Below are 121896 nucleotides of genomic sequence, written 5' to 3'. Positions count from 1 at the left end.
GTTGAATCCACAGATGCAGAACCTGAGGGTAGGGAGGGCCTACTGTGAAAGACTTGAGCATCAGCTGATTTTGTTATTCAAAGAGATATCCTGGAACCAATCCCCAGCAGATGCTAAGGGGTGACTGTACTGCCTAATGGTTTGGTTCAGCCCCAGGCCTACCTCTGGGGCATCTCAAAATGGACTAGATCCACATCAGAACAATTGCCAGGATCAGCAAGAGGTAGCTTTGGGACTGGTTCTGCTTCCTCTTACTATGTTCAGTAACCAGAAACATTGAGTGTGAATGAGCTGGTGTACTGGCTAGAATACTCTAGTATATATGACTTCAGTGCCCCCATCCAGATTCACAGGAAGCTTTTCATAGTCCATTCTACAACCTGTAACCATTTACATCTTCCACAGATTCTAAATTTGGTTAATATCGATCCCACACATGTCATACTTCTACAATAATGCATATATATCATTGCATGTATATATGTGTAATAACATTGTTTTACAAGTAATATCAGTGAGAATGTTTTATACAACTTGCTTTTGTCTTCAAATGTGTTGTTTTGGTATTTATACATGTGGGTATATTTGCTTTAGTGGATTCATTTAAATAAAAGAACCCAAACTAAAAAGTGGCAAATGATTTGAACTGATGCTTCACAAAATAAGATACGCAGTGGCCAATAAATAAGTTAAAAATGCCTAACATCATTATTAATCAGGGATATTCAAATGAAAACCACAATTAAATAAAATAGCTATTGCTAAGTCGCTTCAGTCTTGTCTGACTCTGTGCGACCCCAGAGATGGCAGCCCACCAGGCTCCCCCGTCCCTGGGATTCTCCAGGCAAGAACACTGGAGTGGGCTGCCATTTCCTTCTCCAATGCATGAAAGTGAAAAGTCAAAGTGAAGTCGCTCAGTCATGTCCGACTCTTAGCAATCCCATGGACTGCAGCCTAACAGGCTCCTCCGTCCATGGGATTTTCCAAGCAAGAGTACTGGAGTGGGGTGCCATTGCCTTCTCCAAAATAGCTATTAGAATAGCTATATAAAAAAGTGACAATATGAAGCATTGACAAAACTGTGGAACAACTGCAACTCCTGCACACTGATCACCGAAATGTAAAATGGAACAACCATGTCAGAAAAGCTTGACACTACATATAATAAATGTAACAACCCAGAAATCTTGCTCTTCAATATTTAACCAATCAATATAAAAACAGATGTCTACACAAAAATGCACATTAAGTTCATTACAGCTATATTCTTAATCAAAAACTAGAAACAATAGATGAATAAATAAATAAATTGTAATATATGCATACAATAGAATACCACTCAGCAATAAAAATGAAGGTGTTCACTGCTCCTTTCACACTGGGTGACTGCATTTCCATAGTATGGTTAGAGGCCACAAGCCAGAACATGGAAAACCAGTAAACTTTTGAGAATGGGGGAAAATGACAATCTAGCATAAGTTAACAGTTTCCTAAATATAAATCATATACTTGACACATATTTTAAAAAGTTCTTCTGTCATTGTTAATGACATAAAACTTCTCTTGTTTGAAGGCAAGACCACCACATTTTGTTTGTGTAGGGAGGGTGAGTAGAGGAATGTTCTTAAAATTGGTATCAGTTCAGTTCAGTTACTCAGTCGTGTCCAACTATTTGTGACCCCCATGGACTGTAGCATGCCAGGCTTCTGTGTCCATCACCAACTGCCGGAGCTTGCTCAAACTCATGTCCATCAAGTCAGTGATGCCATCCAACCATCTCATCTTCTGTCATCCCCTCTCCTTCTGCCTTCAGTCTTTCTCAGCATCACAGTCTCTTCTGATAAAATTGGTATAATTATTCTTAAAAAATAGAAGTACTTCTTTGATGAAGCCTCAATACCCATTCAGTTCACTGTAATAATCTGTAAGCAGAACAGCAGTACAGTGCTAGGCGTTGATTCCAGTAATGTCAGGTACCACATCCTTTTCTCACAGTCCTCTGAATGATTTTGAAGAAAATATTCTAAAGGAGGACAAGTAAAAGCAAAGAAAAACAAAGGAGGATTTGAAGATCCCTGTTTAAGATTTATTTTTTAAAAGTGCCTAATATTTTGAATTACAAAAGCTGTCATCCTGTGGGCCTGCTGGACACTAGACTGTGTTTTCTACTCCTTTAATGATAAAGATCACCTCACAAAAAGAGAACTTCTGCTTACTGGCTGGAAAAAGGTCCCTTTTCTTGATTTTCAAGTGCAATCTGTTGTCCAGTTCCTCTAGATAAGTCTTTCTGTATTTTAAACAGATACCATTTCCATTTTGTAATTACATCTAGGTTAAAATTTATTGTCTTATACTGCATCTTGAAGTAGAGTCATTAGTGTTTGGAGTTCTCATTTTAAGCCCTCAGTGCTGGCACATTCAGTGCATCCACCACCAGCAATGGATTTGGGGCCAAGAAAACCTACATCCTGGTACAGAGGAACTCGGGAAAAATGGGCATTCTCCAAGAGTGGTAGTCCATCTCTGTGCATGGATGGGTGTGTGCTGCCTTTTGTAAGATTTTGGAGGGAGTTTAGGGAATATGTTGAGAAGTGCTTTGTCATCAAGAAACAGGTGACCCAGCAGTGGAATGCAGGTCTACTTCTTGTGTCGGTGGTGATGGCAGATGCCTTCTTGTGCCATGTGGAGAAGGTATTTGAGGAGGAGGTGGTGTAAAGGGGAAAGGGCACTTTGGGACAAAGACATTACTATGGTCACTTTTTTCCCCAAAGTGGGAGGTTGGAGGTATAGTGGTGAGTTTAAGAAAACATCAGATGTCCTCATGGGTTCTCATGGAGGTAACAAGGGAGAGCTTTCAGGAGGGCCTGAAATAGAGGTCTGGTCTGATACTGAATATTGTGGTGAATAAGCTTTTGGCGTGGGTTACCCCGGAGGAATTGCTGGGTGGCTGTCCAAATGCTTAGACATCATCTTTGATGGTGAAGATTCTGTTGGAGCAGATTCTTGTCATCTTAGCGGAGGAACAGGAGGGTAGGGACCGGCACTTCATCAGTGCTCTTGGTTAAACTTATAGATGATACTGAAGCAGATCTTGAATGAAAGGGCTTGAATGGTCAGAGTCAGGTATGCTGCAAACATCTGTGGTACTGGAAGCAGCAGAAGCAGGAGGTGCTAATGGTGTTCTTGGAGAATTTGGTGCAGATGCTATATTTTCTGTTTCAATTTCAGGGGTTTTACTTTAACTGTTTTTCCTTGGCTCTTGCTGCGGAGGTGTGGGATGTCTCATAGTACCTGGTCTTGGGTTTAATGGACAAATACTGGGAGATTTTAGTGAATGGCTATATTCTTTTGGAAATCTTGGGAGAGGCTTAGGGTTTCATGGTTATGTTTCTAGGTATTTGTTGAAAAATAGTCTTTAAATTCTTTTTCCATGCTGTTTCCCATTGGATTGAAGTTTTCAAAGAACTTTTTGATACCTGATTTTAGTCGTAAACAGTAACACTGATTTTGGTATTTCTGGATTTCACCTGCAATGTTCTTCCCTTTACTAAAGTTTATAAGCTCTTTTCCATGCCTTTTTAGGACCTCAGGACTGCCTTCTGTTTTCAAGATATTAGTTAGATAAATTCCAAAGAAAGGCTCATATGGTGGATTAATAGACCTGAGTTTTGCCAAATATTTCTCTTTTTTTCCCCTCAAATATTTCTTACAGTGATCTTCACGTAGTTCATGAGCTGTTTCTGAAATTTTCCTTCGGCAGCTTTGTATTTGCTCAAACATGTGGTCTAGTCTGTAAACAGGTAATTTAATAGCACAGCCAACCTCAAGGACACCACTGACGTTGTTCAGCTCTTGAAAGACTTGCAGAATCTCAATTATTCAGCTCACCACAGCTACTTTTTCTTCTAAGTTTTCAGTCTCTACATTTCTCAAACCACAGGGTGAAATTCGTGGTATGCTGGATCATTTTCAGAAGGGTAGGAGAATTAATCTCTTTGTTTTCTTTTGCCCACATACTGTCAACTAATTCTGATGACCGTACAGCTCGATATAAATCTGATTCAAATAGAGTGAGCTGTCGAGCAATTCCTGTTGGTTTAAGGAGAGCAGGTCAAAAGTCTCTATGTGGTCAAAATTCTCTCTTTCCACCAGGTCTGCTTATATGCCATTCATCCGTGGGAGGTGAACTCTGAAATGTAATATTATGACCTGGTCCATTGTCTCTTGCAATTCAGTTCTTTTCCTTTTGATTATTTTAGTGATGGATTCAACCCATTTTTTCATTGTTTTACCTCTTACTGTTCCAAGAAATTTCTCCATTAGCTGCAAACGATCTGAATCTCTTTCAAAATCATAGTGGTGCACTACTCAGTGCCAACATACATTTAATGCTTACACCTGCACAGGCTGTATATATATTTTTCTAAACCCTTTTGAGTTCTGCACTCAAGGGCTAACCTTCTCTAAAGCTATGCAATCAGGTTCTGTTGGCTCAGACTCTGGAATTTCAAACCTTTCTATTAAAAGACTCAGTAGTTCTTAAGATTTACAAAAGGATCTATATGTTGTAAGAAATGCCTGAACAAAATTGGGATCCATGTATATATGGTATGTGAGCCTCTCTGTAAGTTTAATAACAATTCCTGCTTTGATGACTGGAATTCCAGCTTTGGGCTACACGTTTTCTTCAAATATGATATTTTCTTCAGAGTCAGGCTCTACAAATCTATAAACATCAGCACTAGGGAGTCTCATCTGCTGCTTTTCATCCTAAAGTATTGTCACATCAACCATCCTTTCCAATGTTCTCTGATATGATAAAGATATCAATGCTGCCATCCAACTGTTTTTCTCTTCATCTGACTTGGCAGAAAACATAACACTATTTACGTCTTTTAAATTATTTCAGAAGTATGCTTGTACTCACTAGTGTCATCTTTGTCATTAATCTGTACCTTTCTCATAAAAAACTTTTCTTTAAGGTGATATTCTGCATTGCTAGCACCAGGAAGTTTTAGCTACCCATGATTTGATTTACAGCAAATCATTGAGCCATCAAAGAGAAATATGTTTCTTTAATGTTTCTCCTACATGTATAAGAGTTCTTTCCATTGCAAATTCATTGCAGCACTGTCCAGTGTCTTTTCCTCCCAACCATCAATATTCTTCTGAATCTCGTTCATTTTCTTGATTGCTAGTTGTTTCCCCTTCATTTGGTGACTATAAATCCAACATGCAGATTCACCCAGTCTACATTTTGCAAGGCTTTTAGAACATATTTTGTTCCTATACCACTATGAACATTAAGCAAAGCTGTTATTTCTTGTTTCAAACATTCCTTGTCTTGTTCTTTACTCTTCTTACTGCTTCAGAAGTTTGAAGTAATGTAGACAGTGGTAAATGGGCTAGAAGTAGCCTGGGTAAAACATATTGAACAGCTTCTTTGAAACCTTTGCCTATTGACTGAGAAGACTGAGGGCAAGAAGAAGATGGTTGGATGGCATCACTGACTCAATGGACATGAATTTGAGCAAACTCAAGGAGATGGTGAAGGACAGGGAAGTCTGGCGTGCTGCAGTCCATGAGGTTACAAAGAGTTGGACATGACTTAGCGACTGAAAAACAACAGGAGTGCCACTCCAGGCTTTGATAACTGACTAAGGAATGGTCATGAAAACCAGGTAATAGAATATCTCGAGCGTATGATTCAAATGGATCAAATGCCAGTTCCTCTGCTGCCTGCAAAGCAGCTTCCTACTAATGGATGGTGACTGCCTTCATCTGTCATTTCTACAGTATCTTCTATATGGCCCAGTAACTTTCCACAAGGTTCATGTATATCCACTATATGACCAAATGTATTTTCTACATCATTAGCTGAAAAACAGTTTTGTATTAATGACAAAGCACTCTCTAAAATCGTTTATAATTTAACTTCCCTTATGTATGTCAAATTTCTGCCATAAATGCTTTTACAAAATCATAATAACATTGCTCTCCTGAGGTGGAAGGCTCTTTCATCAGTTAAAGATAATATATCTTCTACATCTTGATGAACCATATCCATCAATACTTTATCAACATATATTGCCACTTTAATATCTTGTTTTGTAATTTCATAATGCTGTATATTTTGCACCAACTTTTAAAGTGTCTGCAGAAATGAATTCTAACACTACTACTAGATTATAAAACCTGGTGGTCAGTTTTATAATCTAGGACCTCCTTTAACAAAAGATGAATTTTTTTCTACGGGGAGAGAGAAAAAAATTTCTTTGGTTCCTCTTTTCAGTAGCCGACTGGGCATCAACTATTGCCCATGTATCAACTGGATGAGGGAAACTTTTTTGAACATGTTCCTCTACATCTGAAGAACTTAGGGGCTGAGCTTGACATTGCATATTTAATTGCTAAGTTAATTCTTCAGCATACTGAAGAGCATCATCACTAGACTCAACAGTAGGATGAACTTGCCCCTGAACATTTTTTCAATGCAGACACCAGCAGCCCCAATTGGGGCGTGTTCTTTTCAGCTAAACACTCAGAGCAGCTGCTGCGCCTGCATGCCCCCGCCTCTGGGCAGGGAGAGGGCCAGCGGTGGCCAGGCTGGGGGAGTCACCAGAGGGTGAGCTCCTAGCGCAGAACTGGGCCGCAGTCTCAGCGGATGGCCCGGACTCTGCACGGGGCCGAGCTGCTGGGCTAGCCCTGGAGATGAGGCTGGGGGTGAGGCTGGCGCCTGGCCACCCATCCCACAGGCACCGGCTGAGGAGAGAGAACGCAGCCGGTAGGCGGCGGTGGTGGCATCATCGGGCGACGCCACCCAAGGACCAGGCCTCTCACGCATCCCCGGCCCTCCGTCGCCTCCCCAGGTTGCTTTCCACCGCGGTTGCTGGACTCTGGGCTGGTCTGCCCCGGTTGCAGAGCCGGTGGCTGTGGGAGGGGTGCGGAGGGACACTCCGGCCGGGCCCATTTTATTTAAAATTGTTTTCTGTTGCCATATACTCCACAGCTATTTCCCATTAAATTCTGAAAGAGATGGGAATACCAGACCCCCTGACCTGCCTCTTGAGAAACCTGTATGCAGGTCAGGAAGCAATAGTTAGAACTGGACATGGAACAACAGACTGGTTTCAAATAGGAAAAGGAGTACGACAAAGCTGTATATTGTCACCCTTCTTATTTAACTTCTATGCAGAGTACATGAGAAACGCTGGACTGGAAGAAACACAAGCTGGAATCAAGATTGCCGGGAGAAATATCAATAACCTCAGATATGCTGAAGACACCACCCTTATGGCAGAAAGTGAAAAGGAACTAAAAAGCCTCTTGATGTAGGTGAAAGAGGAGAGTGAAAAAGTTGGCTTAAAGCTCAACATTCAGAAAACGAAGATCATGGCATCCAGTCCCATCACTTCATGGCAAATAGATGGGGAAACAGTGTCAGACTTTATTTTTTGGTGCTTCAAAATAACTGCAGATGGTGATTGCAGCCATGAAATTAAAAGATGCCTACTCCTTGGAAGGAAAGTTATCACCAACCTAGATAGCATATTCAAAAGCAGAGACATTACTTTGCCAACAAAGGTCTGTCTAGTCAAGGCCATGGTTTTTCCAGCGGCCATGTATGGATGTGAGAGTTGGACTGTGAAGAAAGCTGAGCGCCGAAGAATAGATGCTTTTGAACTGTGGTGTTGGAGAAGACTCTTGAGAGTCCCTTGGACTGCAAGGAGATCCAACCAGTCCATTCTAAAGGAGATCACTCCTGGGTGCTCTTTGGAAGGAATGATGCTAAAGCTGAAACTCCAATACTTTGGCTACCTCATGCGAAGAGTTGACCCATTGGAAAAGACTCTGATGCTGGGAGGGATTGGGGGCAGGAGGAGAAGGGGATGACAGGATGAGATGGCTGGATGGCATCACCAACTCGTTGGACGTGAGTTTGAGTGAACTCCGGGAGTTGGTGATGGACAGGGAGGCCTGGGGTGCTGCAATTCATGGGGTCCCAAAGAGTCGGACGTGACTGAGCGACTGAACTGAACTGAACTGAATAATTAATGATGTTGAGCATCTTCTCATATGTCTTTGGCCATCTGTATGTCTTCTTTGGAGAAATGTCTCTTTGGATTTTCTGCCCATTTTTCAGTTGGGTTTGTTTTTGTTGTTGGTGTTGTTAAGTTGTATGAGCTGTTTGTATTAATATATTTTAGAAATTAAGCCCTTGTTGGTCACATCATTTACAAATATTTTTCCCCCCATTCTTTAGGTTGTCTTTTCACTTTGCTCATGGTTTCTTTTCCTGTTAAATTTGAATATTTTTAAAATTCCACTTTATCTATTGACTGTTTATGTATATCTCAGTTCGGTTCAGTCACTCAGTCATGTCTGACTCTTTGTGACCCCATGAACCGCAGCATGCCAGGCCTCCTTGTCCATCACCAACTCCTGGAGTCCACCCAAACCCATGTCCATTGAGTCAGTGATGCCATTCAACCATCTTATCCTCTGAAGTCCCCTTCTCCTCCTGCCCTCAATCTTTCCTAGTATCAGTGTCTTTTCAAATGAGTCAGCTCTTCACATGAGGTGGCCAAAATATTGGAGTTTCAGCTTCAACATCAGTCCTTCCAATGAACACCCAGGACTGATCTCCTTTAGAATGGACTGGTGTGATCTCCTTGCAGTCCAAGGGACTCTCAAGAGTCTTCTCCAACACCACAGTTCAAAAGCATCAATTCTTCGGCGCTCAGCCTTATTTATGGTCCAGCTCTCACATCCATACATGACTATTGGAAAAACCATAGCTTAGAGTATACAGACCTTTGTCAGCAAAGTGATGTGTCTGCTTTTTAATATTCTGTCTAGGTCGGTCATAACTTTCCTTCCAAGGAGTAAGCGTCTTTTAATTTCATGGCTGCAATCTCCATCTGCAGTGATTTTTGAGCCCAGAAAAATAAAGTCAGCCACTGTTTCCACTGTTTCCCCATCTATTTACCATGAAGGGATGGGACTGTATGCCATGATCTTCATTTTCTGAATGTTGAGCTTTAAGCCAACTTTTTCATTCTCCTCTTTCACTTTCATCAAGAGGCTCTTTAGTTCTTCTTCACTTTCTGCCATAAGGGTGGTGTCATCTGCATATCTGAGGTTATTGATTTCTCCCAGCAATCTTGATTCCAGCTTGTGCTTCCTCCAGCCCAGTGTTTCTCATGATGTACTCTGCATATAATTTAAATAAGCAGGGTGACAATATATAGCCTTCATGTACTCCTTTTCCTATTTGGAACCAGTCTGTTGTTCCACGTATCTCTTTTGCATTATGTATATAGTAATTTCTCTATCAGTTACAATATACATCAACTTTTCACCATCTATTTAGAGTTAATAATGTACCATTTCTCATAAAATATAGAAACTTTGCAAATATAAAAGTCCATTTCCAGCTACCTGGCACTGTCCGTTTTGTTATTGTTGTCATACCTACATTATAAGCTTAAAATGAGAGGTGAGTTTCTTTTAGTCTGGTTGTTATAGACTGAATGTTTGTCCCCAATCCCAAATTCATTTGTTGAAACCCTACCCCAAGTGTGATGGTGTTAGCAAGTAGGACCTTTGGGAATTAATCAGCATTAGATGAGTTCATGAGGATGGAGCCTCCTATTGTACCTTCTAGGTACAATGGGATTAGTACCTTTTAAGAGTCACCAGAGAGCTTGTTCTCTTTTCTCTGGTCTCTGCTACATGAGGATATAATGACCAGTGTGTAGTTTCTATCTCAGAAGCAGGCTGTCTTCAGAACTCTACTATGCTGGCACCCTAATCTCAACCATCCAGTCTCTGGAGCTGTGAGAAGTAAGTTTCTGCTGTTTATAAGCTACCCAGGATATGATACAACTCACTACATTATTCCTAGTATATGATACCCCATATATGGTACATTTCTCATGTTCACAACTGGAGAAGGAAATGGCAACCCACTCCAGTATTCTTGCCTAGAGAATCCTGTGGACAGAAGAGCCTGGTGGGCTGCTGTCCATAGTGTCGCACAGAGTTGGACATGACTGAAGCGACTTAGCATGCATGCATGCATTGGAGAAGGAGATGACAACCCACTCCAGTGGTCGTGCCTGGAGAATTCCAAGGGCAGAGGAGCTTGGTGGGCTGCCGTCTATGGGGTCGCACAGAGTCGGACATGACTGAAGTGACTTAGCATGCATGCATGCATACGTTGGAGAAGGAAATGACAACCCACTCCAGTGGTCGTGCCTGGAGAATTCCAAGGGCAGAGGAGCTTGGTGGGCTGCCATCTATGGGGTCGCACAGAATTGGACATGAGTGAAGTGACTTAGCAGCAGCTGCATGTTCACAACAAGAAAAAAAAAAACAAACTGAACAAGCATTGAAAAATGAACAATTTTTTTTTAGGTTAGTCAGAATATTGAAGCCACAGGACAGAAGCCCAGGAGGAGAAGCCCACATCTGGAGCCACTACTTTACAGCAGCATTCCTGTAAGTAATGAATTGTAGGCTAAATTGAGAGTTAAAAATTCCGAGGGGAGGCAGTCTTTGATCAGTTTGTCCTCCAAGAACATGACCAAATTCTCACTGTGAAAATCATGGAAAAATCCCTTTGTGCTTCTGGCAGGGAGAAGGGAAAAGTAACCATTTAAAATATGCCTTTAATTAGGGCAAACCATTTTCTCCTTAACAAGGCCTGACCTCAAGATAAAATGTTAAACCAGAGCCTAACCTGAGAGAAGAGACTCATCCCAGACTCCTCTAAACTTACCATCTCACCTAAGTGTGGCAGGGGAGAACCAAATTGAGCAACTCTTATTAAGGTGACATCATAGGCACACGTGCTCACTAAAAGACTGAGACCTAATCATAGAACTATAAACACTTCCTTCCTCTAATACCTTATCACCGTATCAATTAACTTCCTATAGAATACCAAGAAACTGAAAGAACTAAAAGCTAAAAGAAGCTAAAATACCAACAGCTGAAAGAACTGCAAGCCTAAGATCTTATTTAAGAAGGAGTCTCTAAGGAAACATAAGGACAACAGAAGAGAGAGACAAAAAGACACTAGAGGGAATTTTAGCCTCTGATGCACAGCTATAACAAACAGTAAACAGAGTCTACCTCGTAGCCACATAAAATCAAACCTCACATTAAAAGTGTATTATATCAATTCCTTTAATTGAATACATAATTTCTTGCTTTTGAGCAAAAAATTACAAAGCATGCTAAAAGGAAAGAAAAAAGGTTCAAAAGGCAAAGCATGTTTCAGAACCTGGTTCAGATATGGAAAAGATTTTGGACAGAAATTTAAAATAATTATGATTAATATATTAAGAGCTCTGCTGGAAAATGTGGACAGCATGTAATAACAGAAGGTTAATGTAAGCAAAGGAATGGAAACGATAATAAAGAATAAAAGGGAAATGCTAGAAATCAAAATCAAGCAGGAAGAATGAAGCAGTATGCTGAGCATAACAGGGAAAGAATCTGTGATCTCAGTGAGGTCAATAGAAACTTGCCACACTAAAAATTAGAAAAAGGATAATAAAAAGAATAAAGGAACACAATTTTGAAGAACTGTGGAACACTTACAAAAATTAACACATTTTAATGGGAATATCAGGAGAAGAATGAGAGAAAGGAGCAAAAGAAATATAAAACCACAGATCCAGGAAGCTCAGGGAACACCAAGCAGGATAAATATGGGGGGAAAATCTACACATAGGTATCTCATATTCAAACTACAGAAAAATAAAAGGTAAAGAAGAAATAAGCTAGAGAAAAATATAGCTATAGAGGAGTAGGGATAAAAATTACATTGTTCTTCTCTTCAAAAACTATGCATGTGAGAGTGGAGCAAAATATTTAAAGATTTAAATATTTAAAAATCTAGATTTCTATATCCAGTGAAACTGTCCTTCAAAAGTAAATAAGAAATAAAAACTTTCTCAAGTAAACAAAATTGAAGGCATTTTTCACCAGTAAACCTTGTAAAACATGTTATTAGGATTCTTTAGAGAGAAGGAAAATGGTATTAGAAAGCTCTACCTGTGCTGTGTAAGGAATGGAATATATGAACAGGAATTATTAAAGGCCAAATATTGTCTTCCATGTTTCTTATTAATTAATCTAACAAATAAAAATTTGTTCAACTTAATACTAGTACCAGTAGTCTCAGTAATTATAGATTTGTGTAAATGAAGTGAATGGCTACAATATTATAAAGGGTTGGAGAGAAGAATTGGGAATACTCTGTTATACGGTACCTGCACCACCTGTGAAGTGATACAGTGTTGTCTGAAAGTGGACTTGAATTAGTTGTACATGTATATTTCAAATTCCAGGGCAACGAGTATAAAAATTTTCAAGAAGTATCTCAAGAGATAGAGAACACAAGTCACAGAGTGGGAGAACATATTTGCAAAAGGCATATCTGATAAAGGACTGTTATCCAAAATATACAAATAACTCTTAAAACTCAAGAATAAGAAATCAAGAAACCCTATTTAAAAATTGGCCAAAGACCTGTATAGATACCTCACTAAAGGAGACATAAAGATGGCAGATAGCCATATGAAAAGACCCTCAACAAATGTATCATAAGGGAATTGTAAATTCAAACTATTCTCAAACTACACTGGACATATATTAGAATGGCCATAATTCAAAACATTGACAACAAACTCTGGCAAGGATGTCAAGCAACAAGAACTCTTCTTCATTACTGAAAGCTTTAGCTTATCTTGGGATCCCGGATGAGCCCCCAAGATGGAAGCTTTATGCTCAGCCCCCATGATGATAGCTTACACCTTGTCTTAGGATCCCGAGTGAGCCTCCAAGATGATAGATAAAAACTTAGTGTTCTACCACATTCGTTGCCTCTGAAGGAGAAGATTTAACTCTGGGACCAAAGACAGTCTCACTCACTCAGAGCTTTGTGTATTATAAATTTAGTTAAAGTGATACTGGCAGAAAAAAGCTTCTTACATAGACATCAGACGGGGGTAGAAAGATGATCTGCCTTGCTAGTTTTAAGCAGGAAATTATATACTTTTCTGCCAGCTGCTGAGAATAGAAAAAAATATCTCAAGGCTGTGAAAATTTTGCCCAGACCATTTCCCATAACATACATCCTGGGATGACATCAGCACAAGACTAGCCAGAAAGAAGGGTTAACCCAGAGCTCAAGGCTGTGGACCCAGACCTCCCATAACACACATTCTGAGCTCAAAAAACGTATGTCCTTGAACAAGACTTACTGCTGCCTACAAGGCCTATGTGTCTAAGGCAAAAGAATGTGAGTAAGAAAGATGTTCAGATCAGATCAGATCAGTTGCTCAGTCGTGTCCGACTCTTTGTGACCCCATGAATCACAGCATGCCAGGCCTCCCTGTCCATCACCAACTCCTGGAGTTCACTGAAACTCACGTCCATTGAGTTAGTGATGCCATCCAGCCATCTCATCCTCTGTTGTCCCCTCCTCCTCTTGCCCCCAATCCCTCCCAGCATCAGAGTCTTTTCCAATGAGTCAACTCTTTGCATGAGGTGGCCAAAGTACTGGAGTTTCAGCTTTAGTATCATTCCTTCCAAAGAAATCCCAGGGCTGATCTCCTTCAGAGTGGACTGGTTGGATCTCCTAGCAGTCCAAGGGACTCTCAGGAGTCTTCTCCAACACCACAGTTCAAAAGCATCAATTCTTTGGCACTCAGCCTTCTTCACAGTCCAAATCTCACATCCATACATGACCACAGGAAAAACCTAGCCTTGACTAGACGAACCTTTGTTGGCAAAGTAATGTCTCTGCTTTTGAATATGCTATCTAGGTTGGTCATAACCTTCCTTCCAAGGAGTAAGCGTCTTTTAATGTCATGGCTGCAATCACCATCTGCAGTGATTTTGGAGCCCAGAAAAATAAAGTCTGACACTGTTTCCACTATTTCCCCATCTATTTGCCATGAAGTGATGGGACCACATGCCATGATCTTCATTTTCTGAATGTTGAGCTTTAAGCCAACTTTTTCACTCTCCACTTTCACTTTCATCAAGAGGCTTTTGAGTTCCTCTTCACTTTCTGCCATAAGGGTGGTGTCATCTGCATATCTGAGATTATTGATATTTCTCCCGGCAATCTTGATTCCAGCTTGTGTTTCTTCCAGTCCAGTGTTTCTCACGATGTACTCTGCATATAAGTTAAATAAACAGGGTGACAATATACAGCCTTGATGTACTCCTTTTCTTATTTGGAACCAGTCTGTTGTTCCATGTCCAGTTCTAACTGTTGCTTCCTGACCTGCCTACAGATTTCTCAAGAGGCAGATCAGGTGGTCTGGTATTCCCATCTCTTTCAGAATTTTCCACAGTTTATTGTGATCCACACAGTCAAAGGCTTTGGCATAGTCAATAAAGCAGAAATAGATGTTTTTCTGGAGCTCTCTTGCTTTTTCCATGATCCAGCGGATGTTGGCAATTTGATCTCTGGTTCCTCTGCCTTTTCTAAAATCAGCTTGAACATCAGGAAGTTCACGGTTCACATATTGCTGAAGCCTGGCTTGGAGAATTTTGAGCATTACTTTACTAGCGTGTGAGATGAGTGCAATTGTGCGGTAGTTTGAGCACTCTTTGGCATTGCCTTTCTTTGGGATTGGAATGAAAACTGACCTTTTTCAGTCCTGCAGCCACTGCTGAGTTTTCCAAATTTGCTGGCATATTGAGTGCAGCACTTTCACAGCATCATCTTTCAGGATTTGGAATAGCTCAACTGGAATTCACCTCCTCCAAAAAGGGGCCTTAGGCTTGGATACCTTATAAGGTGCCTAAGTTAACCCTATCCTTACTAGTGGGAATCCAACGTGGTACAACTTTGGAAGATACTTTGGTAGTTTATTACAAATCCAAATATACTTCTTTTACTATATAATCCAGCCATTGTGATCCTTAGTATTTCCCCAGTGGTGCTGAAAAACATATGCTTACTCAAAAACTAGCACACAGATGTTTATAATAGCTTTATTCATAATTTCCAAAACTTGGAAGCAACCAAAATGTCCTTCAACAAGAAAAACTGAATATCCAAACTCTAGTATATCCAGACAATGGATTTCGTTCACTGCTTAAAAAGGGGGGTGGGTGGGGGGAGGGTGCCAAGTCATAAAAAGACATGGAGGGACCCTAAATGCATACTACTAAGTGAAAGAACCCAATAGACTAAATATTGTGTGATTCCAACAATATAAAATTATGGAAAATGCAAAACTGTGGAAACCATAGAAGAATGAGTGGTTGACACAGATTGAAGCAGAGGGCTGAATATGTGGAGTACAGAGGATGTTTAGGGAAGTTAAACTATTCTATATAATGTAATGTCGGATACATTTAATTATACATTTGTCAAAACCTACAGAAGGTACAACACCAGTAGTGAACCCTAATATAAACTGGACTTTGGTTAATAATAATATCTGTATGAACTGTAACAATTACACCACTCTGTGCAGATGGAAGCTGGGAATGTTCATGGTGAGGGAGGCAGTATATACATAGAGGCAGGTCATATATTGGAAATCTTCATATTCACTTGTGCTGTTTACCTAAATGTGCTCTTAAAAAGTCTATAAATTATAAAAAAGTTATGAAATCAATAAAAATTTAAGTGTAACTGATATGCAAAGAGAGGAGAGAAAATGGAATAATATAAAATACTCAAAACCAGAGAAAGCATAAAAGAGTGGAAGACAAGAGAAAGAATAGGGTAAAACATGGAAAACAGTTAAAAATGTGGTGACTATTACTTCAACTATATCAACAATAAATTTAAATGTGGGTGACCTAAATACACCAATTAAAAAGGACTATCAGAGTGGATAATGAAAGCAAGACCCAACTAAATGTTTTCTACAGAAAGCCCACTTTTAAGCAGTGGAGAAAGATATACCATGCTAATACTAATCATAAGAAAGCTAAAGTAGCTATATTATTTGTTGTAGATGTCAACACCCCTCTATTAGTAGTTAATAGTTCCAATAGTCAGAAAATCTGTAAGGCTATAGTTAATATAACTATCTAATTGACATTTATAGAATACTTCATCTAACAGCAGCAGAATACACATTCTTCTCAAGCTTGTATAGATCATACTCTGGGCCATTAATTTGTACCTTAACAAATTTAAAGGAATAGATATCAAAGTATGCTTTCAGAACATGGAATAAAACTAGATATCAATAACACAAAGATAGCTATAAAATTCTAAAATAGTTTGTGATTAAATAACACACTTCTGAGTAATACATGGATTAAATCTCATAAGAAATTTTAAAATATTTTTAACAATGAAAATATGACCTATCAAAATTTATAGGATAAACCCAGTACAATGTCATGCTTTTTGCTTTAAACAGTTATTTGTATCTTCAAGAAATTAAGAGAAAAACTGTTCTTTAATATTTACCCAATTATTTACATTTCTGGTGCTCTTCATTTGTTTTAAAAAAAATATGAGTGTTTTCTTCTGGTATAATTTTCTTTTATCTGTAAGAACATCATTTAGCATTTCTTAAACTTTAAGCCTGGTATATAGGAGTTCTCTTTGTTTTCCATTATCTGAAAATGTCTGCTTTTAGCTTTCATTGTTTAAGGATACTTCTGCTGGATTGACTTTTTTTTTTTTTTTTCCTTAAAAGATGTTGCTTCCCTGTTTTCTGCCTGTGGTTTCTGGTGAGAGTTCTTTGGTTATTCAGATTATTGCTCCCTTGAGTGTAATATATCTTGGATATTTTAAATATTTTCTTTTTATTCATGTTTTTGGAAGTTTGACTTTCAAATATCTAGACTTTTCTTCATATTTATCCCATATTGAATTAAATATTATCTTTGTACATTTCTCTATTTCTAAATTCAAATTTTGCACATTAGACTTTTGGATGTCATACAGGTCTAGTATTCTATTTATTTTTTTCAGTGCTTTTTCCTACCTGTTCTTTGAATACTTCATTTTCTTTTTTTTTTTCCTCTCCAAAATCACTGATGCTTTGCTTTTCCATTTTGTTCCTGCTATTAAATCCATCCAATGAATTTTTTATTTCTGATTTTGTGTTTTTCAGTTCTAAAATTTCCAATTTGTACTTTTTCATCATTTCTATTTATATGCTAGAATTTCTTGTTTTTTTCACTCATCATGAGTATATTGTCCTTTATGTCATTGAATTAGTTATAATGTACACTTTAAAGTTCTTATCAGACAGTTCCAACACTGAGTAATATTGATACTGGCCTATGTTGGTCATCTTTTTCCTTCAGAATGAGTTACATTTTTTTGGTTCTTCATATGTTGAGTAATTTTATAATGTATCCTGAACATTTAAAATGTTATTTGTGGAGACTAGATTCTGTTAAATTCCTCTGGATGACTTTGTTTTAGTAGGCAATTTAACTTGGTTAGACTCAAACTGAAAACTTGTCTCAGTTGCAGATCAGTCAGTTTAGTTCAGTCACTCAGTCACGTCTGACTCTTTGCAAGCCCATGGACTGCAGCACACCAGGCTTCCCTGTCCATCACCAACTCCTGGAGCCTACTCAAACTTATGTCCATCACGTGGGCTATGCCATCCAACAATGTCATCCTCTGTCGCCCCCTTCTCCTCTTACCTTCAATCTTTCCCAGCATCAGGGTCTTTTCCAATGAGTCAGTTCTTCACATCAGGTGGCCAAAGTATTGGAGTTTCAGCTTCAGCTGCAGTCCTTCCAATGAATATTCAGGACTGATTTTTTTTTAGGATTAACTGGCTGAATCTTCTTGCAGTTTAAGGGACTCTCAAGAGTTTTCTCCAACACCACAATTCAAAAGCATCAATTCTTCAGTGCTCAGCTTTCTGTATAGTCCAACTTTCACATCCATACATGACTACTGGAAAACCCACAGCTCTGACTAGATGGACCTTTGTTGGCAAAGTAATGTCTCTGCTTTTGAATATGCTATCTAGGTTGGTCATATCTTTTCTTCCAAGGAGCAAGTGTCTTTTAATTTCATGGCTGTAGTCACCACCTGCAGTGATTTTGGAGCCCCCCCAAAATAAATTCTGTCACTGTTTCCATTGTTTCCCCATCTATTTGCCATGAAGTGATGGGATTTGATGCCATGATCTTAGTTTTCTGAATGTTGATTTTTAAGCCAACTTAAATCAGACACATCAATTTGTGTGTAATAATCAACATCAATTTTATTTCTTAGTATTCTTAGCATTCATTCTCTAGCAAGTGAATTTTTAGTCTGTAAGATGTGTACAGTTTAAGTTGTTTTATTATTTGTCCCTAAGTCAGACATAAATAATGGATCACATGTTTTGGTAATGTTCAGTCATGGTTTTATTCTTGTAGCATTTATTTGTGATTAAGAATGTAAATACAGAAAATGGTCCTTTTCAGTGTGATTTTAAGGCTTACATTGGTTGGTGTCTCTTTTCACATATTTAATCTATTCATTATATAAGCACAAATGTTTCTGGTGACCACTTTTGGAAATGCAGTTTTCACCCATTGGGCATATGACTGTGTATATGTTATTAGATATTCGATAATCTCAATTTGGAATCTGTGAGGAGAAAATTCAATCCAAGTTTTAGATCATTCGATAACAATTTCATGAGAATTTATAGGGATTTTAAGATATAATCACATTGTCTTTATCATCATAAACAGCTGTAGAACTTTAGTCTGAGAAATATTAAGCTTTTTCAAAGCATAGTGTATTAATCATATTTTTAAATTTTATGTATCTTATGATGTTTTGACATCTTACACAGCTTGCTGACCAGGGAGAGACTTTGTCTCCTAGGGCTAGCCATTTCTTAGAGATAGCAAAGGGATAGAGCCAGGCCTGGAGCATAGCTTTCCTATACAAAATAACCAGTCTCTCACACCAACCCAGTATTTTCTCTATCCTAAATTATCATGAGACCATGTACTAGTCAACTACACACAACTTTATAGCCCATGGCTATAATACTCTATGAAGGAGTGTCCAACAACATCTGAACTTTACAGATAAGGCAAGATCTTATCACCTGTTGAATTTCTCGAGTAGAGTCTTTATTGTAAAAAAAAAAAAAAAGTATGGATAATTCCTCCCTTCCATTGGGGTTTATTCTTTGCTATGTGAGTTTCAAGGTCTGGATATAGTTGGGATGACACCATGCAGTATGAAATAGTCTAATTTAGCCAAGATTGCTTCTCTTCCATGGAAATAGGGTGGTGTTTGGGAGGTAAGTCTTTTTTAGAAACTAGACTAAATAACTGTCATAGTATTAATGGTGGTAAACTTCTAAGGGATAATTATACTGCATAACTATTACTGTGAAAGGAGAGTCTAACCAACATTTGAAACCAAAAGCTTGACTTACTGCTTTTCTGTTTCAGCCATCTATTACTGTGTAACAAAAACACCTAAAACTTAAAAGGCTTAAAATAACAACTTTTTATTTCTCTATAGGTAAAAGTGGATGATTTTTCTTCTCTACTAGTTATTATCTGTAGCCTCTCATTCAGCTAGCATTTAGCCAGTGATGGGGCTAGGCTGGAAGGTCTGAAAAACTTCACTTGTATGTCCAGCACTGTGGGGTTTCATCCCCAATAGCTTGAGTTTCTTCACAAATTGGTGATCTCAGACTAGGTGTACTTTTTCCATGTTATTAGCTTTGAGAAGTAAAGTGGAAGCTGCCGCACTTCCTAAAGGGGAGGCCTGACACTTCTCTAATATGCAGATAAGCCAAAACAAGTCACAAGACCAATCCAGATTCAAGAAGATGGGGAAATGAATCTCTTATGGATAGAATAGCATGAGGGAAGGAATTGATACTGTCCATCTTTGACCATCAGACTAACCAAAAGAGGCCTGTATTTGTAAATCAGTCAGAGAAAGAAATGATACAAGGTTTGGGGAAATGGGGGATTCAGGGATTTGTAGACTTTCCAAAGCAGGAGTGTTGAGGGACTGACTGGCTCTTTCAAAAAGTATAGTAGTCACTGGAGTAGGCCATAGCTGACTTTCTGAATTTCCAGAGTGTGTCAGAGTGAAAGCTGTTGCTTGGCTTTCAGAAATGAGTTGTCACAACTAGCTGATTTTCATAAGCTTGTGCACTAGTGAGAAAATTCTCCGGTTAATTGCTATTAGTGTCTGATCGCTTGTCTCTGATCTATCAATTTTGGTGGTTACTAGTTCATGTCTTGGGGCTTATGGCCAACAAACAGTGTCTCAGGTTTTCTTCAACTTGGGGACTAGCAACATTTTACTCTTACTAGAGTATTAGTTTTAAAAGTATTTTTATTAGTACAGGCTTTATTCTGAAAGCAGATTTGCTTCAGTTATTAGACTGTCCCCAGAAAGTACTAATTTTGATTTAATTTTTGATTGAGGGGCCCAAGGAAGTTATACAATGTATTTGTTTTCACACTGAAATAAAGAACACTAGAGATAGTTTCTTCTTAAACATGTATCAAAATGGTATGCTCATGTAAGAGCTGAATGAAATACTGGTAACAGTAGTTTACCATGGAGTATTCAGAAGTTATATAAGTACAAAGTATACATAAGATGTAAGCAATCACTAAATATACTAGGTGTTCATTAATATTAAGCATCAGATGAATCAAAATGGAAGCTTAACATCATAAAAGTCCTTTTTATTAGGAAGGGGAAATAAGATGGCAGGATTTAGATTGGAGCAGCATTTGACAATTCTATGAAGTATGGGCAATAAAGTAATTTTACTAGTAATATAGCTGGTGGAGTTGGGTATTCTTTTTGTTGTTGTTCGGTTGCACTAGTTAAGTATGACATAAAGATGTATTTTATTTATGTGATAGAAAATTAAAAAATGATACAGGGAAAACTGGCCATGGACATAGAAGAAAATATAGGAATACTGTGAGTAGGGATCAATTAATTTAGACAATGTTTATTTCATAATTTACTGCTACATTCCATCAGGGTATTTGTTTTGATGCTATGACAGTCCGGCAGCTAAAACATATCTTTGAAAAAAAACTCTAATGCTTATAGTCTTGTAACATATATATTTAATGCACATAACAAAGATATTGCAAAAAACCTCCACCTACCCACAAACTGATATATGCATAATTTCTGAAACACATACCATATATAAAAATATACCTCTATGTTGGCTGTGATGTTTTCAGCTCTAAGAAAACTTGAGTTTGTAAGATACCAGAAAGTAACTATCTTAGGCCCTGTGGGGCATATGGTCTTCTTTAGCCTACTCAGCTTTGCTACTGTAATGTGAAGGCAGCCACAGGCAAAACAAACATTTTTTATTAGTTCTAACAAAAGTTGAATTTACAGACACATAAGTTTGAATATCATAGTTTTCACATCACAAAATAATCTTTTTCAACCATTCATAAAGGTAAAACATTGCAGGCAGTGGGCCAGATCTGAATCATTTGCAGAAAAATGTACAACCAAATCAAAGCAAGGCACTGCAGCAGTAAAGTGAGGGGCTAATGCTGGTAGCCAACCTTTTATTTTGCAGAATAATTCAAGAAATACAAATTATTATGATAGTATCTAACATATAGCTCTTCCTTTGTCTCAGACACTACTCTAAGTGCTTTAAAAATATTAACTCATTTACAACTCAAAGCAATCCTATTATCACTTTTTTATGAAAAAGGAAACTGAGGCACAGAGAGGTTAGGTGTGTGCCTCATACTAGAAACAGCCTGGGCAGTAGGAGTCAAAAGTCCATACTCTTAACCTCTATGTCATGTTGCTTCTAGTAGAAAGAAAAAGGTAGTGAAGAACATTTAGGACTCTCATACAAAATATAAATTCAGACAGCTCTGTAACTTGCTAAAACAACACTAACAGATATTTATTCACATAGTATTATTTTTTATTGTGTAGGGATTTTCAGCTATTTTTAAAAATGAACTTATTGTTTTTGTTTAGTTGCTAAGTCATATCAAACTCTTTTGTGAACCCATTGACCAGAGCCCTCCAGGCCCCTCTGTCCATGACATTTCCCAGGCGAGAATACAGGAATGAGTGGGTTGCCATCCCAACCCAGAGACCGAACCCGTATCTCCAGCATTAGCAAGAAGATTCTTTACACTGAGCCACCAGGGAAGCCTTTTTCCTATAAATGTATCCCTAGTGTAAAATTTGGCCAACCATAAGAGAGTTGCAAATTTTACAGAAACATTTTTATATTCTTTCTGAAGGGTTAGTTCAGTAAAATCCATATCCATTCAGAAAGAGGGGGGAAAAGACACATTATAATTTTAAAAGAATACTACACTTAAATATACATTCTGTTAACAACAGGAGTCTCTGCTGAGACTAAATGAGAGATATCTTCATACACATAAAAGTTACTGAAATAAACAAGGCTACATATTTCACTATGTACAGTTATGGATGGGTTCACGTGCACATCAAACATCCACAATCTGTGTTCTGTAGCACACTGACATTCACACGTAAGTCCTACATACTAAAGGACTTTTCACATGTGTTAATGATACCACATTTTTCAATTTATTTGTGCTTTTTACAAAACTTCATATACCTGACATTTGCAGGTTTCTTTAAAACAACGTTGTAATCAGATTTCTGCAACATGACTCCTAGTGTAAGTAGTTCCCTTGTACATATTCTCTTAGAATTTTTGTGTAAAAGGTTTCACATATTTAAAATATTTTTTAAAAAGTTTCTATACTTTATATCACTGATCTGACATTCACTGAAACATCACTTCTTGATAAAGCCTTCCATGTATGTTTTAATCTTTGTGATTATCTCCTTTTAGGATGTGCTAATGAGTCCAACTGGTATAAAAAGATTTCTGAATGCTCAGGATACTGATAGAAATTCCTCACTTATGATGGCTACCCTGACGGAAATTTCCTGATATTCATTTTTCTTACAGGATTTCTCCTGTATGGTTTAAATGTCATACAATAAAGTATGACTTCTGAAAGAGAGGTTTCCTTCATGTTTTACCATTTGTAGTGTTTCTACCATGTATGCTGTCTGAAATTTAGTACAAGTCTGACATATGGTAAAAATTTCTCCCTAACAGATTTATAGAATTTCTCCCCATGATGAAAGAATTGGCTGCAACTTTCCCATATTGATGATATTTCATAAGGTTTTTGTCTTGTGTGAGTTATCTGATTATTCTGAAGGACAAATTCAGACAGAAGAATTCTCCAATTGATATTGTTTATAAGCTTTTCCCTTCTGTGTGTGTCTTCTGATGTGCAGTGAGTTTTGATTTTTGAAAAAATGTTTCCTTACACTCCTTACATTCATAGGGTTTCTCTCCTGTGTGTTTTCTCTGATGTATGACAAAATGTGACTTCTGAGAGAAAGATTTTCCACATTCCTTGCATTCATAGGGTTTCTCTCCTGTGTGAGTCCTTTGATGTAATCTGAGGACTGAATTCACAGAGAAAGATTTACCACATTCATTACATTCATAGGGCTTCTCCCCTGTGTGTTTTCTCTGATGTTTAGTGAGGTCTGATTTATAGTAAAAGGTTTTCCCACATTTATTACATTCAAAGGGTTTCTCCCCTGTATGAGTTCGCTGATGTACTGTTAAGGCTGACTTCTGGTAAAAGCATTTACCACATTCCTTACATTCATAGGGTTTCTCTCCTGTGTGAGTTCGCTGATGAGTTTTGAGGTGTGAATTTCTAGAAAAGAATTTCCCACATTCCTTACATTTATAGGGTTTCTCCCCTGTATGTGTTCTCTGATGTACTGTGAGGTGTGATTTCTGGGAAAAGGACTTCCTACATTCCTTACATTCATATGGTTTCTCCCCTGTGTGTGTTTTCTGATGTACCATGAGGTATGCCTTAACATAGAAGAACTTCCCACATTCAGTACATTCAAAGGGTTTTTCTCCTGTGTGTGTTTTCTGATGTTCCATGAGGTGTGGCTTCTGGTAGAAGGATTTCTCACACTGATTACATTCGTAGGGTTTCTCTCCTGCATGAGTTCTCAAATGTCTACTGAGAGATGACAGATGGTAGAAAGTTTTCTTACATTCTTTACATTCATAGGTCTTCTCTCTGGTAGGAGTTTTTGGTTGTCTTGTGAGGTCTCCATTCTGAGAAACAGATTTCTCACATTCACCGGGTTTGTCCTTTGAATGAGTATGCTCATGTATTATGAGGATAGACTTCTGGTAGAAGGCCTTTCCACATTCATTACATTTATAGGTTTTTTCATTGGTATGAGTTTTCTGATGTTTCTTGAGTTCTCCATTCCTAGAGAGAAATTTCCAAATTCGTTAATGTATAAGACTTTGGGGTGAGGGGGTGGGGGTTGGGTCTGCTATGTATATTTTCCAAGTAACTCTGAGAACCGATTTCTAGAGGTTTTTCCAATATTCATTAGATTCATAGGGTTTCTTCACTGCGAATATTCTATGTTGACATATACTGTGGTTTAACATTTGGTAGAAGGTATGTCACTTACATTATATTCTCCAGGTTTCTCAACTGCCTGAACTTGACTTTGTATAGTAAAGCCTCTATTATTATGTAAATAAGAATCAAAAGACTGTTTCAGAGTTTTAATCTCCTGATCTTGAATTATAAAAGGTCTCTATTATGAAAGAGGGCTTTCCCATTTGGATTATGTTCTTTGGAATTTGCTTCAGTTTTCTCAATTATCGTTAACTAGTGCTGTTCCAAGTCCAGTACCCCTATTAAGACCCTTTCTTAAAAAGCTTCTAATCTCAAAATTGAATTCTTGAACTTGCCTTGAATTTTCAGCTTGGCTTTCTGGGCATCTTGCTCCTTGGTCATGAGTATTGCATAGGTCTTCTACAAAGGAATCCAAAATTTAATACTTTATACATCTTAACACATTATTATGCTCATAGGGTGGATTCTTAGGTTTCAGGCTGTTATTCTCAAATGAAGGAGTTCTTAAGTGCAAACTTCCTCTATCTCAGTGGCTTAGAAAAAACATATAAATAACACTAAAACCTGCTACAGAGAAGAGAGAGAGATCTAGTTATAAATTCAGGTAACTTTGACACTACAAATATGACCTTAAAACCTTGGAGGAGAAAGTATAGACAAAAAAAAAAAAAAAAAACCCACCAAAAAACACAAAGAATAGGGAGCAGAAAACAAAAGGTATTCAAAGTGCTGCTGAACAAGAATGTGAGACTCACAGAGCATGATGTGAGCCCATTAAGGAGAATGAATAGTAAGTAGGGTGATAAGGAAAATTAGTAGACAACTGTATTCACTGGAAATATCAAAGGAAAGATTATATTCGATGAAGGAGCTAAGTATAGGTCTTTACCCTCTCAAACCTAGTTTATAGTGTTAGGATTTCTAGTAATTAGACTATAAACTTCCACTTTATTCCTCTTTGCCCATACCCAACAATCTAGATGTCAACACTAAAGTGACCTTCTCAGAATATCCATTTCCTCATGTTTAGAGGAAAATTCTTTTTCTAGTTGGCTGGTTCAGAAGACCCAGAAACACATACATCCAAAAGGTTTTTAAAAAAAGATTAAAAAAAAAGCAGAGTACAAGCCATCCCACAGAATGAATTCTCAGTTGTAGCACCAGAGATTTTCAGTATCACCACATACTGCATCTGTGACTCAACACTAGTCTTATTCTGCTTTTATATCTTAACTCCCACATCTCTGCTTCAATTTTCTACATGATCTTTAAAGGGTAATTATTCAACGTCATTCTAGAATCTTGACAGACATTCATGTTTATTCATTTTTAAATGCTTGAAAAAAAGTGAGCTTATGAGTAGAGATTTTGGGTTAGAATTTCATGGCACTTGTAAGGAAAACACAAAGTTATTTGATAGGGATGTGTGCAAGGTTAACTTGGGATACTCATGAAATAAGACCTTAAGTATAAAAAGCACTTGAGAGCAGATAAAATGAAGATTAGCACATGTTTTGGGGCCACAAGGAAAAATAAGATGCAGCAGGCAATAAAGGGCCAGACTAGTTCTTGACAGAAAATTAGGTGTATTTTGTATCAGCTCTGAAATAATATAGCTAATGAAAGGCATAATGATTTATAATCCAATTTCAGAGATTAAAGAGAGAATAGTAAATTAAAATGGGTGCTGAAAATCTAAGGCATTTTATTGTTAATGAAAGGAGGAAAAATGGCACTTGAAAATTTTATAAGATAGATTTTATAAACACTTTAAGATTATAGCTGCATACTTTAATGCCAAGGAGTAACTGGAAATTCTAGCAAAAAGACAAAATGAGAGTTTAAGTGAAAAAGAAATAAATCTACTTTAAAAATGTCAAGTAAAAGAGGGAATGTTTTTTTAAACAAAAAATCAACCATCTCCATCTGCCCCACACAAAAGAGGGAATTTAGATGAGGAGGCAAAAACTGGAGGTGTGATTTATTTTGCTTACATATGCAGATCAAGTATCCTCAATCATTTCCAAAAGTTTAAGGACATTTAAAAAAGAGATTCTTGAAAAAAAATTTCAAAAAATCAAAGGCACCAATTCCAACCCCCTTATACAAGTTATAATTTCTAACTTACCAGGGTTGTTCTGACGTGGAAATTGTACTTCTAATATCCATGGTTCTTTTCCTTGCTTCAACTTGAAGATTGCATTTGGCCTATTTGCACAATAGCCTATTAATAGAAAAGATAAAATAACACAAATTACTTGGAATACAGAAACTCTGAAGGATAAGGAAGTGTAGGTTAGGATCAGAACAATGAAGGTCTCACATAGATTTGGCAAATTTATTCTATTAGGGGAGTGCATGGGGACACAAATATTTTTCTGGTACCCAAAATGGATTCATCAACTTTGACCCTGAAAACAATGCTAATATTCAACCCTACAGGGGATTTACAAATTTCAGTAAGTGAGAAAGGAAATGCAAACTACTGGAGTTACAGATGCAGAAGATTTCCTCACCCACTGAGATGAGGTGACTGTAGTTCTCCTGCATCACTTCTCTATACAGGGTCCTCTGAGCAGTGTCCAGCAATTTCCATTCCTCCCGGGTGAATTCCACAGTAACATCCTTAAATGTTACTGGTCCCTGAAACAACATATTTCAATTCAAACGGAAGTGATCAAAATAGAGTACCATTAAAAAGACACGTAAACTAGCTGTTAATGTGTTAACTACAGGATTTACTCTGGAGAGTTAAAATATACTGCTACCTGTACCCTGTTTTACACATATATAAAATGTTTGTTCAGTATATATTTACTAAGATATCACTCCATGCCTAGAACTCTGCTAGAGATACAAAGATGAATTGAAAGCAACTATTCTTGTCATCAAGGAGCTTACATTCCAACAGAGAGGCAAAGATTAAATTCATAAATGCAATATGCATAGCAGGTGCATTGACAGAAATATGTACAAGATAAAAGGTGGTAAAAAAAGAATGACCAAGATGGTGGAGAAGGAAGACTCTGAGCTTACCTCCTTCCACAGGCACACTGAAATTACAACGATTTACAGAGCAACTATCTTTGAAAATCATCTGAAGAGTAGCAAAAAAGATTCCCTACAACTAAATATATAAGGAAGGAACTACAATGACCTATATAGGAGGGTGGAGACACCCCTCTAGTAGTCAAGACCCACATCCCTGAGTAGGTGACCCACAAATGGGAGGCTAGTCAAAACTGTAGAAGTTCTCCCCAAGGAGTCAGAGGTCCAAGCCCCACATTGCGCTCCCCTGCTGAGGGGTCCTGCACCATGAAGACAAACCCCCCAGAACACCTGGCTTTGTAGGCCAGTAAAACTTGAGAGCCAGAGGGCTATAGAAAACAGACACTCCACTCTAAAGGACACATGCAAAATCTCACACGGTCCAAATCATAGTGCAGAGGCAGTAATCTGAAGTGAGGCTGGCTCAGACCCATTTACAGATCTTGGAGAGCCTCTTGGAGAGTCAGGAGGCAACTGGAACTTCTCTTGAAGACACAGACACTGGTAGCAGCCACTTTGGAAGCTTGTTCTGCCATAAGGACATTGGTTCTAATAAGCACCATTTTGGAATCCTCCCTCTAGCCTATTAGTGCTAGAGGCTTACTGGCCGACCAGTGAGCCGTCACCAATCCCAGTACACTTCAGGCTATTCTGCCAGCTGCATTGGGTCCCAGTCCAGGAACCCCATAGGACATGCAGCCAGCCAGGCAGGGACCCAGCTTCTTGCAACAGTGGGCCAGTAGCCACTGCATGAGGCAGGATCTGGCTTCCAACAGGGCTGAGGGTCAACCCTGGCTGTTAGTTTGCCCACAACAGTCAAGCCCACAATAAGGAAGGATTCATGTAGCCCATACATAAGGAGCCCTTAGAGCTCATAGCTCTGATGATGAGAAGCATATATTGCTGGGTTTCTCAGAATATCTCCACATAAGATTACTTCTCTAAGATTGGGAAATGTAACCAATTTACCAAATGCATAGATATAAAAACAGAGGATTAAGCAAAATGAGACAGAGAAACATGTTCCACACAAAAGAACAAGACAAAACCTCAGAAAAAGGATTAAATGAAGTTGAGAAAGCATTCTACCCAATAACAATATCTTTTATGAATACCTTTAACAAGTTACTAGTAAATCAAATTGAGCAAAATAAAAAAATTAGATTATAATTTACACTGTGATTTTGTGTGATTTATCCCAGGAATGCAAGAATGGCTCAACATACTAAAGTCAATAAATTTCATTAACAGAGCAAATGGGGGAAAAGTAGAAGATCATTTCAGATGATGCAAAAAAGTGTTTGACAAAATTCAACACTTTCATGATAAAAACATTTAGTAGACTAGAAATAGAAGGAAACTACCTCAAAATGATATTTTTAATCCACCTCTATCCCAGCTAACTTTATACTCAGTAGTGAAAGACAAAACTACATATAGAATATCCCTAAGAATCCACAAAAATAGAGCTAATAAACAAAGTCAGCACATTTCAGAATTATAAGATCAACACACAAACATCAGTTGTGTTTCTATTTACCAGTAATGAAAATCCAAAAGAGAAATTAAGACAATTCCATTTAATGTAGCATCAAAAAGAATAAAATACCTAGGGATAAATCTACTCAAGGAGTATATAAGACTCACACACTGAAAACTGCAAAACATCGCTGGAAGTATTAAAGAAGACCTAAATAAAAGAAATGATGGTATGTGTTTATAGACTGTAAGACTTAATATAGCTCAGGTGACAGTACTACTCAAACGAATTTATAGAATCAATGAAATCGCTATTAAAATCTCAATGACTCCTTCACAGAAATAGAAAAGCCAATCCTCAAATTTATACGGAATTGCAAGGAGTCTCTAACAGTGAAACAAAATTGGGAAAGAAACAATCAAAGGACTCCCACTTACTTAAAATCTTACTGTTAAAAGATGACACACAAAAAGAAAACTACAGGCCAATATCACTGATGAACATAGATGCAAAAATCCTTAACAAAATTCTAGCAAACAGAATCCAACAACACATTAAAAAGATCATACATCATGACCAAGTGGGCTTTATCCAGGGATGCAAGGATTCTTCAATATCCGCAAATCAATCAATGTAATACACCACATTAACAAATTGAAAAATAAAAGCCATATGATTATCTCAATAGATGCAGAGAAAGTCTTTGACAAAATTCAACATCCATTTATGATAAAACCCTCCAGAAAGCAGGAACAGAAGGAACATACCTCAACATATTAAAAGCTATATGACAAACCCACAGCAAACATTATCCTCAATGCTGAAAAACTGAAAGCATTTCGACCCTAAAGTCAGGAACAAGACAAGGGTGCCCACTCTCACCACTACTATTCAACATAGTCTTGGAAGTTTTGGTCACAGCAATCAGAGCAGAAAAAGAAATAAAAGGAATCCAAATTGGAAAAGAAGAAATAAAACTCTCACTGTTTGCAGATGACATGATCCTCTACATGGAAAACCCTAAAGACTCCACCATAAAATTACTAGAGCTAATCAATGAATATAGTAAAGTTGCAGGATATAAAATCAACACAGAGAAATCCCTTGCATTCCTATACACTAATAAGGAGAAAATAGAAAGAGAAATTAAGGAAACTATTCCATTCACCATTGCAACGAAAAGAATAAAATACTTAGGAATATATCTACCGAAAGAAACAAAAGACCTATATATAGAAAACTATAAAACACTGGTGAAAGAAATCAAAGAGGACACTAATAGTTGGAGAAATATACCGTGTTCGGAAGAATCAATATAGTGAAAATGAGTATACTACCCAAAGCAATCTATAGATTCAATGCAATCCCTATCAAGCTACCAATGGTATTTTTCACAGACCTAGAATAAATAATTTCACAATTTGTATGGAAATACAAAAAACCTTGAATAGCCAAAGCAATCTTGAGAAAGAAGAATGGAACTGGAGGAAATCAACCCGCCTGACTTCAGGCTCTACTACAAAGCCACAGTCATCAAGACAGTATGGTACTGGCACAAAGACAGACATATAGATCAACGGAACAAAATAGAAAGCCCAGAGGTAAATCCATGCACCTATGGACACCTTATCTTTGACAAAGGAGGCAAGAATATACAACGGAGAAAAGACAATCTCTTTAACAAGTGGTGCTGGGAAATCTGGTCAACCACTTGTAAAAGAATGAAACTAGAACACTTTCTAACACCATACACAAAAATAAACTCAAAATGGATTAAAGATCTAAACGTAAGACCAGAAACTATAAAACTCCTAGAGGAGAACATAGGCAAAACACACTCTGACATACATCACAGCAGGATCCTCTATGACCCACCTCCCAGAATATTGCAAATAAAAGCAAAAATAAACAAATGGGACCTAATTAAAATTAAAAGCTTCTGCACAACAAAGGAAACTATAAGCAAGGTGAAAAGACAGCCTTCAGAATGGGAGAGAATAATAGCAAATCAAACAACTGACGAATGACTAATCTCAAAAATATACAAGCAACTCCTGCAGCTCAATTCCAGAAAAATAAACGACCCAATCAAAAAATGGGCCAAAGAACTAAACAGACATTTCTCCAAAGAAGACATACAGATGGCTAACAAACACATGAAAAGATGCTCAACATCAGTCATTATCAGAGAAATGCAAATCAAAACCACAATGAGGTACCATTTCATGCCAGTCAGAATGGCTGCGATCCAAAAGTCTACAAGCAATAAATGCTGGAGAGGGTGTGGAGAAAAGGGAACCCTCTTACACTGTTGGTGGGAATGCAAACTAGTACAGCCACTATGGAGAACAGTGTGGAGATTCCTTAAAAAACTGGAAATAGAACTGCCTTATGACCCAGCAATCCCACTGCTGGGCATACACACCGAGGAAACCAGAATTGAAAGAGACATGCGTACCCCAATGTTCATCGCAGCGCTGTTTATAATAGCCAGGACATGGAAGCAACCTAGATGTCCATCAGCAGACGAATGGGTAAGAAAGCTGTGGTACATATACACCATAGAGTATTGCTGCTGCTGCTAAGTCGCTTCAGTCATGTCTGACTCTTTGCAACCCCGTAGACGGCAGCCCACCAGGCTCCCCCGCCCCTGGGATTCTCCAGGGAAGAACACTGGAGTCGGTTGCCATTTCCTTCTCCAGTGCATGAAAAGTGAAAAGTTAAAGTGAAATCGCTCAGTCATGTCTGACTCTTCATGACCCCATGGACTGCAGCCTACCAGGCTCCTCCATCCATGGGATTTTCCAGGCAAGAGTACTGGAGTGGGGTGCCATTGCCTTCTCCATATACACAATAAAGTATTACTCAGCCATTAAAAAGAATACATTTGTATTAGTTCTAATGAGGTGGATGCAACTGGAGCCAATTATACAGAGTGAAGTAAGCCAGAAAGAAAAACACCAATACAGTATACTAACGCATATATGTGGAATTTAGAAAGATGGTAACGTTAACCCTGTAAGCGAGACACCAAAAAAGACACAGATGTATAGAACTGTCTTTTGGACTCTGTGGGAGAGGGCAAGGGTAGGATGATTTGGGAGAATGGCATTGAAACATGTATATTATCATATATGAAATGAATCGCCAATCCGGGTTCGATGCATGATACAGGATGCTCAGGGCTGGTGCACTGGATGACCCAGAGGGATACTATGGGGAGGGAGATGGGAGAGGGGTTCAGGATGGGGAATGCATGTTCACCCGTGGCGGATTCATGTCAATGTATGGCAAAACCAATACAATATTGTAAAGTAATTAGCCTGAAATTAAAATAAATAAATTTATACTAAAAAAATTAAAAAAAAAACTTACTGTTATAGCTTCAGTATCAAAACAGTGTGACTGGCATAAAGACAGACATATTGTCCAATAGATAGAAACGAGAGTCTGAAAATAAAACCATACATCTATGGCCACCTCATTTTCAACAAGGAAGACAAGACCATTCAATAGAGAAAGAATAATTTCTTCAACAAATGACACTGGCAACTAGATGACCACATGCATAAGAAGAAAACTTGACCTCTACTTCACTGCATATAAAGAAATTGATACAACATAGATCACTGACCTAAATATTAAGAGCTAAAAATATAAAACTTAGAAGAAAACATAGGAATAAATTTCCTTATCTTGAATTTGACAACAGATTCAAGATATGACACCAAAAAGTACAAGCATTAAAAGAAAAATAAACTGATCTTACCAACTTTAAAACTTTTATAGGGACTTCCTTGGTGATCTAGTGTTAAGACTCTGTAGTTCCAATAGAAGGGGCATGGGTTTGATCCCTGGTTTAGGAACTAAGATCCCATATGCCACACAGTGTGGCAACCAAGAAAATATAATAAATAAATTAAAATTTGCATGCATCATAGAATAGTACCAAAACAGGAAAAAATATAACTCACAGAATAGAATATTTGCAAATCATATATCTGATTAAGGTATATTATCCAGAATATATAAAATATACTTAAAAATTCAATAACAAAAAAGGTAACCCTGACAAAAAATGAGCAAAGAAATTTAGCAGACATTTCTTTAAGTTATACAAATGAGCACATGAAAAGATGCTCAACATCATTATTAGTCTTCAGGGAAAAGCCAAATCAAAACCACGATATCACTTCCCATTCCTTATTATGGGTGTTTTAAAAAAAAAACAAAATAACAAGTAATGGGGAGGATGTGGAGAAATTGTAATCCTTATACATTGCTTGTGGGAATATAAAATGGTACAGCTGCTATGGAAAAGTTCATCAATAACTTGAAAAGTTAAATATACAATTACCATTCGGTTCAGTTCAGTCACTCAGTCGTGTCCGACTCTTTGCGACCCCATGAATTGCAGCACACCAGGCTTCCCTGTCCATCACCAACTCCTGAAGTTCACTCAAACTCATGTCCATCGAGTTGGTAATGCCATCCAGACATCTCATCCTCTGTCGTCCCCTTCTCCTGCCCCCAATCCCTCCCAGCATCAGAGTCTTTTCCAATGAGTCAACTCTTCGTATGAGGTGGACAAAGTATTGGAGTTTCAGCCTTAGCATCAGTCCTTCCAAAGAACACCTAGGACTGATCTCCTTTAGGATGGACTAGTTGGATCTCCTTGCAGTCCAAGGGATTCTCAAGAGTCTTCTCCAATACCACAGTTCAAAAGCATCAATTCTTCGGCACTCAGCTTTCTTCACAGGTCAACTCTCACATCCATACATGACTGCTGGAAAAATCATAGCCTTGACTAGGCGGACCTTTGTTGGCAAAGTAATGTCTCTGCTTGTTAATATGCTATATAGGTTGGTCATAACTTTCCTTCCAAAGAGTAAGCATCTTTTAATTTCATGGCTGCAGTCACCATCTGCAGTGATTTTGGAGCCCCCCAAAAATAAAGTCAGCCACTGTTTCCCCATCTATTTGCCATGAAGTGATGGGACCAGATGCCATGATCTTCGTTTTCTGAATGTTGAGCTTTAAGCCAACTTTTTCACTCTCCTCTTTCACTTTCATCAAGAGGCTCTTTAGTTCTTCTTCACTTTCTGCCATAAGAGTGGTGTCATCTGCATATCTGAGGTTATTATTATTTTTTCCAGCAATCTTGATTCCAGCTTGTACTTCTTCCAGCCCAGCGTTTCTCATGATGTACTCTGCATATAAGTTAACTAAGTAGGGTGATAATATACAGCCTTGACATGCTCCTTTTCCTGTTTGGAACCAGTCTGTTGTTCCATGCCCAGTTCTAACTGTTGCTTCCTGACCTGCATACAGGTTTCTCAAGAGGCAGGTCAGGTGGTCTGGTATTCCCATCTCTTTCACAATTTTCCACAGTCTACTGTGATCCACACAGTCAAAGGCTACAACCCATCAATTCCACTTCTAGATACATACCCAACAGATTTGAAAACAAATACTCATACACAAAAGCTATAGTGGCACTATTCACAAAGCCAAAAAGTGAAAGCCACCTGAATCTCAATCAATGGATGAACTGATAAACAATTGTGGTATAAACATACAATGGAATATTATTTTTCATAAAAATGAAGTATTGATACAAGGTACAGGGTGAATGAATTTGGAAAACATGCTAAATGAAAGAAGCCAAACAGAAAAGGCACATATTATATGATTCCACTTATATGAAATATTCAGAATGGGTAAATGCACAGAGACAAGGGCTAGGAGAGGGAATAGTTTAACAACGGTTTAATGGGAATGGGGTTTTCTTTTGGGATGGTGAAAATGTTTTGGAACTATATGTTGTAGTGGTCCCACAACATTGTGGATATACTAAATTGTATCCAATTGTATACTTGAAAATGGTCAATATTATGTGAATTTCACTTCAATTAAAACCAATAACACCTTCTAACAAATCTTAAGGCCCAAATGGTGTCAAAAGTGAATTCCACCAAGCATTGATGGCAAAACAATACCAATTATATGTAATCTTCCCTAGTGGCTCAGACAATAAAGCATCTGCCTGCAATGTGGGAGACCTGGGTTCAATCCCTGGGTCAGGAAGATCCTCTGGAGAAGGAAATGGCAACCCACTCCAGTATTCTTGCCTGGAAAATCCCATGGACAGAGGAGCCTGGTAGGCTACAGTCCATGGAGTTGCAAAGAATCAGACATGACTGACTTCTCTCTTTTGTCTCTACCATAAAACAAAGAGGAGAGAACTGTTCTCGATTCATTTTATGAAGCTCATATTACCCTGATACCTAAACCTAACAGAAACATTACCATAAAAGAAAATTACAGTGGAGGTTGGCACCTGTTTGTACCAGATTAAGAGTGCTGGTTGTTAAATTTTTAGCAATTGATTAAAATTATTTTGTAGCTTGAAATTAGCCACAGCAGGGGTATTTATACCACAAAAGTTGGTAAAGAATACAAAACCAGGTTTCTCTCTCAGTACCTAAAACTCTGATCGTTAAAACACTTACCAGCATATTGACTACCAACCAGTATCTCTCATGATTATGATACAAAAATCTTCAACAAAATATCAGCAAATCCACTACCTGATTTCAGACTTATCACAAAGCTGTATTAATTGTGTTATTAGCAAAAGGATAAACACTCAGGATCAGTGGAACAAAAATAGTGTATCCAGTAATAGAACCACACATATAATTTTGATAAAGGTTCAAAAGAAATTCAGTGGATAAACAGTCATTTCAAAAAACAGTGCTGGAACAATGGACACTTAATCAAACTCCAGACTTTCACCAGTCTTTTCTTTAACGTCCCTTTTTTCATCCCATGATCTAATTCAGAATACTATATTGCATTTAGTTGTCATATCTCTTACGGTTTGTGACAGTCTTTCCTGTGTTTTATGACCTTGACAACTTTGAGAAATACTAGACAGATACTTTTTAGAATACCTTTTAATTTGCATTTTGTCTAGTGTTTTTCCGTTCGATTAGACTGAGATTCTCTGGGAGAATAACCCAGAGCCCTTCTTATCACAGTATATCAGGGGGTACATCATATCACAGGTGACGTTAACCTGGATCACTTTGTAAGGTAGTGGTTGCCAGTTTTCTCCACTGTAAAGTAACTGTATCTCCTTTTCATACTGTATTCTTTGAAAGCAATCACTAAGTCTAGCCCCTATTCAAGAAAGGAGGGAATAGGCCCCATCTCCAAGAGGGGGTAGAATCTAGATATATTATTTGGAATTCTTCAGAGGGCTCTCTTCTTCCCATTTATTTATTCAATCATTTACTTATATCACTGTGGTCTCAAATATTTATTACTTAGGGTTAGAATCCAATACCATGTTATTTATTTTGTTGCTCAAATTGTTCCAGCTCTGTCATAAGTCCAGTGGCCACAGGACTGGAAAAGGTCAGTTTTGATTCCAGTCCCAAAGAAAGGCAATGCCAAAGAATGCTCAAACTACTGCACAATTGTACTCATCTTACACACTAGTAAAGTAATGCTCAAACTTCTCCAAGCCAGGCTTCAGCAATATATGAACCATGAACTTCCAGATGTTCAAGCTGGTTTTAGAAACGGCAGAGGAACCAGAGATCAAGTTGCCAACATCCGCTGGATCATGGAAAAAGCAAGAGAGTTCCAGAAAAACATATATTTCTTCTTTATTGACTATGCCAAAGCCTTTGACTGTGTGGATCACAATAAACTGTGGAAAACTGTGAAAGAGATGGGAATACCAGACCACCTGACCTGCCTCTTGAGAAACCTGTATGCAGGTCAGGAAGCAACAGTTAGAACTGGGCATGGAACAACAGACTGGTTCCAAACAGGAAAAGGAGCATGTCAAGGCTGTATATTATCACCCTACTTAGTTAACTTATATGCAGAGTACATCATGAGAAACGCTGGGCTGGAAGAAGTACAAGCTGGAATCAAGATTGCTGGAAAAAATAATAATAACCTCAGATATGCAGATGACACCACTCTTATGGCAGAAAGTGAAGAAGAACTAAAGAGCCTCTTGATGAAAGTGAAAGAGGAGAGTGAAAAAGTTGGCTTAAAGCTCAACATTCAGAAAACGAAGATCATGGCATCTGGTCCCATCACTTCATGGCAAATAGATGGGGAAACAGTAGCTGACTTTTATTTTTGGGGGCTCCAAAATCACTGCAGATGGTGACTGCAGCCATGAAATTAAAAGACACTCCTTGGAAGGAAAGTTATGACCAACCTATATAGCATATTAAAAAGCAGAGACATTACTTTGTTAACAGAGGTCCGTCTAGTCAAGGCTATGGTTTTTCCAGTGGTTATGTATGGATGTGAAAGTTGGACTAAAAAGAATGCTGAGTGCTGAAGAACTGATGGTTTTGAACTGTGGTGTTGGAGAAGACTCTTGAGAATCCCTTGGACTGCAAGGAGATCCAACCAGTCCATCCTAAAGGAGATCTGTCCTGAGTGTTCTTTGGAAAGACTGATGCTAAAGCTGAAACTCCAATACTTTGGACACCTGATGCAAAGAGCTGACTTGTTTGAAAAGACCCTGATGCTGGGAAAGATTGAGAGCAGGAGGAGAAACAGACGACAGAGGATGAGATGGTTGGATGGCATCACTCACTCGATGGACATGAGTTTAGGTAAACTCTGGTAGTTGGTGGTGGACAGGGAGTCCTGGCGTGCTGCGGTTCATGGGGTTGCAAAGAGCTGGACACTACTGAGCGACTGAACTGGACTTGCCATGAGAAGCTCTTTGGGGTTGGTGCCTATGTCCATTTGATATGTCCCCATCACTGTGCTTTTGAGAAGTCCTTAATTTCTAATACTACAAAATGCTCTGGGCTTATTTTATGTTAGCCTTGCCTTTGCCCTAGAATCAATCATTTTCTCTGTGGAATTCTGGTTCCTTTTATTGTAGAATGATACTTAGAAACCAAGACCTGTGTGCAAGGTTTGCTCATGGCTACTGAGATGTCACTGCTTACAGGCCCTCTCAGCAGACAGTAAGTACATGTATGTTTGCATATTAACTCATGTACAAGCACATCTTTAACTTTTTATGTATCATATACATGCTAAGTTAATATGTGTTAAGATAACATATATCATTTGCTTTTCAATAAGTGGCAATGAAAAAAATGGGGATCCATACACAAAATGAACCCTAGTCAGTAACTTATTCTTCATACAAAAATCAAGTATAGATCTAAATATAAAATGTTAAACTACAAAATTATTTTAGAAGAAAAGTCTTTGTGACTTTAAAGACTTTTTAGACATGATACCAAAAGAAATTAAAAAGAAAAATATGGAGTTCATCACATTTTCGTGAAATACAGTGTTAGGTGAATAAAAGATTAGCCACAAATAGTGAGGAAAATATTTGAAAATCACAAATCTAACAAAGTATTGTTCTTGTATACAGAATACATAAAGAATTTTGAACATTCATTAAGAAAACAGCCCAATTTAAAAATGAACAGAAGATTTGAAGAGACACTTAACAATAGAAGATATATGGATAACACAAGCACATCAAAAGATTTTCAGTATCATTAGTCATTAGAAGAATGCATATTGAAACCACAATGGGATAGCAAAGCACACCTATCTAAATAACTTTAGGAAAAAAGCAAACTGAAATACCAAGTGCTGACAAGAATGGGAAATAAGTGGAACTCTGATACATTGCAGTAAGAGCACAAGCTATTCAAGAAAACAATTTGGCAGTTTCTTATAAAATTAATTATAACAATACCATATGACCAAGTAAGCACATGCTGAAGTATTTACCCAAAGAGAAATTAAAATCTGGGTACACACAAACATCTGAATGCAAATGTTTATAACAGCTCTTTTCATAATTGCCCCCCAAAACCAAAACAACCTATATATTTGTCAACTGGTATATGGGGTACACACATACAACTGAATTCTTATTGTTTAGTCAATAAGTCATGTCCAACTCTTTTGCAGCCCTATGGTCTGTAGTCCACCAGGCTTCTCCATCTGTGGGATTTCCCAGGCAAGAATACTGGAGTGGGCTGCCATATCCTCTTCCAGGGCATCTTTCTGACCAGGGATCAAACTCGTGTCTCCTGCATTGGCAGGCAGATTCTTTAAAACTGCTGAGCCACCAGGGAATTACCATATGATCCAGCAATCCCATTTCTAGTTATGTATACAAAAGAATTCAAAGCAGGGTCACAAACAGATATTTGTACATCAATGTTCATAATAAAAGCATTATTCACAATAGCTACAAAGTACAAGTAACCAAGGTGTCCACCAACAAGTGTAAACAAAATTATGTATATTACATAAGCAAAATGTAATATGTATCAAACAATGGAATATTATTTGGCCCTAAAAGGAAGGGAATCCTGTGACATGCTACAACATGGATGAGCCTTAAACACACTGTTCTGAGTCAAATAAGCCAGGACAAATACTATAGGATTCTACTTATATGAGGCACCTAGAGTAGTCAAATTCATACAGACAGAAAGTAGAATGGTGTTTCCCGAAGTATGGGGGGAATGGTGACAGTGACAGTTGCTCAACAATGCGAATATACTTAATGCCACAAATCTATACATTTAAAATTTGTTATGATGGTAAATTTTGTTGTGTGTGTGTTACTACAATTATAAATAAATCAACTACACTTCAATTTTAAAAAAGAAAAAGCAAAAAGCAACCCACCACAAACACAATAAAAACAGCTATATGAAAGTATCAAATATTAACTTAAGCACTAGAATTTGAAGGGTAAAGATCCAAGGGCTCCCTTGGTGGCTCAATGGTAAAGAATCCATCTGCCAATGCAGGAGACATGGGTTTGATCCCTGATCCGGGAATATCCCACATGCCTCAGAGCAACTAAGCTCGCATGCCACAACTATTTAGCCTGTGCTCTAGAGCTTGGGAACCAAAACTACTGAATCCCCACATGCCCTAGAGCCCATGCTCTGCAGCAAGAGAAACCCACACACTGCAACTAGAGAGTAGCCCCCATTTGCTGCAACTAGAGAAAGTCTGCACAGTAATGAAGGCCTAACACAGCCAAAAATAAATATTTTTTAAGAGATCCAAGAAAAAAGTGAAATTAATTGAGATAAGTCCTACCCCTGCTTAGAATTTTCAGGGCATTTTCAAATGTCATAGCCAGGATAAAAATGTAAAGCAAAAGCACCTCAGGGCTAGCATCTCTAAAATAAGGATAAAGAAACAATTCCTGATAGAATGTAGAGGAGCAAAAGAGAAACTGATCTTACCTTAACAATGAGAACAAGCCCCTAACCTACAAAACTATTTTCTAAAGTCAGAGATCTGAGAATCTAAAGGTAAACAAAGGAAAAAATTCAGAAGAGACAAATATTTCAAAAGCAAACAGAAAACCACAATTTATTTCATTCTCCAGGGCAAGCAGGTAAGAGAGGAAACTGTTCAACTTTTAATAAACATTTAATGTTTGCTTATGATCTTGTGTGATGTATCAGAATCCCTAAGAATTCTGGTCACAAAGCAAGCCAACACCAACTTGCCTGCTGACACTACCTGGTAACTGAATGGGGATTTCATATTCAAGAGGTCCCCAAACAGAAGCTTTGTATCTGTGGAACTTTTTTACTTCCTATCAAATGTCACAAAGTAATAAGTTCATTTTAAGCTGGGGAAGCAGTTTCTGGAACCAAAGGAAAGCATAATTTATATGGATGCTCTGAAATACAAATACTATCTCCCCCCATCTGTCAGTTTAGTCGCTCAGTCGTGTCCGACTTCTTGTGACCCCATGGACTGCAGCACGCCAGGCTTCCCTGTCCATCACCAACTCCCGGAGCTTGCTCAAACTTATGTCCATTGAGTTGGTGATACCATCCAAGCATCTCATCCTCTTTCACTCCCTCTCCTCCTGCCTTTCATCTTTCCTAGCATCAGGGTCTTTTCCAATGAGTCAGCTTTTTGCTTCAGATGGTCAAAGTATTAGAGTTTCAGCTTCAGCATCAGTCCTTCCAATGAATATTCAGAACTGATTTCCTTTAGGATTAACTGGTTTGATCTCCTTGCAGTCCAAGGGACCCTCAAGAGTCTTCTCCAACACCACAGTTCAAAAGCATCAATTCTTCGGCAGTTCAAAAGCATGAATTCTAAGGCGCTCAGCTTCCTTTATGGTCCAACTCTGACATCCATACATGACTATTGGAAAAACCATAGCTTTGACTAGACGGACTTTTGTTGGCAAAGTAATGTCTCTGCTTTTTAATATGCTGCCTAGGTTGGTCATAGTTTTTCTTTCAAGGAGCGTCTTAATTTCATGGCTGAAGTCACCATCTGCTGTGATTTTGGGGCCCAAAAAAGTAAAGTCAGTCACTGTTTCCACTGTTTCCCCATCTATTTGCCATGAAGTAATGGGACCGGATGCTATGATCTTAGTTTTTTGAATGTTGAGTTTCAAGCCAGATTTTTCACTCTCCTCTTTCTCTTTCATCAAGAGACTTAGTTCCTCTTCACTTTCTGCCATAAGGGTGGTGTCATCTGCATATCTGAGGTTATTGATATTTCTCCCAGCAATCTTGATTCCAGCTTGTGCTTCATCCAGCCCAGCATTTTGCATGACATACTCTGCATATAAGTTAAATAAGCAGGGTGACAATACACAGGGGACGACAGAGGATGATATGGCTGGATGGCATCACTGACTCAATGGACATGAGTTTGAGTAAACTCCAGGAGTTGGTGATGGACAGGGAGGCCTGGCATGCTGCAGTCCATGGGGTTACAAAGAGTCAGACACGAATGAGTGACTGAACTGAACCAAACTGAATACACAGCCTTGACGTACTCCTTTCCTAATTTTGAACCCATCCATTGTTCCACTTCCAGTTCTAACTGTTGCTTCTTGACCTGCATACAGATTTCTCAGGAGGCAGGTAAGATGGTCTGGTATTTCCATCTCTTTAAGAATATTCCAGTTTGTTGTGATCCACACAGTCAAAGGCTTTGGTGTAGTCAATAAAGCAGAAGTAGATGTTTTTTTCTCTAAGTACATGGCAATGACCCTGCAAAGGTTGGGAGCAGGGCACTGGGGCAGAATGAGATGTCTCAGGTGCTAAAAGCTCTACAGGGCAGGAACTCCTCAGTCACCTGAAAGAAAAGCTGAATGCTAGGCTATAAAGCACATCAATGGAGCTTTGGTGGTGTTCACCACCCAAGCCCTGCTGAAGGGAAGCCTTGATACTGCCCTCAAATCATCTGATGTTGGTGAAGAACTGTGTCTAATTTAAAGCCCAGGGCCAGCTCAACTACATATGTGACTTAGCAAGCAGAGGAAGGGATGTGCCTTTTTATGGAGGTATTATTTACTTCAATCTCTACTGTACTTTTACACATAATGTCTAGCATAAAATAAAGAAATAGGAGACATGCAAAGAAGTAGAACATTTTGATTCATACTGAACAAGGGAGTCTATTGAAACAGACCTACAGATTAACCTGGATTTGCGATTAGCAGATAAGGACTTTAAAGTAATTACAATAAAACTAAATAAATAAAATTAAATGACCTAGTGAAAAAAATAGAAAATACAAGTGAAATAATGGGGAATCTTAGCAGATAAAGAAAAACAAAGAGAAAAAAAACAGGAATTTTTAGAACTGAATAATACAATATCAGATGTGGATTTTACAGGCTTATGAATGAAGAACACTGACAGAACAAAAGAAGGAAGCCATAAACTTGAAAAAAGTCAGCTGAATAGAAACAGCCAACCCAAGGGACCCCACACACAAAACAAACCTCAACTAGATAGATCATCTGAACATTTGGGACAGTATGTACATAGTTCAATATTTGTGTAACTGGAATTTTAGAAAGAAAAAGAGGATGAGGCAAAGAAAATATCTGAAGAGTGAGTTCTGAGAATTAAAAAAAAATGATAAAAAAGCAACAACCCATAAATCGTTGTCATTCTTCAAAAGAGATACAGAACAAATCATGCCTATGTACATTATGGTCTAACTATTGAAAACTAAAGATAGAATGAAAATCTGAAGCACAGAGGAGAAAACACATTATATTCAGGTGGATAACAGTAAGATGAAGACAAGTTTCTCATCAGAAACAACAGAAGCCAAAAGACAAAGACATCCTAAAAATGCAGAAACAGAAAACTCTCAACACAGTTCTATACCTAGCAAAATATCATTCAAAAACCACAGTGAAATAAAGACATTTTCATAAAGACTAGCTAAGTAGATTTGTCACCATCAGTGCAGAATACATGAAATAATAAAATAAGTTGCTTAGACTGAAGGGAAAATATATCAAGAGAGAACCCTAGACCCATAGGAAGGAATAATGAGCTCCCAAAGCAGATACATATATAAACAGTAAGAGTTATTTACACATGTGCACACATGTTTCTTTAGAATATTAATATTGTTTAAAGCAAAATAACAAGTATTGGGGGTTAAAAAATATAAAAGTGAGATATAAGGACCATAAGGTTTGAGGGTATAAAGAGAATTATACTGATAAAAGTTCATTACACTGTTCATGAGTATAGTATTTGAAGACACCATTATTTTAATGGTGCATGTTGTAATCTCCAGACTAAGGAGTAAACAAAATAACACATAAAGCTTCAAAGTCAATAAAGAAAATACAATGTAATACTCAAAATACTCAAATACTCAATCCAAAGGAAGTACAATAAATCTCAGTAGGATAAAAAGAAATATACATAAAACATACTAGAATAAAAGTTATCTTAAAAAGCAGCTAGCCCCAGACAAATTTATTTCAAAGTTAACAGGTGAATTTTCAATAGTACTAGTAGTAGAAGACAGTGAATGCTTTTCAATGTTTTAAAAGGTAAAAACTGTCAATCAAGATTTCCACACACAATGAAAAAGCTCTTTGTAGATATTTCATATAGAGAAAACTGAGAATTTCTACCAGCAGACCCTCACTAAAACAACAGGCAAGCAGAATAAAAACAATAACTAAAAATGCTATTTTCAAACAGATAAAAGCTGATGCCAGTAGAACTTGAGAGATGCAAGAAATAATTAAAAGAAAGATCTAATTTGGCCAAAATCCCTTAAAAATCAAACTATCTGCATAAATTAAACTTTTCCAAGAGTTTGTAGTGATGACTGCACTTAAAATTATTTCAGAAAACAAAAAGGTTACTAATTATTTCTGTTGTCCCAAACTGACCATTCAGCAGTAAGTTACAGAGACTAAGGTAAGAAAAACGTCATGTGCCACCCCTGAATTAATACTATAAGGAAAATTTTTAAATGTGTTCAATACTGACCAAAGCAGAACTGTAGAATAGGTTAAAAATTTCCCTCTTTCTAGAGTCTCTATTTTTCCCACATTCAAGCCAAAAGGCTATGATTTCTAGTCAATAAAAGAAAATTTCCACACTGAAAATGTATGGCATGGTGGTAATAACACTTCCCAAGTTGGCTGAGAGGATTATGTAAGACAAACTACATCAAGCACTCACCAAACGGCCAGGAATTTCATTAATTGCTAAGTATGCTGTTTTGTTTTTAAAAATTAAGTTCAAAAAGCAAAGAAATGGTTACCACAGAATTCAGAATTTTCTCTGGTTAATGGTAGGATGAGATTTAAGGAAGGGTACACAGGGTAATTTTCATTGCTTAAGTCAGACAGGACATAGAGTGGTATTACTTAATTAGTATTCCCTAAATTATACTTATATGTTATGTGTATTACTTTGACTGCATAAAGTATGATTTTTAAAATAATTTAATGAATAAAAAATTAATTTCTATAGCCAGTAAAATCCTACATATTCTACTCCCTCTACCTCTTAGACCTTAAGTTTTACTGCTGTCTCCCAAGTTCACCTCTCTCTCAATACTGTTTTTGGAACATGCCTCAGGGTGCCTGCATCTGCTTTTCCATCTATGAAGAATGCTTTTCCTCCAGATTTCTACCTGGATATCTCACTTAATTCAAGATATTCCTCAAATATTACTTTTTAGAGTGGCATTCCTTAATCAACTTATTCCTTCTTCCTCACTTTTAACATGCTGTTCTCTTACATTGCTTGAGTTTACCTTTGAGCACATACATCAGAAATATTGCTCAAATATTGACACACTTTATTAACATTAAAAATCACATTCATTAATACTCTTATCAATCTCATCAGAAAAATCTTTAAATATTAGCATTTGTTAACTTTGCAAGTTTTCCAACATTCTGATTTTCACTTGAAAGCACTTTTAATGTTAGCAACAAACACAAACAGGTATTTCCCATCAATTGACAGGCTCACTTCACTCATTTTTGAGAAAATGTATGAATACCACGTGAATACCATAGTTTGTCTGTCAGTTGCTCTTTCACATAAAAATGAGATTTCATGAAAAAAAGTGGCTAGGTAAGCTCACAAATCAATCACTTTAAGTGCTTTTCCTCAAGACAACCAACCATCATATACCAGTATGCAGCAAATTTATGAACTTTCCATTTCATCCCACTGGGTAAGAAAAAGATGTGTACTCAAAGGTCAAGATTTAATAAAATTAATAACTTTTACTGTTTCATCAAAGACATCCTTAAGTAAAGGTGGCAATTTTTTTTAACTATGCAACGTATTGTGGAGGAATATAGTCATTGGTGTCATCATCCTGATTTATGCCAGGTAGGCAGCTGTGCTTTTACACTATCAGTGCTAATTTCATCAGTGTAAAAGGCAATTTGTATCCTGGTATTATGTTTTGACAGAGAAGGCAATGGCACCCACTCCAGTGTTTCTGCCTGCAGAATCCCAGGGATGGCAGAGCCTGGTGGGCTGCCATCTATGGGGCCGCACAGAGTCGGACACAACTGAAGCGACTTAGCAGCAGCAGCATTATGTTCTGAGGGGCTTCCCTCGTGGCTCAGATTGTAAAGAATCTGCCTGCAGTGTGGGAGATCTGGGTTCGATCCCTGGGTTGGAGAAAACCCTGGAGAAGGATATGGCAAATTGCCCCACTATTCTTGCCTGGAAAATTCCATGGACAGAGGAGTATGGCGGGCTACAGACCATGGGGTCACAGAGAGTCAGGGATGACAGAGCACACACATTATGTTTTGACCTCACAGACTCACGGAAGGGTCTTGGGGTTCCCAGAACACACCTTGTAACTTGTTGTATTCAAACAATATCTTCCCCAAAGGTGATTTTTAATGATTTCCACATTTCTAATTTAATATATGGGCTCTCTTTCATAAAACTCACTGAAAACTTACAGAGTGAAATAAAGAAAGAGGTAAATAAATGACTTACCCTGTACTTGTTCATTTTCTGCTGCTATTGGAAAGTATAGAAACTATGAAGTCAGGAGAGGAAAAGTTGAAAGACAGAAGTCCTAAGAGACCTTATCTTGAAGTCAGGATCACCTGTGAGAAATTTACATACAACATTTTAGTAAAAGATAAACCTCTGGGAAAACGTCCCTTTGAGCCACACGAAGGAATAGGAAGGACCATGATAAAGGAGTACCCACCTGTCCATTGGTGACTCATATAATCTTGATGAATCTGAACATTTTTGAATCTAAACATGCTTTCCTATTGGCTGTTTCAAAAATTATGTGTCCATTACTAAATAATACAAACAACTGAAAACTTGTATGTCCAATAATAGCAGATTAGTTAATCAAGGTATATAATATATATCCAAAGTATGGAACCCTATACCGGCATTACAAATAATGTTTGTAAAGAGAAATATCTATTAATATGGAAAATCTTTAAGTTACATAACAATTTTGCCTATCAATATTATAAACCCCACAAGGTTAGAAAGTCTTCAAAGCTCTCAAAAATAGGATTTTTCTTCTTCCTAAATTTCATTTTCTCCAAAATCACTTTTTCAAAAATTTTGTTTTGACTGTAAATGGTGTAGTGACAGGGAGGCTCCAGCTCTGCTAAGCTCTATTAACAAACCTAGTGACAGTCTTAGTTCTATGCTTTTATCTTTAACATGAGAAGGAATTAGGTAATTTTAAACAATCATGTACTATTCTAATTCTGTAAATCTTCAATTCAACACCACAGATACAATAGAACCAGGGCATGCACTGTCCCCTCCAACCTTGGACTGGGGCCTAGAGCAAACAAAGTGCAGATAGGCCTTAATGAATTCTGACACAGCCATCTAATCTGTTCACAGTGACACAAATTTAACTTCTAAAATAACAATTCGGCACCATAATCCCCAAACAGGCACTTCATGTAGCGAGCAAAAGTTAACTAGATGCCATAATGTGAGGTCCTTCCCATATGCAGAGGACACCACTTCCAGCCGCCCTGGTACTTACAAAACGTCTACTTACTAAATCTAGATGCACCATCCAATCAGAGGCATGATATCACCTTCATAATATGGAGCATGGATGAAACCGCAGTTTTCATCTTTTTAAAAAGTCTGTCCCATTTCCGACCTGGCTTGGATACGATTCTTAGCTTCTCCAGTAAAACTTAAAATTCAGGGTTTCAACTATGGTTTAAATTTCCATGTTTAACAGTCATCTGAGAATACACAGGTCAGAGAATGCAGAAGGGCCTTAACCTTTTACACAGGGGTTCTAAGGAAAATAGAATACTGTAAGGTAAGATTCCTGGAGAAGGAAATGGCAACCCACTCCAGCATCCTTGTCTGGAAAATCTCATGGACAATGGAGCCTGGTGGGCTGCAGTCCATGGGGTCGCAAAGAGTCGGCCACTACTGAGCGACTAACACTAAGGTAAGACTAGATCCATGACACGCTGGTGGTGCTCAGGGACAATCACTGTATTAAATAAAACTTCAGGGTGGGAAACAGCATGAATACAGAGTAAAACAAATCAGAATTTAAATCCCACCTGCTAATGATGGCTAAACCAGTTTCTCTCTCTGAACCTTTAGTATCTGTATTTATTAAATGGAGGTGGTTAATACCGATTCGAAGGATGGTTATTATTAAATGAGCCAATAATGAAAAGAACAGCATAATGAGAAAAGCAGCTCACCTTTATTGAAGCCTTATCATACTTCATATACACTTCCCTATTTAATACAAGAAACGACCCTAAAGGCTATTGTACTCTTACAGATGAGTATCAGAGTCCTACCCGGATTAACTTGCCCATTTACCGGCGGGCTCTGGAGTTGAGCCCAGATCCCTCTGGTTTCACAGCGCCACGTCTCCAGCAGCCAGCGCCGCCCACGCGCCGGCGCGGACGTGACGGGCTTGGGATACACGTCACAATCGGCCGTTCTCTCGCGCGCCCCAGGCCTCCTCCAGCCACCCCTTTCCCGCAGGTCGAGAAACGCGGCTCCTGGGGAGGAACGGGGCTGCAGACAACCGTCCCTCCGCCAGGCCCCTTGCCTGGCCTCCTCCCCAGGCCTCCTCTAAGGGCAGTCCGGCGCGTAGAGGGGGGCGGCCGTCGGCTGCCAGATTTCCCGACTTGGCACAGCCGCGGAAACCTGGCTTCCCCCCAACCCGGCCTAGCGCCCGTAGTGAGGCCTCCGACACACCTGCAGGGGCTCGGCCTTCGCTCCTGGCCCGCGCAGGTTCCAGGCCCGCCCTCTGCGGCGCCTAGCGGACCTGGAGGCTCCTGAGTCCTCTCCCCCCGGGGGCGTGAGGTGGACAATGGCGACCACTGAAAGGAGGTGGAATTGCTCATGCGCGGAAGGCTTCTGCGCCCCACTCGGGAATTGCGCTTCCACTTTGGGTGACGTCACGAGGATCGGCTTCTTCCCGCGATCTGAGCTGGTCCTTTCTTTACTCTCAGTGGAGACGGGTTAGAGCTGGCCATCCTCAGTGTATGGTTTGAAAACAGGAAACTACCGTGAGGTAGTGCGATGAATAGCCATAGTAATACTTAAAGATAGTACTCGAAGCTAGGGGGATGAACAATGCGTAGTAAATGGTGTCAAGTTTTCTCACTTTTATCTTTCATCCTAAATTCACATGGTAATTGGGGTGGCCATCTCTATCAGTAAATTGCTTTTATCCAGATGAAAAGTAAAGCTTCTTGTTTGTTTATGACAAATAGTTACAACTTGTAAACGAAGAGCCTGGGAGTTTACCACAGGCAGGAGGAGATGGGGTGCTATCTTCCTAGATGTTTGTTTACATTTCAAAGACTTGCCTCCAAGGCCTTTAAAGGTATTCCTGGGTGGTAAAACTAACAAGAGGTTTATTTACTTTTAAAAAAGATTTGCATGCATCTCAAAGGGACAGAAAAAGGATTTCAATTACAAGTTTTAACAAAGAAATGCTCTAAGAAAAGAGGGGAGGAAAATCTTCCCCATTTTTGAACCAGGGAAAATTCAAGTTTTTAATATTTGGATTTACTCTAACAGGAAACTCTGTAAAACTTAATTTGAGTCAAATGACAATTTTTTTTTTCTGAGAGTTTGGTTTTGTTTTCCTTGACAAGTAATTTTAAACTTCATCAGGAAATGCATAATCTCAAAAGAATAGGTACGAAATTTTATTGGAAATGCATACTATTGTAAACATAATTTAAAATTTGGTGCTGGCTTCAAAGGAGAATAGAAACAGAGCCAAATACATAAGAACTGAATATGTGTTAAAATTGTTATTTAAAACTGGAAATAGTTTGGAATATTCAGGTAATGATTTGGGAAAAGAAGGTTAATAATGGTACATGAATTCAGCATGTAAAGTTAAAAAGCAAACCATCAATTACTTAGAATATAAATAAAAAGTTTTAAAGGACATAATTTGATATAGCATGAAACAAAAGCAAAAACAACAAAGATATAACAAAGCGAAATCACAGACTGAGAAAATACATTGAATGATTATGAGACAGATTTAACACTCGTGCATAAACTACTCACAAATTAATTGAAAGATGAACATCCAATATACAATAAAAATAGAAAAAGAATATCCTGTTGCAGATTTTCATACAATCTACAATGCAGTGGACTGCCAGACGCTTCAGTATTCTATTTACTATTGCAAAAGAAAATATTTGGACAGTTAAATTATGACAGGCCGTTTACTTTAAGATGCATTACAAATCTAATTTCAAAGCTATTAAAATGTGACAAAAAGCATGTATTAGAAACACTGAAATGTAGTCATAAGAAAGTACAATTAGTTACTATGTATATGAAAACTTTGTAGCATCACCAGACATCAAGGAAATCTTAAAATGAACATGAAACACTTTTGTCTACAGGTTTCAAGTTTCATTCCTTTTAGAAATTACTGCATTAAGTAAAAACCCACATAGAAATTTCCCGAATTTTATTTTCTTCATACCACTTACCCCAGTGATTTCTCTTTGACAGGTCCCAGGAAATGATGGTAGAGTAAATTTGTAGAATGATGCTATTTATGTGGCCATTTTATGGTCAGGAATTTTTGGTGTCTGTTCAGAGCATTTGAGTTTCTCTGCATTTCTCCAGTATCTAGATCTTCTTAAACTATGTTTTGTGCCTACTCAGTGAATTTGGCCCAAGTTTACTGAAAACCCAGCTTCATATTTTAGAAGTCAGTAAATTTCAAGATAAGTGGCAGTTTGGGGTCATTGGTGAAGACTTTAGATAAAGTGAACTTTTGCTTTGGGCTCAGGTCTGAAACTACTCTTTTGAAACAAGGAGGAGGACCACCTAGGAGACATCATCCTGATCCGACACTTTTCACTGAACTATATGAAAGTGTGCATGGTATAATTGTAGTAACAGATGAATTAACAAGAAAGAAAAAAGGTGAAGATAACCATATAAACACCAGGAATTCAAACAAAATATTATCAACACCTGAAGTCCCTCCTAAGGGACCATTCTCTGTTACTACTCCTGTCCTCAAAAGTAGCCCCATCCTGACTTCTTTCTTTGTCATAAAAACCTACATAGTTCCCTTGGAACTACAGTTTTTATAGTTTTTATCCAGATAATATGCACAGAAGTGGAACTGCTGGATCATATTTCGTTGCTCAGTTGCAATAGTGGGATGCCATGTGACTCCATGGACCCCAGTGCACCAGGCTTCCCTGTTCTTCACTATCTCCTGGAGTTTGCTTACACTCGTGTCCATTGAGTGAATGATGCCATCCTATCATCTCATCCTCTGTTGCCCCCTTCTCCTTTAGCCTTCAGTCTCCAAGCATCAGGGTCTTTTCCAGTGAGTCAGCTCTTTGCATCAGGTGGCTAAAGTATTGGAGCTTCAGCTTCAACATCCATCCTTCCAATGAATATTCAGGACTGATTTCCTTTAGGATTGACTGGTTTGATCTCTTTGCAATCCAAGAGACTCTTAAGAGTCTTCTCCATCACCACAATTTGAAAGCCTCAATTCTTTGCACTCAGCCTTCTTTATGGTCCAGCTCTCACATCTGTACATGACTACTGGAACCATAGCTTTGAATATATGGACCTTTGTTGGCAAAGTGATGGCTCTGTTTTTTAATATGCTGTCTAAGTATGTGATAGCTTTTCTTCTAAGGAACAAGCATCTTTTAACTTCATGGCTGTAGTCACTGTCTGGAGCCCAAGAAAATAAAATCTGCCACTGTTTGCACTTTTCCCCCACCTATTTGCCATGAATTGATGGGACTAGATGTCATGATCGTTGTTTTTGAATGTTGAGTTTTAAGCCAGTTTTTTCACTCTCCTCTTTCATCTTCATCAAGAGGCTCTTTAGTTCCTCTTCACTTTCTGCCACTAGAGTGCTATTATCTGCATATTTGAGGTTGTTGATATACAACCTTATATCAACAATATGAGGCAATCTTGATTCCAACTTGTGATTCATCCAGCCTGGCATTTCATAATATATACTTGCATAGAAGTTAAATAAGCAAGGTGACACTATACAGCCTTGAGGTACTCCTTTCCCAATCTGGAACCAGTCACTTGTTCCGTGTCTGGTTCTAACTGTTGCTTCTTGACCCGCATACAGGTTTCTCAGGGGGCAGGTAAGTGGTCTGGTATTCCCATCTCTTTAAGAATTTTCTGCAGTTTTTTGGGATCCACACAGTCAGAGGTTTTAGCATACTTATTGAAGCAAATCCTCTTGCTTTCTCAAGGATCCAATGAATGTTGGCAATTTGATCTCTGGTTCCTCTGCCTTTTCTAAACCCAATTTGTACATCTGGAAGCTCTCAGTTCATGTACTTCTGAAGTCTAGCTTGAGGGATTTTGAGCATAACCTTGCTAGCGTGTGAAATGAGCACAATTGTAGGGTAGTATGAGCAACATTCTTTGGCATTGCCTTTCTTTGGAATTGGAATGAAACTGAACTTTTTCAGTCCTGTGGCCACAGCTGAGTTTTCCTAACTTGTTGACATATTAAGTCATCTTTTAGGATTTTAAATAACTCAGCTAGAATTCCATCACTTCCACTAGCTTTGTTCATAGTAAGGCTTCCTAAGGTCCACTTGACTTCACACTCTAGGATGTCTGACACTGAGTGTGTGACCACACGGTCATGGTTATCCGGGTCATCAAGACCTTTCTTGTATAGTTCTGTTTATTCTTACTACCTCTTCTTAATATTTTCTGCTTCTATTAGGTCTTTACTGTCTCTGTCCTTTATTGTGCTCATCCTTGCATGAAATGTTCCCTTGATATCTCCAGTTTTCTTTTTTTTTAATTATTTTAATTTGAGGCTGATTACAGTTTTGTAGTGTTTTTTGCCATACATTGACATGAATCAGCCATGGGTGTACATTTGTTCCTCATCCTGAACCCCCTCCCACCTCCCTCCCCATCCCATCCATCACAGTTATCCCAGGGCACCAGCCCTGATCTCCAGTTTTCTTGAAGAGATCTCTAGCCTTTTCCATTCTATTGTTTTCCTCTACTCCTTTACATTGTTCATTTAAAAAAGGGCTTCTTGTCTCTCCTTGCTATTCTCTCAAATTCAGTTGAGTATATCTTTCCCTTTCTCCCTTGCCTTTCACTTCTCTTCTTTCCTCAGCTATTTGTAAGGCCTCCTCAGGTGAGCATTTTGCCTTCTTGCATTTCTTTTTCTTTCTGATGATTTTGGTCACTGCATCCTGTACAATGTTATGACCCTCCACTCAGATCTTTAGGCATTCTGTTTATCAGGGACTTAGTTGACAAGGCAGTAATTACATGGGCATATAAAGCACAACATGACTGTATCTTAATGGATTGTTTTCCTTTAACAGTTAATGTTACACTCAAGGCATAAAGCAAATATATATTGCTTTGAAGTGAGCATGCTTGCTGAATGTCACCCTTTCTCTGATGATACTCTGAAAGACACAGCAAGAGAAACAGAAGTAAATTAAGTCGTTATAATTCTGTAGAGGATTGTATGATAATTTTGAAAAATGCTATTATACTATTGTAAAGGTTCGTCTAGTCAAGGCTATGGTTTTTCCTGTGGTCGTGTATGGATGTGAGAGTTGGACTGTGAAGAAGGCTGAGCACCGGAGAATTGATGCTTTTGAACTGTGGTGTTGGAGAAGACTCTTGAGAGTCCCTTGGACTGCAAGGAGATTCAACCAGTCCATTCTGAAAGAGATCAGCCCTGGGATTTCTTTGGAAGGAATGATGCTAAAGCTGAAAGTCCAGTACTTTGGTCACCTGATGCAAAGAGTTGACTCATTGGAAAAGACTCTGATGCTGGGAGGGATTGAGGGCAGGAGGAGAAGGGGACGACAGAGGATGAGATGGCTGGATGGCATCACTGACTCGATGGACGTGAGTCTGAGTGAACTCTGGGAGTTGGTGATGGACAGGGAGGCCTGGCGTGCTGCGATTCATAGGGTCGCAAAGAGTTGGACACTACTGAGCGACTGATCTGATCTGAGTTTGAAGAAATTTAGTGTGAATATTGGCTTTCCAGATTTCTCATGCTTAGATGAAATTCAGCAAATGGTGTTCTAATCTTAATAAGTGCCTTGTACAAGAAATGTTATATTGTATTACCTGTTATAAAACAAGCCTCTTGTAGGAAAATCAAAAGTTGTATGGTCATACCTCAAAAAGCTAGTAAATAGTTATTTTTCTCAACAAAGATCTTTATCTGAAGTCAAAACACAGAAAAATTATTGAAGTCTTGGTTCTTCAAGAATAGTACTTAAGTAGAACCACCTAGACCATGGAGGCCTTCAATCAGTAGGGCCTAATTCTGTCCTTGAGCCCATGTATCAAGCACTGATAGTTGATAGTACTTTGTCTATCAACTGGGATAAAGTTGGGATAAAATTAACTTAGTTTAAATTAAAATGTTAAGACTATATTTCATGTGTGAGGGGGAGGCATCTAACAATTTTAGGATGCTTCTCTGTAGGACCTTTGATAGAGAAGGGAGGTAGTGGGTAGCTCGAGCCATGTTCAATTTGCCTTTATGTCTTCTTTCTGGTTAACAAGATGTTTATCTTCCTCTTGAGTCAGTCAGTTCATTTGCTCAGTTATGTCTGACTTTTTGCAACCCCATAGACCCCATGGACTGCAGCACGCCAGGCCTCCCTGTCCATCACCAACTCCTGGAACTTGTTCAGACTCATGTTCATTGAGCTGGTGATGCCATCCAACATCTCATCCTCTGTCATCCCCTTCTCCTCCTGTCTTTCCCAGCATCAGGGTCTTTCCCAATGAGTCAGTTCTGCTAATTAGGTGCCACAGTATTGGAGCTTCAGATTCAGCATCAGTCGTTCCAATGAGTATTCAGGACTGATTTCCTTTAGGATGGACTGGTTTGATCTCCTTGCTGTCCAAGGGACTCTCAAGAGTCTTTTCCAACAGCACAGTTCAGAAACATCAGTTCTTCAGTGCTCAACTTTCTTTATGATCTAGCTCTTACATCCATACATGACTAGTGAAAAGTCCTCTTAGTGAGCAGTTAAGAAACCCTAGAAAGGGAGTTCTAGTTCTGAATAGTTCACCCTGGATTCATATTCAACACCAACCATCCCCCTGGGTTTGAACATTGCAGCAGGTGGATTTTGAAGCTCTTCACCTTAAGAAAAACCATGCCTTGGCTAGTAGAAACCAGAGAGACAGAGAAATAACATTTGGAGGCTTAATACAAATTGTTGAGTGAACACTAATGCAAAATCAGACCTAATAATTCTACCTGTAGAATTTGACTACTTAACATATATACATTATCTCCAAACATTATATTTTTTTATTCAAAAGGCTGGAGGCCTAATTTTTAACTGCTTTATTGAGGCATAATTCATGGCTGTGCAATTCACCAATTTTTATTGTAAACAGCAGTAGCTTTCAGGATATTCAGAGTTTTAGAACCATCATCATAATCCATTTTAGAGCCTTGTCATCATCCACAAAACACACCTTTTACTCCTAGCAGTCAATTCCCACTACCGTCCAACCTCTCCTAATCGTGGACACAATGAATCTACTTTCTGTCACTTGTAGGTTTGCCTGTTCCACAGTGGAGAACTTGTCTACTCCATAAATGGAATTATACAATATGTGGTGTTCTTGAATGACTTCTCTCACTTACCATAAGTTTGTGAACCCTAACAGTGACTCTTACAGAATTTGGTTTCTTGTAACTGTAAGACAGTGAAGGTGGCAAGTGTGAAGGTTGACTGCTTTTGCCCACGATGCCCTAGATCCCAGCAGCGGTTCCTGCCATTCCTCAGAAGACCACCAGAGGGTGGTGTGTAGCTGCTTCTGACAAGCACACTCCCATTCGAAAGTGGTCCTTTCCGAGTTCAGTCAGTTCAGTCACACAGTCATGTCTGACTCTTTGCGACTTGGTGGACTGCAACACGCCAGGCCTCCCTGTCCATCACCAACTCCGGAGCCTTCTCAAACTCATGTCCATAGAGTGGGTGATACCATGCAACCATCTCATTCTCTGTCGTCCCCTCCTCCTCCTGCCTTCAATCTTTCCCAGCATCAGGGTCTTTTCCAATGAGTCAGTTCTTCGCATCAGGTGGCCAAAGTATTGGAGCTTCAGCTTAACATCAGTCCTTCCAATGAATATTCAGGATTGATTTTCTTTTGGATGGACTGGTTGGATCTCCTTGCAGTCCATGGGACGCTCAAGAGTCTTCTCCAACACTACAGTTCAAAAGCATCAATTCTTCGGCGCTCAGCTTTCTCTATAGTCCAAGTCTCACATCCATACATGACTACTGGAGAAACCATAGCTCTGACTAGACGGACCTCTGTCAGCAAAGTAATGTCTCTACTTTTTAATACGCTGTCTAGGTTGGTCATAACTTTCCTCCCAAGGAGCAAGCGTCTTTTAATTTCACGGCTGCAGTCACAATCTGCAGTGATTTTGGAGTCCAGGAAAATAAAGTCTGTCGCTGTTTCCATTGTTTCCTCATCTATTTGCCATGAAGTGATGGGACCAGATGCCATGATCTTAGCTTTTTGAATGTCGAGTTTTAAGCCAGCTTTTTTACTCTTTCACTTTCATCAACAGGCTCTTCAGTTCCTCTTCACTTTCTGCCATAAGGGTGGTGTCATCTGCATATCTGACATTTGACATTTCTCCTGTCAGTCTTGATTCCAGGTGAAAGCCTTTCCAAGTTAGCCTTCATCAAAACAGTTTTTATGAACTTAGGGTATTTCTTTAAGGTATTTTTGTTTGATTTTGTCTTCAATCTTGTTTGGAAGCTAATTAAAATCGCATCTAGTGATAAGTTGAACAACTGACTGAAAGTTGTTTCTTGTGATATATACAAGCATTTAATTTTATGTGTTCACCCCTTTTCTCTGCCCACCTTTGTCCCTTCCTCTCTATGTCTATACACAGCTATTTATAGGTATATCATATTTCACAATCTATATAGTTTATTAGGTATATTTTTCTATCACATTGACCTTTTTGTGATTTGGATCTTTGGGTGTGACAAGGATCTGTGTCCTTGAAAATTATGTTTCTAATTGTGGAAGAAAGGAGAAAAGATGTCACAGAGAAGTTAAGTAGAAATGTCAAAGTTTGCAGTTTGATTGGATGTATCTGTAGACAACTACCAGAATATTTTAGCATACATGTAGTATCTAGCTCTTCCCACTGAGAAGACCTAGAAAACAATGATCAAACCAGAAGTAAGGATTCCCACCATCCTAATGTTCTATATTTAATATTTAATGCCATTTTCCAATATACAAATCAAAGCTTATTGAGGAAATGACTATTCTAGTCCTGAGCAGGAGATTCACAAGAGTAACTTGAAGCATCTTGCCAAACCAGATAACAGGAAGCATTCAGAGTACAAGGGTCACATCAAAAGTACTTGAACAGATTTCAGGTGGTGAAAGATGGGGCAATTTCAGTTCAGTTGAGTTCAGTCACTCAGTCGTGTCCAACTCTTGGTGACCCCATGAAATGCAGCACACCAGGCCTCCCTGTCCATCACCAACTCCTGGAGTTCACACAAACTCATGTCCATTGAGTCGGTGATGCCATCTAAGCATCTCATCCTCTGTCGTCCCCTTCTCCTCCTCCTGCCTTTGATCTTTCTCAGCATCAGGGTCTTTTCAAATGAGTCAGCTCTTTGTATCAGGTGGCCAAAATATTGGAGTTTCAGCTTCAACATCAGTCCTTCCAATGAACACCCAGGACTGATCTCCTTTAGGATGGACTGGTTGGATCTCCTCTAAGTCCAAGGGACTCTCAAGAGTCTTCTCCAACACCAGAGTTCAAAAGCATCAATTCTTCTGGGCTGAGCTTTCTTTAGAGTCCAACTCTCACATCCATACCTGACTACTGGAAAAACCATAGCTTTGACTAGACAGACCTTTTTAAATATGCTATCTAGGTTGGTCATAACATTCTTTTCAAGGAGTAAGCGTCTTTTAATTTCATGGCTGCAGTCACCATCTGCAGTGATTTTGGAGCCCAGAAAAATAAAGTCAGCCATTGTTTCCACTGTTTCCCCATCTATTTGCCATGAAGTGATGGGACCAGATGCCATGGTCATAGTTTTCTGAATGGTCAGCTGTAAGCCAACTTTTTCACTCTCCTCTTTCACTTTCATCAAGAGGCTCTTGAGTTCTTCTTCACTTTCTGCCATAAGGGTGGTGTCATCTGCATATCTGAGGTTATTGATATTTCTCCCAGCAATCTTGATTCTAGCTTGTGCTTCATCCAGCTCAGCGTTTGTCATGTTGTACTCTGCCTATGAGTTAAAGAAGCAGGGTGACATATACAGCTTTCACGTACTCCTTTTCCTATTTGGAACCAGTCTGTTGTTCTATGTCCAGTTCTAACTGTTGCTTCCTGACCTGCATACAGGTTTCTCAAGAGGCAGATCAGGGGGTCTGGTATTCCCATGTCTTGAAGAATTTTCCACAGTTTCTTGTGATCCACACAAAGACTTTGGCATGGTCAATAAAGGAGAAGTAGATGTTTTTTTCTGGAACTCTCTTGCTTTTTCCATGATCCAATGGATCCAATGTGATCTGATTCCTCTGGCTTTTCTAAATCCAGCTTGAACATCTAGAAGCTCATGGTTCACGTACTGTTGAAGCCTGGCTTGGAAATTTGAAGTATTACTTGGCTAGTGTGTGAGATGAGTGCACTTTTGCGGTAGTTTTAGCATTCTTTGGCATTGCCTTTCTTTGTGATTGGAATGAAAACTGACCTTTTCCAGTCCTGTGGCCACTGCTGAGTTTTCCAAATTTGCTAGCATATTGAGTGCAGCACTTTCATAGCATCATGCTTTAGGATTTGAAATAGCTCCCCTGGAATTCCATCACTTCCGCTAGCTTTGTTCATAGTGATGTTTCCTAAGGCCCACATGACTTTGCATCCCAAGATGTCTGGCTCTAGGTGAGTGATCCCACTATCTGCCATTAGAGCAGTGTTATCTGCATAAATGAATTTGTTGATCTTTCTCCAGGCAATCTTGATTCCAGCTTGTGCTTCATCCCACCCAGCATCTCGCATGATGTACTGTGGCTAGAAGTTAAATAAGCAGAGTGACAATACAAGCCTTGATGTTCTCCTTTCCCAGTTTTCATGCAGTTTGTTGTTCCACGTTCAGTTGTGTTGCTTCTTGACCTGTATACAGTTTTCTCATGAGGCAGGTAATGTTTTCTGCTATTCCCATCTCTTTAAGAATTTTCCACAGTTTGTTGTGATCCACCAGGCTTTCCTGGTGGCTCAGCTGGTAAAGAATCTGCCTGCAATGTGGGAGACATGGGTTTGATCACTGGTTTGGGAAGATCTCCCAGAGAAGGGTAAGGCTATCCACTCCAGTGTTCTGGCCTGGAGAATGCATGGACTGTATAGTTCATGGGCTCGCAAAGACTTGGAAACAACTGAGAGAATTTGACTGACAGAGTCAAAGGCTTTATTTTGTGTAGTCATTGAAGCAGAAGTAGATGTTTCTCTGGAATTACCTGCTTTTCTATGATCCAACGGATGTTGGCAATTTGATCTCTTGTTCCTCTGCCTTTGAAATCCATGTTGTTCATCTGGAATTTCTTGGTTCATTTAATGTTGACCTAGCTGGAAGAATTTTGAGCATTAACTTGCTAGCCTGTGAAATGAGCACAGTTAAGCGGTAGTTTGAAGATTCTTTTGCATTGCCTTTTGTGGGATTGGAATGAAACCTAAACTTTTCCAGCCCTGTGGCTACTGCTGAGTTTTCCAAATTTGCTGGCATATTGAGTGCAGCACTTTAACAACATCATGTTAAATACCTCAGTGGAGGGATCTATCCCCTTCACAAGCTTTATTTGTAGTAATGCTTCCTAAGACCCACTTGACTTCATCCTCAAGGATGTCTGGCTCTAGGTGAGTGACCATCCCACCATAGTTTTCCATGTCATTAATGCCTTTTTTTGGGTACAATTCTTCTCTGTATTCTTGTCTGTTCTTAATACCTTCTCCTTCTGTTAGGTCCACAGCGTATCTGTCCTTAATTGCGCCCACCTTGGCATGAAATGTTCCCTTAGTATCTCTAGTTACCTTGAACAGATCTCAGGTCTTTCCCTTCTATTGCTTTCCTCTGTTTCTTTGCATTTTTCCGTTAAGGTTTCGTATCTCTCTTTGCTATTTTTTGGAACTCTGATTTAACATAGGTATATCTTTCCTCTTCTCATTTGTGTTTTGTTTCTCTTCATTTCTGAGGTATTTGTAAGGCCTTTTCAGACAAATCAGAACTTACACCCATTTCTCAAAGGGATTACTTTTGTGTGCTTCTTTGCTTTTAAATTGTGTGTGTTTCTTATATATTTTGGATATGAACCCTTATTAGACATGAGAATTGGCAGTATCTTCTCCATTTCCTACTTCACTTTTCATTTTATTGATGGTTCCCCATGCAGACGCCTTTGAGTTTGATGTAGTCTCACATGTCCACTTTTCCTTTCACTACTTTTGCTTTTGGAATTACATCCAAACTTCATTGCCAAGACTGATATACAGGAACATGGCATCACTTTTTTCTAGGTGTTTTATGGTTTCAGTTCTTCGATTCAAGGTTTTAATCCATTGGCAATTAGAAAACCTTAGATCCTGGAGATCTCTTACCAGCCCTCCCTATTTGGGGGGCAGTGTGCCTCTGGCCTCTAGAGAGTGAGCACAGACACACACATGCACACACACAAATACACACAAGCACAGTGAATATGAAAAGGACTATGGGGTGGGAACAAAAGAGGGACAGATTTGAGGAGGGTAATAAGAAGAGTATACAGGGGCTGGAGACACTGCCTGCCTGAGACACGGACTCCCACATTTCTAGGCCTTGTCTCACCAATGTCGGAGGACATCCCTGGAAGTCCATGCAGGCATCATCCCCGGTGTGCAGGTGAGGACACAGACAGGCTTTGAGAGACACAAGGACTCATCCAGGATGGAGAACAGGTAGGAATCGGGAGGTGAGCCTGGACCCAGGTCTGTCTCCTCAGAGCTGCACACAGACCCTGCCCGGGAGCTGTGTGGAGGGCTGTGTGGAGCAACTGTGTGAGCCCGGGCTGCGGGGATGAGGGATGAGCGATCAGTACCCCGAGGGCTGTGTGCACAGGTGTCAACTGTCAGTTCAAGGAAGGGGCCCCCAGGACGTGAAGTCACTTCCTTGACAGCAGATCCTAACAGGATTGGGAACCTTGTAACCAGGCACCCACCTCCTAGCAACAGCGCCATGGCCAGTTGGGGTCACTCGGCTGGAGAGACTTCATCCAGAAGGATGTTCTCCAGCTGTGTCTCAACTGACCAGGGCTTCTGCTTGAGGAAACCCTGGAGGGAGAGGTTTTTCAGATGTTTCAGGCGGTTCAGCGCTCAACCCGGATGCCTCTGGTCCTTCTAGGAGGTCACCTAAGGTAACCGCAGGCAACCTAGAGCTGGCCACACCAGGCCTGGCCGCCACTGGGAGCCCTCCCTGGGCAGCACCAGCTGCCCTCATCTCCATGTGGGGGGAAGTGGAACTTGAGGTGAGGTTCTCCCTCTGGGCAGGAACAGGTTGGTGGTTCCGTGGTGACCTGGTGGTCCTGTCACGGTCACACCTGAGGACAGGCTGGCAGTGGGGAAACAGGATCCCTGAAGTGCTCTTCTCTGTGCCAGTGTGGATCCAAGGCCCTCAAGTGGTCGGGTGTCTGCATCCTCGGTGGAGGTCTGTGGGGAGATGGTGGGCGTGTGTCTGGAGGGATGTCTGGGGGTCCGAGAAGCACCACAGACAGCTGGCCGGTGCCCTGAGACTTTCTGCCTGGCTGCCGGGCACTTGTTCACAGGGCTCCTCACCAGACTGCACACAGGAGCAGATCCATGGAGCACCCTGCTCCATCTCCCTGCATGAGGGGCTGGAGCCCCACACCAGCAACAGAGCCCAGGGCGGGCACAGGGTGAGTGCCAGCCAGGAGGCGATCCTACACCCAGGAAGTTCCGGGTCCCAGAGCCACCCTGGCCCTCCCCTGGGTCCCTCCTAGAGTCCTGCTCCCAAAGGATCCTGGGACTGTCAGCTCTGCAAGGCACCCTTGTGGCCCAGGGCCTACTTGTCCAGATGCAAAATCTCTGTTCACCTCCATGTGGGAATCTCAGAAAGAGGTTGTGATAGGATTTCACTTCTTGTTCCCCAAGGAGCCTTTCTGCATTTTTCTACAGTTAATCCTGTATTAACTCCATCCCAGGTATCCATGTGGGCCTGAGAATCCTAATGCTTCTCACCCCTGGTTCAGCCCCTCTCACCCCAGTTCTCATCCCCAGAATGGGATGTTGTGGTCACCACCACAGGGATGATGCATACAAAGTGCCCCGAGATGCCTACACATAACCATGGCCCAGCGCCAGTTCACTCGTGATGCCAGGACGATTATTCTGCGGAGGGCACTGCTGCCCCTCCTCCTGACATGAGTCCTGGAGGCTTGGGGACTCGGTTTGAGCTCCAGAACGTGCCTTCCTGGAATCTTTGGTGCCGCATCTGACTCGTGTCTCTGCTGTGTTCCACCCCAGGGGGAAAGTGTCCACAGGGAACAGGAATGAGACCGGCAGGTTGTGGAGTGTCCGGAGACGCAGACTGGAGACGTTGGTGGACAACCTGGTGCCTGCATTCCTGGGTGGTGACCCTGCCTACCTCCCCACATTCCTGGGCACCTACAGGGCTTTTGGCACCCCCCAGCAGGTGCTGGACCTTCTCTTCACGAGGTGAGCACTTCCCCTCCCCCACTGGGTACTCGGGGAGACCTGGCCACCTTCCAGCTGTGAGTCGTAGGAATGTCTCTCCACCTCTGTGAGCCCCAGTTGGCCCCCCCCTGCACTTGAGGGGAAAGGGAGAAGCAGCTCCCTGGGGGGTCTAAGTGGGTGCATCCTGGAAAGTGCTTCAGTTGTAGATCCAGAGAAAGTGCAAGAAACAGCTTTCTTCCTCCTTCAGAGCCTGAATCACCTGGAAATCCTGTGCAAGCGCTCTTTCTACAGTTCAGTCCCCAGGCTTAAGCCAACCTGGGCCAGGGCACTGCCTGGGCTCTGGAGCCTCTTGGTGCTTTGCAATCAGCTGTGGCTCCGGTGTTATCCAGCTGTGGTTCTAGAGACCCCAGCAGACCTACCTTGTGTAGCAGCTGTGGCGCTGGAGCCAGTTCCTCCATTAACATCCCTGGAGCCGGTCTCAGATCATCAGTGAGCCTTGGTATCACCGAATCGATGGGCATGAGTTTGAGTCAACTCCAGGAGTTGATGATGGACAGGAAGGCCTGCCGTGCTGCAATTCATGGGGTCGAAAAGAGTCGGACACGACTGAGCGACTGAACTGAACTGACTGAACTGAACCAGTGATGCCATCCAGCCATCTCATCCTGTGTCGTCCCCTTCTCCTCCTGCCCCCAATCCCTCCCAGCATCAGAGTCTTTGACCCATGTGAATGAGCCACCTCTTTGCATGAAGTGGCCAAAGTACTGGAGTTTCAGCTTTAGCATCATTCCTTCCAATGACCACCCAGGACTGATCTCCTTTAGAATGGACTGGTTGGATCTCCTTGCAGTCCAAGGGACTCTCAAGAGTCTTCTCCAACACCACAGTTCAAAAGAATCAATTCTTCAGCGCTCAGCTTTCTTCACAGTCCAACTCTTACATCCATACATGGCTACTGGAAAGACCATAGCCTTGACTAGATGGACCTTTGTGGGCAAAGTAATGTCTCTGCTTTTTAATATGCTATCTAGGTTGGTCATAACTTTCCTTCCAAGGAGTAAGAATCTTTTAATTTCATGGCTGCAATCACCATCTGCAGTGATTTTGGAGCCAAAAATAAATAAATAAATAAGAAAGAAAGAAAGAAAGTCTGACACTGTTTACCCATCTATTTCCCATGAAGTGATGGGACCGGATGCCATGATCTTCGTTTTCTGAATGTTGAGCTTTAAGCCAACTTTTTCACTCTCCACTTTCACTTTCATCAAGAGGCTTTTTAGTTCCTCTTCACTTTCTGCCATGAGGGTGGTGTCATCTCCATATCTGAGATTATTGATATTTCTCCCGGCAATCTTGATTCCAGCTTGTGCTTCTTCCAGCACGATGTTTCTCATGATGTACTCTGCATATAAGTTAAATAAGCAGGGTGACAATATACAGCCTTGACGTACTCCTTTTCCTATTTGGAACCAGTCTGTTGTTCCATGTGCAGTTCTAACTGTTGCTTCCTGACCTGCATATAGATTTCTCAAGAGGCAGGTCAGGTGGTCTGGTATTCCCATCTCTTTCAGAATTTTCCACAGTTTATTGTGATCCACACAGTCAAAGGCTTTGGCATAGTCAATAAAGCAGAAATAGATGTTTTTCTGGAGCTCTCTTGCTTTTTCCATGATCCAGCGGATGTTGGCAATTTGATCTCTGGTTCCTCTGCCTTTTCTAAAACCAGCTTGAACATCAGGAATTTCACGGTTCACATATTGCTGAAGCCTGGCTTGGAGAATTTTGAGCATTACTTTACTTGTGTGTGAGATGAGTGCAAGTGTGTGGTAGTTTGAGAATTCTTTGGCATTGCCTTTCTTTGGGATTGGAATAAAAACTGACCTTTTCCAGTCCTGTGGCCACTGCTGAGTTTTCCAAATTTGCTGGCATATTGAGTGCAGCATTTTCACAGCATCATCTTTCAGAATTTGAAATAGCTCAACTGGAATTCCATCACCTCCACTAGCTTTGTTCATAGAGATGCTTTCTAAGGCCCACTTGACTTCACATTCCAGGATATCTGGCTCTAGGTCAGTGATCACACCATCATGATTATCTGGGTCATGAAGATCTTTTTTGTACAGTTCTTCTGTGTATTCTTGCCACCTCTTCTTAATATCTTCTGCTTCTGTTAGGTCCATACCATTTCTGTCCTTTATCGAGCCCATCTTTGCATGAAATGTTCCCTTGGTATCTCTAATTTTCTTGAAGAGATCTCTAGTCTTTCCCATTCTGTTGTTTTTCTCTATTTCTTTGCATTGACCGCTGAGGAAGGCTTTCTTATCTCTCCTTGCTATTCTTTGGAACTCTGCATTCAGATGCTTATGTCTTTCCTCTTCTCCTTTGCTTTTCACTTCTCTTCTTTTCAACGCTATTTGTAAGGCCTCCCCAGACAGCCGTTTTGCTTTTTTGCATTTCTTTTCCATGGGGATCGTCTTGATTCCTGTCTCCTGTACAATGTCATGAACCTCAGTCCATAGTTCATCAGGCACTCTATCAGATCTAGTCCCTTAAATCTATTTCTCACTTCCACTGTATAATCATAAGGGATTTGATTTAGGTCATACCTGAATGGTCTATTGGTTTTCCCTACTTTCTTCCATATAAGTCTGAATTTAGCAATAAGGAGTTCATAATCTGAGCCACAGTCAGCTCCCAGTCTTGTTTTTGCTGAGTGTATAGAGCTTCTCCATCTTTGGCTGCAAAGAGTATAATCAATCTGATTTTGGTGTTGACCATCTGGTGATGTCCATGTGTAGAGTCTTCTCTTGTGTTGTTGGAAGAGGATTTTTTCTATGACCACTGCATTCTCTTGGCAGAACTCTATTACATGAGGCCAGGGGCGGCAGCCAGGAGGAGCTACCCCATGTCCAAGGTCAGGGGCGGTGGCCGCAGGGAGCAACCCCATGTTCAAGGAGCGGTGGCTGCACGGGCACAGGAGGGCCGAGAGGAGCTATTCCATGTTCAAGGTCAGGAGTGGCGGCAGTGAAGAGGTACCCCTCATCCAAGGTAAGGAGCAGTGGCTGCGCTTTGCTGGAGCAGCTGTGAAGAGATACCCCACGTCCAAGGTAAGAGAAACTCAAGTAAGATGGTAGGTGTTGCAAGAGGGCATCAGAGGGCAGACACACTGAAACCATAATCACAGAAAACTGGTCAATCTAATCACTAGGACCACAGCCTTGTCTAACTCAATGAAACTAAGCCACGCCCTGTGGGGCCACCCAAGACGGGTGGGTCATTGTGGAGAGGCCTGACAGAATGTGGTCCATTGGAGAAGGGAATGGAAAATTACTTCAGTATTCTTGCCTTAGAACCCCATGAACAGTATGAAAAGGCAAAATGATAGGATGCTGAAAGAGGACTCCCCAGGTCGGTAGGTGCCCAATATGCTACTGGAGATCAGTGGAGAAATAACTCCAGAAAGAATGAAGGGATGGAGCCAAAGCAAAAACAATACCTACTTGTGGATGTGACTGGTGATAGAAGCAAGGTCCGATGCTGTAAAGAGCAATATTGCATAGGAACCTGGAATGTTAGGTCCATAAATCAAGGCAAATTGGAAGTGGTCAAACAAGAGATGGAAAGAGTGAACAACATTCTAGGAATCAGAGAACTCAAATGGACTGGAATGGGTGAATTTAACTCAGATGACCATTATATCTACTACTGCGGGCAGGAATCCCTCAGAAGAAATGGAGTAGCCATCATGGTCAACAAGAGTCCCAAATGCAGTACTTGGCTGCAATCTCAAACATGACAGAATGATCTCTGTTCGTTTCCAAGGCAAACCATTCAATATCACAGTAATCCAAGTCTATGCCCCAACCAGTAACGCTGAAAAAGCTGAAGTTGAATGGTTCTATGAAGACCTACAAGACCTTTTAGAACTGACACCCCAAAAACATGTACTTTTCATTAGAGGGGACTGGAATGCAAAAGTAGGAAGCCAAGAAACACCTGGAGTAACAGGCAAATTTGGCCTTGGAATACGAAATGAAGCAGGGCAAAGGCTAAAAGAGTTTTGCCAAGAGAACGCACTGTTCATAGTATACATTTAGTGTTTCCATTTCCACTTCTTCATCTGTGTTGCAGTGTGCTCTCTGCCACACATTCCCCCCTCCTGGTCCCTCACTCTGGGGAAGAAGCCTCTGAGGAGGCCCTTGTGGCCCGCCCCTGAATGAAGCAGCTCGTGTCCTAGGTGAGTCCACAGCCTCAAACCCCTGGGAGAGACTGGCAGAGGCCTCTGGTGGAGTCATGGTCTGTCCTGCTCCAAAGACAGTGTGAGGTCCAGTCTGTGGTCATCACCTTGCTTCTTTTTCATTTGTTGCCTCCCCAGATCTGCTCCTCTTTGACCCCATGCCCTACTGTCACTTCTTCTGATGTTAGTGTGAGTGTCGTGTATATTTGTGTGGACACCCGCAGACATCTAATCCAGGTAAGTGGAGATGTTCTGAGGTTCTTGGCTCTCTAATTCCCAAAGCCAAGCCTGTGTGTGTGGTGCAGCCCTAGCCTAGGATGGCCTGAGACTCTGCCCCTGCCCTGGGCCCTGGATTTTCCCACTCCTATCAGGGCCTCAATTTTCCAAAAGGACAGTGACCAATTAAGCAAGGAGCTTTCAAAGGCTGCACACAGTCTGCCCAGGCTTCCACATCTCTGGGTGGTTTGCAACTGGGTGACATGAGCAACCCCAGGCCTCCCTCATAGTTGGAAGGCACCCCCCAATGGCTCTGTGGGCCTCTCTTTGCTGAGATGAGGAAGAGAATTCACACTCACTTAACTTCATGCCCTGAAGGATAAGGAACATTTCTCCCCAAAACGGCTGAGGCACTGTGAGTGATACAAGATGACTTGGACATGGACCACGTGCTAGAATGTGATCTGCAGACTAGATGGGCCGTCTTTACCTGTGCTACCTACCGGAGGAGATCTCTCTGAAATGGGGATTGTCACTTTAAAGTTCACACTGTGTTTTAATGCAGAAGTAATATTTTCCTGATAGTAGATATTGGAGTTTAGAGCACAACTGAAATAATAATGTTTGGGTCATGCAGACAGTCCCGTTATGGAAGCAGATTGGGGAGAGAGTGGGTCAGGACTTCAGTAAATACAAAGTAAGTTGCCCTGTGGTCTAAGAGGAAATCGACTGATTGGCCCCCGCAGTTGTCATGCCCCAGGGTTCCTCAGGTGGAATTACCACAGGAGCTTGTGTGGGGAGCCCCAGGCACCTTCAGTCCTGATTGCCATGAGAGTCCGATCCCTGGGGCCTAGGCCTCAGAGAGCAGCATTCTCCAGTGTGGACGTCTGCAGACTGGGCATGGAGACAGTGGCGGCTTAGATGCCTGAGAGCAACTCTCGCAGGTGTCCCCGCTTTCTTCAGTAACAGCAAGGCTGTTCCTTTCCGCCTGGGTCCCTGTGGGCACTTTTCTCTGGCTGTTTCAGAGTGGATCTGAGAGCTCTTGCTGGGACTTCAGTCTTCCCTGCTCTTTTTCTGCCTCTTCTCCTCTTCCTCCCTGCCATGATAAAGTGTCTGAGCCAGTTGCAATAGGTTATCTAAGATGATTTGGTCCATACGCCTCTTTGAGTAGCTTACTGTGGATATCTGGATCCGACTGAGTGAGAAATCTCTCTTTTGAGATCATTCCTCCCTCTGCACTTTCGGAATCAATCTCAGGGAATCTGTGAAAGGCTTCTGTAGTCCATCTAGGGATTTACCTGGAGCTTCCCTCTCTCCCTGTTCTATGTTTGCCAACTTGGCATCGTTTAATGTCTTAGTGCCCACTCACTTGAGTCCTAACGAAGTGACTCTGATCCCATCTTCCTTTAGCCATGTTCGAATCCCAGTGTGATTCTGTGCTGGAGCCAGCTGGCAAAGTCGATCAGGTCCCGAGAACGTGCACGGCGGGGCTAAGAAAGAAACTAAAGCAAGAGACTACAAAGATGGGGTCGAGAGGTTCAGACACGTCACCACGAAGGGACGCAGTCTGACACCAACTTTATTCAACATCTCATATTTATACAGAAAAGTGTGAGAGAGACAAAACAGTTGACATTTTTTCTTGGTTAGCCTATACATCTTACAAACAGTCACAAGAAATCTTGAGAGCATGGGAATGGCTCCCTGTTATTATTTCTTACACCAGATAACATTTCTCTGTGCGTGAGAAGTTTGCACAGAACTCCAGGTGCCTGCAGTAAATAAGCGCCTAATCTCTGGGGTGGCGGGACAGAGAGCTATGTTTGCAAGCAAACCCTCAAGGACTGAGGCAGCTCCCAGAGCTGTGTCCTTCGGACAAAGGACCCCGTTCTCACGGGCAGCTCCCCGCAATTCTGTTGTGGGGGCAGTCTGATTCCTAGTAGGGAAGGTGGCTATCTCGCCCTCTTCCTCTTCTGCCAATTCCTTACCAAGCCATTCATCCCCATAGGCAATCCCTCCCCGGGGTCCCCCTGCTGGGTGACGGGCTGCCGCCTGCCTAGATAGAGGAACTCAGCCATGCCCACCTCATAGGTTACTTATAAATCTCAAAATATCCATGCTGAGGAAAAGCATCCAGATACAGAACAATGTCATTTCTGAAGAAAGCAGATTAGTGGTTGCCCGGGGATGGGTGGGAGGCGTGGGTGACCAGGAGCATGAAGCAAACGTGGGGAGCAGTCTCTATGTCTTAATCTTAATTCCACTGATGCTTTTCTGGATATATACATGTGTGAGACCTTACTGAATTGCACATTTTAGACGTGGGTTTTTTTTTTTTTTAAACCTCATCTGTACATCCATGAAGCTGTGATTAAAGCACACAGAGTGAAGGATATGAAGCACAGATTTCCCTAGTCGGTGCTGACAGTTGAAGCCCCTGGTGCCACGGAAAGTCCACACCCCTGTCCCCCACGCAGGGTGTCCGTGATGCACCAGGGCAGTTGTGCTTCCTGCAAGGGTGCCAGGAATTCTCAGGCTCTGGAAATGGGAAACCCTCATATCAAATAGGTGATAGCTGAGAAGGAGCCTTCCCTCCTCTTGACCAAACCATCATCAGGTGAAGTCTTTGATTTTCAAGTGTTTCATATAAGTCCATGATGAGTAACTACCATAGAACATAGGTTTGTCACCAGTCTACCTGTAAAGGAGTCTTCTCAGCCCCCAGCATCTTAGATCATTGGATTCCTTGGGAGAAACCTTACCTCCATCTTGGGTAAATGGGTAACATGTGTAAATGGTTTTCCATGGGATTCACGTTACTGCAATTATGCAATCAAGGCCCGAGCTCTTAGTTAAAAAGGTGACTTTCATACCACGTAAGGCATGCTACCATTGAAAAACCTTTGTGTAATAGCAACGGTTGAAAGTCATTTAAAACGCTCTTTGTCTTCGGTTTCGGTAAGGTCGGGGGTGTGTTTTGAGATTTACTGAGCATGGCAGTTCTTCCGATGTGAGTTTTTTTTAACACTCTCTGTCTGTTTTTTCTATTTTATTTTAAAAGGTTTTCATATTCTTTGTATGTGGTTGCTTTTAATTCCTTGTCTTATAGAGTAGAAAACACATACTTTTAAAAATTAAAAGTGCATTAATTTTTTAAAACACCATCATTATAGAGAAGGGGGACAAAAAGAAGCAAATGTAGACAAATATGGGAAATCTATTGAAAATGTGTTCATTTCCCCAGTTCCCCTATCTATCCATCACTTACTATCACTTCATTTTTGCTGTGCTTTTTTTTTTTCTTCACTTATGGCAGCTGTGCTTTTTTTTTCCTTTAGTAAAACTTAAACGTTTTCCCTTACATTTCAAAATTGAAATTACACACCACACTTACTGTACCTGAGAATTGAAGACAAAATTTTAAACAGTGGAAGTGGAGGAGGGATTTAATATGGAAATATTAAACATTAATCAATCGGAATAGAAACAGTATGTTTGATGGAGTCAAGTAAATTTTGGTTTTGGAACATGGAAGTGTAGTCTTTCTATCTGGAAATTAGATGGACTCTTTCAAGCCAATTAAAATGAGCCTATTATGAATAAGATAAATGGTTTCCCAAAAAGGATTATAGAAAAGAGAATGAAAAATTTCATCCCTATATGCTTAACATGTTAGACTATGTGCGTAAATTTCTGGAAAGCAAACATCATCAAAATTCAATCAAGAAAGATTATATATGTATGTTCTGTACACCCATATTTCCATTCATCTACTGCTAGACACATAGATTGTTTTTACGCCTTGGCTATTGAAAGTAATGCTGCAATGAATAATCAGATGTGCATGTTTTTTCATATTGGTTTATTTGTTTTCTTTGAACATAAATATTCAGTAGTGGAACTGCTGAATAACACAGTAGTTTTATTTTTAGTGTTTTGAGGAAACTCTATACTGCCTTCCAAATCGGCTACACCAATGTTCGTTCCAACCAGTTTATGAAGGTTCCCTGTACTCTACATCCTGGCCAAGATTTCATAACTGTGTTCTTTCTGATGATAGCCATTCTGTATCTCATTGTGGTTTTTATTTTCACGTGTGTGATGATTAACGACGTTGAACACCTCTTCAAATGCCTGTTGAACATCTACGTGTCGTCTTTGGGGAGATGTCTTGTTGTTCATTCGCTCAGTAGTGTTTGACCCTTTATGACCCCATGGACTGCAGGATCCCAGGCTTCCTTGTCCTCCACTATCTGCCAGAGTTTGCTGAAACCACTGTCCAATGAGTCGAGGATGCCATCCAACCACCTCATCCTCTGTCACTCCTCTTCTCCTGCCCTCAATATTTCCCAATCAGGGTCTTTTCCAGTGAGTTGTTACTGGCATCAGGCCGCCAAAGTATTGGAGCTTCTGGTTCAGCATCGGTCCATCCAATGAATATTCAGGGTCGATTTCCTTTAGGATTGACTGGTTTGATCTCCTTGCAGCACAATGCACTCGCAATAGTCTTCGCCAAGACCACAGTTCAAAAAGCAACAGTTCTTTGGTGCTCAACCTTCTTTATGGTCCATCTCTCACATCCAGACAGATCTACTGGTGACACCATAGCTTTGACTACGTAGACCTTTGTCAGCAAAGTGATGTACATGCTTTTTAAGACGCTGTGTAGGTTTGTCATAGTTTTTCTTCCAAGGAGCAAGTGTCTTTTAATTTCACGGCTGCAGTCACCATCCACAGTGATTTTGGAGCCCAATAAAATAAAGTCGGTCACTGTTTCCATTCTTTCCTCATCTATTTGACTTGAAGTGATGAACTGGATGCCATGAACTTAGTGTTTTCAATGTTGAGTTTTAAGCCAGCTTTTTCACTCCCCTCTTTCAGCTTCATCAAGAGGCTCTTTAGTTACTCTTCTCTTCCCGCCATTGAGTTCAGTTCAGTCGCTTAGTCGTGCCCAGCTCCTTGCGACCCCATGGACTGCACCATGCCAGGCCTCCCTCTCCATCACCAACTCCCAGAGTTTGCTCAAACTTGTGTCCATCGAGACGGTGATGCCATCCACCCATCTCATCCTCTGTCATCCGATTCTCCACCCGCCTTCAATCTTTCCCAGCATCAGGATCTTTTCCAATGAGTCAGTTCTTTGCATCAGGTGGCCAAAGTATTGGCATTTCAGCTTCAACACGAGTGCCTCCAGTGAATATTCAGACTGATTTCCTTTAGGTGTGATCTCCTTGCAGTCCAAGGGACTCTCAAGCGTCTTCTCTAACACCGCAGTTCAAAAGCATCAATTCTTCGGTGCTCACCTTTCTTTCTAGTCCAACTGTCTCATCCATACATGACTACTGGAGAAACCATAGCTTTGAGTGGATGGATGTTTGTTGGCAAAGTAATGTCTTGCTTTCTAATGTGCTGTATAGGTTAGTTATAGCTTTTCTTCCAAGGAGCAAGCGCCTTTCAATTTCATGGCTGCAGTCACCACCTGCAGGCATTTTGGAGCCCAGAAAGATAAAGTCTGTCACTCTCCCACTGTTTCCCCATCTATTTGCTATGAAATGATGGGACCGGATGCCATAATGTAACTTTTTTGAGTGTTGAGCTTTATGCCAACTTTTTCACTCTCCTCTTTCACTTTCATCGAGAGGCTCTTTAGTTCCCTTCGCTTTTGGCCATAAGAATGGTGTCATCTGCGTATCTGAGGTGATTGATATTTCGCCCTCCCACAAACTGGACATTCTTGAGTCCTAGTCCAGCTTGTGCTTCTTCCAGCCCAGCGTTTCTCATGATGTCCTCTGCATATAAGTTAAAGAAGCAGGGTGACAATATACAGCCTTGACATACTCCTTTCCCGATTTGGAATCAGTCTGTTGGTCCATGTCCAGTTCTAACTGTTGCTACTCAACCTGCATACAGATTTCTCAGGAGGCAGGTCAGGTGGGCTGGTATCCCCATCTCTTGAAGAATTTTCCACAGTTTCTTGTGATCCACACAGTCAAAGGCTTTGGCATAGTCAATAACGCAGAAGTAGATGTTTCTCTGGAACCCTCTTGCTTTTTCCATGATCCAACGGATGTTGGCAATCTGATCTTTGATGCCTCTGGGTTTTCTAACTCCAGCTTGAATATCTGGAAGCTCACAGTTCATGTACTGTGAAGCCTAGCGTGGAGAATATGGAGCATTACTTTGCTACTGTGTGAGATGAGTGCAATTGTGAAGTCGTTTTAGCATTCTTTGGTATTGCCTTTCTTTGGGACCAGAATCAAAACTGACCTTTTCCAGTCCTGTGGCCACTGCTGAGTTTTCCAAACTTGCTGGCATATTTAGTGCAGCACGTTCACAGCCTCGCCTTTTAGGATTTGAGATAGTTTCCCTGGAGTTCCATCACCTCCACGAGCTTTGTTCATAGTCATGTTTCCTAAGGCCCACTTGACTTTGCATCCCAAGATGTCTGGCTCTAGTTGAGTGATCACACCATCTTCTCTAGGTGAGTGATCATACAATGTGCAAACGGCGGTGTTATCTGCATATCTGTGGTTACTGATACTTCTCCAGGCAATCTTGACTCCAGCTTGTGCTTCATCCAGCCCAGCATTTCGCATGATGTACTGTGGCTAGAAGTTAAATAAGCAGGGTGACAATATACAGCTTTGATGTTCTCCTTTCCCAATTTTGACCCAGTTTGTTGTTCCATGCCTGGTTCTAACTGTTGCTTCTTGACCTGTGTACAGTTTTTGCAGGAGGCAGGAAAGGTTTTCTTCTACTCCCATCTCTTGAAGAATTTTCAACTGTTTGTTATGATGCACAGAGTCAAGGCTTTATTCTATGTAGTCAATGAAGCAGAAGTAGATGTGTCTCTGGAATTACCTGCTTTTCTATGATCCAGTGGCTGTTGGCAATTTGATTTCTTGTTCCTCTGCCTTTTTGAAATCCAGCTTGTTCATCTGGAATTTCTTGGTTCATTTAGTGTTGACCTAGCTTGAAGACTTTTGAGCATTAACTTGCTAGTCTGTGAAATGAGCACAGTTATGCGGAAGGTTGAAGATTCTTTTGCAGGTCTGGATTGAAAACTGAACTTTTGCAGCCCTGTGGCTACTGCTGAGTTTTCCAAATTTGCTGGCATATTGAGTGCAGCACTTTCACAGCATCATCTTAAATAACTCAGTGGAAGGAACTATCCCCTCCACAAGCTTTATTTGTAGTAATGCTTCCTAAGACCCACTTGACTTCATCCTCAAGGATGTCTGGCTCTAGGTGAGTGACCATCCCATCATAGTTGTCCATGTCATTAATGCCTTTTTTTGTATAATTCTACTGTGTATTTTTGCCTCTTCCTAATATTTTCTGCTTCTGAGGTCCATACCATATCCATCCCTTATTGTGCCTATTTTTCCACCAAAGTTCCCTTAGTGTCTCTAATTATCTGGAAAGGATCTCAGGTCTTTCCCATTCTATTGCTTTCCTCTATTTCTTTGTATTTTTCCCTTAGGGTTTCTTATCTCTCTTTGCTATGTTTTGGAACTCTGATTTAACATGGGTATATCTTTCCTTTTCTCATTTGTGTTTTGTTTCTCTTCATTTCTGAGGTATTTGTAAGACCTTCTCAGATAAATCAGAACTTACACCCATTTCTCAATGGCGTTACTTTTGTGTGCTTCTTTGCTTTAGAATTGTGTGTGTTTCTTACATATTTTGGATAAGAACCCTTATTAGACATGAGAATTGCCAATAGGTTCTCCATTTCATCCTTCACTTATCATTTTATTGATGGTTCCCCATGCCGAGGCTTTTGAGTTTGATGTAGTTTCACTTGTTCTGTTTTCCTTTCACTTCTTTTGCTTTTGGAATTACATCCAAACTTAATTGCCAAGACTGATGTACAGGAACATAGTTTCAGTTTATTTCTAGGAGCTTAATGGTTTCGGTTCTTTTATTCAGGTTTTAATCCATTAGAAATTAGAAAGCCTTAGATCGTAAGAATCTCTTACCATCCCTCCCTATTTAGGGGCAGTGTTCCTCTGGCCTCTAGAGAGTGAGCACAGGTACAAACACGCACACACACACACACACACACACACCTGAGCAGAGTGAATATGAAAAGGACCGTAGGGTGGGAACAAAAGAGGGACAGATATGAGGAAGGTAATGAGAAGAATATACAGGGGCTGGAGGCACTGCCTGCCTGAGACAGGACTCCCACGTTTTCCAGGTCTTGTCCCACCGATATCTGAGCACATCCCTGAAGTCCATGCGGGCATCATCCCCAGTGTGCAGGTGGGGACCCGGGCAGGCTTTGAGAGACACATGGATTCATCCAGGATGGAGAACAGGTAGGAAATGGGGGGTGAGACTGGACCCAGGTCTGTCTCCTCAGAGCTGCACACAGACCCTACCCAGGAGCTGTGTGGAGGGCTGTGTGGAGTAACTGTGTGAGACCCGGGGCTGTGGGGATGAGGGATGAGTGGTCAGTATCCCGAGGGCTGTGTGCAGAGGTGTCAACTGTCAGTTCAAGGAAGGCGCCCCTGGAGGAGAAGTCACTTCCTTGACGGCAGACCCTGACAGAACTCGGAACCCTGTAACCAGGCACCCACCTCCTAGCAACAGCGCCACAGCCAGCTGGGCTCACTCGGCTGCAGAGACTTCATCCAGAAGGATGTTCTCCAGCTGTGTCTCGACTGACCAGGGCTTCTGCTTGAGGAAACCCTGGAGGGAGAGGTTTTTCAGATGTTTCAGGCGGTTCAGTGCTCAACTCGGATGCCTCTGGTCCTTTACCAGGAGGTCACCTAAGGTAACCCCAGGCAACCTAGGGCTGGCCACACCAGGCCTGGCCGCCACTGGGAGCCCTCCCTGGGCAGCGCCAGCTGCCCTCATCTCCATGTGGGGGGAAGTGGAACTTGAGGGGAGGTTCTCCCTCTGGGCAGGAACAGGTTGGTGGTTCCGTGGTGACCTGGTGGTCCTGTCACGGTCACACCTGAGGACAGGCTGGCAGTGGGGAAACAGGATCCCTGAGGTGCTCTTCTCTGTGCCAGTGTGGATCCAAGGCCCACAGGCAGTCAGGTGTCTACATCCTCGGTGGAAGTCGGTTGGGAGAGTGGTGGGCATGTGTCTGGAGGGGAGATGTCTAGGGGTCTGAGAAGTACCACAGACAGCTGGCCGGTACCCTGAGACTTTCTGCCTGGCTGCTGGGCACTTGTTCACAGGACTCCTCACCAGACTGCAGACAGGAGCTGGTCCACGGAGCACCCTGCTCCATCTCCCTGCGTGAGGGACCGGAGCCCCACACCAGCAATAGAGCCCAGGGCAGGCACAGGGTGAGTACCAGCTGGGAGGCGATCTTACAACCAGGAAGTTCCGGGTCCCAGAGCCACCCTGGCCCTGCCCTGAGTCCCTCCTAGAGTCCTGCTCCAAAAGGAACCTGGGACTGTCATCTCTGCGAGGCGCCCTCTCGGGCCAGGACCTACTTGTCCAGATGCAAAATCACTGGTCACCTCCATGTGGAAATCTTAGAAAGAGATTGTGATAGGATTTCACTTCATGTTCCCCAAGGAGCCTCATTGCATGTTTCTACGGTGTATCCTGTATTAACTCCATCCCAGGTATCCATGTGGGCCTGAGAATCCTAATATTTCTCACCCCAGGTTCCGCCCCTCTCACCCCAGTTCTCATCCCCAGAATGGGATGTTGTGTCACCACCACAGGGATGATGCAGTTAACACACGGGGAGCTGTCCAATACAAACTGCCCCGAGACGCTAACACACGTAACCATAGCCCAGCACCAGTTCACTTGTGATGCCAGGACATTTATTCTGTGGAGGGCACTCCTACCCTCCTCCTGTCATGGGTCCTGAAGGCTTGGGGACTCAGTCTGAGCTCCAGAACGTGCCTTCCTGGAGTCTTTGGTGCCGCCTCTGACTCGTGTCTCTGCTGTGTTCCACCCCAGGGGGAAAGTGTGTCCACAGGGGACAGGAATGAGACCTACAGTGTGTGGAGTGTCCGGAGACGCAGACTGGAGATGTTGGTGGACAACCTGGTGCCTGCCTTCCTGGGCGGTGACCCCGCCTACCTCCCCACATTCCTGGGCACCTACAGGGCTTTTGGCACCACCCAGCAGGTGCTGGACCTTCTCTTCATGAGGTGAGCAGTACCCCTCCCCTACTGGGTACTCGGGGAGACCTGGCCACCTTCCAGCTGTGAGTCATGGGAACATCTCTCTACCTCTGTGAGCCCCAGTTGGCTCCCCTCTTCACTTGAGGGGAAAGGAAGGAGCAGCCCCCTGGGGGGACTAAGTGGGTGCATCCTGGAAAGTGCTTTCTGGGAACTTGGACCCCTGGAATGGCTGTGGTTGTGCTGAGACGTCACATTCCTCCTCCCCTCGAGGAAGCCTCTGTCTCCGTTGTCTCTTTGCCTTTGACTTGGGCCCAAAGCATTTTCCCAATTGCAAGGTGAGGTGTAAGTGGTGCCCTGTCCTGGGTGAGTGAGAACAAGGGTCCCTGGGAGTGATCCATGGTGCCCCAGGCACTCGGATGGGGCTGGTTGGGCTCATTTGTTCTTGAAATATAGAGGAAGGCGCACGAGGTGCAGGCACTTTTCTAGGAAGAAGCATGACGTAATGCATCGAGCAGACAGTAGTCCTGCCCCCCAGGGCTTCAGTTCTCCGGGGTGGGGGTTGTGGGCGGGAGGGAACCCTGTCACACTAGCCATCACATCCAGGCGTGTCTGCAGTACTGTCCATGTGACGCCTCCTGGCCTCCTGTAGGTACGGATGCATCCTCCCTTACTGCGATGAGGATGGTGGACCCCTGCACCAGCTGAAAATGTGAGTGGATTGTGACTCAAGAGGGAGCGACTCCCTATCCCAGAGAACTGCCTGGAGTAATGGGGTTGCTGTTTGGGCAGGGCTGGCAGAATCCTGGATCCCACATAGCTGGGGGCCAAGGTCTGGGGAGCTTGTCCTGGAAGAGAGGAAAGGAGGCCAAGAGAGCTGTGGAGGGGTGTGGGGTGCTGTGAGGAGCATCTGGGAGGTCAGAGGTCAGAGTCCGCCCATGCCAGTGCACACCCGTACCCTGTCCATCCCAGTCCTGCCTCTACCCCTGATCCTGGGACCCAGAACATAAAGTGTAGAGATCACCCAGCTCACTGTCTGGTGGAACCTCGGCAGCAGTGATCAGCTGGTGCTCAGTGGACCCAGTGACACTCAGGGGACAGCTGAGGCCTTCCTGAGGAATAATGAGTGTCAGTGGCGGGAGGAGACGCTGGTGCGTCCCTAGCAGATGAGGCAGCCTGTTGATGTAGGAGGTAAATGTGCGGTGTTAGGAGGCCCGCAGGAAGCCTGAGCAGATGACAGAGTCTGTGTGTGCCCTCCTTAGACAGATACTCCTGGGACCCCCGACATGTTCCAGAGATGCAGTGACCAGAGTAGACACCCTGCCTGCCCTCGCAGTGGTGACACCAGGGGGAGGGGCAGAGAGAGGGAGCTGTGTCAGGCAGACCTCAGGAAGCGGACAGATGGTCACACCATGGATCAAGGGCTGTCACTTGAGCAGGCTCCTTGGCAGCCCCTGCCCTGTATCCAGGCCTCCTCTGCCTGGTCTGCCAGGTGAGATGGACCGTGGAGGAGAACTGACCTCTGGATGGGCAGGGGCAGAAGGCACAGAGGCCCAGGTCCCTGCAGGGTGGCCCTGGAACGCAGTGTGGCGGGAAGGCCAGGTCTCTGACTCTGCTGCCCACGTGACTCCCCCCAGGGCCATGGCCTCCATCCTGGGCACCTGGCTGCACCTTTACCCTGAGGATTTCCAGCAGGCCCCAGAATTTCCCTGCCTGAAGATGCTCCTCGCTTACGTAGAGCTCAACATGCCTGACTCAGACCTGGAGCAGCAAGCCCGCTATCTCCTGGCGCAGCTGGAGACCCTGGAGCCCACTGAGGCTGAGGGGCATGGTGAGGAGGATTCGGGGTGGGTGAGGAGGATGGAGACGAATAAGGAAGGGAGGGGGCTGAACCACACAGAGCAGAGCCTCCTGAGGCTGGAACTAGGCCAGGAGCATTGAGGAGGCTCAGATTATTATTCCCCTGGACTGCAGCCTGGGAGGACTTCCTGGGGGTAGGTGGCATCTTGGATTGAGATTTCAGGGCTAAGTAGCGAGTATGTTCCTGTTTTTGGGATCCATGGACAAGCAGTCTTACTGACAGTGTTTTCTCTTCTGGGAGATCCAGCATCCGCTGGAGAAGAAGCTCTGGAAACATCACCAGATCTCACGCCAACAGCACCCCTAATGCCTGCCACAGCTCCACAGTCAGAGCAAGCTCAAAGCCCAGCTCCTATTCAAGTTCAAGGTCTGCATCAAGTAAACATGCCAGCTCCAAACCCAGAGCCACAGCATGCTCATGCCCTGGCTCTCACTTAAGCTGAGAGGCGAGGAAAAGTACCTCCAGGCTCCAGTTGTAGATCCAGAGAACATGCAAGAAAGAGCTCTCTTTTCCCTTCAGAGCCTGAATCACCTGGAAAATCCTGTGCCAGCACTGCTTCCACAGTCTCAGTCCCCAGGCTTAAGCCAACCTTTGCCAGGGCACTGTCTGGGCTCTGGAGCCTCTTGGTGCTTTGCAATCAGCTGTGGCTCCGGTGTTATCCAGCTGTGGTTCTAGAGACCCCAGCAGACCCAGCATGTGTAGCAGCTCAGGCGCTAGAGCCAGTTCCTCCCCTAACGTCCCTGGAGCCAGTCTCAGATCGTCAGCGAGCCTTGCCTTGCCCGGCAGATGGTGTGCTGCCCCCGTTCCAGCACCAGGCCTGGAGCCTGTCTCTCCACCTTAATTCCCTCTCTTAATATGTGTTTTGTTTTTTTTTAATTACATGTACAAACATTTTTTCTATGAGATAAAGTAAACTTAGATAGAAATGGAATTCTATGACTTTTTCAATTGTACGTGTGAGCGGCATGGAGAACATTCACTATGTTACATGACCCTGTCGATTGTCTGTTGCAGACCATCTGCATCCTATTTGACACCAACTCTTATTTTGGGCTCCAAAATCATTGCAGATGGTGATTGCAGCCATGAAATAAAAAGAAGCTTACTCCTTGGAAGGAAAGTTATGACCAACCTAGATAGCATATTACAAAGCAGAGATATTACTTTGCCAAAAAATGTCCATCTAGTCAAGACCTATGGTTTTTCCAGTGGTCATGTATGGATGTGAGAGTTGGACTGTGAAGAAGGCTGAGTGCCACAGAATTGATGCTTTTGAACTGTGGTGTTGGAGAAGACTCTTGCGAATCCCTTGGACTGCAAGAAGATCCAACCAGTCCATCCAGAAGAGACCAGTCCTGGGTGTTCATTGGAAGGACTTATGCTGAGGCTGAAGCTCCAATACTTTGGCCACCTCATGCGAAGAGTTGACTCATTGGAAAAGACCCTGATGCTGGGAGGGATTGGGGGCAGGAGTAGAAGGGGATGACAGAGGATGAAATGGCTGGGTGGCATCACCAACTCGATGCACATGAATTAGTATGAACTCCGGAGTTGGTGATGGACAGGGAGGCCTGGCGTGCTGCGATTCATGGGGTCGGAAAGAGTCGGACAGGACTGAGCGACTGAACTGAACTGAGTCCTGCAGTCTGGAAAGGCACTGCATTCAACTCTCCCTCATCTCTTGATGGACATTAGGACTCTTTTCACTTTTGGGCTCTTGTGTATAGTGCTGCTCTGAACACTTGTCTACAGGCTTGTGACTTTCTGGGTTTACTTCTTTCGTTGTTGATGTAGGAGTGGAATGTGGGCGGTGACTGAATTCTCTGTAGTTACCTTTGTGAGGACCTGTGGCGGAAGTGTACCTTTAGTGTTTCCATTTCCACTTCTTCATCTGTCTTGCAGTGTGCTCTCTGCCACACATTCCCCCCTCCTGGTCCCTCACTCTGGGGAAGAAGCCTCTGAGGAGGCCCTTGTGGCCCGCCCCTGAATGAAGCAGCTCGTGTCCTAGGTGAGTCCACAGCCTCAAACCCCTGGGAGAGACTGGCAGAGGCCTCCGGCAGAGTCATGGTCTGTCCTGCTCCAAAGACAGTGTGAGGTCCAGTCTGTGGTCATCACCTTGCTTCTTTTTCATTTGTTGCCACCCCAGATCCGCTCCTCTTTGACCCCATGCCCTACTGTCACTTCTTCTGATGTTAGTGTGAGTGTCGTGTATATATATGTGGACACCCGCAGACATCTAATCCAGGCAAGTGGAGATGTTCTGGGGTTCTTGGCTCTCTAATTCCCAAAGCCAAGCCTGTGTGTGTGGTGCAGCCCTAGCCTAGGATGGCCTGAGACTCTGCCCCTGCCCTGGGCCCTGAATTTTCCCACTCCTATCAGGGCCTCAATTTTCCAAATGGACAGTGACCAATTAAGCAAGGAGCTTTCAAAGGCTGCACACAGTCTGCCCAGCCTTCCACATCTCTGGGTGGTTTACGACTGGGTGACATGAGCAACCCCAGGCCTCCGTCATAGTTGGAAGGCACCCCCCAATGGTTCTGTGGGCCTCTCTTTGCTGCAGTGAGGGAGAGGGTACGCTCACTTAACTTCATGCCCTGAAGGATAAAGAACATTTCCCCAAAAATGGCTGAGGCACTGTGAGTGATACAAGATGACTTGGTATGTCCAGCAACCCCACTGCTGGGCATACACACTGAGGAAACCAGAAGGGAAAGAGACACGTGTACCCCAATGTTCATCGCAGCACTGTTTATAATAGCCAAGACATGGAAGCAACCTAGATGTCCATCAGCAGATGAATGGATAAGAAAGCTGTGGTACATATACACAATGGAGTATTACTCAGCCATTAAAAAGAATACATTTGAATCAGTTCTAATGAGGTGGATGAAACTGGAGCCTATTATACAGAGTGAAGTAAGCCAGAAGGAAAAACATAAATACAGTATACTAACGCATATATATGGAATTTAGAAAGATGGTAACAATAACCCGGTGTACGAGACAGCAAAAAAGACACTGATGTATAGAACAGTCTTATGGACTCTGTGGGAGAGGGAGAGGGTGGGAAGATTTGGGAGAATGGCAATGAAACATGTAAAATATCATGTAGGAAACGAGTTGCCAGTCCAGGTTCGATGCATGATGCTGGATGCTTGGGGCTGGTGCACTGGGACGGCCCAGAGGGATGGTATGGGGAGGGAGGAGGGAGGAGGGTTCGGGATGGGGAACACATGTATACCTGTGGAGGATTCATTTTGATATTTGGCAAAACTAATACAATTATGTAAAGTTTAAAAATAAAATAAAATTAGAGAAAAAAAAAAATAAAAAATAAAAAAATAAATAAAAGCTTACAAAAGGAAAAAAAAAAAAAAAGATGACTTGGTATGGACCACGTGCTAGAATGTGATCTGCAGACTAGACGGCAATCTTTACCCGTGCTACCTACGGGAGGAGATCTCTCTGAAACGGAGATTGTCACTTTAAAGTTCACACTGTATTTTAATGCAGAAGTAACATTTTCCTTGATAGTAGATATTGGAGTTTGGAGCACAACTAAAATAATAATGTTTGGGTCATGCAGACAGTCCCGTTACGGAAGCAGATCGGGGAGAGAGTGGGCCAGGGCTTCAGGAAATACAAATTAAGTTGTCCTGTGGTCTAAGAGGAAATCGACTGATTGGCCCCCACAGTTGTCATGCCCCAGGGTTCCTCAGGTGGAATTACCACAGGAGCTTGTGTGGGGAGCCCCAGGCACCTTCAGTCCTGATTCCCTTGAGAGTCCGATCCCTGGGGCCTAGGCCTCAGAGAGCAGCGTTCTCCAGTGTGGACGTCTGCAGACTGGGCATGGAGACAGTGGCGGCTTAGATGCCTGAGAGCAACTCTCGCAGGTGTCCCCGCTTTCTTCAGTAACAGCAAGGCTGTTCCTTTCTGCCTGGGTCCCTGTGGGCATTTTTCTCTGGCTGTTTCAGAGTGGATCTGAGAGCTCCTGCTGGGACTTCAGTCTTCCCTGGTCTTTTTCTGCCTCTTCTCATCTTCCTCCCTGCCATGATAAAGTGTCTGAACCAGTCACAACAGGTTATCTAAGATGATTTGGTCCATACGCCTCTTTGAGTAGCTTACTGTGGATATCTGGATCCGACTGAGTGAGAAATCTCTCTTTTGAGATCATTCCTCCCTCTGCACTTTTGGGATCAATCTCAGGGAATCTGTGAAAGGCTTCTGTAGTCCATCTAGGGATTTACTTGGAGCTTCCCTCTCTCCCTATTCTATGTTTGCCAACTTGGCATCATTTAATGTCTTAGTGCCCACTCACTTGAGTCCTGACAAAGTGACTCTGATCCCATCTTCCTTTAGCCATGTTCGAATCCCAGTGTGATTCTGTTGTGGGGGCAGTCTGATTCCTAGTAGGGAAGGTGGCTATCTCGCCCTCTTCCTCTTCTTCTGATTCCTTACCAAGCCATTCATCCCCATAGGCAATCCCTCCCCGGAGTCCCCCTGCTGGGTGATGGGCTACCACCTGCCTAGTTGGAGGAACTCAGCCATGCCCACCTCATAGATTACTTATAAATCTCAAAACATCCATGCTGAGGAAAAGCATCCAGATACAGAACAATGTCATTTCTGAAGAAAGCAGATTAGTGGTTGCCCGGGGATGGGTGGGAGGCGTGGGTGACCAGGAGCATGAAGCAAACGTGGGGAGCAGTCTCTATGTCTTAATCTTAATTCCACTGATGCTTTTCTGGATACATACATGTGTGAGACCTTACTGAATTGCACATTTTAGACGTGGGTTTTTTTTTTTTTTTTTAAACCTCATCTGTACATCCATGAAGTTGTTTTTAAAGCAGCACAGAATGAAGGATATGAAGCACAGATTTCCCTAGTCGGTGCTGACAGTTGAAGCCCCTGGTGCCATGAAAAGTCCACACCCCTGTCCCCCATGCTGAATGTCCGTGATGCACCAGGGCAGTTGTGCTTCCTGCAAGGGTGCCAGGAATTCTCATGCTCTGGAAGTCGGAAACCATGGTACTAAATGTGTGATAGCTGAGAAGACGCCTTCCCTCCTTTTGACCAAACCATCATCAGGCGAAGTCTTTGATTTTCTTGTGTTTCATACAAGTACATGATGGGTAAGTACCATATAACATGGGTTTGTCACGTGTCTCTCCCTGAAGGAGCTTTCTCAGCCCCCAGCACCTCAGTTCATTGCATAATTCAAGAAAGCTTACCTCCATCTTGGGTAAGATTGGATGGGTATGGTGGCTCCTCTATGGGATTCACGTTACTGCAATTATGCAATCAAGGCTCAAGCTCCTTGTTAAAAAGGTGGCTTTCATACCACATAAGGCATGCTACCATTGAAAAACCTTTCTATAATAGTAACAGTTGATAGTCATTTAAAATGCTCTTTGTCTTAGGTTTCGCTAAGGTCAGGGGTGTGTTTTGAGATTTACTGAGCATGGCAGTTCCTCCGATGTGAGTTTTTGTAACACACTCATCTGATTTTCCATTTTATTTTAAAAGGTTTTGATCTTCTTTGTATGTGGTTGCTTTAAACTCCTTGTTTTATAGAGTGGAAAACACATGCTTCTATCCATCAATTACTATCACTTCATTTCTGTTGTTTTTTTTTTTCTTCATTTATGGCAGGTGTGCTTTTTTTCTTTCGTAAAACTTGAACGTTTTTCCTTAAATTTCAAAAATGAAATTACACACCACATTTATTGTACCTGAGAATTGAAGACAAAATTTTAAACAATGGAAATGAAGGAGGGATTTAATATGGAAATTCTAAACATTAATCAAACAATCGGAATAGAAACAGTATGTTTGATAGAGTCAAGTAAATTTTGGTTTTGAAACATGAAAGTGTAATCTTTCTATCTGTATATCAGATGGACTCTTTCAAGCCACCGGCCTAGATGGAGGAACTCAGCAGAGCTCCCTTCATAGGTTACTTATGAAGCTCAAAACATTCATGCTGAGGAAAAGCAGCCAGATACAGAACTATGTCATTTCTAAAGAAAGCAAATTAGTGGTTGCCTGGGGATGGTTGGGAAGCGCGGGTGACCAGGGGCATGAAGCCAGCTTGGGGAGCAGTCTGTATGTCTTTATCTTAATTCGGCTAATGCTTTTCTGGGCACATACATGTGTCAAAACTTACTGAACTGCACACTTTAGACATGTGGGTTTTATTTTATTTTTTTAAACCTCATCTGTACATCCATGAAGCTGCGATTAAAGCACACAGAGTGAAGGATATGAAGCACAGATTTCCCAGCCGGTGCTGACAGTTGAAGCCCCTGGTGCCACGGAAAGTCCACACCCCTGTCCCCCACGCAGGGTGTCCGTGATGCACCAGGGCAGTTGTGCTTCCTGCAAGGGCGCCAGGAATTCTCAGGCTCTGGATATGGGAAACCCTCATATCAAATAGGTGATAGCTGAGAAGGAGCCTTCCCTCCTCTTGACCAAACCATCATCAGGTGAAGTCTTTGATTTTCAAGTGCTTCATACAGGTCCATTGTGGGTAAGTACTATATAACATGGGTTTGTTGCAAGTCTCTCTGTGAAGGGCCTTCTCAGCCCCAGCATCTTAGATCATTGGATTAATTGGGATAAAGCTAAGGGGATGGGTAAGATGGCTCCTCCATACAATCCATGTTCCTGCAATTATCCAGTCAAGGCCCTAGCAATATAGGTGAAAGAAAAAAAAAAAAAAGAAAGAAAGAAAAGAGCTGTGCTTAACACTTCCACTTAAAGGGAGTTGCTGGTTTCTATTGGGAAAGGGGAGCGTTTCATACGTGGTAAGGCAAGTGACCATTTATAAACTATTCCATAATATCAGTGGTTGAAAGGATGGGGAGCACATGTATACCTGTGATGGATTCATTTTGATATTTGGCAAAGCTAATACAATTATGTAAAGTTTAAAAATAAAATAAAATAAAATAAAACAAAAAACAAAAATAAAAATGTGACTGAGATAAAAAAAAAAAAAAAGAAAGTCATTCAAAATGCTCTTTGTCTTCTGACAGGGTAAGGTCAGGGGTGTGTTTTGAGATTTACTGATTTATATATTTGTAAGTTCCTCAGATTTCAACTTTTGTAACACTTTGTCTGTTTTTCTATTTTATTTAGAAAAAAACTTTTATATTCTTTGTATGTTGTTCCTTTTAACTCCTTGTCTCACACATTTAAAAAGACAAAATTCTATCCATCATTTACTATCACCTCATTTTTGGTGTTTTTTTTTTTTTTTTCTTTAGTAAAAACATGATCTTTTCCCCTTACATTTCAAAATTTTAATTATGAACCGCATTTTGTACCCGGGATTTGAAGACAAAATTTTAAACAATGGAGATGGAGGAGGGATTTAACAAGGAAATACTAAATATTTATGAAACAATCTGAGTACGAACACTATGTTTGATGGAATCAAGTAAATTTTGGTTTTGGAACATGAAATTGTAGTCTTTCTATCTGGAAATTAGATGGTCACTTTCAGGCCAATAAAAATGATTTTATTATGAATATGACCAATACAGTACAGAAAAAAATTATAAAAAAGAATGAAACATTTCATACTTATATGCTTAAAAGCCTCTTGATGAAAGTGAAAGAGGAGAGTGAAAAAGTTGGCTTAAAACTCAACATTCAGAAAACAAAGATCATGGCATCTGGTCCCATCACTTCATGGAAAATAGATGGGGAAACAGTGGAAACAGGGTCAGACTTTTATTTTTTTTTGGCTCCAAAATCACTGCAGATGGTGACTGCAGCCATGAAATTAAGACACTTACTCCTTGGAAGGAAACTTATGACCAACCTAGATAGCATATTGAAAAGCAGAGATATTACTTTGCCCACAAAGGTTCATCTAGTCAAGGCTATGGTTTTTCCAGTGCTCATATATGGATGCAAGAGTTGGACTGTGAAGAAACCTGAGTGCTGAAGAATGATGCTTTGGAACTGTGGTGTTGGAGAAGACTATTGAGAGTCCCTTGGACTGTAAGGAGATCCAACCAGTCCATTCTAAAGGATATCAGTCCTGGATGTTCATTGGAAGGAATGATGCTAAAGCTGAAACTCCAGTACTTTGGCCACCTCATGCGAAGAGTTGACTCATTGGAAAAGACTCTGATGCTGGGAGGGATTGGGGGCAGGAGGAGAAGGGGACGACAGAGGATGGGATGGCTGGATGGCATCACCGAGTCGATGGACATGAGTTTGTATGAACTACCAGGAGTTGGTGATGGACAGGGAGGCCTGGCATGCTGCAGTTCATGGGGTTGCAAAGAGTTGGACACGACTGAGTGACTGAACTGACTGAACTGACTGACTGACCCTGAAGTAGAAGTCCTGAGTCATATGGTAGTTCTATTTTTACTGTTTTGAGGAAACTCTATGTTTTCAGTGTTGAATGTACCAATTTTCGTTTCCACCACAGGTGGACAAACCCTTTTCTCCACATTCTCACCAAATTTGTTATTTCTTTACTTAAGTCATTGTAACAGGTGTGAGGTGATATCCCATGTGATTTTTATTTGTATTTCCCTGATGTTTAGTGATGTTGAGCATCTTTTCTTGGGTCTTTTTACCATCTTTATGTGTTCTTTGTGAAAATGTCTGTTCAGATCTTCTACCTATTTTAAAATCAGATTGTTTGGAGTTTTTTGTTTGTTTTTGCATTATATGAGTTCTTTATATATTTTGGATTTTAATCTCTCATCATATATAGGATTTGCAAATATTTTCTCCCTCTGAGCAGGTTGTCTTCATTTTGTTGATGGTTTCCTTTGCTGTGCAAAATCTTTTTAGTTGATGTATTCCCCTCTTGTTTTTACTTCCCTTCGCCTTTGAAGTCAGTTCCAAAAAACCATCACCAAGACTGGTTTCTAAGAGCTTATTGCCTATATACAAATTATTTTTTTCTTCTAGTTTTATGGTTTCAGGTCTTACATTCAAATCTTTAAAGTGTTTTGAGTTCATTTTTTTAAGAGAGTAAGGAACTTATTTGACTGTCTTCAAGTTATACTTATGATTACCCTAAGATTTTTGAAATGGAGTCATTAATTATGGACCTCTCAGGGAATTTATTTTTCCCCTTAGGAATGTATTAGTTTATATCTCTGGGTCCATAAAAAGAAGAGATTGTCTTTTGTGGTCCTTTAAAAAATCAGTCTCATTACTAAACCAGTAAGCCATAATATCATCGAGGGCAAGGTTACACTCTGTAAGATGAGAACAACATCATATATATATAGAATCAGATCAAGCTGGAATAATTTCTCAGCTTTGTTGCTTATTAGCTGTGCAACCTTGGGCAAGTAACCACCTCTCTGAGGGTCAGTAGGTTACATGTTTCACAACAGTTCCTAGTGTCATGAACCATATGTCTCAGTTTTAGGTAGTGCTCAGGGTAGTTCTCTCTTGAGTCATAAACTGAGCGTTTTCTTTGACTTCTACTTGAATTCGTCTTGTTTGGCGAAGTTCACGCCTACCACCATAGACTATGGCACTGTTTAACACACACTTTAGGATTGTTAACTGCTCAAATCCACAGCGCGGCATGCATCTCTAATTTTCCGGCACTGGGGTGAAAATGCAGATTCTGATGGGGCAGCTTTGGAGTTGGGACCAGGCTCTGCACTGCAAAGCATTTCCCAGGTGATGTCTGAGCCAGATTGCTAGTACTCCACCACCACCTCCGCTGGTACTACAGATACTTGGGTCTTGGCGCATTTGCAGTGACATGGGGCAGTCCTGTGCATTGTAGGAGATCCAGCAGCATCCCTGGTAGTTTCCTCTGGATGCCACTGACTCCCAGCCTGCAGCTAGGTCACCTGAAATGCCTCCAGACATTGGCAGATAGCCTAAATCGGTGGGTGGAGAACCACGCCCTTTAGGATGCCATGCCAGTGGTGCACCTCGGGGCAAGCCGGTAGGGATCCTGGAGGTTGGTGCAGATTGGGAAACAGGCTGGACTGCGCGCGCAGCGCCCGGGGTCGCAGAGGCTGGACGGAAACTTTCGGCTCCTCTCGGAGCATCGCGCCCTCACGCACCTCCCCTCCACGTGCACTGCGTCCCCACGCACACTGCGTCCCCACACGTGGCGCAGCCGCCGGAAGTGAGTTCTTGTAGGCCAGTCGATGATGCAGCTCCCAGCTCCTTCTAGTCAGCCTGATGTGGCTCCAGTTTCCCCGTCGTCGCTCGCCGGGAGGTCCCGCACACCTCCCGGCCTTAACTGTGCCTCACACTCCTCAACAGCCTTTGACGGGTGAGGCCGCAAGCTACCCATCCAGGAGGAGGCCGTCCGTGTCAAAGAGCAGGTGGGGGACGGGCCAGGGCTCAGGCACCGCCATTGTGCTGCCTTCCAATCCTGGTGGGGTCAGGGGCATGAGTTTATTTCTGTAAGATTGAATTTGCAGGTGGTGTAAGATTGTGGTCCTCATTGCTTCTTTTGCGTGTTGCTCCTGCTGCTGCTAAGTCACTTGAGTCGTGTCGAACTCTGTGCGACCCCATAGACAGCCTCCTACCAGGCTCCTCTGTCCCTGGGATTCTCCAGGCAAGAATACTGGAGTGTGTTGCCATTTCCTTCTCCAGTGCATGAAAGTGAAAAGTGAAAGTGAAGTCACTCAGTTCTGTCCGACTCTTAGCGACCTCATGGACTGCAGCCCACCAGGCTCCTCCGTCCATGGGATTTTCCAGGCAAGAGTACTGGAGTGGGGTGCCATTGCCTTGCTTCCTAGTTTTCCAAACTCCAGCTATTGAACATACTGTCCTTTCCCCATTGTATATTCTTGGCTGGTTTGTCATAAATTAATTGACCATACACGTACTGATGTTTCTGGGCTTTCTGTCCTGTGGTTTTTTTTTTTTTTTTTTTTTTTTAATGAGAGTATTATGCTGTTTTGGTTACTCTAGGTTGGTAATATAGTTTGAAGTTATAGAATAGGAGAAAATATTTGCGAACCATGTGACTGACAAGAGGTTAATATCCAAAATATGAAAACAGTTCATACAACTTAATTTGGAAAAAGCAAAAAACCAAATGGAAAAATGTAAAGAAGTCCTAAATAGACATTTTTTCAAAGTAGAAATCCAGATGTCCAACAGGCACATGGAAAGATGCTCTACATGGCTAATTATTAATTGCAAATCAACACCACTATGAAATATCAACTCACAGTGGTCAGAGTGTGTCATCATCAAAAAGTCTATGAATGATAAATGCCAGATAGGATGTGGAGAAAAATGAACCCTCCTACTCTGTTGGTTGGAATGTAAATTGGTGAATCCATTATGGAAAATCATGTGGAGGTTCTTTGAAAAATTAGAGTTACTTTATGACCCAGCAATCCCTCTGCAGGGTATTTATCTGGAAAAAAAAAATGAAATCTCTAATTTGAAAAGATGAATGCACTCCAGAGTTCATTGCAGCACACTTTACAATAGCCAAGACATTAAACAACCCAAGTGCCCATAAACAGATGACTGGCTTAAGATATGAGATATGTGTCTATACACACACACACATAAACAGGTATGTATATATAAAATATATGTATATAAATAATGGAATATTATTCAGCCATTAACAAGATTCAGATATTGTCATTTGCCTCAACATGTGTGGACCTAGCGAATATTATTGGAGAATGCAATGGCACCCCACTCCAGTACTCTTGCCTGGAAAATCCCATGGACGGAGGAGCCTGGTAGGCTGCAGTCCATGGGGTCGCTAAGAATCGGACACAACTGAGCGACTTCCCTTTCACTTTTCACTTTCATGCATTGGAGAAGGAAATGGCAGCCCACTCCAGTGTTTTTGCCTGGAGAATCCCAGGGACGGGGGAACCTGGTGGGCTGCCATCTATGGGGTCGCACAGAGTTGGACACGACTGAAGCGACTTAGCAGCAGCAGCAGAGAATATTATACTTTTTGAAGTAAGTCAGAGAGTGACAAATACTATTCGATATTTGATATCACTTTTATGTGGAATCCAAAAATAATATAAATTTATTGTTCACAGACATAGAAAACATATGCTTACTGAAGGGAAGATGGAAAGAGGATTGAATTGGGAGTTTGGAATTAACATACAAACTACTATACATAAAACAAATAAGCAACAAGGATTTCTTAAATAATTCCACAGAGGGCCATCAGCCAGTTCTGGGTTTTCAATTGTTCTGAAACAGCAAGTAAAAACTTGGTTAGATTTAAACTGGTTTTGTCTCTTTAGATTTTTGATCAAATTGAAACAGTACCAGCTTAAACTGATTTTGTCTCCTTTAATAGATTGTTGATTATTCAAACCTTGCTGTCAGTTTGTAGAAACAACACTGTGCATGTGTAAAATGGGAATCCCATATCTCTAGTGTTACCCTAGAGCCAGGAACTCAAGGAATAGAAGTGTGGCCACCTGAGCTCCTTGAAGTGTGAAGCCCTTCAAAAGGAAAATCTGGCTTCCAGCAGCATGAGTAGCTTATATGGACTGATTTAAACTAGCCAAAGGATTTCCAACTTTGAAATTCCCCTAACCCTTTACCTTTTGCCCTGACGTGGTATTGGGGAGACAAATTTGACAGCCTTGCCAGTTAACCTTGCTGTAAAGCTCTCTTTTTTCTCAAAAGCCAGTGCCATAGTGTTGGCTTCTATGTATGTCTAGTAGGGAGCCCTTGCTAGATAACAATTTGGGGAACACAAAGTTTTGTAGGTCTTGTGACCACTTGCTTGAGTCACTGCAGTTCCTGGCAGAGTGTGCACGCACTCTTGGCACTGCCCTGAGTGGCCACCTAAACCACGTTCGTCTACAGTGTCAGCGTGGGGTTCTTGCTTCCCAGCGTGCCTCTTCAGGTCCTGAGGGCTGCTTTCACTTTTTAGAAAGGACACGGCTTCTGGACCAGAGGCCTTTGGAGTGAGTGATGTGGTTAGAATGCTTCTGTGCCTAGATTGTCTAGTAACCTCGCCAGGACTGTGGGTTAGAGTCTTCCGCGGGGGAGATTTTTGTCAGGTTATAGTTCTGAGACTAGGGTTAGAGTCTCACTCTATGGAGACAAGATGAAAGGTTACAACCAGTGAGGTTCTCAAAAGATTGGGTTAGACTCCTGAACCCTGGGTTGAAGTCCTATTGTTTTGGATTTCTTTGTCCGTGTTTTTTCTATGTGACTGTTTTGTTAAAATTGGCTCATAGGAGTTGGTTCTTAGGTGACTGTCAAAATTCTATTGAACCTGATATTAATGAAAAAGTTCTCTGCCTCAGGAGATCACGTTACTCCCTGACTAGGAACATTACTTAAAGGAAGTGTCAGAGTTTTTCACCTGTGCCAAGTATAATTTCCTGGAAGTATTGATACAGGTGTACATTCTTCATGGAATCGTCCCTGGTTATCTTGTTGGGGTGAGAGGTAACTCCTGAGCAAGTAACTCCTAAGTAAAAGGGTTAATGAATATTCTAGGTTTAAAACCCAAGAGCTCAGAATGGTCTATGGATTGCAAATCTCTGGAAAATATCTAGAGATATTTTCTCTAGGAGAAATGAAGGAGTGTGAAGCTGGAAAATTGCACATTGCAGAGAAGCCTATGAAGCCCAGGCTCTGTGTCACTCACCACCCCGAAAAACATACTGGGTACAGAGGGTGGTGGAAGAAGTGAAAGGAGAAGTGAAGGAGTGTAAAGCAGGAAAAGTCTGTACCCCAGAAGAACATACCTGGTGCCTGGATTAAAGGAATTTTATACATTTTGGTTTTTCCTCACTAAGAATTTTAACCTTCTTTTGTATGAATCCAACTTGCAGGAAGTTAGCATTAAAATGCTTTTAAGTGTGTGTGTGTGTGTGTATGTGTGTGTAACATAAATTTTCCAGGAGGAAAAAAAAATGATGACCTTAAAGGCCATGGGCCATATGGAAGCCTCATGAATAGTTCTACGTGGAAGTGGCCCAGACATCTAGATCATAGCATATCTGGTATATGATCTCTGCTGGGGAGGTAAAACTTTTTGGTCATCTACCAGAAAGATTATACTGTACATGCTCAGAAAGAAAGTGAGGGCTTCAGTATTTCACCTTGTATACTCTTGAATTCCTCCTCAGATTCAGCTCAGATGTGTCTAAGAGAGCCTTCTCACTTGGATTTCTTCAAGGTGATACAGTCACCACTTCCATCACCCTCCTCACCCAGTATGTTTTTCAGGGTGATGAGGGACACAGAGCCTGGGCTTCATAGGTTTCTCTGTAATAGGCAAACTTGCCTTCATCATGTGGGGTGGGGGAAATTAATAGGAACCTCTGAGAAAATTTGTTACAGCCTTGGAACTGTTTGGACAAATTCCTTGGTAACTAGGTAGCGTGTGTGACTTTCAGGGTACAGTGCTCGACAATCATCTCTAATAGAAAGCTTCTCAATGTTCCCTAAGTAAACGTTCACATCCGAACTGTTCATCGTTGAAACTGTCCATCTTCTGAAGTGGCTTCTCCAGGGAATTCTTACAGCTAGGTTGCATAAAGTTGCTGTACATTTGCTTGCTCTTTTCCAGAAATCAAAGTAGGAGACAGAATTGGTTTCCTAAATCCTAAGGCTCTTGCTGTCTCATGCCTCTTGAGGTTGTTTGAGTTCCATATACTTTTTTTTTTTTTTTTTTTTTGAGGGGGTGTGGCAGGATGTTTTCTAGAGTTTTGCAATCCATAGACTGTTCTCAGCTCTTGAGTTTTAAACCTGGGATCCTAATTAAGCTTTAGACTTAGAAGTTACTTGCTTGTATGTTTTCTCCCCCCATTTCTCTCCCCATCTTTCTCCCCATTCTCAGAGAAGCCAGCTAACCCCTCAGAACCAGCAATAAGGTCAAGAATAGTTGAGGGGGGCAAGCTTCTAGTGTGTCCTGGTGCTTTCTATAAAGCAGTGTGTTCTGAACCACCGATTGGCAAACCATGGTGCTTTTTTTCTTGTTTCATGAGCTCAAGGATTTTCCAGGTGCAGCCAACATTGCTGCATCACATAGCCCTTAAGTTTCTGGTAAGACTGCTAGTTGACTTTGGGCCCAAACCATGAAGGCTTGAAAGAGGTGGCTGGCCTTTGCTAAAGGCACTTGTTCTAGGCTCATCCATGTTCTTATTGGCTGAGAAATAAATTGTTGAGAGAACAACTATGGAGGAGGTCTGGACAGCCAACTGCAGAGCACTGATTTCACCAAGGCCTTGTTTTTCCTAAGAGGAGGGACTCCTAGATGGCAGACTCTTAGCTGTCCTCCCATCAGCTCTGCCTTGCACTGTGGTTATCAACTTTCCTCAGTAAAGAGTAGTTAGGTACAAGGTATGGGCTCACAACGTTTGATCTTGACTTGACTTCTCTAGTTATTTTGTACACTGTTCAGCAGCGACAAGGAGAGACAATCAGATAAAACCTGTCTTACCTGAGTCAGAGTCTAATGCTCTCCCGTATATTTGGCTCCTCCTCTGGTGTTGGCTCAGATGGTAAAGCATCTGCCTACAATGCAGGAGACCCGGGTTTGATCCCTGGTTCAGGAAGATTCCCTGGAGAAGGAAATGGAAACCCACTCCAGTATTCTTGTTTTGGGGTTCTTTAATGGACTGGAACCTGGTGGTCTGGAGTTGATGATAAGAAAGGGCAAGAGAGAGCTGGAGGGAGGGAGAGAGAGAGAGAGGAAGAAAGAAAGACACGGAAACCCAAGCTCTGATGGAGCAAAGGTATTTTATTAGCAGAAATGCAGGCTTATATATCTTTAGTAAGATGATTACTCAGTTATTACACAGGATGAAATTTTATCAATAGTCACAATATGGATAGTCAAATACATACAAGGTCGCTGACACTGAAAAGAGTCACTGAAGGGAGTTACTGAAAGGAATCCAAGCAGATACTGTTTCTCATGATCTCAGTCCTGAGAGCTGCGTGCAGCACTATTCATTCCCGGAATAAGAATTGATAAGGAAGAGAATTTATGAGAAACAGCACGTAGGAATCCTCCTGTTAAACATTCCCTGACACTCTTGCCTGGAAAATCCCATGTACGGAGGAGCATGGTGGGCTACAGTCCATGGGGTTGCAAAGAGTTGGACATGACTGAGTGACTTCACTTTACTTTACTTTACTCTGGTGTCTCCTGCAGTTCCCTCACTGTTTGAAGGGGGAATCTCTGCCAACCTTGTGGAGACTTCCTCCAACAATGCTTCTAGAGCCATGGGTCTAACCTTAGCCCCTTCCCTACCATGTAGTCAAAAGGGATTGGTCTCTTCTCCATGTACCTACCAGGTTACTCAGTTCAGCCCGGGGGTTCTCTGCTTTAGTCGGGGCAATATCCTCTGAGACAGGTTCCTGCAGGTCTGAATGGCCAAGTTCAACGAGGGGATTTATATGTGTGAACTCCCCATTTTCTATCCCTGATGTATATAACTGGGAAAAAATTTAAGGTACAGCTTTTTGTATGTGTCTGAATGTCCTATTCTCTTGCTGGGGCAGGATCTACTAACAAAATTAAATGAATTTTACTAGAAAAAGTAGATATTAAAATTTCCCAGATCATGCCTATTCCCTCCAGGTTGCACTATTACAGTTGGTAGGTCAGCCTCAACAAAAGTCCCTGAAGAAATTCTGTAAAAGTTAAGAGAGAATATTTGTACTGAAGAAGGCCAGGAAGAACCAAGACAGCTGATCTGATAGTAAAACTCCGTTCATGTGTCAAGCCTCCCAGTTTAGAGGAACTAAATGCTTCTTTACAAAGAGGAATGTTAAGAAAGGTATAAAGCCACTGATAACCACTTTTCTCAAATTCCAACTAGTCAGACGTTGCCAGTTCCCATATAACACTCCAGTCTTGGTGGTACAAATACTGGAGGCCAGAGATTATTGTTCTGTACGGAATTTGAGAGCCAGTGACCAAATTGTAGTACAACCAGTGATGTGTACTTACACTCTGCTTACAACTTTATCTAGAAACTTTTGCTAGTTTACAGTTCTGGGCTTAAGATGTTTTTTGCTACATATTCCTAGGTTCCGAGTCCCAGGAATTGTTTGCCTTTGAATGGGCTTACCCAGGTACCAGTATAAAAATAGGAATATTATTGGATGGTACTTCCACAAGAATTTAAGAATGTCCCCACTGTCTTTGGGGAATCCTTAGCCAAGGACTTAATGAATTTCCAATTAAGTGAGAAAGTCTTACTATGATATACTAATTGCTCATAAAACTACAAAAGTAAAAAATACACTCCTCTCTTTAAGCTTTCTGGCAGACCAGGGATATAAAATCTCCAGGGAAAAAGTAAATTTCTCAATTAATTGTAAAGTATCTAGGGCTTGAGTTAGCAAAAGGACAAAGAAGCATATTGCTGGATTGAAGGGAGTTATTAGTTTGGGTTACGTACCCATCACCAGAAGGCAACTGAGAGGACTGTAAGGCATGACTGGGTTTCGTCTTATTTTGCTTCCTAACTTTAGACTCATGGCCAGACATCTATGTGAGGCTCCTAAAGGAGATGACATAGACCCATTAAGCTAGGCTGCAGCTTGCCATTAGGTATTTCATTGAAGAAGTCTATTCTTGTAGATTTGACTGAGTTGATCAACCTTTAGGATATCCAGATATGGACATGTTTATGGATGGGTGCAGTTTCATGGATCACAGACTTTAAAAGGCTGGATATGCAAGAGCAACTCATCAGCAAGTCCTGGAAGCAGAAGTTCAAGATACTGAATATAGTTTCCTGTGCTATACAGTAAATTGTGTTGTTTATCTAAATATTTTATGTGTAATAGTGTGTGTCTTTGATCCCATACTCCTAATTTCCCCCTTCCTCCCTGCCTCCCCCATTTCTCTTTTTAACCATATGTTTTCTATGTCTGCAAGTCTGTTTCTGTTTTGTAACTAAGTTAGGCTTCCCTGGTAACTCAGCTGGTGAAGAATCCGCCCGCAATGCAGGAGACCTGGGTTTGATTCCTGGGTCTGGAAGATGTGCTGTAGAAAGGATAGCCTACCCATTCCAGTATTCTTGGGCTTTCCTGGTGGCTCAGCTGGTAAAGAATCTTCCTGCAATGTGGGAGACCTGGGTTCAATCCCTGGGTTTGGAAGATCCCCTAGAGAAGGGAATGGCTACCCACTCCAGCATTCTGGCCTGGAAAATTCCATGGATGTATAGTCTATGTATAGTCAGATGTATAGTCTGACACAAAGAGTCAGACATGACTGAACTGCTTTCACCTCACTTTCATTTGTAATCTTTTTTAGATTCCAAATATAAGTGGTAAGTCCTGGTCTTGCTGTGTGACTTACTTCACTTAATATGATAATCGCTGGCTGCCTCCACGTTGGTGCAGATGGCAATATTTCATTCTTTTTACAGCTGAGTAGTGTTCCATTGTAGGGTTTCCCTGGTGGCTCTGTGGTAAAGAATGCACCTGCCAGTGCAGAAGGTGTGGGTTTGATCCCTAGAGAAGGAAATGGCAACCTGCTTCAGTATTCTTGCCTGAGAAATCCCATGGACAGGGGAGCCTGCCAGACTACAGAGCATGGGATCGCAAAAGAATTGGGCATGACTTAGTGACTAAATAACAATCCCATCTTTAGTCATCTGTTGATGATGGACATTTAGGTTGCGTCCATGTCTTTGTTGTTGTGAATACAGCTTCTGTGGACATTAGGGTGCATGTATCTTTTCAAGTTAAGAGTTTTCATCTTTTCCAGATATATTCCCAGTAGTGGGATTGCTGGATCATATGGTAACTAACTCTAGCTTTTTAAAGAATATCCAGACTCTTCTCTGTAGTGGCTACCCCAATTTACATTTTTATCAGCAGTATAGAAGACTTCCATTTTCTCCATACTCTATCTAGCAATTATTATTTGTAGACTTTTTGATGAGGGCCATTCTGACCAGTGTGAGGTGATACTTCATAGTACTGGTTGTTCAGTTGCTAAGTCATGTCCGACTCTTTGTGACCCCATGGGTGGTAGCACACCAGGCTCCTCTGTCCTCCACTATCTCTTGGAGTTTGCTCACATTCATGTTCATTGAGTCAGTGATACTATCTAACCATCTCGTCCTCTTCCACCCCCGTCTTTTGCCTTCAGTCTTCCCAGCATCAGGGTCTTTTTCAGTGAGTCAGCTCTTTGAATCAGGTGGTGAAGTTTTGGAGCTTCAGCAACACTCCTTCCAATGAACTTTCAGGGTTGATTTCCTTTAGGATTGACTGGTTTGATGGTCATGCAGTTCAGGGGGCTGTCAAGAGTCTTCTTGAGCACCACAATTCAAAAGCGACAGTTCTTTGGCACTCAGCTCTCATATCCGTACGTGACTACTGGAAAAGCTGTAGCTTTGTCTATACAGATCTTTGTTGGCAAAGTGATGTCTCTGCTTTTTAATATGCTGTCTATGTTTGTCATGGCTTTCTTTCCAGGGAGCAAGCGTTTTTTAAATTTCATGACTGCAGTCACCATCTGCAGTGATTTTGCAGCCCAAGAAAATAAAATCTGTCATTGCTTCCACTTTTCCCCTTCTATTTGACATAAAGTGTTGGGACTGGATGCCATGATCTTTGCTTTTTGAATTTGAGTTTCAAGCCAGCTTTTTCACTCCTCTGTCCCCCTTATTAAGAGGATCTTTAGTTCTTCACTTTCTGCCCTTATAGTGGTATCATCTGCGTATCTGAAATTGTTGATATTTCTCCTGGCAATCTTGATTCCAGCTTGTGATTCGTCCAGCCTGTTATTTCCTATTATGTACTCTGCATATAACTTTAATAAGCAGCATAACAATGCAGCCTTGTAGTACTCCTTTCCCAGTTTGGAACCAGTTAGTTGTTCCCCATCTGGTTCTAACTGTTACTTCTTGACCCTCATATACATCTCTTAGGAGACAGGTAAAGTGGTCTGGTACCCCAATTCTTTTAAGAATTTTCCACAGTTTGTTGTGACCCATGCACTCAAAGGCTTTTGAGTAGTCCATGGAGCAGAAGTAGGTGTTTTTCTGAACTACCTTGCTTTCTCCATGGTCTAGTGAATGTTAGCAGTTTAATCCCTGGTTCCTCTTCCTTTTCAAAACCCAGCTTGTACATCTGGAAGTTCTTGGCTCACATACTGCTGAAGCCTGGTTTGAAGGATTTTGAGCATAGCCTTATTAGCATGTGAAATGAGCACAGTTGTATGGTAGCTTGAGCATTCTTTGGCATTGCCCTTCTTTGGGATTGGAATGAAAACTGACCTTTTCAAGTTCTGTATCCACTGTTGAGTTTTCCAAATTTCCTGGCATAGTGAGTGTAGCGCTTTAACAGCATCATCTTTTAGGATTTTAAACAGCTCAACTGGAATTCTGTCACCTCCTCCTTTGTCCATAGTAATGCCTCCTAAGGCCCACTTTACTTCATACTTCAGGATGTCCAGTTCCAAGTGAGTGATCTCATTATTGTGGTTATTTGGGTCATTAAGACCTTTTTTGTTAGTTCTTCTGTGTATTCTTGCCACTTCTTAATCTTTTACGCTTCTGTGAAGTCTCCTGTTTTCCTCTATTTCTTTGCATTGTTCACTTAAGAAGGCTTTCTTATCTCTTCTTGCTGTTCTCTGAGACTCTGATTCAGTTGGGTGTATCTTCCCCTTTCTCTCTTGTCTTTCACCTCTCTTCTTTCAGCTATTTGTAAAGCCTCCTCAGACAAGCACTTTGCCTTCTTGCATTTCTTTTTCTTTGGGATGATTTTGGTCACTGCCTCCTGTACAGTGTTATGAACCTCCATCCGTAGTTCTTTAGGCATCCCGTCTATGAGATCTAATCCCTTGAATCTATTCATCATTTCTACTGTATAATCATAAATTTTATTTAGGTCATACCTGAATGGGCTACTGGTTTTCCCTACTTTCTTCAATTTAAGTCTGAATTTTGCAAGAAGGAGTTCATGATCTGGCCATAGTCAGCTCCAGGTCTTTTTTTTTTTTTTTTTTTTGCTAACTGCATAAGGCTTCTCTATCTTTTGGTGCAAAGAACATAATTAATCTGATTTCAGTATTGACCATCTGGTAATATCCGTGTGTAGAGTTGTCTCTTGGGTTGTTGGGGACAGATGTTTGCTATGGCCAGTGTGTTCTCTTGACTAAACTCTGTTAGCTTTTGCACTGTTTCATTTTGTACTCCAGGGCCAAACTTGTCCTGTTATTCCAGGTATCTCTTGAATTCCTACTTTTGCATTCCAGTCCCCTATGATGAAAGGACATCTTTTTTGGTGTAACACCTAGGTGTTACAGGTCTTCATAGAACCAATCAACTTCAACTTCTTTGGCGTTAGTGTTTGGGGCATAGACTTAGATTACTGTGATGTTGAGTGGTTTCCCTTGGAAATGAACCATGATCATTCTGTTGTTTTGAGATATTCATAGTGGTATTGACTTGTATTTCTTTAAAAATTAGCCCTGTGGAGCATCTTTTCATGTTTCTGTTGGCCATTGGATGTCTTCTTTGGAGAAATGTCTATTTAGGTCTTCCTGTTTTTTGATTGGGTTGTTTGTTTTTTGATTATTGAACTGTATGAGCTTTCTGTATTATGGAAATTAATCCCTTATTGGTCACATAATTTAAAAATATTTTCTCCCATTCTGTAGATTCTTTGGTTTATGGTTTCCTTTGTTGTGCGAAAACTTTAAAGTGTGATTAGGTTCCATTTGTTTATTTTTATTTCCATTTCTCTGGGAAATGGATCCAAAAAATGTTGCTGTTACTTATGTCAGAGTGTTCTCCCTGTGTTCCTCAGGAGTTTTAAGTATCGGTCTTAAATTTAGGTCTTTAACCCATTTTGGCTGAGAGTTTTAGAAGATGGCAGAGTAGAAGGATGTGTGCTCATCCTCTCCTGTGAGAACTCCAAAATTACTACTCGCTGCTGAACAACCATCAATAGGAGGATGTTGGATCCCACAAAAATAGGTACCCCATGTCCACGGGCAAAAGAGAAGCCACAGCAAGATGGTAGGAGGGGCAAAATCACATTTAGAATCAAACCCCATACCCACCAGAGACGCTCAGAGGGCTCAAACTAAACCTTGTGCACACCAGGAGACCCCACAGAGACTGAGCCAGATCTGCCTTTGAGTGTTTGAGTGTCTCCTGTGGAGGTGCGGGTCAGCAGTGGCCTGCCGCAGGGGCAGGGTTCTGGGTGCAGCAGACCTGGGTATAGCATAAGCCCTCTTGGAGGAGGTCACCATTAACCCCACCATAGAGCCGTCAGAGATGCCACAGGAGATGACAAAAGTGAACATCAACATTTTAGGAGTCAGCGAACTAAAATGGACTAGAATGGGCGAATTTAACTCAGATGATCATTGTATCTACTACTGTGGGCAAGAATCCCATAGAAGAAATGGAGTGGCCATCATAGTCAACAAGAGAGTCTGAAATGCAGTACTTGGGTGCAATTTCAAAAATGACAAAATTATCTCTGTTCATTTCCAAGGCAAACCATTCTGTATCACAGTAATCCAAGTCTATGCCCCAACCAGTAATGCCGAAGAAGCTGAAGTTGAACAGTTCTATGAAGACCTACAAGACCTTCTAGAAATAACACCAAAAAAAAGATATCCTTTTCATTATAGGGGACTGGAATGCTAAAATAGGAAGTCAAGAGATACCTGGAGTAACAGCCACGTTTGGCCTTGGAGTACAAAACGAAGCAGGGCAGAGACTAACAAAGTTTTGCCAAGAAAATGCACTGATCATCGAAAACATTCTCTTCCAACAACACATGACTCTACACATGGACATCATCAAATGGTCAATACCGAAATCAGATTGAATATATTCTTTGCAGCCGAAGATGGAGAAGCTCTATACAGTCCCCCAAAACAAGACCAGGAACTTCCTGTGGCTCATATCAGGAACTCCTTATTGCAAAATTCAGACTAAAATTGAAGAAAATAGGGAAAACTACTAGACCATTCAGGTATGACCTAAATCATACCTGTGGAAGTGACAGTGGAAGTGACTGTGTACCCATCTTTTCCTGTGAGAATTCCAAAATCACTACTGGGTTATACAGTGGAAGTGACAAATAAATTCAAAGGATTAGATCTGATAGACTGAGTGCCTGAAAACTATGGACAGAGGTCATGACATTGTACAAGAGGCAGTGATCAAGACTATCCCTGAGAAAAAGAAATGCAGAAAGGCAAAATGGTTGTCTGAGGAGGCCTTACAAATAGCTGATAAAAGAAGAGAGGCTAAAGGCTAAGGAGAAAAGAAAAGGTATATCCATTTGAATGCAGAGTTCCAAGAATAGCAAGGAGAGATAAGAAAACCTTCCTCGGTGATCAATGCAAAAAAACAAAAAAACAACAAAAAAAAGGAAAATAATAGAAGGGGAAAGACTAGAGATCTCTTCAAGAAAAATAGAGATACCAAGGGAATATTTCATGCAAAGATGGGCACAATGAAGGACAGAAATGGTATGGACCTAACAGAAGCAGACAATATGAAGGAGAAGTGGCAAGAATACACAGAAGAACTATACAAAAAAGATCTTCATGACCACAATGGTGTGATCACTCACCTAGAGCCAGACATCCTGGAATGCCAAGTCAAGTGGGCCTTAGGAAGCATCACTATGAACAAAGCTAGTGGAAAAGATGGAATACCAGTTGAGCTATTTAAATCCTGAAAGATGATGCTGTGAAAGTGCTGCACTCAATATATCAGCAAATTTGGAAAACTCAGCAGTGGCCTGTGACTGGAAAAGGTCAGTTTTCATTCCAATCCCAAAGAAAGGCAATGCCAAAGAATGTTCAGACTACTGCACAGTTGCACTCATCTCACATGCTAGCATATATAATCCAAATTCTGCACATGAGGCTTCAACTATATGAAGGCTTCAACATTCAAGGCTTCAAAGTACGTGAACCATGAACTTCCAGATGTTCAAGATGGATTTAGAAAAGGCAGGCAGAGGAACCAGAGATCGAATTGCCAACATCCATTGGATCACTGAAAAAGCAAGAGAGTACCAGAAAAACATCTACTTCTACTTTATTGACTAATCAAAGCCGTTGACTGTGTGGATCACAACAAACTGTGGAAAATTCTTCAAAAGATGGGAATACCAGACCACCTTCCCTGCCTCCTGAGAAATCTGAATGCAGGTCAAGAAGTGACAGTTAGAATTGGACATGGAATAACAGACTGGTTCCAAATCGGGAAAGGAGTATGTCACGTACTGTATATTGTCACCCTGCTTATTTAACTTATATGCAGAGTAAATCATGTGAAGTGCCAGGCTGGATGAAGCCCAAGGTGGAATCAAGATTTCTGGGAGAAGTACCAATATCCTCAGATATGCAGATGACACCACCCTTATGGCAGAAAGTGAAGAGTGCAGCACTTTCACAGCATCATCTTTCAGGATTTGGAATAGCTCAACTGGAATTCCATCACCTCCACTAGCTTTGTTCCTAGTAATTCTTTCTAATGCCCACCTGACTTCACATTCCAGGATGTCTGGCTCTAGGTCAGTGATCACACCATCGTGATTATCTGGGTCGTGAAGATTTTTTTTGTACAGTTCTGTGTATTCTTGCCATCTCTTCTTAATATCTTCTGCTTCTGTTAGGTCCATACCATTTCTGTCCTTTATCGAGCCCATATTTGCATGAAATGTTCCTTTAGTATCTCTGATTTTCTTGAAGAGATCTCTAGTCTTTCCCATTCTGTTGTTTTCCTCTATTTCTTTGCATTGATCGCTGAAGAAGACTTTCTTATCTCTTCTTACTATTCTTTGGAACTCTGCATTCAGATGTGGCAAGTAGATGGGAAAACAATGGAAACAATGACACACTTTATTTTTGGGGGCTCCAAAATCACTGCAGATGGTAACTATAGCGAAGAAATTAAAGACGCTTACTCCTTGGAAGAAAAGCTATGACCAACCTAGACAGCATATTAAAAAGCAGAGACATTACTTTGCCAATAAAGGTCCATTTAGTCAAAGCGATTGTTTTTCAGTAGTCATGTATGCATGTGAGAGTTGGACCTTTAAGAAAGCTGAGCGCTAGAGAATTTGTGATTTTGAACTGTGGTGTTGGAGAAGACTCTTGAGAGTCCCTTGGACTGCAAGGAGATCCCAGTCCATCCTAAAGTAGATTGATAATCAACCATACTGTTTTGATTATTGTAGCTTTGTAGTATAAATCTAGGCAGTGTAATTCCTCCAGCTCTGATCTTTTTTCTCAAGATTATTTTATCTATTATGATCTTGTTAACAATTGAATTTTTTTTTCTAGTCCATTGAAAAACGCACTTGGTATTTTGATAAGGATTGCATTGAATCTGTAGATTGCCTTGGGTAGCATGATCATTTTAACAGTATTGATTCTTCCATTCCAAGAACAGAGTATATCTTTTTGTTGTGTCATACTCAGTTACTTGCATCAGCATCTTTAAGAGTTCCTAGAGTTCGTCTTTTGCCTCCTTAGGTAGGTTTATTGCTAGGTTTATCATTCTTTTTGATATGATGGTAAATAGGATTGTTTCTTTAAATTTTTTTGTGATATTTCATTGCTAGTGTATAGAAATGAAACCGATTTCTGTGTTTTAACACATTATTGACGAGGGGATTTTTGCAGAAACTAATACCTGTGACTGGCAATTTGTTATGTAAGTGAATACTTAAATGTCTCTGAATAACGTTAGGGTTACCAAAGACATTTTAATACATCTCTGGGCTTCCCTGGTGGCTCAGATGGTCAAGAATCTGCCCTCAATGCAGTGCAGGAGACCCAGGTTCGATCCCTGGGTTGGGAAGATGTCCTGGAGAAGGGAATGGGCAACCCAATCCATTATTCTTGTCTGGAGAATTCCATGGATAGAGGAGCCTGGCAGGCTATAGTCCATGGGGTCACAAAGAGTCTGACACAACTGAGCAGTTAACGTACACAATGGTCAATAAGGTGTTAATTTTGTACCCTGCAGCTTTACTGACTTCATTGAGCTCTAGTAGTTTATTGGTGGTGTTTTAGGATTTTCTATGTATAGTGTCATGTTGTCTGCAGATGGTGACAAATTTACTTTTTCCTTTTCAATTTGAAATATTTTTATTTCTGTTTCTTCTGATTGCTGTGGCTAGGACTTCCAAAAATGTGTTGAATAAATGTGGCAAGACTGGACATCTTTGTCATTTTCCTGATCTCAGAATGCTTTCAGTTTTTCACTTTTGAGTATCATGTTAACTGTGGGCTCTCACGTTATGTGTTATACTGAGGTATGTTCCCTCTGTGTTTACTCTCTGGAGAATTTTTATCATCAATAGGTGTTGGATTTTGTAAAAAAAAAAAAAAAAAAGTCTGCATCTAATGAAATGATTATATGGTTTTTATCCTTTAATTTGCTAACATGGTATTTCACATTGATTGATTGGAGGATATTGGAAAATTCTTGCATTCCCTGAGTTAAATCCCATTTGACCATGGTGTATGATCCTTTTCATGTATTATTTGGCTCAGTTTACTAGTATCTTGTTGAGGGTTTTTGTATCTATGTGCATCAGTGATACTGGCCTGTAATTTTCTTTTTTGTGGCATCTTTGGTTTTGCTATCAGTGGTGGTGGCTTCCTAGAATGAGTTAAGAAGTGTTTCCTCTGCTATCATTTGGAATAGTTTCTTCTCTAAGTGGTTTGTAGAATTCACCTGTGTAGTCCTCTGGTTCTGGACTTCTTGTTTGTTGAGAGTTTTAAAATTACTGATTCAATTTCAGTACTGGTAACTGGTTTGCCTGTATTTTCTATTTATTCCTGATTCTGTCTTGGGAGAGTATATCTTTCTAAGAATTTGTTCATTTCTTCTAGGTTGTCCATTTTATTGGGTATAGTTGGTTATAGTAGTCTCTTATAAGCCTTTGTATTTCTGTGGTATAACTTTTTCATTTCTCATTTTATTGATTTGGGCCCTCTCCCTTTTTTCTTGATGAGTTTGGCTAAAGGTTATCAATTTTGTTCATCTTTTCAAAGAACCAGCTTTTAGTTTCAGTCATTTTTTATATTGTTTTAGTTTCTATTTCATATATTTCTGCTCTGATTTTTAAAAATGTTATTGCATTTAGAAATATATTCATGTGTACATTCCCTTTATATTTTGAAGATAAATGTTACCACTAGGCTATATTTTATTATTTTGGATTATACATTCATTCATTTAATCAAAACTATTTGGGTACATTATATACATTAGGTACAGCAGTGAGTGCTGGTGAAATAGGAATGAGTGCATATTGGTGTTGATTCAAAAAGAAAAGGTATAGTTCCAAATTGATATAGTGATTTAATGATAAGCTATACATGGGAACTATGGAAATAGGTATCCAGGTATGCATATTTTAAACTGAGACATTATTCTTAGGTTGAAATCTTTGAATGAATGAGTTTTTTAAAGTAATGTTTACTGGTGTATACGTGCTTTAAAAGGTTGTGTTATTGATAGTTTCTACTGTACAGCGAAGTGAATCAATTGTATGTATACATGTATCTCCTCTTTTTGTATTTGCTTCCCTTTTAGGTCACCACATTCCGCTCAGATCTTTGATTTCTTTCCTTCTGTTAACTTTGCGTTTTATTTCTTCTTTCTCTGGTTCCCTCAGATGTAATGTTAACAGTACTTGAGATTTTTCTTGTTTCCTGAGGTGACCTTGTATCACTCAAAACTTCTCTTAACACTACTTTTGCTGTATCCCATAGGTTTTGGTTCATTATTTTTTTTTCTTCATTTGTCTCTAGATATTTTATATCCACTTTAATTTATTCATTGATAGTTTAGTAGCATATTTTTAGCCTTCATATGTTTGTTTTTTAAAATTTTTTCTCATGTGGTTGATATTTAGTCTCATAGCATTGTGGTCAGAGAAGATGCTTGATATGATTTAAATTTTTTAAAATTTACTGAGGCTTGTTTTGTGGCTTAGTAGGTGATCTGTCCTAGAGATTGTTCCCTGTGCACTAGAAAATAATGTGGTTTTCTGCTTTTGAATAGAATGCACGCTCTGTCTCTATATATGTGTTTGTGTGTGTGTGTATAAAATCAGTAAGTCCATTTGGTTTAATGTGTTATTTAAGGCCTATGTTTCCTTATTAATTTTCTGTTGGGATATGTCCACTGACATAAATGGGGTGTTAAAGACCTATCTACTGTTACTGTGTTACTGTCAATTTCTTCTTTTATGTCTGTTAATATTTGCCTTATATATTGAGGTGCTGCCATGTTGGGTGCATTTTCATTCTTGATGAAAGTGAAAGAGGAGAAAGAAAAAGTTGGCTTAAAGCTCAACATTCAGAAAACTAAGATCATGGCATCCAGTCCCATCACTTCATGGCAAATAGATGGGGAAACAGTGCAAACCATAGCTGACTTTATTTTTGGGGGCTCCAAAATCACTGCAGATGATGATTGCAGCCATGAAATGAAAAGACACTTACTCCTTAGAAGGAAAGTTATGACCAACCTAGACAGCATATTAAAAAGCAGAGACATTACTTTGCCAACAAAGTTCCATCTATACAAAGCTATGGTTTTTCCAGTAGTCATGTATGGATGTGAGAGTTGGACTATAAAGAAAGCTGAGTGCTGAAGAATTGATGCTTTTGTACTGTGGTGTTGGAGAAGCCTCTTGAGAGTCCCTTGGATTGCAAGGAGATCCAACCAGTCCATCCTAAAGGAGATCAGTCCTGGGTGTTCATTGGAAGGACCAATGTTGAAACTAAAACTCCAGTACTTGGGCCACCTCATGCGAAGAGCTGACTCATTTGATAAGACCCTGATGCTGGGAAAGATTGAGAGCAGGAGGAGACGGGGACAACAGAGGATGAGATGGTTGGATGACATCACCGACTCACTGGAGATGAGTTTGAGTAAACTCCAGGTGATGGACAGGGACGCCTGGTGTGCTGCAGTCCATGGGGTTGCAAAGAGTTGGACACAACTGAGTGATTGAACTGAACTGATATTGGGTACATCTATTCACAGCTGTTATATCTTGTTGGACTGATCCCTTCATCATTATGTAGTGTCTTTGTCTCTTGTAACAGTCTTAAGTCTGTTTTGCTTGAACCAAATACTGCTGTCTGGCTTACTTGCGACTTCTGTTGCATGGAATACCTTTTTCCATCCCCTCACTTTCATTTAGTATGTGTCTCTAGATCTGAAGTGAGTGTTTTGTAGGTAGCATATTTATGGGTCTTGTTTTTGTATCCATTCAGCCACTCTATTTTTTGGTTGGAGCATTTTGTCTATTTGCATTTATTTAATTACCAATATGTATGTATATATTGCCATTTTGTTAATTGTTTTGGATTTGTTTTTATAGGTATTTTTCCCTTTTGTTCTCTTCTTGTGATTTGAGACTCTCTTTAATCTTGTGGTCAGATTCAGTTTTCTTTCCTGTTTATATATATATATATTATAGATTTTTGGTTTGTGGTTACCATGATGTGTTTGTTCAGCAGTCTGTGTGTTCTTTTTAAATTCTGATTTCTTAATTGCAAATGCATTAAAAAAACCCTGCATTTGTACTCTTCTACACATGATTATTATGTTTTAATATCATATTTTACATTAATTGTTTTATGTACCCCTTGGAGGGATTGGGGGCAGGAGGAGAAGGGGACGAGAGAGGATGAGATGGCTGGATGGCATCACTGACTTGATGGGCGTGAGTCTGAGTGAACTCCTGGAGTTGGTGATGGACAGGGAGGCCTGGCGTGCTGCGATTCATGGGGTCGCAAAGAGTCGGACATGACTGAGTGACTGAACTGATCTGAAAACTGCCTATTGTGGATACAGATGATTATATTACTTCTGTCATTTAACTTCCCTGTTAGCTTTGTATGTGGTTGATTCCATACCATTACTGTATGTTTCCCTTTACCAGTGAGCTTTTTCATTTCATAATTTTTCTTATTTCTAGATATGGTCTTTTTTTGTCTAAAGAATTTCCTTTGATATTTGTTGTAAAGCTGGTTTGGTGGTGCTGAATTCTTTTAGCTTTTGCTTATCTGTAAAGCTTTTGATTTCTCCACCAAAACTGAATGAGAACCTTGCTGAGTGGTCTTGGTTATAGGATTTTTCACTTTCCTCACTTTAAAAATATCATGCTATTCCTTCAGTTTCTACTGAAAGATCAGCTGATAGACTTTTGAGAGTTCTCTTGTATGTTATTTGTTACTTTCCCTTGGTGCTTTTATTTATTTATTTATTTATTTCTGCATCAGTAGATGGTGCTATTTTATTTTATTTTTTTTAAATTTTATTTTATTTTTAAACTTTACAATATTGTATTAGTTTTGCCAAATATCGAAATGAATCCACCACAGGTATACCCTTGGTGCTTTTAATATTCTCTTTTTGTTTTTAATTTTCATCATTTTTGATTATGGTGTGTTTTGGTGTGTTCTCTGGATTTACCCTTTCAAGGACTCTGTGCTTCCTGGACTTGGGTGACTGTTCCTTTCCCAGATTAGGGAAATTTTCAGCTATTATCACTTCAAATTTTTTTTAGGCCCCTTCTCACTCTCTTTTCTCCTTCTGGGACCCCTGTGTTGCAAATAATAGAGTACTTGATGTTGTTCCAGAGGTCTCTTAAACTGACCTCATTTCTTTTCCTTTTTTCTGTTAGCTGGCCATGTATTCCACTACTCTGTCTTCCAGATCACTAATCTATTCTTGTGTATCATTTAGTCTGCTATTTATTCCTTTTGGTATATTTATCATTTCACTTATTATTGTTTGATAAGTTTTCATTTTTATATTTTCTAACTCTTTTAAAAGTTAATTTTATTTACTTATTGGCTGTGCCGGGTCTTTGTTGTGGTGCACAGGCTCTTCTCTGCTCTGCACAGGCTTTCTCCAGTTGCAGTGAGTGGGGGCCACTCTCTAGTTTGGTGTGCAGGCTTCTCATTGCAGTGGCTTCTCTCTCGTTGTGGAGCATGGGCTCGAGGGCACGCAGGCTTCAGTAGTTGGTGGTTCACAGGCTCTATAGCATGGGCTCAGTAGTTTTGGCAAGCTTAGTTGCCCTGTGGCCTGTGGGATCTTAATTCACAGACCAAAGATTAAACCCATGTCTGCTGCATTAGCTTGTGGATTCTTAACCACAGGACCACTAGGGAAGTCCCTGTATCTTCTATCTCTTTATTAAAAAACCACCACAATGTTATAAAGTAATTAGTCTCCAATTAAAATAAATAAAAAACACACCAAACTTCTTGCTCTGTGTATCCATTCACCCCCTGAGTTCTTTGGTTATTTGTGTGATCATTCCTGTGAACTCTTTCTCAGATAGATTGCCTGTCTCCACCTCATTTAGTTGTTCTGGGATTTTGTCTTGTTCCTTCATCTGAAACATTCCTCTGCCACTTCATTTTGTCTAAGTTATTGTTTTTATGTTTATGATAGGTTGGTTATATTTCTCAGCTTTGGAGAAGTGGCCTTATGTAGATGTCCTACACATCCTAGAAGTGCACTCCCCTCTTGTGACCCAAACTGTATGGTTTAGGGGTTCCCCCTAAGAGAGCTGTGTGGGTCCTTCTGTTGTGGCAGGCTCCGTGGGTGGCCCAGCAGGCTTGGTTGTCCTCCAGTGTGGTTGGTGCAAGATGCAGCCTTGTGTGGATGCTGCTGACTGCTGTTTAGTGGGGCCTGGTATAAGGCAACTGGCTGCAGAACTCTAGGCGGTCCTGAAGCTAGTGCTGGCTCAATGATGGGCAAAGTCAGGGTCCCAAAGACTCTGGGGCCATTGCCCACCTACTGGCAGGTGGAGCCGAATTCTGGGATTAGTGTCAGACTGTTGGCTGGAAGAGCTGCTTCCTAAAGTTGTGCTGCAGGGTTCAGGGATCCCAGAGCTTGTTTCAGATCATTGGCTTTGAGGAAGGGGCAGTTTCTGACACAGTTGGGTATGGGATCCAGGGTGTACCGAAGGCTGTACTGGCCTGCTAGTGGGCATAGCCAGGGTCCAGCTGGTCCCAGGGTAGGATCTAGCTTGCTGTTTGCAGGCTTAGTCTGTAGGCTGTGGGATCATAGTTTTCTGCTTCTGGTGTTTGCCCTCTGGTGGGTCAGGCTGGTCTAGAGGCTTGTGTAAGCTTCCTAGTAGGAAGGGCCAGTGCTTGCCCACTGAGGGGTAGAGCTGGGTCTTGGCCCTCTGGTGGGCAGGGCCATGTCTAGGGGCATGTCTAGAGGTGTCTGTGGGCTCAGGAAAACTTTAAGTGGCCTATCTGCTGGTGGGTGGGATTGGTCCCCTCTCAGTTATTTGGCCTGAGGCATCCCAACACTGGTACCTACAGGCTGTTGGGTGTGACTCACTCTTAGCATTAACAAGCCAAGATGGCAGCCACCAGCATCAGTGTTCATGTGTTTGAATATTTCCCAATATGTGTGCCACCAGTGTGTATGTCCCTAGGGTGAGCTGCAGCCACCCCCTGCTCCTCCTGGAGACTCTCCAAGACCAGGGGGTAGGTCTGGCTCATGCTCCTATCAAATTACACTTTTACCCTTAGTCCTAGTGTGCGTGGGAGTTTATATGTGCCCTTTAATAAGAGTGATGTCTCTGTTTCCCCTAATCCTGTGGGGCTCCTGCAATTGAGCCCTGCTGGCCTTCAAAGCCAGATGGTCTTGGGGGTCTTCCAAGTCCTGGACCCCTTGGCTGGGCAGCCTGACATGGGGCTCAGAACTCTCGCTCCTGTGGAAGAGCCTCTGTAATACAACTACTCTCCAGTTTGTGGTTCACCCGCCCAGCGAGTATTGGAGTTGATTGTATCATGAGTTCTCTCTTCCTCGCTTTGGTTCATTCTTTATGTTTTTAGTTGTAGAAGATCTGTTCTGATAGGTTCCAGTCTTTTTCATCACTGGTTGTTCTGTAGATGTGATTTTTGGTATGCTTGTGAGAAGAGGTGAGCTCAGGATCTTTCTACTCTGCCATATGGGTACTCTCTGGTGGGCTCAGCTGCTCAGTCATGTCCAACTCTTTACAACCCCCAAAACTGTAGCCCACCAGGTTCCTCTGTCCATGGGATTTTCCTGGCAAGAGTATTGGAGTGGGTTGCCAGTTCCTCCTTCAGGGGATCTTCCCAACCCAGGGATTGAACCCATGTCTCCTGCATTAGCAGGCAGATTCTTTACCACTGTGCCATCTGGGAAGTTCTCTCTCAGGCACATATATGTAAATGAGTGTAATATCATCTTTTTGTATTGATCTTTTTATCATTGTGTAGGGTCCTTTTTTTCTGTATAGCCTTTGTTTTAAAGTCTTTTTTGTCTGATATGAATATTTCTGCTCCTGCTTTCTTATTGTTTCCATTTGCATGAGATGTCTTTTTCCATCCCCTCACTTTCAATCTGTGCATGTCTTTTGCCCTGACGTGGGTCTCTTGTAGTCAGTATATTCTAGGTTTTTGTTTAATTATCCAGTCTGCCTTTCTGTGTCTTCTGATGGGAACATTTAGTCTGTTAGCATTTAAAGTAACTGTTGATCTGTTTTTATTGCCATGTTAGACCTCATTTTCCAGTTGATTCTGTATTTTTTCTTTTTCCTTTTATGGTTTGATGATTTTCTTTATTATGCCTGAGTTCATATCTTACTGGTTTTGGTAAGTCTGTTGTATGTCTTTGAAATGTGGTTACCTTGGTTTTCAAGTATGTTATCCCATGACTATATTTATTTGCTATAGATGAACAGTCATGTACACTCAAACACATTCTAAAAGATCTCCATTTTTCTTACTTTTCTCTCCCCATTTTGATTCTGATGTCCTATTTTATATCTTACTGTATATCCTTTTTTCTGTTTATTATAGTTATAATTGATTTCACAGAATTTTTTGATTTTTTAAAATTTATGAACTGGGTTATGTAAGTACTCGAGTTCTTTTATATATTTGCCTTTCCTATTGTGATTTTCCCCTTTCTTATACATTCTTGCTTTTCTACTTAGAAAAGACCTTTTAATTTCCTTATAAGATAGGTTTATTATTGCTGTATTTTTTTAGTTTTTTCTTGTCTGAGAAATTCTTTCTCTCGTATTCTAAATGATCTTGCTGGGTAGAGGATCCTAGGTTGCAGGTTTTTCCCTTTCAGGACTGTGAAAATATCTTGCCATTCCCTTCTGGCCTGCAAAGTTTTCTGTAGAGAAATTAGCTGATAGCCTTATAGGGCCTCCCTGTAATTGCCTTTCTTTCCCTCTTTCTGCCTTTAGAATCCTCTTTTAACTTCGGCCATTTTAAGTGATGTGTCTTGGTGTGTGTCTATTTGGGACCCTCTTTGCTTCCCGTACCTGGATATCTGTTTCCTTCTTTAGCTTTGGGAGGTTTCAGCCATAATTTCTTCAAATACATTTTTATCCCCATTTTCTTCTTCTTCTTCTGGAATTCCTGTTATGTGTAGGTTAGATGCTTTATATTACCCTGTAGATCTCATGTGTTGCTTCCATTTTTTTTTTCTCTCTTTTCCGACTGTTCTGGTTGAGTGACTTCTGTCACTCTGTCTTTTAAATCACTTATTCTTCTGCAGTTTTTAGTTTGCTATTTATTGCCGTAGGCTGGGTTTTTATCTTGGCAGTTAAGTTGTCTGATTTTGATTGATTCTTCTTTATGGTTTCTAGTTCCTTGTTACAGTGATCTGCACTTCTGTCAGTCATCATTCTTAGTTACTTTAGCACTAAAAAATACTTAATTTTGGCTGTACTGGGTCTTCATTGCTGTGTGCAGGTTTTCTCTAGTTGGGGCAGGTAGGGACTACTCTTCAGTTGGGATGTGTGGTTTTCTTACTGTGATGGTTCATTTGTTGCGGAGCGTGGGCTCTAGGGCATGAGTGTTTCAGTAGTCGCAGCATGCAGGCTTTAGAGTACAGGCTCAGAAGTTGTGGAACATGGGCTTAGCTGCCCCTTGGCATGTGAAGTCTTCCAGGAGCAGGGATTGAACTTGTGTTCCTTGCACTGGCAGGTAGATTCTTCATCACTGCATGTATGTTCAGTCGTTTACATCGTGTCTGACTCTTTGTAACCCTATGAACTGTAGCCAACCAGGCTGCTCTGTCCATGGGTTTCTTCAGGTAAGAATACTGAAGTGGGTTACCATGCCTTCCTCCAGGGGATCTTCCAACCCTGGGATCTAACCCATATCTCCTGCATCTCTTGCGTTGCGAGTGGACTCTATATTCACTGAGCCATACTGGACAACCAGAAAAGTCCTCCTTTTGCATTTTTATTACCTCACCGCTTTTTTGGACTTTGGGTCTGGTAGACCGGCAAGATCTATTTAATTGTTCTTTCAGGGGATTTCTCTTATTCTTTTTTTTTTTCTTTTGTGGCACTGCATGTCTTGTGGGATCTTAGTTCTCTGACCAGAGATTGAACCCAGGCCCCAGCAGTGAAAGTTCCAAGTCCTAACCACTGGACCACTGGGAAATTCCCTCTCTTGTTCTTTTAAATGGGAGTAGTTTCTGTACTTTTAAACTTTACTTACATTTCTTTGGCTCTGTGAATTTAGGAGAAATAGTTATCTACTGTGGTTTTGAAAAGCTGTTTATATGTTGGAGTGTCTCTGTGTAGGCTGTGTTGAGTCCCGTATTTTTGGTGTTCGAGGTGTATTTGGTATGGATACCTGCCACATCTTTTCCCAGGGTGTGCTGGCAGTTGTCCCCTTGACTGAGGGAGTATGTTTGGTGTCTTGGTGACCAGAGCCTGCACTGGATGTGGGCTTAGGCCCCCCTTTGGCTCTGTGGTTGTCACAGTCCTGGTGGGGCAGGGTCTGCTCCCCTTTCGTTGGCTTAGAGACTCCCAGTTTGATTCCAAACTGCAATGTGAAGTAGGTGGGGCTGGAATCCTCCCTCTAGGCGAGGAGTTCCTCCCTAGGAACGTGAAACGTGCGATTCTGTGACACTACCCATAACCAGAGTACACACCCACAGAATCACACTTGTCTCTGCTGTGGGAGCACTGATAATTGGCTCATGCACCAGCTCCTCCTGATTTCAGCATGTGCATGTTTTCAAAGCCCAAGCTAAAGTCTGCCAAGGTTATGAGCTCTCAGAGCTCACTGAAGCTGTCCCCCGTTTTGGGAGCACCAACAGGCTGCTCAGATGTCAGTGTGTGCATGCTCTTAAGATCTGGCACGGCCAGAGCTGTGAGCATGACAGTGAGTCTTCTATGATTGACCTGTGACCCACCCTTCACATTGACATTGGGGCTTCTGTGGTGGACCAGGGCTCCATCGCATGTGCACTCCAGTTGCAGCTTAGTCCACACTCCAGGCCCTCTGAACTGTCTCTGCACAGCCAAACCAAGTTCTCTCCTGTTGTCTGTGCACTGAAGCCTGTTTCATCACCAAGCTGCTTTGCACCAGTAGGTCTGCCTCTTGGGCTGGTAAGTACAGCAGGGTGGCAGCCGTTAGTGCTGGCACCTCTCTATCCTGCTTGGCAGCAAACCAGCCCATGCACACTCCTCTCTGGCCGATTCCAGGCCCCTGCAGCTCCATCCCAGCTACCAGAGGAGGCTCCCAGGGTGAACCTTTCCTCTTTCACGGCTCTTTCCCAGTGTGTAGGTTCTGTTTTGATTCCCTTGTTGTTGTTGTTGTTGTTTTTTTCCTTTAGTCGTATCTGGTCATGTGGGGCTCTTTCTTGCAGCTTTGGTTGTTCGAGATCTTCTTCCAGCTTTCAGTTGGTATTCTGTGAGAATTGTTGTAGATGTAAGTTTTTCCCCACTCTGCTCAGCTTGCAGGATCTTAGTTCCGCACCCTCTGTGGTGGAAGCACAGAGTCTTAACCGCTGGATCACGAGGGAAGTCCCTGTAAAGGTATTTTTGATGTATTGTGGGGTGAGGTAAGCGCCACATCCTTCTACTCTACCATCTTGGTTTCCTAAAACTCCTTCTTTAAAGCTGATGCCATAGTGTTGAACTCTATGCTCACAGGGCAGTGAGTGAGTGTTTTGTTCAGTTGTGAATCACTACAGTTAACCTTTGCAAATACGTTGACAAGGATTAAGTGACAATCAGTTACTTTTGTGCTCAGGACAGGAGTGACTCAAGTCCTGGCAATGACTGTGCATCCCTTGGGACAACACGGCCAGAGTTATCTGTATGTCTATAGGCCTGTTGCACTGGATGATCAGAAAGGAAAATTTATGAGACAGTGAAGTATGAGGCTGATTGTACCAGGGATTTGTTCCTTTATTGCTTTTCTTCAGGAGACTACCTGCCCTGAGCAGTCTCTGGTCAGATACAAAAGGAGTAATTAAAGAAAGGGAGCTAGCATTTGACCTCAGTGCCTGAGACATTACCACAGGTCCACAGAAACTGCTTGCCTTCTCTGTCGAAGGGTTTTCTAGATTTATCAAAATTTCCACACAAAAATTCAGAAATGGCTAAAAAACATACTACAGTTCAGTGTCTGGTAATGGGGAAGCAAGCCTCTCATATAGGAAATGGGAGCCTATCAAGATGGGAATCAGGTACATAATAATCTCCTGACCTAGAAGTGACTGTAGCATGTATCCACTAAAAGGCAACTGTAAATGAGTATTTGGAGAAGGCAATGGCACCCCACTCCAGGACTCTTGCTTGTGAAATCCCATGGACGGAGGAGCCTGGTAGGCTACAGTCCATGGGGTCTCGAAGAGTAGGACATGACTGAGCGACTTCACTTTCACTTTTCACTTTCATGCATTGGAGAAGGAAATGGCATCCCCCTCCAGTATGCTTGCCTGGAGAATCCCAGGGGCAGGAGCCTGGTGGGCCGCCGCCTATGGGGTTGCACAGAATCGGACATGACTGACGTGACTTAGCAGCAGCAGCAGCAGCAAGTATTTCCCAGGCAGCATAGGATTTTAATTACTGTTATCTGAGTTTAGTGAATTTTTTACAGGGGCACTTGCCAATGCATTGTGTGTTATAAAACAGTATTGCTTCTGAGGACATAGGAGAGACTGAGAAACATTCCTCAGGCATTGACCACAGGAAAGATGAGGCAAAAAGAGCAAAAGAGAACAAATGAAAGAAAGAGGAGAGACAGAGACAGACAGATAATGAGAGGTAGAAAAACAAAGACAGACAAAAACTGGTAGAATGAGACAATTAGAGACAAAAGCCAAATAGAGAAAGTGGCAAAATTGATGGGAAGAAGATAGAGAGAGGGTGTGGCCACAAGCTCACTCTGACTTTCAGAAAGCAACCATTTCTCCTAAGTGATGGGTATTTGTGTACCATCAAGACGGCTAAAGGAGAAGTGATTATTTTCTTTGATTGCAGATTATGTATTTTCTGAAATTCTGTACTGTTACTAATAGATAAAAGCATTATTATTCTTTACATACATACACTACTATCTTTGAATCAGATATTTCCATTGGGGATAGATGGGCCATTTTGGGTTTTCACTAGTGTGTTCCCTTGTTTGACCAATTGTGCATCATTGCAAAAGATCTTTGAAAATATATTTCTAAGCATTGATGGGTTCCCTGTTTGTGCTTAGGATTTGTTTCAAAATCAGTAAAGAAGAAATCTTAAGGCAGAGCCCGTTGGTGTCCATGAAAACCCCAATAAGAGAAGGGCAATTGCATCATCATCAAAAGCCTCAGATTTGGAATCAAAGAAAGTACCCAGCATTTCCAAATGCATTGCCTCAGAGGATCTCCTGGAGATAGAATCACCTCTGAATATGAATGATAAATGTGTGGCAAAGAATGCTTAGGAGAGAAACCAATGATAATCTAATTCTTGCCCTGTTAGAGCTCCCGATAACCCTCCTGACAACCCTCCTGGTTGTAGGGTGCAATGATGCATGGCCAGAAAGTTTTTGACTCTTGTCCCGAAGCTGCCAAGAAGTCAGAATTCCTCTCCTCCACCACCTTGGCAGTTTTATCCTAGGGCTCCTGAGCTAGGGTTGTTGAGTGGGTACTTTTGAGCACTCAGTGGGGAGAAGGGTGGTGAGGAAAAAATACTTACGTATGTATATACATATATGTGTATAAGATAAATTATATAAATGATACTATGTATTATATGTAAATAATGCTGTACTACATGTAAATATACTATATACTTTATATAATACATACTGTATATAAATGTAATATATACTGTATGTAAATGATACTATATTTCATGCATCCTACGCACTGTATGTGCACTTGGCCTAAATTTCTTCTCTTTTTTAATTTATTTTCCTTCAGAATGCTTCCCAAAGGGACCAGGAGAAAGGGGACATTCATCTTTCTATCTCAAACAAGTATCCCTGTGCAAGTTTTCAAGAAGAACCAGTTTCCTGGCATTGCAACTAGGGAAGAATTGGCTTGTCAAACAGGAATTTCAGATTCTCAAGTCTAGGTAAGTTCTCAATGGGAGCAACATGATTTGTCCCATGTGAGGGGTTATTAAACTCTGGGGTAATACTGGATACATGTAGGCTTTAGGGGGGTTATCCTGCTGATTGAAGGCAAAGCTGTGGGTTTTAGAGTCCTGGCATTGCAAGTGAGAGTCCTTCCAAGGTAAGAATTCCCAAATCATATTGGCAGCAGTGCATACCATGTGCAGAATGGCAGGACAAAAGCGGGAGGAGGAGGCGTTGCTCTCTGTAGTCAATACCTTAAATGCTGTTGAAGCTCAACAGTGCTGTTACATTGCCTGAGAAGCATCTTGGTTATCACAGTGGGAGCACTGAACTGTGTGTGGCAGCATGTTGTCTGCATTGTGTTTGGGGTTTTCAAGGTCATTGAACTCGTGCAGAGCCTGCCCTCTTAAAGGGATTTGTTGTTCAGTTGCTCAGTGTGCAACTCTTTGCAACCCGACAGCAGCACTCCAGGCTTCCCTGTCCTTCACCACCTCCTGCTGCTTGCTCAAACTCATGTCCATTGAGTCGGTGATGTCATCCAACCATCTCATCCTCTGTCGTTCCTTCTTTTTGTTTTAAATTAATTAATTAATTTTAATTGGAGGCTAATTACTTTACAATATTGTAGTGGTTTTTGCTGTACATTGACATGAATCAGCCATGGGTGTACATGTGTTCCCCATCCTGAACCCCACCTCCCATCTCCCTCCCCATCCCATCCCTCAGGGTCATCTCAGTGCACCAGCCCTGAGCACCCTGTCCCATGCATCAAACCTGGACTGGCAATCTGTTTCACATATGATAATATACATGTTTCAGTGCTATTCTCTCAAATCATCCCACCCTTGCCTTCTCCCACAGAGTCCAAAAGACTGTTCTATACATCTGTGTCTCTTGCTGTCTCGCATATAGGGTCATCATTACCATCTTTCTACATTCCATATATATGCATTAGTATACTGTATTGATGTTTTTCTTTCTGACTTCACTCTGTATAATAGGCTCCAGTTTCATCTACCTCATTAGAACTGATTCAAATGCATTCTTTTTAATGGCTGAGTAATATTCCATTGTGTATGTGTACCACAGCTTTCTTATCCATTCGTCTGCCGATGGACATCTAGGTTGCTTCCATATCCTGGCTATTGTAAACAGTGCTGCGATGAACATTGGGGTACATGTCTCTTTCAGTTCTGGTTTCCTTGGTGTGTATGCCCAGCAGTGGGATTGCTGGGTCATATGACAGTTCTATTTCCAGTTTTTTAAGGACTCTCCACACTGTTCTCCATAGTGGCTATACTAGTTTGCATTCCCACCAACAGTGTAAGAGGGTTCCCTTTTCTCCACACCCTCTTCAGCATTTATTGTTTGTAGACTTTTTGATAGCAGCCATTCTAACTGACGTGAGATGGTACCTCATTGTGGTTTTGATTTGCATTTCTCTGATAATGAGTGATACTGAGCATCTTTTCATGTGTTTGTTAGCCATCTGTGTGTCTTCTTTGGAGAAATACAAAGAAGAAATAACTGTTTAGTTCTTTGGCCAGTTTTTTGATTGGGTCGTTTATTTTTCTGGAATTGAGCTGCATGAGCTGTATATTTTTGAGATTAATTTTTTATATTTTTTGAGATTTTTGAGATTAATTCTTTGTCAGTTGCTTTGTTTCCTGTTATTTTATCCCATTCTGAAGGCTGTCTTTTCACCTTTACTTATAGTTTCCTTCTTTGTGAAAAAGCTTTTAATTAAGTCCCATTTGTTTATTTTTGCTTTTATTTCCATTACTCTGGGAGGTGGGTCATAGAGGATCCTGCTGTGATCTGCCCCTTCTCCTGCCATCAGTCTTTCCCAGGATCAGGGTCTTTTCTACTGAGTCGGCTCTTTGCATCAGATGGCAAAAGTATTGGAGCTTCAGCTTCAGTCCTTCCAATGAATATTCAGGACTGATTTCCTTTAGGATTGACTGGTTTGATCTAGTTGTGTTCTAAGGGCCTCTCAAGAGTCTTCTCCAACAGCACAGTTCAAAGGCATCAGTTTTTCAGGGCTCAGTCTTCTTTTTAAGGGGGATCACTACAAATTATTGACTTATTTTTGTTTCCTTTGACAATGGTTGTGACACTTCAGTATTCATCTAGTAGTGACTACCTTACTGAACTCACTCTTAAATTTTAATAATTTTTCTTTGGGATTTCAATACCATACACAATAACAAATTTTATCTTCTGTTTTGCCTTTTTTTTTTTTTTTTTTGCTTAACATGTTAGCTAGAATTTCCAGAGATGCTGAGTAATGATGGTGATTCTGGGAATTAAGGCAAGTTTCTGGCTTCAGTGCAAAGATCTCTAATGTTTCAGAGTTATGTGCAATGCTCATTAGTAGGATGACCTACTAATTTAATATTTAATATTTCTAAATTAAATTTCTCACTTTTCAAAATGTACAAGATGTTTTTAGAGATGCTTTAGATAGCCTACTTCTCTTTTAGAAAACTTTAAATATGTATGAGTAATCTTTCATTTTTCAACAAATTCTCCAAGTATACAGAGGACTAGCCATGCCTGCAGGATCAGTTACAAGTCAAGGAAGAAATCTGGCCTTATTTAATGAACAGTCTTCTTTTTGGTCCAACTATTATATCCATACATGACTATTGGAAAAACCATAGCTTTGACTAAATGGACCATTGTAGGTAATGTCTGCTTTTTAATATGCTGTATAGGTTTGTTTTAGGTTTTCTTTCAAGGAGCAAGTATTTTTTAATTTCATGGCTGCAGTCACCATCTGCAGTGATTTTGGAGCCCACAAAAATAAAGTCTGTCACTGTTTCCATTTTCCCCCATCTATTTGCCATGAAGTGATGGGACCAGATACCATGATCTTAGTTTTGTCAGTGTTGAGTTTTAAGCCAGCTTTTTCACTCTCTGTTTTCACTTTCACTAAGAGCCTCTTTAGTTCCTCTTTGCTTTCTGCCATAAGGGTAGTATCATCTGCATATCTGAGGTTATTGATATTTCTCCCAGAAATCTTAATTCCAGCTTATGCTTCATCCCACCTGACATTTCTCATGATGTACTCTTCATAGCAGTTAAATAAGCAGGGTGACAGTATGTAACCTTGACGTACTCCTTTCGCAATTTGGAACCAGTCTGTTGTTCCATGTCCGGTTCTAACTGTTGCTTCTTGACCTGCATACCTGTTTCCCAGGAGGTAAGTAGGGTGGTCCAGTATCCCATCTATTTTAGAATTTTCCAGTTTGCTGTGATCCACACAGTCAAAGGTTTTAGCGTAATCAGTGAAGCAGAAGCAGATGTTTATCTGGAATTCTCTTGCTTTTTTCTGTGATCAAATTGTTGGCAATTTGATCTCTGGTTCCTTTGCCTTTTCTATACCCAGCTTGAACATCTGAATGTTCACAGTTCACTTACTGTTGAAGCCTGGCTTGGAGAATTTTGAGCATTACTTTACTAGCATGTGAGATGAGTGCAATTGTGTGGTAGTTTGAGCATTCTTTGGCATTGCCTCTCTTTGGGACTGGAATGAAAACTGAC

The 121896-nt window shown here is 41.2% G+C and overlaps 2 protein-coding genes, 1 long non-coding RNA gene and 2 pseudogenes across 13 annotated transcripts in view; 2 read left to right on the top strand and 3 right to left on the bottom strand.

Annotated features, from left to right (window-relative positions):
• Positions 1–3067: 3067 nt before the first annotated feature.
• LOC139176057 (son of sevenless homolog 1 pseudogene) lies at positions 3068–5605 on the bottom strand (annotated as a pseudogene).
• Positions 5606–5608: 3 nt separating this feature from the next.
• LOC109553607 (son of sevenless homolog 1 pseudogene) lies at positions 5609–6844 on the bottom strand (annotated as a pseudogene).
• Positions 6845–10417: 3573 nt separating this feature from the next.
• LOC109553815 (ral guanine nucleotide dissociation stimulator-like) lies at positions 10418–82044 on the top strand. Of its 3 annotated transcripts, XM_070781893.1 has the most exons (12): positions 10418–10503; positions 37932–38016; positions 60729–61595; positions 61714–61824; positions 62432–62623; positions 75259–75379; positions 75633–75837; positions 76250–76360; positions 76992–77185; positions 77808–77867; positions 78793–78986; positions 79257–82044. In XM_070781893.1, exons 5-12 carry the CDS (start codon positions 62458–62460, stop codon positions 79451–79453), a joined length of 1248 nt encoding a protein of 415 aa, XP_070637994.1. In that variant the 5' UTR covers positions 10418–10503; positions 37932–38016; positions 60729–61595; positions 61714–61824; positions 62432–62457; the 3' UTR covers positions 79454–82044. The 3 variants fall into 3 exon arrangements, with proteins under 3 accessions (XP_070637994.1, XP_070637996.1, XP_070637995.1); XM_070781895.1 differs by lacking the exons at positions 10418–10503; positions 37932–38016; positions 60729–61595; positions 61714–61824 and adding exons at positions 65461–66839; positions 66978–67076 and having other exon boundaries at positions 62492–62623; XM_070781894.1 differs by lacking the exons at positions 10418–10503; positions 37932–38016; positions 60729–61595; positions 61714–61824 and adding an exon at positions 65461–67076 and having other exon boundaries at positions 62492–62623.
• On the bottom strand, positions 20941–48695 carry LOC109553814 (zinc finger protein 25). Of its 7 annotated transcripts, none has more exons than XM_070781892.1 (7): positions 48565–48695; positions 46550–47576; positions 46330–46442; positions 26991–27117; positions 26603–26698; positions 24810–24873; positions 20941–24312 (listed from the first exon to the last, which is right to left on the bottom strand). In XM_070781892.1, the coding sequence occupies exons 3-7, from the start codon at positions 46342–46344 to the stop codon at positions 23259–23261; spliced, it is 1356 nt and encodes a 451-aa protein (XP_070637993.1). In that variant the 5' UTR covers positions 46345–46442; positions 46550–47576; positions 48565–48695; the 3' UTR covers positions 20941–23258. The 7 variants fall into 7 exon arrangements, with proteins under 7 accessions (XP_070637993.1, XP_070637990.1, XP_019809566.1 ...); XM_070781889.1 differs by lacking the exon at positions 48565–48695 and adding an exon at positions 48159–48289; XM_019954007.2 differs by lacking the exon at positions 48565–48695 and adding an exon at positions 48057–48191.
• Positions 82045–89138: 7094 nt separating the features above from the next.
• Positions 89139–121896, top strand: part of LOC109553817 (uncharacterized) — a 103611-nt gene continuing 70853 nt past the window's right edge. For all 3 annotated transcript variants that reach the window (XR_011564625.1, XR_002180102.2, XR_011564626.1), the window contains exons 1-2: positions 89139–89350; positions 118193–118346. This is a non-coding gene — a long non-coding RNA (uncharacterized lncRNA). The remainder of the gene's footprint in view (positions 89351–118192; positions 118347–121896) is intronic.

The sequence above is a fragment of the Bos indicus genome, chromosome 28 (assembly GCF_029378745.1).
Source record: "Bos indicus isolate NIAB-ARS_2022 breed Sahiwal x Tharparkar chromosome 28, NIAB-ARS_B.indTharparkar_mat_pri_1.0, whole genome shotgun sequence".
Lineage (NCBI taxonomy): Eukaryota > Metazoa > Chordata > Mammalia > Artiodactyla > Bovidae > Bos > Bos indicus.
Note: the sequence above shows the minus strand (reverse complement) of the source record. Positions and strands in the feature narration are given on the sequence as shown.

Coding starts and splice junctions, on each gene's coding strand:
- LOC109553814 (XM_070781892.1), bottom strand. Junction 26,699..26,990: donor CAGTCACCTCATCTCAGTGG/GTGAGGAAATCT, acceptor TTCTATTAATAG/GCTATTGTGCAAATAGGCCA. Junction 24,874..26,602: donor TCCACGTCAGAACAACCCTG/GTAAGTTAGAAA, acceptor ATTCCTTTGTAG/AAGACCTATGCAATACTCAT.
- LOC109553815 (XM_070781893.1), top strand. CDS start 62,458: ATGAGACCGGCAGGTTGTGGAGTGTCCGGAGACGCAGACTGGAGACGT. Junction 76,361..76,991: donor GAGCCCAGGGCAGGCACAGG/GTGAGTACCAGC, acceptor GTTCCACCCCAG/GGGGAAAGTGTGTCCACAGG. Junction 77,186..77,807: donor CTGGACCTTCTCTTCATGAG/GTGAGCAGTACC, acceptor GGCCTCCTGTAG/GTACGGATGCATCCTCCCTT.